A 125758-nucleotide genomic window follows, 5' to 3' on the forward strand; every position below is an offset into this window, starting at 1 on the left:
GAAAAATATTCAGTGACAAGGACAGGAGAGCAGTTAAATTATGAGCAGTAAATCAATTCTTCTCGCGGAGAGTTGAGCCAAATGAACAGTCCTGTGATGGGTGCCTGGGGATGTGATGTCATCACTCAATATCCTAGTCTGATGATGAACAGGGAGTTTTTCTCAGTAGCTTCTCTGTTGATTATCAAACGGGCTCACCTTGTCTTTTCTGTGACGCCGGATCGATACAAAAACAGCATGTGCATTCTGCAATAACCCTGCTCTCATTCAAATCAATATGCCACATGAGAGGTTTGGACTTAATTTCTGCATTAGCACCATGACAACCCGGAGCCTCCTGAGAAGCCTATCGCCGCAGTGACAAGGTTTTTTCATGTAACCATCCCCTATTTGGATAAATGATGTATCTTTGTGTGGCAGTGCACATAATGACTTGTGCTTTTCTTCAGCACTTCTCCTACTGCACAGAAAGTCTGATGGAAAATCTCAGAGCAGGCGAAGAGAGCAAAATCAATAATCTATTCTATTTAATGGGCTGGAGTGTCACAGTAACGAGATAGGAGTGGATGAGTCGAATCGTCCATTGCCAGATCTGAACAGAAGGTTGCATACAGAGACTCTTCTCTTTCCCATCTTTCTTTCTCATTCCTCCTTCCATCATGTGCCGTTACACATACTGTATGTACACTCTCTCTTTCTCTCCCTCATTCTGTGCAAAATCACACACTCCTTTCAGAATAAGTGTGCCCCAATTCATTTGTCATTTACAATTTTTTTTTGTATGGATATTGGGTTTATAAACGCTCTGCAACAGGAAGCCAAACTGCAGCACAAACGTCCACGGTTTCCTGTCCCGGTTCCTTCTTCTTTGTTGCGGTCGACTCACTGCCAGTGTCACTGCTGCCTCATGAGCTCTCATGAGGCGGAGCTCTCAGGATGGCTGCTAATTAGCATGAGATTGCAGTTCAAAAAAAGCATCTTATCCAGGAGTTTGCTAACAGGTGTTTATTCACAATACCTACTAGGCCTACTGCCTACCTGCCTTGGTCAGGGACAATGTAAGACATGTCCGAATTTGATTAGACTTAGATTTTTCTGGACCATTGGGTCCAGCTGTAAGTTTATGAGTGGACAAAGTTTGTTTTTTTCATATTCCACCGCCATTCCCAACTGCCCCTCTCCCCGAACTGTGGCTCAGGAATCAATGGTCTAAACTGACGCTTGGATTTTGAGAATCTCACACTCCTAATGAATAGCTTATCCTATTCTCTCAGTCTTTGCTGGGCTTCTGCATCAATACGTAACTCCACTAAATATTTCAGAGTTATGGTACAGTATTAACTTGCACTCTTGCCACAGAAGCACCCTCTAATATTTTAAAAAGGTCTGGCAGCTTCTGTTTACCACTGAGTTTAAACAGCAAAACACTGGCTGTTCTACTTTGCACTGACTTGCATTGCCAAACTCATGCATAGGAAATTATTTGAAAGACTTTTGACTTTGATGCCTGTTTTCCCAACGCGGAGCTCGCCTCTACCCATTGACGTTTCAGCGTCGACTTCTAAATGAATCTCTGTGATTTAGCTGTACAGGAAGGTGGTGGCTTCATTCCGTGTACTACAAACAGTAGGATCTAGCTGTATTGTTTCGCTGTCGCTCCAACTTGGCAGCAATATTCAAGGCTGATTGAAATTGGAAATCATCTTCTGTAACTACGGTTCAGTCTGCTGCCTTTTCTGCCAACACAAATCCTGTTAGTACTACTTTTGGGAAGCCTTGACCTTTTTAGTAGATATTCCTGTCTTTTATCATGTGAAATAAAGTGTATGTCATGGAGGCACTTCTGGATGGTATGAATAACATGAACAACCACTCTATAATTACCAAGCTTTTTATTCAGCATTTTAAAATTGAAGAGGATTAATTGGAAAACCACAACTAACACAATTCACTTTTTACTTTATTATTTACTCATTGATAACACTACATGCAAATCATCAATGGTTACCATGGACTAAACCCAGAACTAATTGTAGTTTCTGAATAACTCTACTACGACTAGAAGTCAATCTAATTATTCGTTTCTAGATGTGTATCAGCATACCAATCACTTTCCAAAAAAAAGGACATTCTAATACATGACAAAATACCTTCCTGATTAACTCAATTGCTAAACCCAGAAAGTGAATTTCTAATAATTACTTTCTTATCATTTCTAGATTTGTTTTTCTTTTGTTTCATTTATTCTCCATTCATTAGTCATCAATCGTTAATAATCACCTGTTCTCTTCAACCAATAAACAGTAAATGTGTAAACATGTAATGTTTGCAGTCCATATATCCAGAAACAAAGACTTTAATCCACCCACATTGCTTACCTTTGCTAAACTCTGTTTATCACTTATGTTTCCTTGTTTACTGTTTTGTTCCCGCCAAAGAAAGCAGATTTCTCAAGTAAATCTCTATATTCACACCACATTTACATAAACACTCACATCCACGTGTCACATCCGCATCTGTATGTTACCTAAGCTTACTTGCTCCCTGAGAAATTACCTGAAAAGGGGAGAAGAGATGGGAGAGGTATGCAGAGAAGTGAATGAAGGCTGGATGAGAGGATGGGTGCATGTGCAGAGGGTTGGGTGAGGAGAAAGAGGCATGAAAGAAAGAGAGGAAAAGGAGGGTGGGTTGGGAAAGAATATACAAACAGAGCATCTTAGTTATTAAAAACTCAGTACGTGAACAAATGTGTGAATGGGCTGCTCACAGTGCCTCCCTGTCTTGCTGTTCTGAGTACAGACCCACACTATTTAAATAAAATAAACATTAGATATTAGCTAAGCATGGTGCATTTGGCTTCAGCAGGGTCTATCAAGTTTTTATGGACAGTATTTTATCTTCACTTTAGTTGGAATGGGAAAGTAATGGCTTCAGATCTAGTGTGATGCAACAAATCTGCAGGCTTGAAATCATTCACTCCAAAGTTCAGCTACATTACAGAAGCGTATACTTTGGTGTAAAGTGCTACAGTACTCCACTCAAGAAGAAGTATAAAATACTTTCCTCCTGTTGACTTGAAAGGTTGTATATGTTGGCTGATTTTTCTTGCAGAGGGCTGTGTTTAGGGACAAAAGGCACTTCACAAAACCCATATGCACGTTTATTTACTTTACAACAATGCTGAGATAAATCTGTAATAATAACATTGCACTGTTAACAGTATGAATTGTAGGTGCGTTTAAATTACTGTTTAGTATGTACCTCTGTTTTGGGGTCAGGGTACGTTGTGCTTTCCTGTAAATCAAAAATAATGTAGAATGTGACATGTAATGTTAACATTATGACAAAGAGGCCAACCAGCAAACATAAAGTCAGACGATAAAAATAACTTACAACTGAAGAAACATTATAGTGGGGATGCTTAAGAGACACATTTGTATGTTGCCATCGCCTACGGTTTAGCTTATTTAAAGTGGCCCTATTATGCTTTTCCACTTTTCCCCTCTCCTTTAGTGTGTTATATATTTTTTTGTAAAAGGTCCGTAGAGTGGAAAACCTGAAGTCCACGCCTAAAAGGAGTTACCCTCCCCCTCAGAAGCTCCTGAGCTGCCTGAAACGGCTCCATTGAATTCTCTCCATCACTTCCGTAACTTTATGAGATCACAATGTTACGGAAGTGATGTAAAACTCCTTCTGGCTAGTTTGGCCCTCAAACAACAAAAGAGAGAGATGGAGCTGAAGCTCCGGAGGAATAGTTTTTTGAAATGTGAAACATTTACCAATCACAACAGAGCGGGCTAGCTGACCAATCAGGGCAGACTTTGCTTTCTGGAGGGAGGAGCAAATGCTACAATGGAGCATTTCAGAGAGAGGGTGAGAAGAGGTGCTGCAGGACAGCCAGGATGAGAAAAACAAGGAGGATTATGAGCATTAACGCATGTAAACATGTTGTAACTGTAATTTGAGATAAAAATATGCACCCGGAAAAATAGCATAATAGGGCCTGTTTGAATGTTTGCATTTCTACAGACATATTGTGAGTCAATTTCAGTTCAACACGTCGGCACACAGTTTGTTGACAATGGGACGCTCCTCTAGCTGTGATTTCTAATTTGTGTGCGCAATAGGAGAAATATATCCCAGGGCTGGATCCAGGATTTACACCCAAGTCAGGAAAAGACCATGTAACGTCATTGTGGAGCCTTCATACCCTGGATACAAACCTAGACTGAAGGAACTATGGACAAAATCTCTGGGTGTTAGCTGTAGAGACCAAAACTGTTTGTTTTTTTACCAGGCTGTAAACATGTGTATCTCTGCTGTAAAGATGGACATTTTAACATGGAGGTATATGTGGATAGACTCGCTCTTGGAGCCAGCCTCAAGAGGCCATTTGAGGAACTCAAGTTTTTGGCACTTCCATGTTGGATCCATTTCTCAGCAGTGGAGGTTGCCACTTGCACAAAACCTGTTTCAAGTTCTCTGGGAGACACTACAGAACACTGTGTGCCATAACAACCAGACAGAAGAACAGTTTTGATGAACAATTAACATCAGCCATACACTGTCAATAACCCTCTTAACAGGAAAATACACGCTCTCAGTATGGATTATAACTTTACTGTTAGTTTTTAATGCACAATTAGTTTTTTAACAAACATATCATTCGTTCGCTTTTCTATTTATTTGCACTTTTTGTATAGTTTGCAACTTACAGAACACTTGACTTGTAAATTGAAGTTTTATTCTTATTAAATTGTTGGTCATTTGTTCTTGTCCCTAGTTGTTATTTCTATTTCTGTGTACGTACAGAATGTATGCGTACACATATTTTATATACTTGTGAATATAATTCAATTCATCTGATTTCAATATATGTATTTTGTTAACACCTTTGTTTGAAAAGCCAAGCATTAAGCATTAAAAATCGATAAACAAATCTGAAAAATAAAAACGCAGTTAAGTGAATACATTTTTTCCCCCTCACCCCTATTATTTTGTTCAATGGCTGCTGCTGCATCGGACCCAATATTCCTTACTAAACAGTTTTGGACAAATACATGCACTGTTAGACCTCTAGAGAAAAGTGACCAGGATATGTGTTAGTGGCATTTCTCCATAACATGAAAATGAGCATTCTTAAATATGCTAATCCTTGATGATTGCCAACCTTGATGAAAACAAAGTTGTCATAGTTTCAACAACACCTGGAAAAAAAGACCTTAAAAAGCGAGTAACTGGGTGAATTCAAGGAAAAAAAACTTCTCTCAATGTCCGGCTTCTTAACTTAAACATCTGTGAAAGCTGGTTTCCTTGTAAACATGGGTAGACATAAGGGCTCTAAAACTGAGTGTCTTCCCTTTATATAAATAAACACAAGTTTTTCGGAGTTGAATTAATGCTATCGATCTCAAGTCACAACTCAAAGTATGTTGACAGTATAGATTTATGTAAAGGAATCATATCTGATATTAAATTATGATATTTTTTCCCAAACATGGCACAGTCAGTTATATATTTACTCATGCTAATATAAAAAAAATATCTTTGGAAACACAAACACAAACACACACACACACACACACACACACACACACACACACTCACAGACCATGCAAGTTTCTGCTCTGCTGTCCAGCTCTTTAGGCAGTGGATAGTACAGTTTGGTGAGATTCTCCGCTGATTGGCAGCTTCTATTTATTTGGACTTCTAGAATTAACCGTCATGAGGTCTCTGGGCTCTCTCGCCTGTGGAATGTTCTGGACTGAGAGGTAGAGCAGCTGTAAGGGCACCTTGGCTCAGGGCCACACTTCTTAACTTCTGAAACTGCAAAGGCAAGCGCACAAGCCCACACACACACACACACACACACACACACACACACACACACACTGCCCACACTTCACTTTTGGCTTGAGCAGTTTCTCCTAATGAATATTATTTTAACAGAAAGTTATGGAAGCAAGTATATCTATGCCTGAGGAAATTAGAATATTGATGTTTGCAATAAATTGTAATAATGACATTTGTTCACCTTTGTTTGATTTTAGGCAGTGTAGAAGTGCAGCTCTACAAATTAAACCTCGTGCTCTGTCTTAATTTGACCTGTTGATTCAGAGATTTCTACCATAGTGTTTTGGAAATGTCCTTTTATAGGCCTTCCTTAAATGCTGGGATGTTAAATATGTAATTCTGGAATTAATCTGTCTTGAAATCTATGTCTAAAACCCCAGTCAGCACAGTGCTCACTGCTCAGATTTAACCAAGAGGACTCATTACAGAATGACTTACATTCCCATCAGAAGTAAAAGGAAAAAACATTGAGTTTATATTTACTTAAAAAATAGTGACGCTGGTGTTGTTTTAACCTAGTGAGTCTGGGTATGTCCCAGAGACACCTAATTTCTTAGGAACTACCACAATTTTGTCAATGACAGCGCTGCAATGTGCAGTCATGAGACTTTAAAGGTTTGTAGTTGAGCTCAAAATGAAGGTTGAGTTCACTGATGGCTGTGGCTCAAGCAAGGCCGCTGGAAGTAGGGGGTCATGATGTCAGAAAGGGCCCCTGTCCCGATTTGGCATTGCGGCTGGTGTAATCCTGTAGCAACATTGTCTCTAGTTTCCCACTATTTCTCCATTTATCCACTGACACTCCAATCTTTTTTGACTTTCATTGTGGGCCACTACCCATTTCCAGACCCAGTCAGTTGTTATTAGCCCAAAGATTAGTCCAAAGCAAAGTCACTAATAGGACATAACAGTTATTACAGCACGCCCTATTTAACGTTTGGAGTGAAAAGTGAGTGACATGAGTGACTTGAAGCCTGGCTGTCAGGCTGTCAAAGGGCAGAGGGCAGAGCAGCTGCAGACACCACCAGCTGACTGGAAGCTCGGAGCGGCCAAAGGGCTGAGGACACAAATGCTCGACACAGCACAGAGGAAATCAGCACATTTCATCAGAAAGAAGGCAGCAGCTGAATGGCCTTTGATAAAAAGCTGTTATTGAGTCATCAGTGATTTTCAAGAACTTGTGCCAATGGTGCAGACTGATTGCATGCATTCACTATGTACATCTCATTTCCTGCTCTTTATTTCCAAAAAAATGTCCTACCGCCAAGATTTTGGTAGCAAGAAAAGTTTTTTTTTGTGTAAAGCTAGATTTGTATGATAAATGCACCCATCTGAGGCACTCACTGGGGCTGCAGGGCAGAAAGGCATTCCATCATATGATTGAGATGCTGCAGATCGGCAGTATTTTCCCTAATGTTATTATAATAACTGTGAGTACTACTAGTCGTGGTATGTTCTTTCCATCATCATATATTCAAAAGGAGATAAATTGTGCATTTTCTCTATGTTGCAATCAATGCTTTATTTCATTAATCAATTAAGTTTATGAAATGCAGTAAAAGTCACACTTGAGAAGCTCAAACTATAATCATCCTTTTTTTTCTTGATAGAACAAAAGAAAAATCCAAATTAATTTAGTTCATTTTGGTTGAATGTAGATTTTGTATTCTGCCAGGAATATTAACCAACCAATGAAAGTAGAAATAACAGATGCCATCAACTAAGGAACGTCATGTTTATGCTTCTTGTATCACTCTGCTGGTCTGATATTGCAACCACATCTTGGCAGCACCCCAGAAAATAGCTGCTGTCCATTTCCAACTATCAGATACTTCACTGTTGTTGTCGTTGTTTCTGCGCCTTGTTTCCAGCCAACTGCTGCTTAAAGTGAAGGGAGTTAGCGCCTTGGTTAGCAACAATTCCGGCTCAGGCCCACTTGAGGGGGCTGAGGAAATTACGTGGGCTGACCTTTAAGTTGTACTGGGGATATTCTACTTTATGTGATAAACTGAATGATGCTGAATAATCACAACATCCACTCCACCCAGAAAAATAAGTAAATAATGATCAGTTGGGAAGACATCCTGCTAATTTGAAGTAATCCAAGGCATAAGAAAATATATAAATAATGTATAAATAAATACAAATACCATCCTGATAGATTGCAGCTTCAAAACCTGTGTATCTTTTACTAACAAGGAAAAGGCTGATTGAAATAGTCGTTTGTATGTTGGTAGAAAGAAATTCTTCTGAGAAAAATATAAGGGAGGCAGCCATAAAAGCAAATTCACCATCCCTCCCTTATCTTATGCCTTCTTCTCCACTTCACACGAAACTAACTGGAGAGCAGTGAAGGGCATCCTCCCTAAAGGAGACGAGATATGAAACTTTATTTAATCAGAATGGTCAAATATTTTAACTGGGACATTGAATGCATATTTTGAGGAAAGATTTAATTAAATACTCTCAAAATAATCTTTATTAAATAATATTTCTTGGAGTTTTAGTTATTTTACATCAGATTCATCACAAAATCATTCATCATTTTTTAGCCTGTTCATGCTATTACTGTTATTTCTAAATTCAGATTTAATTCTGTAGTGGATTGGGGAAAGGAGAGTATTCTCAGTTAAGGAATCACTCCTAGCCAAAGCTGCTCAGTTCAGCTCATAGTGCATTATCTTCACCTTAACAGAGGCATTTTTTAACATATATAAGATTCTACTTTTGAATCCAAGATCAGGCTTTTAGACGGAGATGACAGGATTACCCTAACACTTTAGTTCCTGCTGTGGATTTCACAAGGGAATATATAAGGCACTTTACAGTATCGAGAGAATGCATTTTTTCTGCTTCTAACAAATGATAATCATATATGATTAACTCAGCATGAAAGTCAGTGAGATTACTCTTTAACTCTTTAACCCAGATTTCTGACATTATGGTAATTTTCCTCTTTATGGCTTAATGTTAGAACATTTTCCACACTGTTTAACTACGTAACTATATTTTCTTTGTCTACATATTATTCAAGATACTTTATATGTCAGCTGAGAAAACTCCATCCAGTGATGAAGACTGTAAGGTGTAGATGAAAGCTCTGGCTTGATGAATCTGGTATTTTTGGAAAGTTTGGGAATCTTTCTTAAAATCTACATAATTCATTTTAAATAGGTGAATGGCCCCTTATGCGAATTGCACGAGAGGAGATTCCATCGCAAACAGCGAGTCATGTTTTCACAGGGCAACCATACAGGAATCCGGACACCATAGAGCTTGTAACTTCTTGAACTCTTACGGTTATGAAACCGTTAGCTTGTAGTGCCATTAGCTGCTAGCCGCCGACTCAGCCATCTCCATGTTGAGAGCTGTCTGCAGGCAATCCAGGCTGTATTGGTTGTTGCTGTTGCGTTAGTGGGCCAATCACATGTTGCAATAAAATAAAGGAATGCTTGCAGTGATAGGTTGTGACCAAAACCATACAAATAGTCTGAGTTATTATAGATCTGGGTACAAAAAGGATCAAATGCAGTTATTGTTTGACTGGAGAAATTTCCATACTACTTGGTGCTGGGTTATTTCGGTCGATAACTATTTATTTAGTTATTGAGTACAGGTACCTAGATTTGATCCAGATAAATGGAGGTAAATGGATGGCGTATGGCAAGTAAACATTAGGTTATAAACCGTGTGTAATTATTTATACACGTTTTCTATACGTGTATAGAAAACTTTTTTTACAGTGTTTTACAGATTTAAAATTTTGTCCTGATATATATTAAGTCAAGTCTTTATATTTTCACAAATTTATTAGGTAAACCAAAGCATATACTAATCTTTAATATACTGCTTATTAATGCTAAACAAAAATGTTCCAAAATGTACTCCTCTTTTATGGGCAAGGCACATTTTTCTAGCATCTGTGACGGAGCATCTGCTGCTTACCAAGGACACAATTAGCAATCCATCAATCAACTCTCTCTCTTGTAGCTACCTCAGACCATTCTCTGCCAAAAAGCATGGGCATTAACCAGCAAATGTTGGCCGTCATGTTCTAGGCCAAGCTGTGCTTTGGCTTTACAGTGAGGGAAAATGAAATGTTGAGAAACGATATCGAGGGTTTCTTGTCAGAAATCATCTATCAGGACACGCAACCAAATTAACTGTGTTGCCTACAGGCTGTTATCTTAAAGAGGGATTCTACCGAACGGCATCATTCATTTGAGTATTGAGCTCTGTTGGTGAACATGTTACACCACCTTCTGCTGTCAAAACAAATTCTCCAAACAAAGGATGGATTCCATTAGATAGAAACCAGATTTGTGAGATGGGGATTGTGATGTTAGAAGCAGTAATTTTTTTTAGATGTACTGAGCTTTGCTCCTGGTTAATAACTCCCAGCTTTGCTACAAAGTATATAAAAACATTGGCCAAACACTGTGAACCTGAAAATGTCAGAGCTGCAGTCGGTGTCAGTTGTGTTGCCTCTAGTAGTAAATCAATATCACAGTAACCAGGTTTCGGTTCTGTGTGACCTTGCTTTTCAAATGACAAGTTTTTTCATAAATGCTAATTCAGCATTGGAAATAAAAAAATTCTAACCTGCTTGAGCCCTTTAGGAGATGAATGAAGTATCCTAAAAAAGCATGCATGGAATGCAGTAGAATGCAAAGGGCAACAGTTCATAACAGGGCTAATAAAGAAAAAAAACTGTTCTTCAACCCTTAGGGCAATTTCATCTCCACCAACCTGCAAGTTTTGGGCTATTGAAGGATACTTCATAGAATAAATAATTATAAATATGAAGGTACGCAAAAGTTTACACTCTTTAGTGTTTGTATGTTTACACATCTTGATTTATATTTATAATAAAATGTATACGTTTATCAGTATGATTTGTAAATAGTTTAGAATACAGTATATGTTATGTATTGTGTTGCAGGTTCATACTGTACGTGTATAGCCTGAAAAAGTAGTTGAGATATCAGACATAAAGAATAAGACTGAGGGCAGAAATAAACACAGAGTAAACTAATGGTAGAGAGAATCCTGTTTTTTAGCCTGTCAGCAGTTCTGCACTACCTCAGCAGTTTGACTGCTGCTGGGAGCTATGCTTGCTGCCGAGAGCTCCCAGTGGTGACAAAGCGAGGTCACATTTTTCTGTCCATCACTTCGTTTTGACTGGATTGCTCCATACCTCCTCTATCACCATCAGGCAATCAGACGCACCCCCTAATGAGCTCTCCAACCAATTACCATCCTCTGGAGACTACCAGGCCCCTTATTTGCACCTGCTACCATATACATACAATACATAACTGTGGAGCACATTCCTGCTTAAATGCATAACATTGCCTTGGGGACAGAAAGATGGATTTGCTATGACTGGGTATTATTCCTCTGGTATATCCCCTTCAAATAAGAATGTCCCTTGCTGCAACTCTCCCTACTGGGACAATCTGCAGCATGACGAAGTGCAATTATGTGCCGCATAATAGCCAGTTCTAACCCTAACCCTGTTTAAGACGCGAAGGGCAAAGCAAAACCCTTCGGGACACGCTCTGAATGTGGAGAATTGGGAAGGAGAGTATGTGTGACACATTGACTGAAAAAGCCAGCGACAATAGACTAATAATGGAAGGTCACGCCTCTGCCTGACATCACCAAAAAGGAGCAGCTCATCCTGGACTCCTGGCTCAGCTGGTGATGGGATGCACAGAGGCATTAGGATGTGTTACAACAGTCTCCTAGTTACACTTCAGCATAAGTGTTTTGGGAAGCGTATCACTATATTAACAGATAATTTGGTGTTTTTATTAGGTCTTGTCCTTGTGTTGTTGTTTTTTGGAGTGGGGGGTTCCCAATGCCATATGCTTGGAAATTTCTCCAAGGACTCAACTATTGTCGGAGGACAGCCTCGTTTATTTCCTGCAGACAAGACGATGCAAAATATGTTGACAATATGACAAACCTTCTCCTTGCAGCTGTCAAATGAAAAAGCTGTATATCAACTTTTCCAGCAAAGTTGGATTATTTTCATAATCAAATGGAATTTTACATTTAACATCTTAACCAATAAAATTAAATCACCAAACAGGGAGATGCGTGCTTCTCACCGTTTGCCATGTTCACTTCAACTCCCTCTCTTCATTTTTTTTTATATCTTTCTTTTTACACCCCTGCAAATTATTTCCATCACTTCTACTTAAGTGACATTTACAAATGAGGGTAAAATCAAGAAGGCAGAGGATCTTAAATTGAAAAAGGCATTGAACTGAAGATAATGCCACAGGCCCCATACTATCAAACCAAATGATATGAAATGTCAAATGATGTGCAATTGTTGCAGAGCTGAATTTTATGCTTTTATGCTCCACCCTCATCAAAGCAGCATTTTTTTAGTAACCCTCTACTTAGGCTCATAAAAAAGTAAAAACCTGATTAGGTTATCGTTATGGAGATTGTGCTAAACATGATATTCAGCTGAAAAACTAAAGTAAAAGGTCTAATTATAATAAATAAAAGGTCAGTTTATGCAATGCTTCATTTAAGAAGTAATAGGACAATTTGGAATAGTGAATTGAATGTTCCTCACTGCACATTTCCATGAATATTTCTTTGCCTCCAGGCCAAAAAACAAAGAAAGTCTATCTGGTGCAGAGGGGAAACACATGCTGCTTTTATTTCACCTACTTACTGCATGCTGCTATACTTTACATGCAGCTCATACACTAGATGTTAAGAATTTTCCTCACAACAGCTGCTGGATGCACTGCGCTTCTCTAGTGACATCCAATCTGAAACAGTGTTTTCCCAATGAATGGCCAATTTCTCAATTACCGTTGCACACGTTTTGACGATGATGGTTGTTTTTTCAGCTCTTTTTTCCTTCTAACTGAGACTCCCAGTTGCTGTTATTCGTGGTCTGCTTTCAGGGGGCTGGAAATGCAGTTAATTTAGGTTAATTTGTGAAACAGAGCACAGAACGAAGGGCCTGGGTCATTGTTCAACGCAAGCAGTCAATTACGCTGGTTCTAATGAGATCAAACTGATGAAGGCCATCAAGACTAACATAAAGCCTTATCGGTCACAGATTAATAGAGTCAGTCTGAACATTTGGGATGTCTGAATGAAATGAAGTTCAATCCCCTGTGTCCCTCCCGACAATCTCGAGGTCAGTCTCTTGACCCTCAAAATCATGTTACCACAGTTCTGGAATAATGATTCATATTCAATTACGCTTTGCAACACAGGGTTGTAAACATCGTATGGATGTGCCTTATATCTAATTAAACGACTTGACCTCACAGCCTTTGATATGTGTCATGGGATGAGCGGAAAATCCCATCCTGCTCATGTATTCTTCACCTCCCTCCTGAACCCGTGGCCCTTGTTCCATTACATTTGATTTGGAAACCCATTCACGGTCCAGTGACTCCTATTTTCTCACAGGATTATCGACAGGGAGCCTCCATTTGTTCTAATCCATCTCTTTGTCATTCAAGAGCCGATGTTGATCCCATAATCAAATTTCTATCTTTCAGTCAGATGTGGCTGAAGGATTTCTATCTAAAATACTTAGAATCCAAATATACTAACTCTGAAAAAAACTGCAATCTAAGAGAGTTCATTTTGATACCTACTGTGTAGTCTGTTTTCTTTCTTCACTCTCTCCACTGATATGGAGTCTGAGGCATCTTAGTCACTCCATGTCTTCCTCGCCAGATGTGCAACACCCACAGCTCTGGAGGAGCCTCTGTTTTGTGATAAGAAGAGAGGTGAAGGCAGCTCATGTGTATGGCATGACAGTAATGTACTTATATGTGACCCCTGGGCAAATACGCAGATGCTTCATTACCCTCGCTGTGGATTTTACTGGGATTATAACAAAACATGGATATGGAAATAAAGGCTCACGGATGCCACAAGGGAGGAGAAAAACATGGTGAACATGGATGTTCAAGCTATGGCAGACAGTATTTAAGAGAAAAATTAGCATGTAGATGGATGGATAGATAATGGAATGATAGATGCAGTCTGCCTTTACATATATATATATGGGCTGGACAAAGTATGAATACAAATATCAACACTTCTCTGCTTTATTTTTTGGGACTGGATTCAACATCAATTTTGGAAAATACTGTATTTAAAAACCTCTGTTTTATTGTTTATTAACAATGTACTTTTACTTCATGATATTGTGAAGTGCAGAATCATCCAATATGGTCATAATTCCTAGGGATACTCAGGTGATGAACATGTAGCCGGAACTATAGAATATTTTCTTAGCGTCAGTGCATTGTCTTGCAATTTAGGGCAAATTCATTTTTTATAGTAGTCTAAATATTACCCAGAATGAAAACCTACAACCTGTAGGCTCTCCGTTACACAAGGTTGGCTACCTCTGGTCTGATTGAGAACTAATATGGTTTTATTGTTGTTTAAAAGAACATGTTCATTCCTGCCAGCATCATAGAAGCAATACTGATGTAATAAAATAGTTAATACGATATTGTTGAATCTCTTTTGGTCTTGCCTACTAATTCTTCACCACAAACTCTAACATTGCATGCACATGAAATGTACTATATATTCTTACTATATTCAACTTTGCTGTTCCAATTGCAGAAGTGGTGATCTCCACATCTTCAAGTTCATTCCTCCTAGCTTCTCTCTTTTGTCAGTTTGCATTAAGCCCTGCAGCAGATGCAGAGAGGCCTGTGACCAATAGACCTTGTATTTTCTTTTTCAGACTCCGCTCAGAGTATTCACCTCGCTAACTTTATTATGTTTCTCGCAGTCCCTAAGCATTTGCTCTCTGAACCTAAAGTCCAAAGAGATCTCAATCCCAAAGGAGTGGAGACGGACTCCAGAGAAACCAGAGGGCACGCTTCCGAAATCAAAAGCACTTTTAAATCCAGGGACTGAAAATAAGGCCTTAGAGGGCATTTTTTATTAGACTGTGAGGAGGCTGTGATGAATGGGATGCACTGTAAACATTTTCACAGGGGAACACTATTAATGGTGCAGCATATGACACGAAGAAGCACAGACAAATGTAGGAGGTGTTGTGGAGGGAGATTTTTGTGTTGATGGAGGTTTTTTTTCCTGCTTTTGAAGGTGCAGTGTCAGCTCACTTCCTGTGAGTTGTGCTTACAGAGCCAGAAAGACTGGGTCACCTGCTAGGTCACAGCAAGGCACAGGTTCCATTGGTTGCATAGCGACTGCTTTCAATGTCATTCTGGCGCTTTTGGAAACTCAACCTTGCAAGCCCTGTAAACAAGACTCTCCAGTGATGACCCAAAGGATAAAAAAAGTAAATCATTTCATGTTACCAAAGGGACTCGCTGTATTGAAATGTGTCTAAACCGCAAAGCCTGTCTGTACACAGAGTGTTGCACCCTTGATCTACAAGGATAGTTGGTTCAATACAATAACACATGAAGGCAAACACATTTTGTTGCACACTAGGAAGGCACATCCTACTTCGACATACACAATGCCAATTAGAACACATTAGAGCCGCATTGGGTGACTGTCCTCAGTGGCCCATTTTTATTCAGAAAGCACACTTCATTTTGAAGTGAGAAATCATTAAATGGGCATGAAGATGAGATAAGAGCGTCTCTTTAGTCTAAACATCTCCTCTTTATGATTACTTATAATCTTACTGCCTGTAGGTAAAGTGTTGGCCTCAGCTACACGACAACAGGCTGATGCAGAAATTGGGATTGGGAAGTATAGCTGTTTCCAGACAGGTTTGCTTCTCCTATACAACGGAAAGTGCAAATTCAATTACTTATTTGTGCATGTATCTAGCCTGCGGGCCAGGCTTCACAATCTAAATGGTAATCGCGAGCCTATTTATTTTTTGCTGTGGGTTTCTAACAGTAGTGTTATATTGGTAACTTTCTGAGGACGCTCCTCACCAACATATCTTCATTACCTCAAGGGACGCTTGAGATCATGTTTAATCTCTTGTAAAGCAGCCACCAATTTGTATTTGGCATAAATAGTTATTTGGAAATAGATGGAGTCATAGCGAACTGACGTTTATGCTCCTGTTGTTGTTGATTCTTTAATTTATTTCAAATTGACTTACTGTTTTATGACATTACTTATCTTTCAGTTAACTTGTGCCATCAAATCTTAAACATTAACCAGTTCAGTCACGTTTTGGGACTCATTTAACGTTCGTCCTCACCACCTGTGTTTGTCTGAATAACAGCATTCATGGGTGACTTTAAGATGGACAAGCGGTAGGAGTGTTTGTTTGCCCCCAGCTTCACCCTGCCAGGCTGAATACGCTGAGACATTGTTTTGATTTGAGCCTGAGCTCCACTGCTGCCTGTATCAGATTGTCTATGAAGGGGGAAGAAAACTACTACGCCCTGCCCTGCAATCTTCACTTGGCTGAAGTAAATTGCTTTCATTTTGGCTAGGCTACCCTTTGTTATAATGTGACAAGGCTACTGATTAGACGAGAGGGAGATCAATAAACTGTCAAGCTTGTGGCTCAAAAGCAGTACAGGGAAATCAAGAGAGAGACTTTCTCCACCCTGCCACTGGCTGGAGTTCACATCGAGCCTCCGGTCTGGAGAGTTAACACCCGCATCTGAATTGACACTTGTGGGTTTGAATAACCAGTTAGCTGTGGATAACGATGTGGCTGCTAGTTACTAGTAACTTAAATCATCATCATCATGACCTCGGCACAACATAATGATTGGGGTGCACACTAATAGATGTTCTTTTTTCCAGGGCTATGTACTATTCATGTATTATCATACACAAGAACAATTGATCAAAACATATAAACTATAATAATGAGAGATATCTTCTACAGGATGTAGAAGCAAATAGTCCTACACTGACATTTTTGTCAAGAGATCATCTTGGAATATAAAAGAAACAACAAATATTAAGCGCCAGATATCAATTCTGCAGTTGTACATATATATATTTGATGTGATTTAGATTTTTACACCGGTTTTTACACACATCCAGTGTTAAATCCAGAATTTAACATGTGATGTCTGGGTTGCGGTCTTACTGGGGATTATGTGTTGGGCTATTTCTTGGCTGGGAGTAGTAACTTGTCAGTAAAGCCTCTGGTTGCCTGGCAACCTCACAATTATCAGACTTAAGTCCCTGCCTCTGGCCAAAAAAATAGTCCGGCACAAAACAATCTGTAAAATCACAACCTGACTTTTGTTACACTTCTTTTTCTAACAAATTAAACTAAATGAATTTGACATGTTAATTAGCTTTAAGGTTCCCTGTAGGTTGATTGAGTTACTTTTGGACAGAACCAGGCTTCCTAGTTTTCCCCTGTTTCTAATCTTTATACTTTGCCAAGCTACCTGACTACTGGCTACAGCTGCATATTTACCGTACAGATAGACAGAGTGATATCAATATTCTGGACAATATTCTATTGTTTTAAGGGGGAAAAACACCACAAGGGTCATATCGTTAAACTTTGGATGTTTGTGTCTGCGTTTGTATGGGTCTTTATCTCTCTGAAATACTCACTCATGCTATTTTCAAAACTTTTTTCATGTTATTAAGATGTGCACTAACCTATATAATACAATATGGAGCATAACCTTGAAGCTGCTAACCATTTTGGCATTCCTGAAGTCAGTCAACACAGAAACAAGTTAGCCTCTATCCGTGAGCCACCTCAAGCCAACTACGCTGCAAGGAAATATTTGATTCTCTTTTATTTATTTATTTTGCTGTAAGGACTGCTGCTCATTGACGGTGATGCTGATAGGATGGGGCAGGTGTCCTTTTGATGTCCTCAGCACAGTTATTAACGAGTCATATTGTATGTGAAAACCAATCATAAAGGATAACAGGCAGTAATAGCTGTTGTCTCAGCATAATTGTTTGGAACTCAGGATGCGCAGGCTGGTGAATGACATGCACAGCAGAGACACAGTTATGCTCTCTGCCTTTGAAGATTGTCCTTGCCCATGAAGGGAAATGGAGCAGCAGGTAGCTATTTGTCGTCCAATTTGGATTATTCGCAGAGTTTAATAAGAAATCACCTGAAAACTGTAAATTTCCAATACTATTCTTTAATGATAAAGATAGTGGGATGCTAATGGATGTCGCCGACTCAGTCACATCCCTCCAGCAAGCTGCAGCCAATCAGGATTCAAATCTGTTTTATCTATTAATGAGTAGATAAGAGTCTCAGCAGTGCCTGCAGTGTAAGTTCGCCATGAAGTAATCACTATGTTTAGTTCATTTAGCCTAAAGCGTGGTGAAGCCCTTTCACACAACCGACTCCATCCAACACAGTGCTGTAAAATGTGAGACAGCTGTGGGCTTGATACAAAGGGCCGGTTACTCTTGCTGTTGTTAATGCACAACATGAGTAGACTTCTGTGAAGCGTAATACTGGGAATAATGTCTGATATTTGGATACTGTGACAAAACATGTCATGCTTACTTGTAGCGTGGAGTTTATATTGAAATAAATTATGAAAAAATATATAGGTTACTGTGGAGTGCTGCTCTTGAACATGCGGTTTGTTATGTGGAGGGTAATGCTGATCTTTAATTATGCAAGTCATGTGTGGCTTTTCAAAGGCTTTCACAGAAAATTACACCACACGAGTGAAATTGCGTTGCGTACATAATACCTACATTTCAGATTATCCCCTTTAGACTTAAAGAGTTGTTGATGGAAAAGCCCAGGGGGGCAGAAGGCACATCCACTTCACTTTGATCCTGACACAAAGATGGCTGTCTCCCAAAAATATCATCTCTTCTCAGCTTGACCCACTTGTTTGCTCTTATCTGCAGCATGTTGAGGGGGAGTGAAATGATATGCTTTAGCTGGTAGAAATGGATTCTGAGCCTTTTTTCTCCATGTGACATTGTATTTAGTAGATTCTGAATGAAACATGATATATGCCATTTTGTGGATGCTTTTATCCAAAGTGACTTATAGTACCACAAGTGCATGCAGTATGAGCATGAGTGGACAAGGCGGGTGGCAGATAAGAGTATGCCACCCTGTTAAAGCTGCCTTTGTCTGCAATAGAGCTGCAGGTGGTACAGTGGATGACTGCAGGTCCTAAGGGTGCAACGATACATCGATCTGGAATCGATCTATTGATACAATGATCAATGATCCAATATTGTTGATGCAAAGTATAACATCGACACTATTAATATTATATTAAAGACACTAATTATAAAATCATTTGTTCCCATGAATGCTGCTCAGTGTAATTGCAGTGACTCTCCTGCTTGCCTACACATTTTTTTTTTTACGTTAATGGAGGTTGCATTATGATACATTCAAGCTCCAATTAGTAAAACTGAGTAATGAGTAATGGAAAGTTGTAACGCTTTCATGATGCGTTCAAATGTAATTTGTAAAGGAGATGTTTTCACAGTAATATAAAATAGATATTAGAGAGGGAGTTATGCCATGTTTAAATTAATTTAATTAAATTAACAGTAACTCTAAGCAGTTTTCTAACATAGTTATCTACTAATGCCAAGATTTAACCTAATCAAAGCTAATATCTGAATGAAAATATAATAATTTATATCCTAATGAGTTGAATAGAATGAACTACAGATGGCCAATTGGTGCATCTCAAATACATATCATCTTTAATATACACTTTCATTTTGAAATTCCCATGGCACGTCTGTGGCACCTCCTTCCTACAGAACCCGGTGATAAAATACCCAAATCATATTTGAAATGCTTTTTTAGAATTGATGTAAATGTAACTGATTGTGTCAAATTGGCATATGATATTGTCTGATATCGATTAGAGACTCCTGAATTGAATCTAATCTAAATCACACCGTGTCAGAGTTAATGCTATCAACAAATGTTGTATGGTTGTCAAAATAATTAAAATACTATCGTATTGTGATGAAACATGTGATTTACACCCTCGGTCCTTGGCAGTGTCACACAAGTGCAGCTAGATACCAGAATATTCAGGTCTCCATAATGTGTGCATGGATCGTGTATAACCCCCATTAAACCCCATGTGTGAGACAAAGCACTCAGATCAGATGGTAGAAAGAAACCCTTACTTATGTTTACAACCACTAACTTCGTCATTGTCGCCATCCCAGCTGTGCTGTTTCTCACAAGTGGACCCTGGTGGGTTTAATGACCCTCAACACAAGCCTGTAAAATCTAAAGGACCCGCATTATTAGTCTTCCTTAATAAAGTCAGATTGTCTTAGAGCGATGTAAGAATGCTTTTCTAAATATGGCATCTATTCTGCTATTTGTCATCCTGATTCAGATGCTCTTATCATCAGCAGCAGAAACAGTTGGTTATGATCTCAGATAATTGATTTCGGAATGAGTGTACGCCTTCAAAAGATGCAGGCGGAAAAACACTCAGAGACATCATTAAAAAATATTAAAATTGTAAACGAGGAAATCTTTTCCGCCGTTTTAGTAATCATCATTCTCAAACAAAGTGTTCTCTTTTTCATCAGTATTAACTGGATTGTCTGGATTCTTACAATAAGAAATTGTTGTATTAATTAAAAAAAAAGAAAAAATGTGTTTTGTTTGTTTGGGTTTTTTTTTCACGTAGAGCAAGGAATGAATCTGAGTGAACAAGGACTGTGCCAGTGAGATAAGGTGTAGAGTCTCTTTTGCCGTCTTATCAGTATCCTCTGCAGTCTTAGTAATGCCACAGCTCCAGTGGGAATTGACAATAACAACCAGACAATTTTTCTTCTGCTCTTGCTTTTTCTGCAGACGGATTTGCGGGATCTTAAAGTGTGAAAGCTGTTGCCAAGTCCCCAGTATTAAACGCTATCTTCCCTCATTTAGTCAGAGAGAACTCATGGAAACTCAAATACATTTACTCAACTTTACAGGTGTTATTGACATGGACACGCTAGAAGGGCATTCCATGTTTCCATTTGTCTTCCTCTGGCTTTTGTACTTTCCACCAACATTTCAAATGTAAGCAAAAGTAGGAGCTGAGATTTAATAATTCTGTCATAGTTGAGTATGGTGAAGTTAGATATGCGGTTCTGAAATATGCCTTCAGACAATAATGTTCAGTGATTCCCACAAGATTTCTTTAGAGGATGTGGTGGCGTTTTCCCTTCTGGAGTACATTTTGTACATTTTAAAGTTAAATGGATAAATCTGATGCACATTGAGTGCAAAATGAACAGCCTAGATTTATGAAGAACTCTGTGCTTTGTAAACAATTTTGTGCATTTGTTCTAGCAATGGTTGAAAGTAATTATTCACATTTGGGATACTACACATAAGAAAAATGTACTTGTACTTTACCTGAGTATTCCCATTTTATGCAACTTTCCACTTCTACTCTAATACATCTAAAAGTTAAATATTATAAGTTTTACCTCACTACATTTATTTGAGAATGTTATATATGCATATTCAGATTCCTAATACAAAAGTTAAATCAACTAACAAATTGAAGCTAGCGTCCACTCTCCGGTTCCCCTTTAGGTAAACACTGTTAGCCCTGTCAGCATGTTTGCTTTAGTTTGTATTGTTAGCGCTGTTAGCACTGCTAGCTACAAGCCACCAGCTCAGGCGTACACTTACAGAGTACACTGAGTACAATCTGCCCCGCAGGGAGAGAGGATGAGCCCTGCACTAAGTTCAGAGCCCCGGGAGGTGGGGAAGTCTGGATAAAGGTTGCTAGAAAGTGAGCCACTTTTACTTTACGAGCTGAACTAGAGCTGGTTGCTTCACGCTGCTTTTGAAGAAATGCTTCAGAAAAGGGCCAGCCAGCACACTCATTGAGTAGTGTAAGAATATTTTGGGTTTATTATGAAACTCTGGCTGGACATAAAAATTAAAAAAAACATTTAGTATACAGTCAGCTTAAATCTACAGAATATTACAACACAACATCTTTGAAAACACGGACTTAAGAAAACAAGAATACAATGCAATTATAATAAAATGTCAATGTACTGATGATGCGGCCCTGTGAGTGTTGTGTTATTAAATCGTAGATTATTTGTGTTTCAGAGTCCAGTGTCTGTTAGAGCTTTCGATCATGTCACATGATCCTCATCAGCAGATTGAGTTTGCCACTTGGCAATAAAATTAAGATGTTCAAATCCCTAGCTATTTAAAGGAAGTTTCTTTCCTCAAGTACTAAAAGTATGTCAAAAGTGTACTCAAGCACAGCACTTGATGACATGTACTAAGTTACAGTTCACCACTGCCAGTCTTAAACCATGTGTTTAATACACCTGGAAAATAAGCTTTAATAGGATGAAAGTGATATGAATGTAAAGATAAGTTAGTAGTTAGAGGAGTGAACAGTTAGATTTTGTGAGGCAACAAAACTGTCCAGACAACATTTAAAAAATACAACAATTTATCCGCTCCTGTCCTGTTTGTTTATGAAACTCTGCTTCATTTTTTTACACTAGGCTATAAAGAAATGGCATATATTTAACAGACTTTCTCACACACACCCTAAAACCTTAACAAGCGCCAGAGATATTAAATGATTAATTTCAGCAGGACAGATATTATGGTGGCTCAGGCCTCCCCCTTCACTCTGCTTGCATGGCATGTTTTCGTCCTTTGTGTGGCATATAGAGCAGGACAGAGGGGCTGCAGGGAGGTGACTAATGTATCCAGGTGGGTCATAGCTAGCTGGCTGTATAATAAGCAGAATGGGATCAAATTTTGAAAGTGGAAACGGATCAGGAGCAGCATCCCACCCTCTGTGGGAGAAATGTGGTGACCTTGACCAGACTTGGAGCTCAGCTTTGGGTGTTTCGCCAGAGGTTGCTCCAAGGTTATTTAGCTTAAGCTTTTCAGTGTCTATGTCAGTCATTGTGAAGTTGAGTGTTGTGAAAATCAAGACAGGCGTCAGTCATTTTTACCAAAAATATACGAAGGCAATCATTTGAGAGACACAATTGATCAAGCTGAAAATTCCCACTGAGCAATGCTTTTTCACTTATTGACCCACTGACTGACCAAAGTGCCATTTTCTCTAAGCACAATTGGCTGTGAAAAACAAAAATAACCAAAAGAAGAGGGATTGCGAGATAGTGAAATGAGGCATTCAAATGCTCCTAAGAACTCAGCAGTGGATCCAGACATTCAAGACACAAAGAAAGAAGCCTAGTGTCACTCTTCAGATGATATTTTACTAACAGCTGCACAGTGCCATCTAGAGGCACCTCCGGCAACAGTGGAGAGAATAAAAATGGAGACAATTTACTGAAAGTTTAGAGTATTGTGCAGGTGTCGCCCACATTTATGCAGGTGTGCATTCTGGGTATCAGATGGTGAGAGGTGATATCTGTCTCCAGCACATGCACATGCTCCGATCCTCTCCAGGTGAAAAGAAGGCAGCATGTCACTGTGTTTGCTGATTCTGTTCTTCCTCACATAACTAATCCCTCACTGATCCTATTTGGAAAAAAAAAAATGTGATGCAACCAAAACTGGAGCAAGAATGTCTTTACCAGGGCAGACCCAAAGAGAGCAAAAAAAACGAAAGATATAAAGTACCGTGAAATGTGTCGAGGTTGTGCAGCTGTCAAAAACATCATATTTGCAGCGTCTGCTATTGAGTAGCAATGCTTTGTCCTTTTTTTTTTCTTTTTAATAACCAGCGCTCAACTGGCCCCGGTAGCAGTGTGACATCTTTAACACTGCAGGTACACAGCTTCCGGATATATGCTGTCATCAATTTTCCTGCCCGCTGAGCACACATTGTTCATGTTCAGTACACCCTTGTCACAAAAGTCAAACCTCGATGTTCTTATGTTCTCCTGCGGTCAAAATTTACCGATTCACTTGACCACATACACAAAATACACTGTAGCTGCCGTCAGTACTGAGGGATGTGAGATAAAAATATTACGGTTTCAACAGCAAAACACAGTTCTCGTCTGCTAAAATGCAAAAAAACAACAGGATGAGAGTTGATACTTGTCCTGAAATATATGAGATGAATGGAAAGATAAATGCAAAGTATATGTGATATTTATTTGTAAATAAGAGAAAGGTATGTGTAGAGAAAGATTTCTTTCTTTTGCCATGAAATGAGTTAAATTGCAGACTGACAAAGAAATGCAAGCTAGTTATATCAGAAGAGGAAGCTTTCCCCTCAGACCTTGGGAAGGTTTATTGAGTTAAATTTGCTGAGTAAAACCAAGAGTCCCTATTAAGTGCGCAGCATGGACAAACGTACAAACGTCTTACTTAGCAGAAATTATGCAAATAACTCTAATCATAAAATTGAATTAACATAAAATAATAATAATAATAATAATAATAGAAATAACAATTCTGCTTTGTTTACCTTGCACCCAGCGGACACTCATTCATATGCTGTGCTTGTTGATTCTTAAAATGAGAAGGAAAGATAGATAAATGTGGACTAATAAAAGTGTTTGAGTGCAAGCAATTTATTTTGTTTTCATGCAATTGTATGTGAGTATGTACTGTATTTGTGTGAAAGCAGATTGGGTGGGTGGTGGGTGAGGTAAGGTGAGGAGCATCATATTATAGAGGGAAAATGGGGCCATAAGTCCGCAGTGGGCCCCAGTCTGAATTAATTGCCAACACCTAAAGCAAATGTAACCTCAATTTAACCACCCGATGATTACAGAGGTCACTGTAGCTCTAGGAGCCCTTGTCCTCATTCTTACTGAAAAAAATGTGTTTCTTCAGGGCTTATTGTGACTTTTACCAATGTCACAGTTTAAAATATTCCAAATGTGGGGTCCTTCTAGGGCCTTTACATCTGTTCTGAAATAATTATGTATGCATATGAACATGTTTTGGGGCCTTAAACCTATTTCTGTTAGATTCTTTCCTTATTTGTGAAAAATCACTTTGATTATTCACTGAACTTTATCCAGTGTCCATTGGGTCCAACTTTATCGTAATAATAAACAAGGATTTAGCCCCAAAAGCCCCAAATCAGTGTTTAGTTTTATTTTGTGCCAGCGTAGATATAGAGTGTGTCTGCTGAGAAGAAAAGGGCTTTAGACACATATTTATACATAGTTGTAGTTGTGGAAAATGCTCCTAGATTTCTTGCCTCTCCGGGTTTTCATTTATGAGCCACTTGGGCCCAGTTTGATTTTTGATATACCTTACAACGGAGTTACTCTTTCTTCAATTGCAGGCGCGGCTGTTTTCTTTTTTGCATACATTTTCACACATCCTTTCATGCACACATGACTGATGACTGACTTCCATGTATGATACAATCTTTATTATTATTTCGTAAATAAATATGCTTATTTATCATAAGTATACCCGTGTTTTTCGTTTTTTTGGTCCCAGTCTAAGAGCCGGCATGTCACTTTTCTGGTTTTGAGTAAAATGTCTCGACAACTATAAGATGGATTGTTGTGCAAATTCAAAATTGGAATCACCTTTACTAATAAAACACCTTAACTGATAATCCCTTAACTATTCCTCAAGTGCCACCATCTGGTCTACATTTCAGTTTGTCCAGTATCTTGGTTAATGACTAAATGCATGTAAAAAATAATGACATTCCCATCAACCTTACTTTTCTAATTCATGCTAATTATCATGTTAGCATGCTACCTCGCTGAAATAAGATGGCTGTTAGCTCAAAGCACCGTTGTGCTGAAGTACACTCTCATAGAGCAGCTAGCATGGCTGTAGCCTCTTACTCTTCTTACAAGATGTAAGGCCTTGAGTATTTTTTATATTCCTGTCATCACAGAAATATCCAGTCAGTAGACAGTCAGTGCAGCATGTGTGCAGGGATAAGGCTGGTAAAAGTCTCTGGGTCTCATTTGTATGCCATTTGGCAGGCGAGATTCTAAATGCCTCAGACTGATTGGAGTTATTATATGTGAAGTCAAGGTGCACATTTAGTTTTTACTTTAATAGCACTGCTGCTGTTGCATGGTCTGTGTCAATATGTGTTCACGTTATGATCATATTTGATAGTTGATGACACAGAGTAAACAGGAGGTGCTGGACATTGTTCTTTCCGGATAACACAGCTTGACGTTTGGATAACGTGGTATAACCGTCCGGACAGATGACCTGGATAATGTTTCAAATCATCTTCTATGAGCAATATGACTATTTATCATTAAAGGCATGATAGAGACTTTAGGTTTGGTTGTATTTTGGTGCATCTTATTCTCATTCCTGCAAAACTTGGCAAACTTTGAAGATCAGACTTTTGTAACGATGTAACACCACCATCAATACGAGGAGAAAATTCATTGTCGAAAATGCTTATGAGCCAATTTCAACCAAGTTGTTGAAAATAGATTAATTTCACTTTCATTAAAGACTCAGTTTAATTCCATTTTCGTTCAAAATATAATATTTAGAGTGAAGCATCATGAAAACAATGTGAGAACTGACTAGCAGCTTAGAGCAGAGGAATTATTTTCATTTGCGCTACACATTGCTTTAGGCATCCACATAATTAACCTTTAGACCCCTGTTTTCTGAAGGGGGGCAAACGTAGTTCAAACTTTTAGGAAATGGGTATGTGACTTGTGTGTGAGTTCAGTGTCACACCCTCTCAGGGACACACTGTGGATGTCCCGCTTCTGCTACGTATGCACCTCAATGCATACAATGTTTTCATTGATACTGTGAGCCAAACCATGTTTCATCTGAAACATTATTGAAGTTCATTCGCAGTATGCTCCAGGCAATTCCTTAAGGGAATAGCCTTGTTCTTTGTCTCTGGTGTCACTATCTCAGCCTGCAGGCAGCATATCGATTCATCTTGCAAATTCCTTATGCGAAAACTTTCCCCTTAAATAGAGTACAGGCTGACAGATGTTCCTGCCTACATTTTATAGCTATTTTGGTATTTTTATTTATCTTATCTTTACATTAAAAAGGGGCTTTAATTGGATCATGTTAGAATGAGTTTGATCTATTTTGTGAGCATCCTTTACCAAGTCTTATCGCCCAGCTTGCTGCCGTTAGTGGCAGTGATGTTCATTGATGATTGACAGCATCTTAGAACAGTTGAATAAATTAAATTAAATGCCCGGGTGGCTAAATGTAAATAAGTTTGCTTGAATAATTTAAGGTAAGATTATTTTGGAGAAGCATTAATGTGTTCGGCAATTGTCATGGCATCAGACTATTAGGTTATTCAATATCTAGTGTGCAAGTAGACACTTTTGGCCGATAGTGGCACTAGTTGAAAAGCCACAGATTTAACTAAACGAACTGGAATCATCCTCTGGGGATCATGACTATCCATTAGAAAGTTAAGATCGAAAGTTAGATGGACAAACACTACAAATCACAGGCGCACAATGTCATCTGTATGCCTCAGAGATAGCGGATCAAGCATGCATATATACACATAACTGACAAAAACACCTACGTGCCCTCTGAAAAAAGTGTTTTTAGAATCCCCAGCATAGGGACACTGATCACAATCATCCGACCTGGGCTATTTTTGGTGCAAGCTGTGGTGCAGAGAGAAGGCACTACGGGCAGCCGTCAACACTGTGTTCATAGATTTGTTTTGGAGATGTGGAAAAGTGAGATGGAGAAATCTGTTTCCTTGATATGCCAGATGTTTCCTCAGGAGCTCCTCACATCGCCCCAGGCTAGACAACAAAGAGACACAAAGTTCATTGAATCATAATGTTGTCTCCTCTTCCTCAGCATGCTAACTTCTAGTGTGTTGTTGTTGTTGTTGTTATTGCTGAACTGACTTAGCTTTAACAGATTAATTATTTTGTAGAAAAAATTTGGATTGGAAATTTGTAAATGGGAAAGTTACATTTCCGTGTGCAAAATCAATTGCAACACCATAAAATCTGTTTTAAGAGACTGTGTGAAATAATTGTCCATCTTTGGGTGTTGCCATTCTTACTTCCTATTTTTTCTGACCACATTGAATTGTTTACACTGCAAAATGTTCAATTTTTTCTTTTTTTTTCTTTTAATCATACAGTCAGCAACAAGAATTACACACTTTTCACAGGCAGTGACATGGTGCAATCTGTAATCATGCAACAGTAGCTGCAATGCATATTCTGTTTTTATGGATGGATGGATGGATGAATGGACGGTCTGCTGAGGGTTTGTTCTGTTCCTCAACTTGTGAAGTGTTTGCCTGATATCCCTGCAAGAGTTGACAGAGTCGAGTTGAACTTACAAGTTTAAAAAAAGTCAGATTTTCAAACAACAAATGCAGAACAATCAGTGCCCAACAATCAGTGCCCATGCATGTACACCTTTGATTCTGTATGGTACCGATACCAGTACATCTGCACCCTCATTGTCGCATTCATACCATCACATGATGCATGTGAGTGAGAATCCGAGCAGCAGTTCACAACAGATATCCTGAGTTCTTGTGCTGAGGGGAACTTGTGGGTTGACACAGTGCAGGTGAGGAGACCTGAGGCACATCATTCCCTTTTTCACTCTGCAACTACCTCCTTATAAATAAAGCATCAATAGAGAACCTGCATGGTGTTTTGGGCGGGGAGAATGAGGCGCCTCTACCTGAAGCCTCAGTGATTTTAGATGAATGGGGAAAATAAGCAGGGCAGAGAGGGTGGATCTGATACCTGGTGCTGCAGCTGCTATTGAAGGCCGTTCCTCTCAGCCTCAATCATTTTCTAAAGATTAACCCGTCTTTGTGCTCCTTTTCACAGCTCTGTGGCGGAGCCTTTCATGACCTCCTCCGCTCTTGTAGAAAAATGTTAAACCTTTCTTGTAAAGAGGACTTAATGTACCGTCGGAAATATCTTGTATCAGTTTTCAGTTGATTATGAAAAAAAAAAACTCTCACAGTGTTGAGGAAATAAAGTTTGCTTAAGTGAAATTCTGTAATGTAAAAATGTAATGAAATTCAGCTAAAAAATGACATTCGTTGATTGAATTTTTTCTTTATAAATGATTGACACTGAGTTGTACATATAAAGTGACACTAAGACTCATGAAACTGCTTCTCATAGAGTCAAACCCAAGCCAATCTGAATAACTCGATACTGCTGTACCACAAAATGTATTTTTTTCAATCACCAATCACCTCTGGCTACTTCCAAAAAGAGACAGTTTAACCATTATGCAGGTTAACAGCAAGGGCAGCATAAATGTTTAGGTAGAAACTTGTGTTGGATGGATAACGGCACAAGGCATTTGGATGAAAAAACAATAAAAACAAAGCCAGAATGATGCCAGCTAGTTTTACAGGAAAAGCTGTTGAAGTCTAGCTAATGTTTTCCCAAGAGAATCATTTTTGACTGTGCACAGGTGGACCTATCAATCTAGTGTCTGTTTACATGGCTGCCAGATGTTAGCCACCATGACCAAAAGCAACTTAGCTTTTTTTCTTCTTTTTTTTTTTACTTTTATTGAGAGAACAGTTGTAGTCTTTACCCAAGTCCCATCATACAAAGAGGTGTTACTGTTATTTACCCTACCCTCATTTGTATAAATGCAGTGAGCAAAATAATAGAAACACCTGTCAGTATAACCTTAGTAAAGGTTGGATTTATTCTAGGACTGTTGTATTAGACAGCATTATTTTTTAAGCTACTTGTAACTAATAAACTGGCAAACTATGTTAACATCACAACCTCAGTTTCATCCTTAAATACTGTATGTACATGTTAAATTTCCCTGAAAAGAATCAAGCATAGCCTCATAATGCTTCACAATGAGAATTAAGCTTAAGCCAATTAAGACCAAGGCTCTCAGGTTGTAGATTTTTTTATCCAACATATCCATCTGAATTTATCCAGAATTATAATAACACATGTTTATTTTAACCTTTGCTCTCTACCAAAAGTCACAGCAGCCAAAACTTGTGGGCAATTCACCTGTCATACCACAACAAAGTTGAACTTTTTTCATTTTAATGGGGAATTGTTATAAAGACAACACATCAACCTTGCAGCTGAATTGACACTTCTGTTAGAGATCAGGCCAGGTTAATTCCTCACACAGCAGGATGGCACAGGACTGGACATGACAGGACAAGACAGCTTAGCATAGGACAACAAAGGTAAACAAAACACACTGCATCACTGAGCACGACAGGACGGGACAAGCGTGCATGCCACAAGACAGGACTAGGACACAGCAGACCATTGCACATTAAACGTGTTTGTTTCCTTTGATTGCTGACGGTGGACACTGTCAGCTGCAGATATATTAGCTAAACAAACATTAGCCATCCTAGTTTCCACTGTTTAGTACATCACTCATGATGTATATGCTAAGACAACAACAGTTTGAGAAAGGATTCAGAGCTGTGTGTATCGGTGTTTGTTTTTCTCTGGGGATTGTGTTCTCCAATCTGTGTTTCGGTAGCTGCCATGTTGTGCATGCTGATGCATCCCTCTGCCTCCCAGGAGGACACACCTGGGTTCCTCAGCAGTAAAAACTGCAGAGAAACTCAAAAGAAGTTCTGTGTCTTACCATTAGTGACATAAGTTTTGGTTTAGTTTAATTGACGTTTTTTTTTTTTATGCCTCCGTGCTGGCTCCGTGGCTGGAGGCAAGATGTTTTTCGTCTGCTGTACCATTCTCATGAGCACGATATCTCAGGTGCCTTGAGGGAATTTCTTCGATTTTGGCACAAACATCACTCGGACTTAAAGATTACATTTTGGTGGTCAAAGGTCAAGTTCACTGTAACCTTACATCCGTCCTATTCTTGTGGAAGCAATATCTCAGGAACGCCTGGAGGGAATTTCATCACATTTGGCACAAACTTTCACTTAGACTCAAGGATGAACTGATTAGAATTTGGTGGTCAAAGGTCACTGTGAGCTCACCAAACACAATCTTTGGCCGTAACTCAAGAATTCATACGATGATTATGACAATTTCCCTCAAATGTCTAAAAGATATAATGATTATGTGATGACATTTTGAACAGACATGGATGTAAACTGCAACATGACTGGTTGGCGAAGGCATTCAACTTTGGGGTCGATATTCTACTTCATTTTGTGTGGTCAGACCAGTTATTTCCAAATTTTCGAGAGAAAAAATTGTTCTGATAATCTTTTATTTAACCGCTCGTTGTGCATTATAGCTCCAGACATGAAATCTAAGCTAACATTAAAACAGATATTCTTTGATACGCCCTCTCTGTTTCTTTGTGTTGAGTTTTTTTTTTGCATTGTGTTTTTTTTTTTTGCATTATGGGGACCACTCTGTTCCCACTTGGTGTAATTTAATTACAGTGGACCTTGGCATACCCAGGCTGTGCCCACGCAGAGCAGTGCAGAATGCCAGCCGGGAACATCCTGTCTTAAGCGGCAGGAACATCAGACGCGACAGATGGCTCATAAATCATGGAGGTGCATGCACGGTGTCGATGGGAGGCCTTCCTCTGGAGAGCACACTGTGAGCAGGTGGGCAGAGGGAGCATCAGCCCAGCAACACGAGCCCTGGACGCATTACCACTCTGACTGGGTAACTGCCTGGTGTCACAGAGGCAGAATCGGGAGGGCAAAACATGGAGGACTGCTTCCACTGCGTCACACTGTTTACTCTCAGTCATCTTGTGTCTCAACATTTTAGGGTGTGATTTCATAGTGTGAAAGAACTTTTATTTGGTATCTGATGAGAATAGATCCATTTAGAGCTATGCAAACAATGTGCACCATATGGCAGAGCCCTCACTTTACAAACTGCAACCGATTGTTGTAGATTAAAACTGATGGACGATTTTGTTTCCCTGAGAGCCAGAATAAAACAGGTGGGACTTGATGCATTTTAGTTAGGGCTCATTATTTTCAGTTGTTTGCTTGTTTTTCTTTGAAACCATGGAATTAATCTGTGCTTTTGTTTATTTAAAAAGGCCAAAGTATTCAGCAACACAAATATCTGGGAAAAAAAGCACATTTTAGAAATCCCCATTTACAGGGTCTTTCTTTTTTATACTTACTTAAAGTGACTCATAATATGCACATAATCAGCAACTCATTCATATTTTCACGTTCTTTTATTGAAATCTACTTTTTGAGTTGTTTTTCCTTCTTACCTGTTTAACCTGTAGCATCTCTCCACAACGGACAACATTTTGGTGTATGTGTATATCATTCAGTGAAAAATGGTAACAACTGAATATTACATTCAAACTCTAAATTGAAACTTACAGGGTTCGCTCCGTTTTGAAACTCTTAAGATTAAGAGGAAAGGTTCATGCTTTGTTGATTACGCTATCTTAATTGTATTCCACATCAATTTTCCATCCATAGTCGGTAAAGAGCTTGACTCTATGCATCAGGGTTTCCCTCCAGCATGTTTATTCATTTCTCATCTGTTGTGAGTTAATAAGACACCAGCGCATTAATTGATCCTGATCTGTTATTCATTCATAGGAAAAGTCATTTCCTTTTTGATTGCTAACTGCCTCGGCTTCTAATCAATGTTTTACTTTGCATTCACTCACATGAAAGAGATGCTGCTCCCGCGAGCGTAAGGCACAATGCAGCAGGTGACAATATGCTACATGAATAAATGACAACTCTCTTTTGAATTGGAGCTTGTTTATTTCTCTTTCAGTCCACTTGAAAGGTTCGATGGCTGACTGTGGACGCATCTCAAACCCCAATAACAGAGCTTTTCAAATGTCATTAAGTATATACAACCCCCTTCTCTTTTTTTGTGAAATTTATAAAAGATGTATTACTTTAACCACCTTCATGTCAAATATGCTGTTAATTGATTCGCTTTCATTAGATTTAAGTGAAATTGAACTAATCGCAACTGCAATTCAAGACAAAATGATATTAAAGAGGTAATATGGCACAGTGAAACATAATCCTAGTATAATAATGCTTTTAAATATATAATGTGTATTTATTTATTTATGGGTCGAGAACATGTGTTGCTATGCAGGTCATTCACTTGAAGCCCAGTCTGGCATTGTTGAACAAATACAAACATGAGCAGCTGAATTAGTGTTTAAGTTCCCACTATAAAGGAGGTTTTCAGAGCCAGACATCACCAGCTGGCAAAATACCAGCCCTGCAGATATATTATGGTCATTTAAATCTATCAGACAATAAATATCTTAGTTATCGCGCCTTTAAGCAAAGAGGACTTAATGAATATGTATTCAGCGTGGCATGTTAATTAAACCAGGGTCAAACAGCATTTGCTGATTATAAGTGTTTTTTATGTTTGTACCTGCTCAGAGTAGTACGGTGAGTGAAAATTAGATTATTTTTATACTACCACAGGATGGCGAGATGTAAGGGAAATAACATTTTTTCTTTTCTAGCTGGCTGTCACTCATCACAATCATTACGGTTAAAATGTATTATATTAAAGCCTTTTTTTCCCATTTTTCAGAGGATGGCATCAGTCAGTAAAACCAGATCTGCATTATGGTCAATGTTCCAGGTGATGCTAAAGTCCATTATTCCGGCTCATCAAGACCTGCAAACCTACAGGTCAGTCAGTTTATGTTGACTGTGAAAATGTTTATGATCCCTTCTGCCAAAAAAAGGAATTTTTCAATATCCCTATCTGAGAGCCACTATAATGAGCTCTGGAAGGTTACAGCTTTGTTAAACAATGAGAAACCTCAGCAGAGGTTATCACGACTGTGCATTGCACCTGCTTGATCAGCGGGGTCACAAGGCAAGAAAGGCTCCAGAGAATGAAAAATGTAAGATCATTTCAATTGGCGACAGGGAGAAGTCTTTGATAACTGGATATATGGCTAGATAAACAGACTGATGGATGAATTGATGAATAATACACTAACAGACTTTATAGGTGAGATTGATCCTTCCCAGCTCAACGCTTCTCATACTTACCTTGATGTGAAAGTGCAGGTATCGCCATTCTGAATCAGAGCACATCACCGGTTCTCTCCAGGGAACCCTGCTCTTCAGTGTAAAAAGGCTAGCTGAAATATTCAGCATTAACTCCACTTGAAGCCAATGTCACTCGTTCTCCCTTCTTCAGCTGGCTTGCAGCACACACACACACACACACACACACACACACACACACACACACACACACACACACACTTACTTCTGCGTTTGCATACCAATGCCTGTGTGCTAAACACCTTTCCATCATTCCTCTGATGAAATCTCCAGGCGCACACCAATCCACAGTTGGGGTTGTTTGTTTGGAGTTTATTATTCACTTGTTAATGAAACACAAATGCACACAGCATCTTGAAGTGAAGTGTGGCACGCTGTCTGTCGCATGAGTTCCCAGAATAGTGACATCAAAACTGAAAAATCTCCAATGGCAACTTATCACTTTGAAATACGAAAGTGTATTGAAATTCTGCAAAACATAGAAGCACGGTGAATGATTTTAAGCCCTGGTTTTAAAGGCAAACAGGCAATTTTTGGGATGGAAATGATCCAGACTAAACTGGCTTTCCCTCCTTTGAATAAGCTGCCATGAAATGCTGTGCAGACATTCAATCATCTAGCGCAATCATCAGGTCAAAATTTGACCTTTTCCAGTACTTTGGTTTATGACCACAATACCTGCAAAACTAATGACTTGACTGCATTGAGTGTATATTAATAGTGAATGTAGTCATCATCACGTCACCCATTGATTAATGGACTGCCGTTATGAAGCTTCGAGTTCAATGATTTGGTTGTCGCCATCTTGGATTATGGTCGTTGACATCTTGACTTTTTGCAACCGGTAATCAAAAGCTACCATATCTGGAATGTGGAAGAGTGACATAGAGACTTTGATTGACAGGCAGCGACCTGTCAATCAAAGTCTGCTTTTACTTTTTTATGGTCTATTTTACTCTAAATGGGACCATAATTTACTAAATGAACATCATGCTGTATTGAGGAACACTTGATGAAAGCGATTGAAACCATAAGCTCATGTTTACAATGTTTACTGAGGGAATTATTCACGTGAGAGGTAGAGTAGTTTTCTCATACAATCAGACTTTTCTTTGCAACCGGAAGAGTCGCCCCCTGCTGGTCAGTAGAAAAATGCAAGTTTTAAGACACTTCCCCATTGGCTTCTCTTCTAAACTTAGAAGGTGAAAAGGGTTGAAAATATGCCTGATAAACATCAGCATGTTAGCATTGTCATAATGAGCATGTTAGCAGACTGACATTAGCATATTTTAAGAAGAATATATGAATAAATCAACATTTTATCATCAAAGAAAGGAAGGTGAGACAGAAAAGTAAAACTTCCTAAAACTTAGACCTCATATTTACGTTCCTCCTGAAGTAACTCTTGTCGCATCATGTTGAATTCAGGGTAGAATCACATTCAACACATATAATCCACTCAGACTACCCACTACGATTTTTGCTTTGCTTGTGCAGTTAGCAATTATTTTGAATGATGAAAAGCAATTGGCATCTTTTTTTTATTTTTTATGTTTGGGTAATTTTAGATGCTTTATCATACAGTGACTGCCAAAATTGGTGCTGCGATTAGGCTCCACTTTAGTCATCATAAAAAATAAGGTGGGTGTTCAGCAATCAAGGTCTACTCGCTGTCTTTGGTATCCTTTTTATTGTTGTGTTTTTTTACCCCAGCTAGTCTCTTTTGTTTGTTCCCATAAATACAGCTTGTGGCGTTGAAATGCTTTTTTTCTGTAAGGAGGTTTTGTGCTCTTCCAAGGCTGAAGCAATTTACCACAAACACACACCTGATTACAAATGAGAGAAGCTTGTGGGAATATTGCAGCAGAGTGACTTGTTTCGGCCATTTAGACTTTAATTTATGTCATTGTGTTTTACACAATTGTCTGATTGGGGGACTGTGGCTATGCACGTTTTTACATATATTATTGACTCCATGAATTAGTCTCATTTCCCTCTTTCAGATCATATTTCTTATTCGCTGCATCTTTGCTTACGGAAATTAAAAACAAGCCAATTATACGCTTCAGTGAGCAAGTGTGATAGAAATGAATAGAAGAATATGGAAGTTAATGCATTGTCACCATAGTGCAATGACCACAGTCTGTAACAGGATGCATCGATTTGACCATTAACAGTAGCATATTGGTATTTGCATTAATTTGTCTCCTCTAATGGTACCGGCACTATGTTTAACTTTTGTCACCTTAAAATCCATAAAATCTGTCATTTTAGGAGCTACAGGAAGACAAAGGTACGGAGGGTCGGAGAAGGTTTTTAGGTGGAGAGTCTGCCTTGAGTCTCTAAGGCATTAGAGAATTAGATCTTTCGCCATTTAGATGACCTCATAGGTTTGGCCATTACTCCTAATCAGGCCATGTTTTACACATTTCAGTTGACCTTACACCCTCATCCTCACCTGGAAGGGATCTCCCCATCCTCCAGCCAGTAGACATTATACCAAGCTTAGGGTGGAGCTTAACTCTGCTATACTGCCTTCCAGAGGCAGCAAAAAGTAAAATGTACAAACTATTTGTAACACATGGTCCATCAAACCCTACAGCATGAAGCATTGTCGCCACTTCCTCTTCCTTGTCTCGCTGACATTTGAAACTACCCCAGATGGTCAGATTGCCCCATGTGGTTAGGCCGTGTAAATTCCCTTTGAATTCTTCATAAATGATCACTGTTAGTGGCAGATATACATTCGGCATATGTTTATGCTTATTGATGCTGTTACTGTTGTTGTTTTTAAGAACATCAGTCCATCAGAGACACTTTCAGTGCAGGTCTTTCAACAGCATTGACATTTCCCGTCAGCACAAATAAGACATTGCTCAATGAAGCCGTGGTTGTTCCCACAGTAGATTTCCGCTGTATTTGCAGTACTGTCTCCTCTCACCACAAGGATGCTGGCCAATTAAAAAAAAAACGAAAATCTGTGTTATTCAGCAAAACCAAATGACTGTTGACTGCTGTGCAGAAGCCACAGTGAGGAAGACTGAACTTCCTCTGAAAAGTTTAGGGGTTAGCTTCCAGATGGTCGACAGATCTGCTTAATGCGCCATAGGGGAGGATGTGACTCCTGCTGCAATGAAATTACACTAGTCTCATATGACACTTTCTAAGCATACTATGCAGCTATTGTTAAGGAAAACTTGACTGACTAGATCATATTCCTTACTGTACATGATTAATACTTTACATTGATTTTTATACGTTTTCTAAATGAAAACCTCCATATATCTGCATATTTTAGTGGAAAAGGGTTTTTACTGAATATGTAAAAAATGAATATAGCATGTCCTCAAGTGATGTTACTTGAGGCACACAACATCTGCTTGAGGCTTGAACCTCTCCTTGAGGCTCTAGGCAACATTGGTGGTCTTGAGGCAATGTGGTGGTCAGGAAAAAAGATTTATTTTTACATTTTAAAGTCTGGTGCAATTTCAGAGATTTAAGTGTTTATTATTAATTACCACAGTCTTGGTAATTAATGATAAACACTAACATCTTCCATACTTCTTGAAAAGGTCATAGAAAATGACTTTAAACAGTACTTTTGTGTGCTTCCCGACCCCCCCAACACAGATTTTGAATGATCTCAAAATACAGTGGACATACTTGGTACTTTTTATACTTGTTCTACAATTTTGTGACCAATGCTACAGAACTTTGAAAAACAAAGTTAATGTGCAGTTATTCACCGGGAAAAATAGAATTCAAGTTTACACTGAATCTCTACATTACCGGGAACCACAACTGTGCATCACAACCATAATTTCATTGGAAAAATTCTGTTTTCAAGCTCTATCACTTTCAAGCGGTAAAAACGCAGTGCGGTGCCAGGTCTCCGTGCAGAAGGGCAGGTGGGTGCTGACAGAGACGGCTGCACAGACACCATGAACAGAGGGAAGGAGCCAAGACCTGCCAAGCATACACAGACACCAGCAAGTCCCCAAATGACACAACATATGGAGTACAGCTCAAAAATCCCTCCACCCTTCTCCACCCGCCATCATCTCACCCTCTCTTCCTGCCACACAGCAGCTCTGTGAAAAACAGGCACTGAAGCTGTGATAGCGAGCCGAGAATTTGAATATCTATTTTTGTAACAATGGCAACCATGTTAGGCATCCTCAGAAGACATGCTAAATCGTAGTCCCCCTGCTGAAAACATCTAATTCTGTATAATAAGTGAATCAGTGAGGCTTGTTAGACGGTAACATTTTCCCTGCAGTATCAAAAAGCCTGCAGTGTGATACCTGAACACTGCATTCTTGTGAAGACAGAGAGGGCTTTTATTTGTGATACATGCTTCCCTTGATACGATCAATTCAATCAACGTGTTGCCCTCGACAACTGCTGCCCACCTCTCATTAATGAGGCAGAGGCCAATTACCGCCGAGACCACCTTCCACGCCTTCATTAAAGGCACACCCCTTGTCCCCTAGGAGTGTTTGACCTTGACTTTCTACCACTACACTTTCGTAAAGGGAGATATTGACAACAACAAAAAAAAATACAACAACTTTCCTGCTTTTCTTTTCCGGCAAAATAAACATTTCTCAGTTTTTCAGTGAGATAGAGATGATGGAGGAATCAAGGCATGGCAGTAATCTCCAGCATCAGCCATCACAGTTCTCTGTCTATGTCAGTTCGCTCTCTTCTTTTCCTTCACTTTCTCCTCTGTGCCACTTTGTAAAGCTCCATAGCAAAAGCCCCAAGAAACATTACTACCTTCCACACCAGCAGCATTGCTATGACTGCAGGGCATGTCCAGATGCGCAGTGGATCAGACCAATGCTACCAGCAGGCTCCACACCCACAGTCATTTGGAAGATTCACAGGATGTCACAGCCAGAAAAGTACATGCTCCTGGCTTCCCAGTTGTGGGGCTTTCGGAGCTGATCGAAGTCCAAGTAACTTTTTATCCTGCTGACCCGCTCACAGGAGTTCATCACCTCTTCTGCAAAGCGAAAAAAATGGTTTTCATCTATTAACTATGCCTGAGTTTTACAGATGGCACATTATATTATTATGATATTGCTTCTTTAATGGCAGTTGATGAATTCAGAGCCAAGACATGAAACCACTATGACTACTTACAGTATTTATCACAAATGTCTGCAACCTCCTGTCATCACCCACAAACACAGGAATCAAATGGTTGAGAGTGGGCTCACGGAGAACATGGAAGCACTTAAAGTAAAGTACTAAAATATATTAACAAGGGTTCCCATGTACATCATCCATTTGAATGGCGACTACACTACAAATCAGGGTAGTTGGCATTGGATAAGAATGTAACCTTTTTATGTTTTGTTGTGATTTCTCATTTGCATATTTATTTAGTCAATAATTTGAGTATCAACTTGAAAGATACAAAAAATAGTTCTCAGCTCTTTTAAAGTTAAACAATTAAAATGAAAATAAATTGAAATCCTAAAATGGTATAAAAAGTCAAACTAATTTGAGGAAAGGGAACTGAAATTGACTTGCTGCAATTACAACTTCTGCTTTGTTTGTTATTGTGATTTTCATCATTAAAGCAGTTGTGAAAATAATGAGAGACCATTAAAAAAACCCAATATGAAGCTCAGACACTGGCAGCTGGCTGAGATGAATTCTGCCTTCAAGGAAGAGTAAAAGGTGTAGACAGGAGACCTTGAAAACTTACAATATGTGTAGTTGAAAAACACGCAGAATGTGTAGGTAATACGCCGTGATAAAATACACTAATAGTGTAGAAGAAAATATGAATATTCTTAATTTACCAGACTGAAATCATACAGGACAGTTGTATTTTGGCTACAGCCTTTGCTTGGAAGACACCTCTGTTTATTCATCATTACTCTCTTCCTTGACTAGCTTGCTTGGGGTTTCTGGGCCTCTGTACAACCAGACAGAGCTAATTAATCCCTGACACTGAGGCGCGCACGGGGAGATGGTTTGGGACAGCACCATGCAAAGAGGAATCCACCACATCTAAATGAGGCCTGACAGGTGACTGTGTCCCCAAAGCAAGCCACCGCACGCCTGCTGGAACCAGCCACGAGGGGTATTTGTTTAAGATATCACAAACAATATTTGCTGACTGCTCTTTTTTCCTAATTAGTAAGTTATTTAAAGGAACCGACCTGGCGGTGTCATTGTTAATTACACGTTAGGCCTTACAGCAGTTTGACAGACAGTTTGTCTCTTATTGTTGTTGTTATGGAAAACTTAGAGAGAAGGACAGCCTGCAAGCAACAGTCTTTGCTCAGTTAGATAAAGGATGGAGGGACAGGCTAAACAAAACTGAATTAATTGTTGTCACAAATTGCAGACTCAGCATTCTTGGTGCAGGCAAGCCTCTTTAATGAAAGTTGTATGAACAGGAGATACATTTGAGGGCTTTTTAATTTGGTAACTTGGAAACAAATGCGTCGCTTCCTCTTGTACACAATACTTTATTTCCTCGATATTTCACTCAGTGTGTATTTCGACCATTTCTTTCTCACAGCAGCCGTTGCTCTTTGTGTGTATATGTGTCTCTGTTCCTCCGCTCCGTTCCCTCGCTCCCTCTGCTGATTGATATTCGTGCTGTGGAGGCAGCCTGAGCCCTAGAGCTCAAAGAGTTCAGTATCTGTTGTCCACAGTGGTGAGAGGGAGGAAGTGGAAGCAGTAATACAATAATAGAAATGTTAGAGATGAGAATCCTGAAACTCGCTAAATTCCAGTTTGTCCATATGATTATTGAAAATTTCCATGAGAATAAAGGTTGCCAGAATCCTGTGCTCTTATCCATCTGAAACAATCTGAAAAAAAACTGGTATTGCTGTTTTAAGCTACAGTAGTCACTGTAAATCTTTGAGTTTACCAAATACATTTTATTGAACATTATTGTGTCACTTTTATGTCACATTACAGCCTCAATAGTGTGCTCTGTCTCTGTTATTTAGGCTCTTGTTCCTTTACAGTTTCAGTACTGTAATAGTACATGGGACCAATGTACAACTGGGTACCCAGCTGCAGTCACATTGCCTATACTATTACAAATATAAATGAAAAAAATTATGCTAATGTAGATTTATGGAGGCATTATTGTCTTGGATATGTGCTCTTGAATTATAAATATCAAAACCATCCATTAGTAGTAATCTATGCACTTTTCCTAAGCTGTTTTTGTCTACAAGAAAATTCACTGAAGCACTTTAAACTAGCAAATAAAATGTTTGTAATTCCCGGTGACCAATTCTCTTGTTGTCTGCAACTTCAGTATCGGGGCTGGAGTCCTGGAGATAATACTAACACCTAGGACAAATGCACAAAAACATAGATATTGGAATGCTGCGTATACTCTCACTCTTTATCTCTCTCCCTCTCTACTCGTACATACAAACACACACAGACACACACATACACGCATACGCCCACACACAACCACTGGAAAAGACACTCGAGCAAATACTGTTTACTGATATGCGGATTGGGTTTAAGAGCGGAACGCTGAGCTTTTCAATCTACAAACAGTAAACACTCTTAATTGGATTGTGTGCTTGTGTGCTTTGATGTGAATCCTCTCAGGACTGTATATTATTAGGCCTAATTGATTCTGATACATATTTACACTAGTTTAGAGAATTAGTCCAAAACAAATGCGAGTGGTTTCGTGGTGAATCTAATAGCGGTACAGTGCACGCCCTGCTCCTGATTGAAAAAAGCCATTATCTGACCATTATGTTGCTGCAAGTGTCAGAGTTCAGTGTTCATTTGGCGTTTCGCTGAAGCTGCTGTGTCTCTGTCAACATCTTGTGGAAATGACACCGCGGACCTCCCGCTCATCACAAATGAGGCCCAGAAGGGGGATGATGGGAGCCGAGCGAGGGACGCCGGTCGTCACCCGGAGGTTGAGAGGTGGAGCACTGATCCTCTGTTGCCGACCTCATATTGCACCACCTGCCTCCAAAAGGTGGTGTGTCAAGCGATTCAACCTCAGCCACATTGGGGATGTAGGTCTGCTTTAGTGTCCCTAGGCAATATTCGCAAGCTACAAAGAAACAAAACAGTCACTTTACTGATGGACACGCCGCCATCCGCTAGTGTTTATCAGTTTGAATGTGTGGGGCTGTGTGTTTATCAGGACTGTGCACTCTATGGAAGTCAAATAGCAAACATCAAGACAAGCCTACTCCACCCCTTAAACAACAGACGGATGTCCTTCCAAGTGCAGGAGCAGAGGTTGATTTAGGGTTGGTGCCACTTTTAGGCGGGGTGACACCGCGGTGAGGAAATAACAGGAGCTCCTTGGCTCAAGCGTGCGTTCACATCTTTGGTTTCACATCACCTGCAATTTAAATTCCATTACTTGCCGTGCCACACTTCAAATAAAGCTCAGGCCTATTAATTACCAAAGTGTGGGTTCAGGGTAAAGGTGAACGTGCAATTACAGAATTAAATCAAGTCTCCGTTTAGCTTGTCAGTCCTGACAGAAATAATTTGAGTGAATTATTAAATGCTTCCACTTCTCTCAGCTGCTTCATTGGGGGCTCAGGCTGCAAGAATACCAGCTCTGCTCCTTTCTCTTTCAAATTAAAGTGATTCATTCTGCTTTTCTTTTGCAATTAGTCTTGAATTGTACATGTTTATGATGAACAAAATAAAAATAAATACCCTGTGTGACTGCTTAACCTATGCTTCCAAATGCTTTTCTGTGTTCTTTGAACCGTTTAATAAAAGAGGTCAAGCTTAATGAGATCATTTTAAATTCGGTGGTGGTTATGGTAATTCTGTAGAAATTGAATATCATTATCAGGGTTTTAGGCCTTATGAATTAGAAGTTGTAATTAGCTACCTGTTCAGGTAATTTAAAGTTCTGAGGTGATGTTTTTAATTATGCTGAATAGACAATATAGGATTCTACTGGCCCCTATATACATGTTTCTTTCTTTTCTTTTAATATGCATTACAAAATTGCACTGAACCATAAATATTGGCATGACTCTCAACCCTGCTCACTCAGCCGTGTTTTCAAATGTTTAACAAAAATTTAAAATAACCCCAAAAAAATGTCTTGTTTTGTCAAATTTTGCTGCGAGCAAGCATTTTACCTAATTGCCTGTAATGAAGCAATTTGCCAGTGGGCTGACTGGATTCAGCGGTTGAGATTTGGTCTCTATGACAACCAGCTGTCTGTAATTAGTAAATCAAGCCAGGGTGAGATTTTGGGCAGTGAGAGTGGCTGCAAAAGAAGTCAAGAGTGGCAAGTGTTAGCAGCAATTGTGTTTCCGTGAGGTTTATGCTGACATAACTGCAGGGATGTGTGTGCCACTGGTGTATTTTTTTCTCAGGTATTTTCAAATTTCATGTTTCATTGTTTAAAAAAACAACAATCATAGCTGCTCAGTGCTGCACTGTTTGTCTTTCACTGTTTGTTGTCTTTTGCAGCGCTGTTGTGCTTCACAATGTGGCAGCTGGAGGTGTGTATTGTGCTAAAACAGCCAGAGGTAGGTAGTGTGCTTCGATTGATGTTCCTACTTTCTTATAATTACCCATTTGCAGGTATAGTTGACATTTCAAAACAAAAAAACAAACAAAAAAAACAGCACACACAGAATAAATACATTTAGTTAATACTTGTGTGTGTGTGTGTGTTGTTCTGTTGTAGCCCGTGCAGCTGCCCTTGGTTTGGCTTATCCTGGAGTCCATGGAGCCCCTTATCTCTATGGACCAGCTCACCATGGGACGCATCACGGCATGATGCCACCCAGACCTCAACCTTACCAGCAAACTGATCCTGAATTGGGTGAGACTAACCCTAACATGGCCTCCTACAAACAAAGTCAACAGGAAGTGAGATCCCTAGATGACAGAATACATAAACAAACGCACTCCAGGAATTGGCACGGCCCTTACAGTCCAGTTCGAGGTGAATACACCGGCGACCCAGTGCTCAGCTTTCCCAGAGGACGCTCCGTTATGAACCGCGAGTCCAATTTTGAGCAGGTCAAGCATGTTGCCCCTCCCTCTCTGGCTGAAGCCCCAGGCCGGCCTGACCTTGTGAATTGGGATCCCCAAGGTCGCAACAAGCCAACCCGGTTTGTCTACAATGAGCATGACCTTGTTGTTGATGAGTCTGTCCCAAATAGACGTGACATGTCTGTGAGTGGGCTCCGCATGCCCCAAGGCAGGGGTCACGGCGCTTACCCGAGCGGTCTAACCGGATATGGCCGGTTAAGAGAGGTTCCTGTCCTCCGTTCATCTGGCATCACCAACAGAGCGATGACTAGCCAAAACCCTGCGGATGGTAGGCCGAGAAGGATCGGCTTCTCTGGCCGTCTGGCTCATCCTCCGTACAGACGGCTCAATGTCGAACAGTTTTTTTCAAGGTAACCCTGTTCAGAGACGTCTGATTTTTAAAAAGCTAAATCAGGTCCAGTTAGGATGAGTCTGTGAGCTAAAGCGTCTGACACATAGCCAGCCTGTCTTGTCAAATGGTGTCCCTGTGAGGAGTTGTTAAAGTTAACAGGCAAGCATTTTTGTAAAGGATGAAGAATGTGATTTCAGAATGTATTTGTCTGGTTTTCTCTAACCTTTTTTTTTGAAAAATAAAGAAAACTATGTCCAACTTATCAGCGCACAAGCTTCTGCATTGTTGCTTCCTCACCTGTAACTCTACAACAACATTCTGTCTTGAATATAGAATTACTAACATTTGTGTTTCTCAGTGCCTTTCTCCCCTTTTTTTTTTTTTCTCACCCCCTCATCATAAATGTGTCGCTGAGGTCTGGATGTTACCAGAGTGCCATCTGTTGGTTCTGTGGGGTAGTTATCCTTTTGGCTCACATTGTTGAACGCAGGTGCTACTTAACAGAAGGTCAGCTTTTGACAAATCCTCTAATCTGTTTACAATCTGCTGTTTACAAGTGCTACCAGTGGTTATGCTAATTTGCCCAAATAATCTTGGTCTTTTTATGATTGCATGTTTCACTGGCTGTCTGGTATTCAAATAAACACAATGAGCTGTTAAACTTGGGTAACTGTCTCAGCGAGTATTATATTTTTATCCTTTCACTCTTTCTTTTAGCAAACGAGAGAAGCACCTAGAAACGCAGGTGCATTTTCCAGACAAGATTAAATGAAGAAAACCTTTTTTTATTTGTCAACCCTCTGGCTTTGATTCCTCACTGAGAGCCATCTGAGTGTGTGAATGGTTGTTGGTTAGGTTATTCAGCGATTGACCCGTACATCAATCAATCAGGAGCCAGAAAGAGAGTCTGTTCTGAGCACTCATCCAAAAACGCGTATAAGGAAATGAGTGACAGAACAAAGCAAAGCAATCAACAGTTTGTGGGGAGCGGGAAAGGAAAGGCAGTGAAGAGTGGCCATACAATATACTAGCTGTCAGGTTGGGCTGAAAAAAAAAAAAGGCCGATCAGCAGCTGGCTTGAAGCCCACCTGGAGACCACACATTTGGTAATGTCAGGCTAAATTCAGAACCTAGAAGAGGAGTATGTCTTGCATAAATAATTCTGATCTCAGAGCTTCACACATTAAGTAAATAGAAAAAATAGTAACCCTTCAAGTCACCGTTTGCTGCACATACACACATTTCCTATGACACCCTGCAGTTGTTCGCCTCCTTACCCTCGATCGATGACTTAATGACCCCTTGCACGGTTTAAAAATGGAGGGTGAGAGTCAAAAAGTAGGAGAATCAGCTGCGTATAAACGTGTGGGTGGAAGCAACCTAAGATGCGCCTGCACTTCCTTTTAAGCGTATGTCGCCAGCAGCTGGCTGGGTTAATGTCACAACATGAGAGATTGAAGGTTTATTAGCATAAAGTGACAAATAATTCTGACATGTCTTTAGAGCCGAACCTCTCCCTGGCAGTTTACAGCACAGTTATCTAGTTTAACTCAACTTTTATACAGACGGATAAGATGGTTGACAACACATATCTCAGTAAACAGAAATAATTCATTCACATGCAAGAGGGATTGACAGTTTGTCCGTGTTAGCGTTGTTTTAGTTTGAGAAGAACAAGAAGAACTACATTGATGTGCACATGGTGGACAGAATAACATTTATACCTGTAAGGTGTCATTTTTAAAACGCATACCACACAATGGTGGTACTATGATGTAGAAGGACCTTCTGTGGAGGCCTTGAGGGGGTTTGATTTTACTTTATGGTTATTTTTCAGGCTGTAGTTTGTGGCATTGCTCTATATTGTTGTTACTTTCTCCAGTTAATCACTTTAAAATACAATTTTCTCCACCTGTAGGACAAGATATCAAAAATGTTTCTTCTTACAGTAAGATTTATTCTTGCTAAAAAATGTCCAAACATTGAGGTGGTTATTCCTACAGAAACCTGAACAATGGCCACTTTCTTGCAGTTTGAAAAAAAGGTCAATAAAACAATGAATGGCTACGAAATAGTTGATTGAGCAGCAGTAAATTACATTTATCTGTAACATTTAGGCGCTAAAATACAGCAAATAATTACCAGGATGATGCTTTTATTACACTTCCAACCTTCTCATAAGCCATGATTTGGTGTTTTTTGTGGGTGTAAATATGATGAATGACTAGATTGTAGTTCAGCCTTATTCTATGAGGATTATTTCTGTTGCACCCAAGGGTTAAAGCCCATAGGAACCCTGACTAGTTGCTCTGACAGGTGGGGCAGTGCTTTTGTCCCTCTAAACATCTGTAGTAGCCTTTGTGCTTTGATAACATATCAATGGAATTTTTCACCATCTTTTGATGCCAAAATACTGGACCAGAGCCACCTTTGATCTCGGCCCTTATTTTGAGATTCAAACTACACATATGTAAAGTTTCCTGACTTCATTTTGCACTGTTGTGACACTATCGCGTTGACGAAATCGGTCTACAGACAGTCATATAAACAACTGGTGAAGTAATCCAAAAACGCATCTGTGGTAGTTCCCGCTAAAGTAGGAGTCTCCAGGGCCAGATTTCCCCATGATGACTCACCCCGCACCCCCCCACGCACACAAACACACACACACACACACACACACAGACTAGCAAATCGAAAACAATTCCAACAATCAAAGCTGATAAACCTGTAGCTTTTGAAACACAGCTTTTATTTAATAAAAGTTATGAATCACTTTGTCAGTGTCAGACACTCTCTCTCTGTCAGTTTGACAAAAACTAGCATGCAAATATACCTCACAACATTTCACACATACACTTAATTAACTTTCTCTGTCTCACAAAACAAATCCCAGCACAGTTAATCAAATATCTGCCACATCCTCATTGTGTTACACCACACCTGGCCACACTTGGCTTAACACACACACCTCTTCCAAAGCAACCTTCTCTGTCTCCCTTTACACGATCCCAGACAGCGGTGGTTCAGTTAATAAGAATGTGTATTTGTTCTTGTGTGAGTTCTGCGTTATGTGTGTTTCCTCCTGGTTGTCCTCTCCTCTCCTCTCGTGGCCACACTATATCCTGGCAGCACAACTGACCTGTGGTAAGAAGGAAATCAATAGTCAATTCCATTTTGCAGCCGGGGTGTGACAGGTACTAGATAGGAGTGGATTGGGTGCATGTACGGAGCAGGACCGGGAGTCGGTGCTTGACTTACCCCTTTCCTTTCTCTCTGTCTCTCTCTCTCTCTCTCTCTCTCTCTCTCTTTCAGGGTCTCTCTGTCTCGCTCGACCAAGTACAACAACTCAGGTGTATGTAGATAACATTACGCGTCATCTAGCGTTAATGTTGAATATGTATATATATAATATGTAAATGTAAATATTGAATATATACAAATGATTATGACTATAATCAGAATCTGTCTTATATGATAATTCATAGAGATACATTACAATAGCACCTTTATGTGAGTTAAATGCATAATGTCAGGACACTTTATTCAGCGCATATGCAAACAACATCTGTACACATGTGATTATAACAGCAGCGACAGGAACATGCTCTTTCACCACTGTCACTTCTCAGGCCATATGGTGGCTCCATCTGGGGGTTTTGATCACGTGGGGAGCTCGTAGAGAACTTATCTGAGCCTTCACTGCAGAGTACGTAGAGTTTAAGAAGTCTAAATTAAGTCAGTAAGTCGGTCAGTCCAGAATTTTGGTCCAGAATGGAATATCTCAATTGTAATGGTGGTCCATTTTCCTCTAGCGCCACCATGAGGTTGATAGTTTTGGTTCACTTTGTAGTGAAATATCATTGAGTACAACCACTCACAAGGAAGTTAGCTTACACCATTAGCAATGTTAGACTCCTTTTAGGTGTCATCAAGCATATCATAATTTCATTTTAGCATCTCCAAAAATGTAAAAGTACTGGGCTTCCTATGATTTTTAGCCCTCAATATTAGATTTTCATTACTTTTTTGTCAAAGACAGGGGACAAACAATTACAGGCTTTATCATGTTATTGGGGGTTTCGTAGTCCGCCAGTAAAACCCGAGAAGAAGAAGTAGGTTGTGAAATTCATGATGGCACAGCAGACTATTTTTTCTTAAAACACTATGACTTTATTATCATTAAATTTCAACTTTATTATCAAAATAATGCAACTTTTTTCATCTTACTGAAACACATATAGGCTATTAAAGCCCCGGGTTTATAAATTAATTAAAAATTAATTAACGTCTAATTGATGTGATAAGATGCCATTACTTTTGAAGGGTTTAATTCCCCCCTAAAAAAGACACATTATAGGAGAGAACAGTTAAATCATGCCTACACTTGTGTTGACTCAGCAGAGATAAAATTATAGAAGAAAAGTTGGATCTACACAAGAATAAATAGTTGAGAGCAATACAGAATGCCCTACTTTATTATATTTTATTATATTTTTATACTTTGAATTCTCGCTTAATTTTGTGTTGAACTTTACATATATAAAGACATTTCTATCATACATTTGTGGATAAAAATTCACCAAGATGCAAGAAATTAATTATTTTCATTGACTGATACACATTTACACGTGAAAGCTATCTGACCCAGTTTTCAACAGGCTGTTGTACAATTTCATTTTGATGTGATGGCCCAATCTTCCCAACAAGGGTTATGCATCTAAAAACGCACTTAAGCACTCAAATGTTGAAATCACAGCTGTGAGGCAGGTATTGAGTTTTTAAAAAGCACATCTGACTCATTGTTGGAATTAAAGGGCTGATTTGAGAACACTTTCAGAACTCAAATCATCTGTAATTTGCTTTCCTCTTAAACCTTTGTTGCAGTATATCAATTTTAACATATGGGGTTGAGCGGAGTAGAAGGATAGCATCGTTTCAGCAGAAGGCACCGGGCCTGAGACGTTTTTAGATTTGAATATAAGCTTCCATGATTAGCATAAATTGTGATTACAGCAGTTGTGGTTGCAGTTAACTGCTGTAATTCTCTGTAATTCTCTGTAGATAGATATGAGAGGATATTCCCAGCAGTGACTAATGTGGTGTTAGTCACATCACTAATGTGAATAAGAATCTAAAGAGAAGACAGCATTCTATTAAGTACAGTACACGAACCGTAATCAAACCTAGCAAAGCTTCATCAGCTCAACTTAGCTTCCAGGCCCTCAGCTAATTTTACTGCTCACTGAGACGTAGCATGTTATACCCAGTAGATGGGGAGCTCTTTGTTCATTACTGCCGATTAGGAAAAAAAAGATCAAGCAAAATATGTCAACGCATGATAACCAGTTAATGTACTTTTAATTAGTGCGTGCTTTTCTTTTTCTCCTGTTGATTCCTTTTCACAAACCCACCACAGTGTGCATTTAATTCCTCCTCCAGCGGCCTCTTGATTAACAGTTAGCTTCCATTATGTTTTTGAGAGCGGCAGAGTGACGGAGCAGGGATGCAGCCGTGAGATTAAAAGTTGAGTGGGCGAGCTCAGTGGCTCGCCTCGCGCCCCATTTGAAATGAGGTCTCAGCGAATCATTTTACAATTTAATAAGCTAATAAACCTGATATGGCAAGTAGTTTGAAGTGCCCTTGGGGGGGGTCAAGGCACAGTTTACAATCCCATTTAAGAAGCTTGTTCTATTACCATGCTGACAAAGGATTGGACAGGCGCACAGAGTGAGACGACTGCGTTTTGATACAGCAGATCTGCTGCTTCAAAGGTCACGCTCAACACAGAGGGGTCAGCCTGAACAAGACTTACTGCATTACTCGAGACGGCTCCCTGGAGCCACATCGAAGGGCGTTTGATAGCCGCTATATTAACACCTGGTGGGAAAAAAGAGCATCAAGTTAAATTGAAATACCTCCGTACTCTCATACAAACAGAAGCCAGACACCTCGCCTGTTCAGAGCTTGGCATTAAATTGCTTCAAATTATGATGTAATGAGTGTTCTTATTACTCCGTCAGCAATCACAAATGCAAAATATAATTTATGAATAAATAAAGCAATATCACTTGTAAATAAAAAACTAATTTGTCCCAGATTCATTTATTTTTAGATGATTTATTTAACTTTCAGAAGCTGCTACCATCAGTCATGTCGAAAAATGATATTCCTTGAATGGTGACAGTGCTTTTCATCTTGGTGTGACCGACAAAGTCATCTAGATAAGATCATTCTATTAGCAAGCATGATTTAGGAGTATTTGAACATTGGATGTACTTGTACTTCTAATTGTTTTTTGTCTGTTACTTGTCTCTTTTATGTGAAATTCCTTATGTTGTTTTTAACTTTTTTCGTTTTTGTCCTTAAAGTCGGTTATTCATGCATTTATGTGTGAAACTTTCAAGCTTCAGTCTTGGCCAGGACTGCCTCGGAAATAGGATTTTAAATCCCAATAGGATTATCGTGGAAAAATAACGGTTTAATATAAAATAAATGAACTATTTTCTCTTGAGACTTCCCCGGCTTTAAACACCCAACTTTTCTACCCATAACTGGGCCCCATCAGTCATGTGTTTCTTCCTGGAAAATAGTGAAGTTTCACAAATTGAAAACGAGGATGTTCTTGCTGCTGCTGCTGCTTGGCTAACATACACATGTCCTCCAGTCTGAGCTGCTTTGAGCCACACTGTTTCATCTCGAGCTATCAGGGCTGATGAGAGCCTCTCGTCTTTCTGGGTCTGCTGCAACTGCTGTGTGGTGAGTGGCAAGCCTCTCTCTGATGGCTCTCCTTTATCTTCACATCAAGCGATTTGCCGCTCCTTTCATTTTGATACTTGTGCCAGATTGAAAGGGGAAACTTCACAAAACTTGTGTCTGAATGACACAGGTTCATTGCTGGAGAGTTGCATCGTGATCCAATTTACGGACCGCTCAACTTAATTTTCGTTGACAACACTTGCTTAATCTGATTTTTTTCTCTTTGCCTGCTCTTTATTGTACTTGTGCCATTTATCAACCTTTGTAGTGTCCTGTCTAATAACGCCAGCACATTAAAAAAGAAAAATAACATGAAATACTACAGATATAGAGGATCTTCAGATATCAAGGATTTAAAGAGGAATTCTAAGATAGGGTAATGCCTTTGAAGTAAATATACTTGAAGTTAGATGCTCAAAACTTGTAAAACTTATTCAAGAGTTTTAAGATAAAAAAACAACTTATTTGCATTATTTTTATGCTAAAAATCATTTTTTTGTGTTTTGTCAGCTGTTTTGTGATTGTGGCATTCTTCGAAATGGCCACAGTTTTGCTGTGAAATGATCATTGCATTTTAAGCCATGGAAAACATATTTATGCTCTGGTCATCCATTAAAAAAAGGGGATGTGAAACAGATTGGATTCCCCCATTTACGCTTCTCTGTATTTTCAACTGCTGACACTAAAGGTCACACTGTCTATGTTTGGAGTAGCTGTTCTATGATTATTAAGTGTCTAAACTCAAAAACAATTACTCAAATCAACTCCATAAATGAAAGCACCATACTAAGTGTGAGAAATGTCATCAAAAAGGGGAAATAGTGTCAAGTTTGTCATTGCACATGTGTCGAGGATATTGCCAAATCCTGAAAGTGGGCGTTTTGTAACCCTCAACAGCAACGGGAAAGGAAACATATGGTGGCTACAGCAAAATGTACCTCTACACACAGTGACATGACTCACTGAGACACATACATGAATCCAGATAACATATTTTCATCAATACATCAGGAACAAAATAGGCCAACACACCTAAAATATTTACTTTTATTTTATGCAGTCCCATATCAAATTGTGATTGTTGACAAAATACACTCAAAATTGAATATCACGTCTTCTCTCCCTCTCTCCTCCCACTCTTTATCTCGACTGCCTTTTGTCAGAGCCACAGGCAATTACCTATTAGTAGTAAGCAGACATTCTAAAAAGGAAAACTGGGGAAATTTAGGCCTTTATGCACACGGCTGATAAGAAACAGGGAGAAATTCCATTTCTTTCACATCACTTTACCGTGTACTTCTCCAAATAGTATGTTGTTGTGCGCTCAGGGAGGCCATCTGACTGTGAGTTTGAGTGATAGTTACAAATTATTAAAGTAATACCTTATCGTCTAATTTGACAGTCTAAATGTAAGTAGACCAGAAAAACTTGTCCAACATGTTTTGGCCAGAGGAACAATGGTCAATGGACGTCAGAGAGACAAAGACAGAGTGTTACAAGAACACAGGAAGTTTTTCAATGCTGTGGTCTAACTTACTGGCTCTGTGTGTGTGTGTGTTTACATGTATGTGTGTGTGAAATGTATGTCTGGTGGATAAATCCATAAAGATCATCTGCCACACTGTTGTATAACACATGAGAGCTTTCCTCCCTGCTGAGCTCTCAGTAACATACGAGTACTGTTATCAGTGAGAATTATTGGAGCCACTAAATAATGAATTGTAAGTTTGATCCACTGTGGTGAAAGAAGTAGTTTAAAATTATAGTTTGAAAAAAATAATGTATTGTACCTGATTTTATACAGGAAATAGCAGTTTAAATGTTGGAAATGACACATTTCTCCAGTCTGCCTGTTAATCAGCTGCAACTATTATTTTCATAAAAGAGTAATATGATAGTTATTTTTTATTAAGAGTTGAGGTTCCAAAACATTTTTTTTATAACAATTTCTTAGGTCTTTTTTTGTTTGCCAACAATACAAAACCCCAAAATATTAAATTAATAAATACTTTAGTCTCACATTTGAGAAGCAGGAGCCAACAAACCTTAAGCATTTTGCTTCGTAAATCACTGAAACAATCTTACAAAAAACAAATGTTATGATTTGTGAAATATATTGCGAAATACATTACGAAATGTCTAGAAACCAAATGTCTGTATGTGTGGTTGGTCATGCAAACAGCTGTTTGCATGTGATAAACCATATGTGAAAATATATGTAGTACATGAGATATTACATGTGATATCTTTGTTGTCACATGGGATGTCTTGCATGTGAAACACAACTTAAACTACCAGATGTTGGTTTCTCAGTGGATTCTATGTGAAATGGTGTTTTACATATAAATGAGCATGTGCCTTTCTTTTATCAGGGGAACATTTTCCTGTCAATCAACCAACTAATTCATATAAACAGAGAAACTAATTGTCTCCACATTATTCCAGACGAATAACTGCTTTGTCTTTCCTCCCACACAGACACAGAAATGCTGTGAAGGCATGTCGGTGCCTCGTTGGTGTTGCTTTGTGAGCCAGCTACCAGAGTTCAGTTGAATTTCTAACGTTTTGTGGGCGTGTAATGGTGAGTATTTAAAAAAAAAAAACACTCCTCAAAATCAAACTTCTTAACACCTGCGCTTGTAAGCTGAGGTCCCAAATGATTCTTGAATTTAAGAAGCAGGTTGTTGATTTACTAACCAAGTTAATATGCTGGAGAATTGATCCCATCTGCTAAGCCTACAGGCCCCTTATCTTCTGTTCATTATACAAGACCAATCAGCTATGAGCACATTCCCAACAAGGCTGGTTACCTTGTAATAACTTGCAATAAAAATATTTCTGTCTGCTTGGAGGAGTTTCACCCCTCTAATAGAATGGTGTAAGAGGAGGGAGGTAGTCATTCTGCCTACAGAACATTTACATTTCATTTTGTAACAGCTGGAATTTCCCATCTTTTCTGTTATCATTTGACTCAAGCTGTCATAAATGTTGATTTTCATAATAACGAATGTGTCATGCGTCTGACACAGGCAGCACTGCAGGTTCCTCTCAACTATAACGTTGTGAAACAGTGCATGCATTCTCTATCTCGCTGTTTATTTTGAAACATTATGCATTATGGAGATCACATCCTTGCTCACATCACCCTGTCATGCCAAACGCCGTGTTGATGATGTCTTTTGAAGCGACAGACGTTATCACTCACAATACATCCCTCACACAATGCGCCGTGTCGCTCGGAAGCAACGGCAATTCAAATATTGTGTTGATAGGGCATGAAAGTTTATAATTTAGGAATAATGTATTTCAATCTGGCTACCCCAACAGGTTTTATCATCATGATATCCACATCGGTGTCAGTGATTGTCATGCTGGTGGCGTTTGTGAATGGAGCGAGAAATGGTGAGTGTTTGCTCTCAGAATGAAGAAGCAAATCTAAATGGAAATACCTAACCAGCAGTCACAGAGACAATTGTTTTTACACCTTTTCTCTGAGATTCTCGTCAACGTGGCACATCTAAATTAATTTCCATTCTCATTGCTAGAAGACGACAGACAGCCGTGTGCAAAGATCCAGACGTCCAGCTCAGTGGTGCTTTTGGGCTCACCCGTCACGGCCACCTGTGTCATCAGAGACGACTGCCCTCTGTTCATTGGACAAGCTGTTCATATAGTGTGGCGCCTTGGCGATCGTTTCCTCCCCAGCAGCCCCGTGGCCAATGAGAGCAGCAGAGTTTCTGAGGTTGTTATACCGAGCTTCAATGGCACGAGGGAGTTCCTCACCTGCTGTGTCCAGGCCTCTCCTGTTCAAGTAGTAGGAGCAGAGGAGATCAGAGCTGGATGTGAGAACGATTTTAAACTTCTTGTGCAAGTTTTCTTATTAATAATTAAATGAACTTGTCGTTACAGCATGTTCATGTTCCACCAGTGGAAACCAGAAAAAAATGGGAATATAAGGAGGACTTTTAATGAGAAATAGAGAGTAAAACCTCCACACTGAACACATAAATTAACTTAAAAGTATCGTTTTTTGTCCACCCATCTAAGAGATCCGACATCAAAAGATTGATATTTGTTTTAGAGGTTGAAAACAAAAGCAGCAATTAGTGTATCAGAAGATTGATGCATCACATCCAAAAAGATACTACATTTTTTTAGATGCGAGCTACTTCTAGACTTAATTTAGCCAAAAACTACAATAATCAAAAAAATAACAAAAAGTGCATAAAATTGTAAATAACGTTTTATTGCATTTATTTGTCAGGGACCATGTAAAAAAATAAAAGATAGTTTGTAACAGAAAAGTGTCCTTCCATCTGCAGTATAAACACTACTACTAATAATACAATTAGAAGAAGAAATATTTAAAACTAAATACATCCTCATGATTTCCATATGCTGCATAGATCCTGGTCCAGTGTAACTTTAATCTTCCCATAATGTAATTTAACAACTTTATAACCTTCTTCACCTTCCTCTATAGATCCACCAGAAGCACCACAAAACCTAAGCTGTCTGACAAACCTCACCACCCCGAACACCCTGACCTGTAGCTGGGACCCTGGGCAGCAGGAGACCCACCTGCACACCAAGTACACCCTCCACACCGAGATACGGTAATATCCTTCTCCCAGAAATACACTGAAGCACTTACCAGAAAGCAAACATCGTTTTGTGTCAGGAATGTTTAGTTTCGTTTACAGAATATGTCTGTGAGTTTGCACAGCTGTGTTTTCTTAAATTACAATTTCATTTCAGGGATTCAAACGAGAACCACACCTACGAGGTGCTACCAGGAGTCCACCGTTACACCATCCCTCGCCTTGACTTTGTCCTCTACTCAGACATGGAGATATATGTGAAGACAGAGAATGAACTTGGAGAAGCAACATCCTCACCTATCATTTTGGAACCTATCAGTGCAGGTAAGAAATATAGAAGATAATCTATTGATTTTTTTTTTTGATTGTTTCTATTGTAGGGAATTCTACTGCAGATGTAGAAATAGTTGTATAAAGCCTTTTGTGGCTCCAGAAAGAGATGTGCGAATCTGACAAATTGCCTCAAGTGAAGTCACACAATGAGTTAGAATCTTTTATTTTTCCAGATGGTTTGAAGAGGCTTTTACAATTCTGGAAATACCATCAGTCCAGCTCCTAAGTGTTGTTAAATGACCCTCTGGATCTTTTTAAGATATCTCTATTTTTATTTTTGGGAAAAGCTGATGCCTAGCTCTGGGACAAATTAATAAATCTACTGTGAACTTTTTCTGCACACATTAAAAAACGTAAATGAATTGTGAGGAAAAAATCCAATTACATCCAAATCACATCTTTTGCTTTATTGACTGTTTGATCACAGCTAAGTTTGACCCGCCAACGATTCTGATGATTCAAGCGGTGCCTAAAAGGTTAGGCTGCCTGAAGCTGAGCTGGAGCTTATCTCAGCAGCAGGTCTGGATGCGTCACTTACGCCTAAACCTGGAAGTCCGACTTACGACTGCTGACAGCAGCAAATGGAGTGAACAACTAGTGAGTAAAATTCATTCCAGTATCAAGATAAACTTAAATTTAACTTTTGACACAGTGGCTGAAAGCAACCATGCTGTAGTAACACAGGCTCAAAGCTCATAATGTGCTTGTCTGAAGTCTTATTTGTATGTGCTCTGGGACAAACACATAATATCATCCATGCTGGACCACTGTAACTCCCTCTATCTCGGCATTTCTCAGGCTAACATTTTTCCGTCTTCAACTAATTAAAATAGCTGTTGCCGATTATTAACAAAGTCCAAAAACAAGACCACGTAAAAACCCCTATCACTTTAATTCTCTGGCTTTAAAGTGTGTTCAACCTGTTTTATCCAATTTCCTTAGTTTATCTTGTTTTATCGATTTCCAGCACCTATATGTCTCAATGCTTGTATATGAGCTTATAGATATGTCTTTGTGAAGCATGTGAGTGCAAAAACTCTTTGCTTTTAAAGTGCTATACAAATGAAATAAACTGAAACTGAAACCCACGACAGATCCTGGTGAACCAGGTTAAACCAGCCAGAGCTGTGGACCAGTGCCATCTCCTCCATGGGACCCAGTATATCGCCCAGATTAGAGTCAGATACCAGCAGAGCCCCTGGAGTGAATGGAGCAGCAGCCGGTCTGGAGTCACCTTGGAGAATGGTAGGGCTCCGATCAATTCAGAGTGACACAATCAGTCACTCTAACATTTTCCAATCTATTGCCTTTTCTTCCATTTCCTGGTCTTTTCAATATATGCTAATGCCATGTCTACATCTCCCATTTCTTTGCTCTATAGCACAGGCTGAATTGATGTATTGAGTTCTGCCGCACACTCAGGCAGTGAATCCATAGTCCACAGCCACCTACCTGTCTTATAAAGAAAAGTTTTAGTTTTTTAAAAAGTGAGAAGAAAAGTGCAAGCTTCTGACGAACCGCTAAGCTGACAGCCATCTCTTTCTTTTCAGCTCCAACTGGACGCCTAGACTCGTGGATGAAGGTGTCAGGGGATCACATAAACAAACAACCCAACATACTCTTGTTTTGGAAGGTACACACATCACACGTTGGTTGACACCTGTCACAAGCTGATGTATTTTCTGTTATAGCTCTTGTTGAGTGTCTGGGACTTTGCCTTTAAAATGCCCTCTCACTTTTTTTTTTTTTTTTTTTTTTTTTTTTTTTTTTAGCCATCAAAACAATTCCGTGCCAACGGCCGAAATGTGTCATACATCGTCTCAGTGAAAAAGCTGCCAGGTGAAAATGGAAAGGTGTGCTCTACAACGGGGAATCACTGTACTTTCCAGCTTCCCGGGAGAGCAAAGAAAGTGTACCTGAGTGCTGTTAATGCAGCAGGGAGATCCTACCCCACTGAAGTGCGGATTCACCTACCAAGAGGTAAAATTGACAACCTTAAACCTGTTTAAACTGGTTAAAAAAGTGGCTCAAATATAATACAGTTTAGTACATTTCCCCAACAATGTGTATGACGTGTGCTTTGTCTGTAGCTAGGGCAGTGATATCAAACGTCACAGTCACCCCTCAGGATGACAGATCCATGCTGGTCCAGTGGAGAAGCCTGCTGTATTCCAGTCTCATTGGTTTTGTGGTGGAATGGAGACCTTTGTTAAAAGCAGACCTCTCTTTCACCCAGTTTGAATCAACCGGCAGAAACCAGACACTCCTTGTTATAACAGGTATGTGCTATAGTATTTGTATTGCAGGTTTTAGGATCCATGTCCCTCCTATTTCACTCAACTTTTATTTGACTTTCCTAATCTAGTGTTTATCCTTTACCCCCAGAATCCACTCTTCTACAATGTCTTCTTTTTTCCTGTGCACAACCTGCCTGTACACACTGTTCGGAGCTTAGTGGCACTGATACACTCTAACCTCTTCACTCTCATCAATAGGCAGCTTTGAGCCCTACAAGCCCTATGGGATCTCTGTGTATCCAAGGTTTAAGGATGGGATAGGCCTTCCTCAGACTGTTGATGCCTACTCGAGACAAAAGGGTAAGTCACCAAAGACACAAAGAGGATCACACAGAGAGCAGGCAAGAGTGTGTGAGGGTTCTCTGCCTGAACTTTAAAGAAGTGAGAAAGAATGGTTGCCACATGATTGAACAAAAACAGTGCAATCTATGAGAAACAGCTAATACATGATGTAACAATGCCCTCTTGTGGATAGAGATTAATAATTATTTTTGCTGGCCTGATCGCTCATTATAGCTGTGATAATCACTCACAATATTTCTTTTTTTAAGCTCCATCCATGGTTCCGAAAATACAAATAAAAAAGACCTGGAATTCCCATGTTGAGTTTACCTGGGATGAAATACCGTTAGACCAAAGGAACGGAAATATCAAGAACTACAAAGTCTTCTACTGCGATACGAAGGGACCCATTAACGGTAGGTTGGAGACCTTCATTTAACTGCTCTAAAACATTTTATTATTTCTGTGACACTATCTGATGTCTGACACTTCTTTCAGTTGTGAATGCTGACCGGGAAGAGAGGAGAGTGGTCCTGAGAGACCTCAACACCATCTCCCTGTATGAGGCTTTCTTGATGGTTAGCACGTTTGGTGGGAACCTGAACGGGTCAACGATACAATTCGAAATTGAGTCATTCGGTTCGTATTATCATTTGGGTTTGGCTTTCTAGAAACATTACAGAGAGATTAAGACGGTGTGTATTCCAACATAAAATATTTTAATCCAGCATGTCTATTTGTCTCCTCTCAGATGTGGCAGCTGTCGTGGCAATTGCAACTGTGTCTGTTGTTGGACTGTTATTGATGGTTATCGTCCTCGTCATGACTTGTTTCTCCAACAACAAAAGGTGAGATCATTGCCATGACGACTTAAACTGTGAAGCTGTAGTGTAATTTATTCTCAAAAAAATGTTTTCTTTCTTTGAAGGCTGAAGGGGCGTTTTTGGCCAGCTGTTCCAGATCCGGCTAATAGCAGCATCAAGAGGTGGACATCAGATTCAACACAGGTGCAGAAAATGAACTTGTGCAGCAGAAAATGCTTTTGTGCAATAACCCACTTAAAAAGCTTCAACAATCTATATTTTATATTAGAAATGGATGTTATGACTGTGTGCAATGTAAACAGAATTGCTCAAAATGATGAACCCACAGATACTTATCACCAACTCTGCAGTTCCCTTTCACTTCCAGCTCATTGTTTTGGTTTTACAAGCCACACATTTCCTCAGTGCTCTCCTCAACCCAACAACCAGTCACATCATGTAGCTTGTTTTTCTGCAAAAAGGCCACGATAAATCCTCTGTTCACTACCTGCCCATCACCAAACAGCAGACAGACCAAAGTTAGCAAAGAGCTGGTGAACATATTGTAGCAGTCAGCAGCTAAAGAGACAGATACTTCCCCAAGGAGTTGGAGACCAAAACAGAGCTAAAAGGAGAAGTAATATTGGACTCACGACGTGGCCACAAACACATCTCAAATTGATTGTTAATATTGCTCTTTGTGTGCAGGAGGTGTTAAAAAGCAACCGTTTGCCAACACATTCATCTCTACTTTATATGTCAGTGTAGCATTTAAAGCTAGTTCAAAAAAACCCACGCAGGCAAAAAAGACACTAGTGCTGCTTTAATTAACATATTTATGAAATGCAAAGTGACATACTTGTCAAAATACAGCCCCTATTTATTTTCCTTTTGCAGGATTCCCATCTTGACTTGGAGTATGAGGAGCCCAATCCAATGTACCTGTCCCACCTGAGCTTCCTGGACCTCCGTGTGAAACTCAGTAAAGAGGACGATGACCCATGGCTAAGCAGTGCAGAGGACACCAGTGACCTGGGAGAGTCCATCTGTGGTTCACCATTCATCCCCAGCTACTCTGGTTCCAACAGCGACTCTGTTCCTTACGCTACTGTGATATTCTCTGAGCCGTGCAACAGCCCTCCGCATAAAAACCCTCATGTCTACCTGCGGTCCGAGTCCACACAGCCCCTCTTGGAGACCGAAGAGTCGTTCAGTCCAAAGTGTTACCATAACATGGCAACTGTTGGGATGCCGAGTGAGCAATGTTTTTTTGGACCTTCCCATGATTGTGTCCCTGAAAAAGGGGCAGATCCAGACATTCTGTGGGATGACTTTCCTTTTCTGCGAGCATTGGCCTTGAATGATACTGAAAATGACTAGAAGTACTTGATTATAAGAGCAGCTACTTGATTATAAGAGCAGCTGCTTTGCAGGATGTTCATGTAGCTCTGAGTTTATAATGAGCCGATTGTGATAAGTTGATTCAGCAGAGCACATAGCTGTAAATGCATGCAAGATTTAATGTGAAAATCACTTTGATATTCAATGATTATGATGTCTTATCACACTTTGTAGATATGTCACCTCTTTAATAAATAAACTTTTTTACTGGAGAAAAATTTGATATTTTTGAGATGATTTTTGTTGTGGGGGTTGTACATCAAAGTTCTCAAAATTACTTTTTAGTGTGTAGTTAAAACAATTTCTAGAATTAATGAATTTAACTGTTTGAAGGCAGAAAAAAGGGATATCCAGTTGACTGATAATTTATCACAATACCTCTACTTTTGCTGTTTACCAACTGTGCTTGCCGAAAAAGGTTGATCTCTGTAGCTAATGGATATGATTAAAAGTGTAAGCAGAATCATTTCCAGTAAAAACTGGCTGACAGTTCTCACACAACAAAACAGCCTGGGGTGTTGGCAAATGTATTTTAAGACCATTAGTCCATGTTTTGTTTCTTATTTAAATAGGTCCTCTTAATAATTAGAGCAGTGAAATTCAATTGGAAGTATTTATACAAAATGTCTTTGTATCAACATAAACACCACAATGACAGAGGATGTCGCATGTGTACAGATTGTAAAGCCCTCTGAGGCAAATTTGTAATTTGTGATTCTGGGCTATACAAAATATACTGAATTGAATTGAATTGAATTGAAATGACATGCCATTTTGCTAGGGATACCTCTGAGGTAAATGGGACACCTTTGTTGATAAAATGGGACTCCAAATTCTATGATTACATTTATGTATTTATGTACTTAAGTGTAAACCAACTGCTTTATAAATCCATTTAGTTTTATAAAATGAAAGTAATGGATATCAAACTGAAGCGTGATAAAAGTGGATTTAAAACTAGGGTTTAAAACAAGATTTTTTAAACGACTCCCCTTCCAACTATTCTGCTTTTCTTTATATTGTATATTGAATTGCTTTAGCTGCCTCTCCTCTTTGTGTTTGCAATTTACCATTTTATTTTGGATAATTAATTTAAAACACAAGTTACAACTGAAATTTGATATAGTAGGCTATATGTCCATAGTTATACATTTAATCATTTCTGCTATAAATTGTTAAATCGTTACTATTATATATACGTATTACACACACACACACATATATATATATATATACTATTAGGATTCAATGACTTGATATTGATTTTGTTATAATAAATGTATACTATACTTTATTTATCTTGAACTAAAAATCCCACTCAACCTGAATTCCCAAAGTCCCCCACAAATCTACAACACTTCACAAAAACCTTCTCAAATACAGTAAATAGAATGATTTACTTCTCATGCAACCTAAAAGGAAAGCAGTAGTGAAACAAGGCCTCCCAGACTCTGTGTTTCACGACAAAAAAACCCCGAAATGAATCTCCCCTTTATTCGTCCAATCGATGTGCTCTGGGATTGTTAGCTCAGCCTGAGGAGGAGAAGATCATCCAATCCAAATCCTCACTCGGCTAGTTTGGTCTACTCAAAATGGCGAACCTCATCTAGGGGTCGAGTGTGATAAACTGTCCCATTTTTCATCATTTTTTAAGGGAATCTATTGATAACCATGTTAGCAAACATAGCTCTGCGGTCTGTGCTGAAGTCCTCAGTCGGGGCTTTGAGAGAAAGCGGCGCTCTGTCGGTGAATCAGTGGACACGCAGCTCGGCCTTACTGTCAGGACCGAGGGCCAGCTGTGGTAAGTGCACGCGACAGGGAGGACCTGGTTAATGCGTTACACCTGGGCTCCTTTGACAGAGACCTCATTAATAAACACTTATTAATGAGGTCTCTGTCAAAGGAGCATAAGATTTTTTAAACGACTCAACCCTTCCAACTATTCTGCTTTTCTTTATATTGTATATTGAATTGCTTTAGCTCCCTTCCTCTTTGTGTTTGCAATTTACCATTTTATGTTGGATAATTCATTTACCAAACACAAGTTTGGAACTGACCTTTGATATAGTAGTTTATATGTCCATATTTATACATTTAATCACATTTCTGCTATACATTGTTAAATCGTTACTATTATATGTACCAGTCAAAAGTTTGGACATATATATCTATTAATGATTTTTTATGACTTTTATTTTTATTTATTGATTTTTTCTGTAATAAATGTATACTATACTATATTTATTTGTACTACAAATTCCATTCAACCTGAATTCCCAAATCCCCCACAAATTTACAACACTTCACAATTACATATTCAGAATTACATATTCAGTTCAACTTAAAATGAGACAGACAAAACATTTAGGTTTCATAGACGTCATATATTATGATATTCATACCAGTCAAAAGTTTGGACACACCTTCTCATTCAATGTTTTTTTATTTATTTTTTTTTTTATTTTTATTTATTTTTTTTTTCAATATTGTGCATTTATAATATATATATATATACAGTACCAGTCAAAAGTTTGGACACACCTTCTCATTCAATGGTTTTTATTTTTTTTTATTTTTATTTATTTTTTTTTCTACGTTGTAGATTAATATTGAAGACATCCAAACTATGAAGGAACACATATGGAATTATGTGGTAAACAAACAAATGCTCAACAAACCAGAATATGTTTTATATTTTAGATTCTTCAAAGTAGTTGAATGAGAAGGTGTGACTAAACTTTTGACTGGTACTGTGAATTATGAATACTTTAAACATACAGAATGATATAACCTGTGGTTGGAGTACTCATATTTACACTTAGTTGACAGTTTATTTGATCCAACTAGCCAAATGTACCTGTAATATTTAATCTATCTTCATATCGATGAAGGATGAAGGGGAAGGCTAAATATCTCTATGCAATACATTTCAAAAGCATAAAAAACTACAAACTTGCATCCATTATTACCATAAATCTGATTGGACATCAGTCTTCTGCCTTCACTAATAAGGTCAAGGAGGCTTTTACTGAATGCAATTGGGGAACAATATTGGACAACAAATGCAATGGAGGTGATTTATAAATCAGAAGAGAAAAAAAAAGAGATTGCATAAACAATTGTTAGACTAAATGTATTATAGAAATGAACAGTAGGCTAAGAAGGAGAGCGGATTCTCTAAAGGATACGAGAAATAAATGGCAGAATAGTTGGTTAATAATACATTTCAAAATGTTCTGGGGATTCTTAAGTAACAAATAAAAGCAAGCAGTCTCTAAAATCAGGCAACCTGTTAACGTCAGACAGACTGTATTGACCTGTATTGAAACCAGCCAACAGGCTTAGGGAGGATGTGTGCTGATTTCAATAAAAAAAATGTAACCCCAAATTTTGAACCATCTCTGCAGCCTGGTTGCAGAATTGTTATTCCAAACTTTGCTGTGTGTGTGTGTGTGTGTTTGTGTGTGTGTGCGTGTGCGTGTGTGTGTCTTTTTTTTTTTCGTTTCATCAAGATCATATCAAGAGCATCTAGAGCAGCTATACTTTTTTTGCCCCTCCAGTCTAGTATAACGTGAGAGCTGGTTTTCACACTGTGGCTTCCTAACTGACAGTCACAGACGCACCAAACCTTCACTAACAGAACAAGATGGCCTCTTCTTGCAGATCACTTAACTGCGTCAAGATATCAGATCACTTGTCTCCTCAACCGGGTGACAAATGCTGGGAAATCATGAATCACATTTCAATAAATAACTATAATTTTTAACCAAACGTCATAATTCATTTGGTTGGGTATACAGTTGCAGACTTGACAGAAATGAAATCACTTACAATATCATTAGAAATAACAAGTAGCTTGCTTTACAAATTAGTTTGTTGACATAATGTTTACCTGCATTAAAAACTTTCTGTTATTTGTTCTTATGAACAGAAAGCACTGAGAGACCAGCTGCTGTGCACCATGATGTTAGCTGTGCATGTTTCTGGATTCCTAAACTGATGAAGCATCAGTGTTTTTGCGGAAATGACATCATTTGGTGTTTTGATGATTCTGATATTGAAAACCGCTTTCCTCCAACCATCTGACGCGTGCGATGTTTGTGTTTTATCTTGGGTTGGGGACAGCATGTACAGATTATCTCGGTTGTGCTCTTCAAATCATGCATCTTACACTTTTGGACCAATTGCATCATCATCCTGTAACTTTCCTGTAAACTAAGTTTTCCTCGCATGCAGGTGTGATGAAAGGGTTACTCAGATCTTGATTCTGACCAGAATTAAATAAATGAATGTCCTTGCTATGATATCAAATTAAGGATAGCATCAGATTCTTTGAAGGAGTCTTCAAAGGGCAATTTCAGCTTGAAACATAGGAGCCTGCGGTTGTAAATACCCTGTTCATTTGCCTGTGTTTCCTGCCTATTATATAGCCACAGAAAAAAAACATCGGTAATAGATGGCAGTCAGCATCATTACAGATTTACATTGTTTGGGTTTTTTTTACAACATGTTAAAGACATTGAGCAGTGAAGCTACCTTTGGTTGTCCTTGAATCTAAAACAGAAACATGTAATTGTAACATCAGACCATTTTACTATATTTAATTGATCACACTCCAGCTAGAGATTTTCTTGTGGAAGTCTTGACACTCAAACCAGCTTTCTGAAGTTCACAACATGCATATATATTGAAACTGGGTCACAGATGTCTTGATTCAGTTCTGTAGTAACTTTAGCATTTATGTGAAGTTTCCATACAGTTCACAGTCAGCTTTGGCTGGCAACCAGTGATCCTCTCCTGAGCCAGTTTGTTGCGTGTCTGGCTACGGACATGTCTTCCTTTCATCTTGCCACATTAGATCACATTGCGCGATTTGTTGAACCTCTTCTAGCCTGTAAATTAGCTACGATGTGTCTGTCTTAAGTTGTTTTACTTTTGGTGTTTACAACATTCCATTAATCCCTCTCTCTCTCTTCAGTTGCAGGCAGCTTTGCCGTTTCACCACCAGTGAGACACTATGCCCGGGTTGCAAAGAAAAAGAAGATAGGTATGAGGCTACATTGATACCACACCATGTTTTGTTTTTTTTCCCGACATTTTTAAACGCTCGCTTTTCATCCCAACATTTTGTTTCCTCCAGGACCTCAGAGCCAGCTCAGTGATCTTCCCTCCACAATGCTGAAGATGGATTATCAGGCTGTGCCCCTCGCTCAAACGTAAACATGCATTGACATGAACTGTGTAAAAATATATAGTATATTCACAATTATTATAAATCTGCATTCATATAATTATTATAATTATTTGATGTATTCTAACACTAGAGTATTGTCTGTCGATAGGACCGATGATGTTGTCAAAAGACTCCTGTCGTTGGAGTTGGCGAGTCACGTGAGTTCTCATGTCCCCTCTGATCGCTCCTCGTCACATTTTACTCACTATGATAATGATTACGTTTTTTTTTTTTTTAACCGTACACTGACATGCCACTTTACAAAACTTACATCATAAATATATTGTCTGTGTTTATGTCTTCAGAGTGAAAAGCTGCAGCTGAAAAAGGAACAGCTGATTGCTAAAGTCCAGAGGGAGGAGAATGACCGCAGCTCGGTGGAAGTCCGGGGTGAGTTGAGTTCCTTCAGTGTTGTAGTTATTATTTTCACTCAAATACAAACACAGAATATAACGCATTTTTACTGTATATATTGATTTAGTCCCTGTTTTTAATTTATTTTTCCTCAGTGGCTATTTTGACTGCGAGAATCCGAAACTATCAGGAGCACCTGCTGAAACACCACAAGGTGAGTGAAACAACAACAATCAGCATCTTTTAAGCAGCATGTTTCTCCCCCAAAGCTTAACAGGTTTTTATAAAAAACCTTAGATGACGTATCGCATCACACGATACTTTACTCGCACCTCCAGACCGCTCGCGTATGAATACGTCTTTTCACATTTCCTCTGTGCCTTCCTCTGGTTTGAAGCATGCGAATGCTACAGGATTTCCTGTGCACTCCCCCACATACAATAAGAACATGCTTAGCACGGTCATGGTTGGAAATTTCCATGTTACATCATACATCAGACAATGTTGCTGACATAGACCCAGATAGTAGAGGTTGTAGCCGTTTCCTATGTTGCATTTGTAATAAAGTTTCTCCTCATAAGCTGATGAATGTTTGAACTGAGCTTCAATTGGTTTCCCCAGTTCCTTCCTCCCTGTCCAACACCATGCTTTTAATGTGTCATATTTTTCCAGGACAAAGCTAACAAAAGGCGGATGCTCATGGCTATTGACCGAAGGAAAAAGCTTTTGAAGAACCTTAGGTTGGTTAACTATGAAGCCTTTGAGAAAGTGTGCGAGCAGCTGGGCATCACCTACACTTTCCCTCCAGAGTACTACAGAAGGGCCACACGCCGCTGGATTGCCAAGAAGGCCTTCTGCATTAAGGTAGCAAACAAACCACACCTTTATTCTGTTCACATATATATTTTATATCGTTGATACACATATTATTTTTTTTATTTGCAGTGTATAATAATTGTATCAATTGATTCATATCTTATCTAAGTTTCATCCCACACTAGTGGAGCAATGTTATATATTGTGTCTGAGAGCTTTCCTCAAGCTTTGTGTAGGTTGATGTGTACACTCGTCTAACTTGTGGAAAGAGTTATTTTGTGGCTCCACTGACACTTGGTCATATTTGTCTTTTCTCAGGTCTTCAAGGAAGTGCAGAAGCAGAAAGCAGAGCAGAGGCTGTTGAAGCAAAGTTCAGACACCGAGGCAGCCAAGATAATAGCTGTTTAAACCCAATAAAAGACATTGTAGTGTATATTAAAACAATTCATTCTACATGCTTGTGTTAACATCTTTACTTTTACACCTTCTGATATGTGACATGTGGACAAATAGATCCCTTTTTCATGTGTTACTATCATACAATGTTATTTTCTTCTGCTTTCACATTGATGGTGGAAATAAAATATTCCAGAACGTCGTATTCAAATTTCCTTTGTGAATTTATTTGTGATGAATTATGTGACAGAAGTTTTTGGGATTAGATTTATCTGCACAAAACCAGTAAGGCTGACACTGATCTCGAGTGTGCAAAGTATTAAGTAAAGTAGGGAACTCGCATAACCAGATTATTGGGGGGAAAAGTGTTTTACTCTATTGTCCACCATAAGCTGCCAATCAACAGTCGATCATGTCCACTATGTTACATCTCCGGTAAATGTCAAAGGCAAAGTTCCTGTTTCATCCTTTATCAAACTAATAAATCACTAAGATATTTTACCCACAAGTGATTGCATAATAAGCAAACCAAATAGAGGTACTTAGATTTTTTTCTGCAGAATTTGTGAGTTCACATTATGCCAACACTCTGCATTAACTTTAAGAGCATCTGCTGATGTTCCAATATGATTCAGCTTTTTTAAACCCTGTTTGACTGGCTTGAGATCAAGTGTTAGCGGAGAAAATGCTTTTAATTAGCCATTAGAGGAGTTAGACACAATGTACCTGTACAATAAAATGAATCCACTACAAAATTGCTGAAATGAGTATGACATTTGAGAAGCTTATGATGTTACGTTTTTGTTGACTGCCAGAGAAACTGATGAAACTGTTCATTTTTAGGTTGCTTTTTTATTACAACGTATCTCTTTTTTTTAGTCCACATACCAAAAGAGGTCATGTGGTCTTACTGTACCACATGACCTCAAACTATTGCCTAAGTAGCTAACTACATAGTCATCATTACATTTCATTTCTGAGATATATCAGCATCACCACTTTATGACTGTCCTGCATTTGTATTCAATTTTTTTCATTAATGTTTCAAGTTATTAGTTGTGTAGTGGTTAAAGTCTTGAGTAAATCCATGCCTTCTTTTTGCAAACTGCAGTGGTGATATCGTATATGATTAAAACCTTGAACTGCATGACAACAAGGACGTGATGCCTTTGTGGTTGCTATATGAAAACATGGTGTGAAAGATTCTGACAACTGACAAGAATTCACTGAGCTGTGCTGATCTATGAGATGAGGTGAGATAGAATTTAATTTGAAGCCTTTTCACCTCCTGACAGACACATGTTCTTGTGATCTGTAGCTGCTTGTGATTATATACCCACAAGCAGCGTCAAAGCACCGCAGCAGTTCTCGTAAATCTTCCAAGTTTGTCATTGAATGACCATAGATCTTTGTCATCCTCAGAAATAACAGTTTGTCTGCAAACCAGTATTTCACAGCTCTACTTCGTCACAGTTTCCTGTGTGGTGTGCAGCTTGTCAGTTTGAGCAAGAGGACTGCACACTGACAAACTCTTCTGGTAAGTGACACCTTTTTTTTCCTCTCGCAGTAGATTCACTTGAAAACTCACTTTTAATTTAATTAAACTGTTGCTAAGAAACCATATTTTCAAATCTTTAAACTTTAGAACTTTAAAGGTTCTGCATCCCTAATAAACTTGTTGTTGGCAGCACCAATACCAGATAACATGGGCTGCTGCATGTTCTTTTGTACTGTAGCACAGAAGTATCTTAAGTTAGAAACTCAAACACCAAAGCAAAATATTTTCTAAGCATCATAGTCCCTGAGCTGTTACACATTGACTGTTTTGAGAAGGATTTTCTTCAAATACAAGTATATTTCTGATTAAGAAGCCATGGGAAACAATTAGAAATTCATTGGTTTAAAAATCAAAAGAGCTCTCAAAGCCCCCAAACGCTCGTTCTGTGTAAAGGGAGAAGTCGATGAAACAATTGTTGATGTATTTTATTCTTTGTAGCTTGATTCATGAATGCTGATGGAGCTGTAGAGTATGAGTAACACATGAATTCTCTCTTCCTACTATGGAGAGCACTTGAATATATTTACTTATACCTCTGAATTTTTCTATAAAAAGTACATACTTTTGGAAATACATATTGCAATCAAGCACATGTTTAAACATGTGAAAACAATTGTGGCAAATGGAAAGATTGATTTATGTTATTTCTACAGCAGCTGTATGCTCTAATCCAGTGCTAACAGAGGAATTTCGTTCTTTTTACAGGCTTTAAAATCAAGAAGCAGATCCAGTAATCCCAAAATGTCGAACCCAGTGGTCACCCATCAACCAGGCGCAGGCAGCTATGGGACAAATGTCCAAACAGGAGAATGGAGCACACACCTGTGCTCCTGCTTCAGTGACTGTTTTGTCTGTGAGTACCATTCAAAATGCTTACATTTGACAATTTTGTCGATACACCTAAGACAGGTTTATGGACAAAAAGTCACCTTTTCAAGCTTTTTCTCTTTCAAAAATTCACAATGAAATACACTTCTGTCGTACAGGTGCTCTTGGTTGCATCTGTCCAATTGCATTGAGCTGCTACACAGCTAATAAGTATGGAGAAAACTGCTGCTTGGGTTGTATTCCAGGAGGCACAGCCGCCCTAAGGACTCATATGAGACTGACCTATGGTATTCAAGTAAGTAACTCATATACTTATTGCAACTTTCTGGAAGACCGTTGCTTTGCATTTTGGGTGGTGCTCTGATTCTCACGTTCTCAATATCCTTGCTCTTATGAAAGAGAGATTTGTAAAACAAACGAAACGTTGGGTTTTCTCTGAAATTGAGAAAGTACATTTCCTCATAGAGGTTTGGTGTTCCCTGTTCTGATTTTGTTGCAATCTTTTAACCACAGGGAACAGTAATCAATGATGCCTTGATGACCTTTTTCTGCGGGTTGTGCGAGACATGCAGAATGGCACGTGAAATCCACATCAGGAATGGAGAATAATCATAAGAAGGCAAAAAGGATTCTGGCCAACTTCATACAGTATTATTTGTTTGTTGATGATGTCCAGCTATTGTGAGAATCATTTCTTTTTAATTCTTGTAGCGGGCCTAGCTTTCATGCTGACAGCAAAGGAAGGAGAGGCTAATTAACAATGCATTCAAGTTTATCAATTGTAATATTTTACCTGTAGCCTTATGTGTATCTGTGCAACTGCGTGACAAAGTGCTAGAACTGATCTGCATTACTGTAAATAAACTGCATTGTTCAATCATTCACAACAGGATTAATTACATTTCAGCATGGACCATTTTGTACGACATTGTCAATAAAAAAATATTTTCTGACTTATTTGGATGAATATAAACCATTTCTTAAACCTGATGACCCCTTCAAATATAGAATGTACTTTAGACACTCTATCGCAGATCTTTTTTAAGGAAGTAAAAATATTCGGTATTTCACAAGAACTAAATCTAAACTAAAATCAGAAAGCTATGCATTATTTTATTTCAAGGTGTCTTGTGACTTCTGGGTTGGAACCACTTCTTTAACAGGTTTTTTTTGGACATGGTGAAAACATAATTGCTGCGTTTGAAATTGCATACTATGCACTACGTACTCAATATTAGTCTGTGTTTGTGTCCGATTTGATCCCGACTTGCGCTGACATCATCACACCTGGGCAACGAAAACCTCACGAGGTCAAGGAGGCCGCAGTTTTTGGAACAAAGCACCGTAGCTGCTTTCCACCGACTGCAAGACCCAGGGCATTGTGGGAAATGCCTGACTGTCACCTGATCAGAGAGCTGATTGGCTCTTTGTTTGGACCGAAAACACCACGTTTTATAGAAAATCCCACTTGTTTGTGTAATTTGTGTAACACTTGATTGTTGGCTATTAGTCTCATGTTGTGCAATGAGGGTTTAATCTAAACACATCTTGCGTGGTCGATTATGATAAAGGTTATTCACAGAGCTATTATCACACCAAGCAGCAAAGTGTTTTACAAGGCAGACATACAAATATTAAAGGATAGCATACAATGCCATATACACACACACGTTTCCACAAAATATATATTTACAAACAAATATAAATAAATCTGAACCTTTTCTGCAAACAACAAGTAGCCTACAGATCGGATCTAAAAGGATGAAACTCTTTCTTTGACTTCCTGTATATTCTTTGAAGGCTGCTTGAAACTGTGCGACTTGACTTCAGCTCTTTGTCATCGCCCCCTGCCGCTGCTGACTGATCTTGTCCACTTTCCAAGGAAGGTGCATCTTATCTCAAAAGACCCTAATATAGTTCCTCGTTTCCTCTCTCCTCGCATTGTGTCCTTGTGTCTCTCCATTAATCCCTCATGGGAGGGACTAATACGCAAGGAAACAAGACAAGTGAGGGAAACGTGGATTCAATTCAGACACGGGGAAATGGTAAAAACTTTAAAAATATATATTTTATATTTAATGTACCAGTAAAACGTTTGGACACACCTTCTCATTCAATGTTTTTTCTTTATTTTTATTTTTTGTATTTTTTTATTATTGTAGATCAATATTGAAAACATCCAAACTATGAAGGAACACATATGGAATTATGTGGTAAACAAACAAATGCTCAACAAACCAGAATAAGTTTTATATTTTAGATTCTTCAAAGTAGTTGAATGAGAAGGTGTGACTAAACTTTTGACTGGTACTTTCTTTATAGTATTGAAAAAAAAGGTTTTCTTTTTCGGCTAAAACAAAACTGCTGTATGCACAGAGAAGGACCTGCTGGATATTGAAGCTGACTTGCCTTAGTTCTATTAAAGCAAGCGCTTTAGTAAGCGCAAGGCAGATATCTTGCTGTTACACTTACTAATCCTCATATTAGAAAATGATACTTAAAAAATGAAACAAAATTGATGTATCTAAATAAGTATGTCGTTGCTCTATATGAATAATAATTTATTGATGACTTATTATTAATCATATTAATAATATTATCAATAATATTATTATCAATAATATTAATAATATTATCAATTATATTATTATCAATAATATTATCAATTATATTATTATCAATAATATTAATAATATTATCAATAATAGTATTATTAATAATAATAATATCAATAATAATATCAATAATAATATCAATAATAATATTAATAATATTATCAATAATATTATTATCAATAATATTATCAATAATATTATTATCAATAACATTATTATTATAATATATATTATATTATATTATAATAATATTATATAATATTAATAATAATATTATAATAATAATATTAGTATTATATCAATAATACTAATATCAATAGCCCGCCAAATACTTCCTGCTCCTCCGGGATGGGTTAAATGCAGAGAAATAATTTCCCCATTGTGGGACTAATAAAGGCTTAATTATTATTATTATTATTATGAAATATACATGAACCACGTGACAATCAAGCTTTTTTGGAACTTCCGTTGACGCGACTCTCTCTTTTGACGGCTCTGGCTAGAATGGGGGACTGTCGTCATAATGCACAAACGCGCTGATTGGCTGTTCGCGTCGTGGCCTGGCAACCAGAAGAGGCTTTACCAAACATACAGGCGAGCATTCGAGCTAGCTGCTAACCGCTAGCTGCCTTCGTTTTCTGGAGAGATTCAACCGTCCAGATAACCACCATGTCCTCAAGAACCCTGCCGCTGCTGTTCATCAACCTCGGCGGAGAAATGCTGTACATCCTGGACCAGCGGCTCCGAGCTCAGAACATCCCTGCTGACAAAGCTAAGAAAGGTAGCTAGTTTAGCAGCTAAGCTAACAACACAAATGTCACCCTGCAGGGAAAGCCTTGCAGTGCGTGAGCTGCACGTGCATTTCGGTCGTTTTGTCCGTTCTGTGGTTGGTGAATTCAGAATCAGAAAGTCAATATAAAGCAAAGATATATATATATAAAGCCAGGTCAGGAGTTAACACAAATGATTCAGCTGGTTTTTCTTATATATTCACATATTTTGATAAAATCATAACTCTAGACACTGGTTGCTGTAATCATGAGCCCTGAGCAAATGTAAATGTGTCTCTAAATTCCTAATATATATATATACATATACAGTACCAGTCAAAAGTTTGGACACATCTTCTCATTCAATGGTTTTTCTTTATTTTTTCTTTTTTTCTACATTGTAGATTAATATTGAAGACATCCAAACTATGAAGGAACACATATGGAATTATGTGGCAAACAAACAAATGCTCAACAAACCAGAATATGTTTTGTATTTTAGATTCTTCAAAGTAGTTGAATGAGAAGGTGTGTCCAAACTTTTGACTGGTACTGTATATAAATGTATGTAGATTTTTTTTTTGCATATATTCAACTGTGGTATGCACAAATATTTGTCTTAAGCTTTGAGTTATTTGTCATTTAGCAATCTGGTGACCATAACATCATTTCATTTATCCATCTCCTTTCAAATCACTGAGTGTTCACAATAGCTGGCTGGATAGAGGATGACAGAAGGAGAGGTATTATAACAGAGCTTCAGCATAATCATGCACTGATGCATTAGTAGCTTTTAGCTTTTCCGCTTTGGCTTAGACTGAAGCAGCACGCGACCCTAATGTGCACTGACCAGCTCCTTAAAAGAATCTCTCTGCAGTCTCTGCTCCCAGCTACATCATGTATCTGGTTGCGTCACTAAATTGCTCAGGTCATGTCCACAAACTTTATTTGGTTATTCCACATTGACAATGATGGGAGTTGAGCATTTCAACGTACCTCGCAGGCCCACATGCAACATGAACAACATGCCCTAAGTCAGTCGCTACATAAAATTGTCTCATGCCCTCAGAAACGCTGATGGCTTTTCTAAAATGCTGCTTTATTAGGGCTTTTGGGATAGGCTTAGAGTGAAATGGATTCAGGCAACATATAGTATAAAATGCTGCCTGCTTCTGAGCCTACTGCGTGGATAGTACATTTGTCTAACCTCAGTTTACTATTTGTGGACTTTTTTTGTTTTATTGTTGGCCTGAATAGTTATGAATGACATCATCACCACCATGTTCAACAAAAAGTTCCTAGAAGAGCTTTTCAAGCCACAGGAGCTTTACTCCAAGAAGGCCCTGCGGACGGTGTTCGACAGGCTCGCCCACGCCTCAATAATGAGACTCAATCAAGCCAGCATGGACAAGGTAAGTCATCATGTACAGATGTAGCCCTCCGTTGCGTCATGCACATGTTGAATTGTTCCTGTTCTTTTGTTTGGTTTAGTTGGAATTTTTACTTCAGTACGCAAAGCTTGTCCACACATCAATCGCCTTATCACCAACAGCATAGTGATGACATTTGTTGCCGCCTCAGAGTCAAGCATGCTTCAGATCTACAGTAGATAAATCTACATATCAATCAATACTTTGTATTCATACATCAAGTGTGCAAACACATTGGATAATTTGTTGCCTTGAGTACCACAGTAATTCTAAAGGTATTGAGATTCATATCTAAAGGCCTATATGTTGCTGTATGTGACCCTCTGCTGTTAATAATACAACAATAGCATTGGTTTTGTTTTTGATGGCTGAGTCAGTAAGGTCATGCATGTCTGTGTCCCTCCTCACAGCTCTATGACTTGATGACCATGGCTTTCAAGTACCAGGTGCTTCTCTGTCCCCGACCTAAGGACATCCTTCTCGTGTCCTTCAACCACATGGATGCAATCAAAGACTTTGTGAAAGACACTCCCAGCATTCTCAGCCAAGTTGATGAGACATACCGACAGCTCATAGAGGTATGCCACGTGTGGCTTCACTCTCCTCACATTTGTTATCGAGAGTAGGGCTTAGCAACATTACACATGGCTTTCTTTGGGTGGTATATTAACTAGGTTTCATTTTTAAAAATAGATAGATGCAAAAACATGGCTAAGTATACCAAGAAGAAGAAAGAAGAAAGTGAAACTACTTCAGATGTAAAAATAATAACTTTGTTTTTGTTAGTCATACATAATCCAGTGTGAAGTATACAACTGACTTTACACTCTCCCAACGTGTCACCAAACAGTATTAAAAAAGCAGCATGTTGTAGAAATAGGGCCAAAATGAGGAGATGACAAATGTCAATGTTAGAAGTGTCATAATTTTGGACTATATACTATGTTTTCTAATTGTCACACTATCACATACATCAAGCTGCAGGGTGACTTCACATGTTATATTTTTTCATTGTTTGTGTAATTAAGTTATTTTTTCATTGTACTTTTTAATTGTTAGATGTATACAACCTTGTCTAGTGGAGAATTCCAGCTGATCAGACAAACTCTCCTTATCTTCTTCCAAGACATGCACATTAGGGTAAGTCCATTCTCTTCACAAATTTGAATCATGAGGAGTAAATGAACTGGATAATATAATGTTGACTTTTGTTTTGTTTTGTCTTCCTCACAATCCTGTTTCTATGTTTGCTTCTATGCCAGGTGTCTATTTTCCTAAAGGATAAAGTGCAGAACTCCAATGGCCGCTTTGTACTTCCCACCAGTGGTCCTGTGCCTTATGGAACACAAGTCCCAGGCTTGATAAGGTACCACTTTCTATGGCTTTGTTTTTCACTCAGACCCAAACAATCTTCACTCTAAAGATTTATGGAGAGGGCTGAGATCAAACAAGTGGCTGGGATAGTAATATGTGCCTTTGGGCCTTCCCGCGTTCTCAATGTTTACCTTTTTGTCTTTCATCTGCTTGCTGATCTTACCCGGACACTGTAATCTTAAGTTAAGTAGGCCTATCTGCAGCTAATGGCATTACAGAGGTCTTGTTCAACAAGAATTTACATTCTAATTTTAGATGCGTTGTATGTTTGGCTTGAAACAAACTGTTCAAAGGAGACCGACATTTCATGCTCCTTTCCAAGTTAATAATTGTATATTGCGTTTCTACTAGAACTTGTTTTATATGTAAAATAAAACCTCTTTATTTTTCTCATACTGTCTGTCTGATTAAACCTGTATTGACCCTCTGTCTGAGAAGCTCAGTTTTAGCGTGTTTTAATAGAATTGCGTTGCTAGGTAACAGCTTGGGTGCACGATTACTTCCTGTCAGCTGATGTCATTCACAGAAATAATGCTGCAATCCATTGTACTCGGAACCTGGAATAAAACGTCCTCCGACAAGAAAAAGTGCACTGAATTCAAGTTGGAATATCAAACTACTCTCGGGTGTCCGCCTTAGAATTTTAGATTTATCTAGCCCGAGTTTGCCGACATGAACACATCTCATGTCACGACAACATGGCTGCACACACAGTGAATTACTTTTCGAGGAACGGTTTCTAAATACGGCGGTGTATTTCTCCATGGATTGAGCGATTTTTGTGTTCAAGTATTTAAAGCAACGGATCGCTTAAGGGTTCCACTTAAAGGAACTACTTCCAAAATGCTGTGCATAGAAAAAGTATTGAAGGCATTGTCCATAATATTTTGTATTTTTTTTTTTTTTATCTGGTAATTCCAGGATGTTTAGCTGCAACGGTGAAGAGGTGACCAGGCGGAAGTTCGGTAACGGAGGAAACTACACCTCTGCTCTCCGGGAGGGATCTTTTGAGATATTTGGAGAAAGGGTCACCAAACTAGGCACGAATATGTAAGACACTGCAAATATCCAAGATGTACATGAACATGACTTTGCGTAACTGTATTAATGCAATGGCTGTGAGTTGATGATGATTTTTTGTCATCCAGATTGTGAGATATTTAGAAGTACTAAGTCAAAGGCAACTGAACTTAATGGTGTAGTATTGACGACGCTTCAGGGTCCTAGATATTTAAACTGATGTGGTTTGATGTCACATCATTTCTTTACATTATGTTGTGAACAAGCCTAAAGAAATGGAAATGCCTGGGACTTCCCACTAGTCAGTAAAAGCATAAAGCCTACTGGATAAGTCGACAGATCATCTTAGGGATTGTGTTGCATTGAAGTGTTCAATTTCTCTTTACATTTTATTCCTTCAGGTACAGTGTAAGCCGTCCAGTGGAAACCCACATGTCAGGAACATCTAAAAATTCTGCTCAGCACACTAAGGTGAAATAACTTCACGTGTGTGTGTGTGTGTGTGTGTGTGTGTGTGTGTGTGTGTGTGTGTAACTTGGACATCTTTGTGTGTGTGTGTGTGTGTGTGTGTGTGTGTGTGTGTGTGTGTGTGTGTGTGTACGCCTTTACAGTTATATCTTTAACACCTTTAGTTATATCTTTAACACCTTTTCTGAATTGGTTTTAACTCTTTACGTGTCCACAGTTCAAAACATTAGCAGGAATTTGGTGAAGTGATCCTGGTCCAGAATCATACTCCACTTCCTGGTGCTCAGTTATCAGTAGCAGGATCTTGTAAACAATAGGTTCAGCACTATTATACTGAAGTAAACAAGCCATTGTGTACCAACAGGTCAACGTTGCTCCCAATCCGTTGGCCAAAGAGGAGCTGAACCTGTTGGCCAGGTTAATGGGAGGGTTAGAAGTTCAGAAGACAGGAAATGCTGACAGCGGCTTCCGAGTCAACCTCTTCGCCACCGATGAAGAAGAAGAGTGAGTCTGCTTCTTTTTTTTTTGTGTGTGTATACCGTCAATGTGTTTTATGGCACTTCATCATATGAAACTCATACTAAAACCAGTTTAACTTGTTTTAACCAGTCAAAACTAACTTTGTGACTCTTTTTCAATCACAGAGAGGCATTAATATCAAGACCAGATGACCTTTCATATGGAGTCATAAACATCCAAGCAACGAAGGTAAAGCTAAGTTATCTGTCCTCACAACCAGGCCAGAGTTCATTGAGCCTCCCCTCCATCTCTTGTGTCCGCTCAATACGCCAAACGCTAATCCTCCATATTAACCCTCTTTTATAGTTATCATGTTTGTTTTAGTTCGGCCTGTCTGCTTTCCTCTGATTGGATACTGCTCTCCTCCCATCTCAGTCTGGTCTCCAATGTGTCCCAGCTAGTGCATCTTGTTTTTGGCTACCACAAAGTCAAATGTGTTTAGAAACTGACGTAGCGTCAGGGACAGCTTACGGCTTGGACAGGACTAATCACAGAATGACTCAAGGTTTTTTTTTTTATTTATCTCAGCACGAAGACATTTGTCTGGGACAGATAAATCATGAAAAATATTATTGTCGTGAATGGACTCAGGGCCAATTGTTACCCGTCTCAATGATAAGCTTATGATTAAACAGTTAGTGATCAGAGATCGGAGGCTTTGCCAGTCCAAGAGGATCTACTCTAATGAGGTGTAAGTCCTCGTGATGACCACTCTGGCACTGTGACTGACGGATGTCCACTTTTGATTGGATCATCCAAGGTGCACGTTAATGCCAGTGCTGATTTAGGGCCGTTTGTCTTTCAGAACCAGCAGGCCAATGCAGAGCTGGCCAAGATCATGGGAGAGTTCACAGAGTCTGGAGATCAATCACCCAGTTCCAGCAGCAAAGGGGATGACCTCCTGGCCATGATGGACGGGCTGTGACATGGACAGCCTGACAGAAATGCCCACAGGGAGTGGGGCACAATGCATCGTCAACAGTACGTTCCACTGAAGACCAGTCTGCTGTCCGTACCTGCATATACACTGCAGAAACCTCACATGCACTTAGAAATCCTTCTTTCTTTGGGTGCTTTTTAAAATGCAGATGTGAGCCGGTGTTTCCATTGATTGTCAAATGACCAACTGCAAACTGCAAATTTGCATAGTTAGCAGTAAAGAATGTGGTGAGCCAAGCTTTAAGCTGTAATACACTTTAATAGGATGTTTGCTGGAAACTGAAAAGAGTTCCAGTGCAGTGGGCCGATGTGTGTTGAACATGTGTATGTGTTAATTGCAAAACTGTCTTTTTGGAGATTGTACTGAGCTCCTGTACACAAAATATATATTTCTTTAATTTTACACAGTGTAATTTATCTTAAATGTTATAATTATACATCTTGGTTTTAGTTGATTTTGATTATTTATGGTCCATAATTCCATTTTACACGGTGTAAAAAGGGAATTTGTTAAGTTCTGCTGTATTCTAATGAACAAATGACGATATTGTGGGAGAATTGGAGGAAACCCAAGTGCTCTTTCTAATGTGATTTGTATTCCCTCAAATCTTTATTTTGGTAAGAAATCTGTTTATCCTGCGTCACTTCCTTTAAAACAGTATGAGGAGCAACTTGTAAGGCCTTTTCCCACTATCCTGTGATGTCTTTAGTCTTGACGTACGGCCCAGAAATGTGCTCATTTATTGAAACATTAGTATGATCGAGTAATGTAATATAAGTAATTGTCTAATATGTAAATATGTTAATTGCATACTTTATTTATTTAAATGTAATATTTTAATTGTATACATATTGCTACAGTTGGTAAATTGTTCAATGTGCTATGTAGGATTTTTAATAAATAGATGAAAAAGGTATGTTTTTACACATGTTGTATGGACTGTGTCTTCCGCTTTGGTACTGATGTGAGTGTGAACAATGACATGAACCTTGTGACAGCTTGTTGCAGTTTACAAGCTCTAACAATAGGGGGAGCTGTCTGACCTTTTTAAAAAAACATGTACTGTATATGGTCTGTCCAAAGTAACTACCACACATTGCTATGTTGCATTTAAGTATGCATTCATGCAGTCTTAAAAAAAACTAGTTTTTTTTCCCCACACTTAATCACTTGTGGTACGAGTGTAGGGCTCACAACAAATGTCGAATTGATTATTCTTCTATATCTACCACCAAACCAAAGCATTAAAAGCAATGTGCTCGAACGTAATCCCCAATTAGACTTCCGTCCACAAGCAAAAACCTGCAATAAAACATTGCTTGAGCAACAGCTATCTGTACACAGGATATCTGTGTGCAGTCTGCCTGCAGATGGGTCAGAGTGAGACAGTCTGCACTCCCCCAGTAAACCACACTCTTACGTACACACTCAAACATGGTGCATACCATGCAGGCAAGACATGCTGAGACATTTCTCTGATCTGATCCGGAGGAGGAGGAGGATTCTGGTGAGTTCTTCCGAATAATCTTGGCAAAGGAGAGACAAGAAACACTGTGTGCCCTGAGGATACAACCTACCTGCAAAACAAACAGAAACCAGAGCTCATGCCAGTCATTCTGCAAGACTGTTCACTGGAGGCAACCGAGCTCACTAGAAAACATGTCACCAAACAGATTTGCAAGACCGCTTATATATATTTCATAATCAGGATAATTCTATTTAATTGGCATATTTATAAAAAAAAACATAAATGTGATTTCTAAGATAATGAATAATAGACAGTAAATAGACATGTTACTTAATTTAAAGAGAAGTACAAAGTTTAAATAGTGCTAGAAAGGGAGGACTTGCCTGTTTGTCCCATTAGGGTTAATAAAATATGAATTACAAAAACAAACAACGCCTTAATGTACAGCACATTTAGTTTCTATAAACAAGCCAAAAGAGACACTAAAATGTGTTTCCCTCACAAAGCTTGCATTCGAGTTATGATTCAATTTCCTCTTTAGAGACTGCGGGCATGACACTGTAAAGCCACAGGCTGACAAGTGTTTCATGTGGCCGGGGGCACATGCTCTACTTAGTCAATGCAGGAAGACGAGTGCTACTCAAATAAGTCTTTGCCATTTAGGTTGCCCTCTCTGTCACACCTGCCCACTGGTATGAAACTGGTAGCTGTGGGTGGAATTTTAGGTAAACAGGGGAGTCTAAATAGGGAACATGGGTGGGCTGGTCTAAATGTCATTCAAAACTGTGTTTGCTGAGTAGCTGAATAGGTGTCTGTGTGTTAGCAATGGTGCAGAAATGACATTAGTGATTCACAAATTAAACTTTCATTAAGTCATATGGTTAACGTGAATTAGATGCATTTTGTGTCAGTGGAGAACCTTCTATTAAGCAAACATGTCTTTATGCACAGATACATCCATGTACTTTACCTTTGGCTATAAAAACAGGTATGTTTAATAGTTTCCCTGAAGAGAAAATGCTGTCTCACGTGAGAAATAAAAAAGACTGAAAAAAAAAAAATCCATTTCATGCTATATTGCTCATTAGATTAGAATTTAAGGGCTACACTTTTTTTTTTTAATGATTGTAAAAACCTGTGTTAATGTTGCAGATATTATTTTTAGATGATCTAAATGCTTAGCTTGCAATGCACCCTAATAATAAGATAAGATAAGATAAGCAGCAGGGAAATGTACAGGATTACAGCAGCATAGGTTATAGTGCAAACAAGAGACATAGTAAAAGAAAAACAAGATAAAAAAAACCCAAGTATTATATAAATAAGGAATAAAAAAAAACAGTAAAGAATCCACAATAACTGAAATATTATATTTACAGACAGAAACTATTATAACTATAATTAATGTTAAATGTAAGAAGTTATATTCTTCACTACTAATGTATTTGCATGACACAGTAAATAACTATGGTAATGTATGAACGTGGTGTTGTGTCAGTGCAACAAACTTTTATTTTAATGCACTAAACTTTTCCCCGTAAAAAAAAAACAAAAAAAAAAAACAACAACTATGAGGTAATGTCTTTTCGTTAAGCAACTCGTGTTATGCAAAGAATTTCATCATCGGCTCGCAATCAGACAGGTGTTCGCATTGGTCGAGCGCGGCTGTCAATCAAATAAGTATGTGCGTCACTTCCGTTGTCAGGTGGTGCTGTCGCTGTGGAAAGATGCGATCAGCGAAGAGCGGAGGCTTTTCCTTAATTGCTCATTTCGGCAACAGAGGCTAAACAACCCCGACACCCGACTCCTCCGTGGTCTCTTGCCCGTTTAAGCGAGAAGCTCCGCGTACCCACCACGGCGTTTTTAACCCGGGAAATATCCATGTTGTAAGCAGGAAAAACGCAGACCTTTACCCGGCGGTTTTGGCTCGAGGTAAGCGAGGCGGCGCGTGCGTTGCTATCTAGCTCTCTCGCGCAGCTAGCCAGCTGTAACATTTACCTACTTTGTTTAAATGGCCGGCTCGACTCTGCTCGGCTCGGCTCGGCTCTAGTTAACGCCGCTCGGCAGCAATCGTGTTAAATATGAAATGGACGGTGGCCCGTGAGGGATAATCGTAAAGGAGAAGTAACCTGTGTAGTTTGCAGAGAAAGACACAAAACTCCGCGTTGTGTTGTGTTGTGTTGTGAGCCCCTTTGTGTGGCCGGTGTGCAGCTCCTTGAGCCGGATAACTCCGCCAGCTTTTTGTCGTCGTGTGTGCAACTCCAAGCTTGTTCTGGGGCAAGAAAATAGGACCTTTTTATACTTTTTCTTTTTCTCCTTTTGCACAATAAATAAAGTAAAGGCGTTTTTTTTAGTTTTTTTTTTTTATTATTTGTGTCCAGACCTTGTGGTGGCAAAAAAAAAAAAATGGCACCAAATGCATGACAGGACGTGTATGTGCATTTGTGACTATTCTTTTTTTTTTGTCATTTTATTATGTGACCTTGTTGTGCGGTCAAGGGCGTTGTTGTTGTTGTTGTTGTTGCAATAATGTAGTCCACAAGCTGCACTCGTGGGTTAGGCTTGGTAGGTGGTAGATGTGTGTGTCAGAGCTGACATGAATGATTGACATCTGATTCAAGCTGCAGGATTGCAGCCTGGGTGACCTTTGGGTTGTCTTTCCTCTTGGTCCTGACTTTTGATCTATTTGTGGATTCATTGATTTGGATCATACTATCTCTCTGGCTCTATGATCGCTCCAGATTTGGATATATATATATCTATATATATATATATATATATATATATATATATATATACACACACACACACACACACACACACACACACACACACAGTACCAGTCAAAAGTTTGGACGCACCTTCTCATTCAACTACTTTGAAGAATCTAAAATATAAAACATTTTCTGGTTTGTTGAGCATTTGTTTGTTTACCACATAATTCCATATGTGTTCCTTCATAGTTTGGATGTCTTCAATATTAATCTACAATGTAGATAAAAAATAAAGAAAAACCATTGAATGAGAAGGTGTGTCCAAACTTTTGACTGGTACTGTATATTTACTACCTGCTCTAGTGTCCTTCTGCTGTCTTTGTCCATCCTGATACTATCTTGATTTTTTTTCTTTTGCGATCAAGCTGTTTCTTGCGGAGCCAGACGAGTGGCATGTAGTCTAGGTGGGTGGATCCTGAGACACCTACGTGGTTGTTTTGTTCAGATACTATTTTAAGGAGCCCACATTTCTCGTGGGCACCGGCAGCGTGTCTCTCCTCCCTTTTTTTGTGTGATATGATTCAGAGGCTGTATCTGTTCTTGTCCTCCCTCTGGTACAGTCAGAGGCAGAGGCAGTCTTACTTGCCAGATCACTGGCTGTGCAGAGAGGCACAGCCAGTGTCAGAAAAGGATAGCTGTGTGCTGTCATTGCACTGATGTCATTTAGGTCAGTGTGCATTAGTTGGTTGCATTGACCTTTTTGCTTTTTATGTGTCAGGGTTTGGCTCTACAGCAACATAGCTGGTGTTGAGTAGATATATGTATGGCCTTGGGTCCATTGCTGTGTTATGTACTCACTTGGCTCAGAATATTGTTTTTTCAGGTGCATGGATTAGTATGTTTTTGTTAATTTTTTTTGGTAAACTGACTATGGTGCAATTGCAGATCACGTTGTTAAAAATGTGGGAAATGTCTGTTATTTTTTTTTTTTTTTTTTTTTACTAAATCTATCTGCCTTTCTAGCGCTCAACCAACAATTTAAAATTATTCAGCAATGGGAGCGGTGTGTACATTTTCAATGTTTTCACTTTGGCCACACGATTATAAAAGTTGAATACTTTTCTTTCCCAGGAGGCCTCATGCGTTGCAGTAGCTGATTATCCATTGCTTTGCCTTGCATGCTGTACAGGAAGATGCTCTCTTACTATTGGCAGCGTGACTTGGTGTCACCCTGGCTTGTGCCATAAATGCTGTCAGAAAACCTCAGCTCATCAGACTCAGTGGGTGATGACTAGTGGAGATGGAGACAGATGGGCGAGAGACATGATGATGACACTGTCTGCTGTCTGGGATCACAAAAAGCCTCATGGAAGTGAGAATTCATACCAGCCCATACTGACTGCCAACTGTCCTGCCTCCTCTCTGCCCAAAAACGCCAACTGGCGAGTGGTGCACGATTTAGTTTTGAAACAGGAAGATGGCATAATTCATTAAGAATATTACATTTCTATAGCTTGCTCCATTTGCAAGACCTGTTACATCTCCTGAAGTTGTTTTGGGCTTTGTCAGCTCTCCACTCGACGCCTGGTTTGCAGTTTATGAGATATTTTGGATGTTATAAGTCTGAATCACCTCTCTCGTTAAGTTGGCCAAAATACACACACCACTGTCATGAGTTAGTGACATTTTACTTCAGATGTATTCATTTGAGTTGCCTGTCTTATGGACGTAACTTCTATGAGGTCATTTTTTTTCAGTTGTTATGTCAGAGGCTTGGTGGTACATTTGTCCTACACTTATCGGTGTCATCACCTGGACTCTAGAGCATTTCTGTCCAATGGAAAGTGAGGACGACAGCAGGGTGACTCATTCCTCTCGGTTCAAGGCACTACTTCCCTGTTACGGGAAACAGATGGGGTTTCATCACATAGGAACTCAGTCAGTAAACAAAGCATACCTCTTGCTCCCTGAATTCTGGGAGGTAGGCCTGGTGTGGCAGTTAAAGTAGTTTGTGTAATGATGATGTGTCACACTGTGTCACTGGTCCCTCTGGCATGTGAATCTAGTTCCTTATCATAGTGTAAGGGCTTGGCTTTTTTTGTTTTTAGCCTTGTTCGAACTCGCATGTCCTTTCAGAGGAAGGTATGCCAGATAAGCCGGCTGAACAGATTTTGAGATAAAACACGCAGATTAAGAGCGGAAGGATTTTTCTAAACCCATGTCCACTGCAGCAGGACAAGCTGGAGATAGATATGTGGTTCAGTGCTGAGACTCAAATAAAAAGTAGAGTAATGCCTTTTTACATGACAACATTTGCCATTTTTAAATTGCAGATTGTTGCACATTTGCATTGCCTGTTGGGGTATTGAATCTGAGGTGTCACCCTTGACGCCAGCAGCCATCATTCTGAATGGAGCCGTAATGGCCTCACATTCACACGGAGGTGTTGGTAAATGTGTGGGAGGGATATTTAAAATAGGCTGGGAGGAGCAGCCCTGAAGTTTAACGTCCTTTCTCTTCTATTCACTAATCAGTTCATTCTTGTCCAGCCTGTAGTACTACTGCTGAAGCTTTGGGTATAGTCTTTCCTTCTAAATAGACCATTTATAAGGCCATCGCTTGGTTACAGATAACTGCTGCCATTTGTTTCGTCAACGGTTAAGAGTTTTGTCCATGCGGTCACGTGTATGCACTTACCCGTTTAACTTTACTATCTTTATCCTGTGTACTAATCAGATTTATTCCCCCGTATAGCTCCAGTATGTCCAAGCGGCGCTCGTCGGAGAGGGGGGCTGGAGAGACATCAGGCAGGGCCAGCAAGCTGCAGTGTCCTGGGATATCCGGCAACAACGCCAAGAGAGCCGGGCCCTTCATCCTTGGTAAGAAAGCAACAGTTTTTTGCACATGCCCCAAAAGTATGACTATGGAAAAATTCCAGATTGTCTGAATGGCTGAGATTGCACCCGGTGTGCCGTTTTTTGTGGACATGTGGGACCTCTATGTGCAGGAAATCAGGAAAGGTATTTCTGTTTGTGTGTGAATGTGAGAGTCGTGGGGTGTCCCTGAGTATACGCACGCCTAAGACAAGAATGTGAAGAATTTAGCTGATCCCCTTAACATCGGCCCAAAAGGTCCCCAGTCTGTGTTTTTGAGCGGGGTTACTTCCTCCCTCTGGAAAATGTTACTCTGCCTTTCTCTCAAACTTGAATGTTTTCTACGCCACAACTCCTCCACTATTTGCAATGCAGAGTGCCAAAGAAAACATTACACCAGGGGTGTTAATGGGTATGTGCACATGCAGCCTTTTTAATGAGTTGCAGCGAGAGCGCACACACTCCGGCGTGTAGCCTGCCTTTTGGTCATGCAGCTGTTCCTTTTCTTATCCCTGCAGGGCCTCGCCTAGGCAACTCGCCAGTGCCCAGCATAGTGCAATGTCTGGCCAGAAAGGACGGCACCGATGACTTCTATCAGCTCAAAGTAAGTCTGTCTTGGGGGTGGCACATTTTTTTTTTTTTTTTGGGGGGGGGGGGTGTTCTTTTTCTCACAAATGCAGTTTGAGTTAAGCACATGCTTCAATAAAAAAAAAAAAAAAAGATAAATCATTTAATTCAAAACAAAGCTATGATGTCCCAGTAGACATCTGAACCTTTGACCTGCCTTTTGTTGATGTTCAATTTATGGCCCCCTGTTTCAGTCTGGTGCTAACAACAAAACCTCAGCTGGGCAATCTGTTTATTGGGGCTATCCAATGTCTGTTACACATAGGAGGTGGCTATAGAGGGGGGAGAGAGGAAGGTAGCGCCCCACCTGGAATGTCAACTTTTAACCCCCACGACCCACGTAGTGAGTCAGTGCGTTACCCACCTCTCATACCCGTGACTACAGCGCCTCAGTGTCTGCTGCACAGTTTGTTTGCTCCACGTACGAGCCGCTGTTTCAAAAGCCGCAAACCTCTTAAACAATCTCCGCTGCACAGAATTTGTAACTTCTTGTTAAATTCTAAGCAAAGAAGTTATTCAGACGCTGTAGTGTCAGCACTGAAGATCCAGCTCCATACTAAATGGTTAAAGCTCCCTTTCTGGTGTCCGATCCGGTCTGAGCTCTCGTCTTATGGCTCTAATGTTTGCTCTGTTTTTCATTTTTGTGGTTACGGCAGATCCTTACGCTGGAGGAGCGCGCGGACTCTGCAGGGGAGACTCAGGAGGAGAGGCAGGGGAAGATGCTGCTGCACACAGAGTACTCCCTCCTTTCTCTGCTGCACAACCAGGATGGGGTGGTCCACCACCACGGCCTCTTTCAGGTAAACTGAGGGCCCGCACACATTTGGCAATTAAGTTACAATTTCTGTTGACCGGTGCTTAGTGTATATAATAAGTCAAATAATTGATAACATGGACAAATGGGGAGGGGGAAAAAAGGGTGTCTTTGTAGTTTACGGTGTATTACTCAGGGCTGTGTAGGCGAGTGTCGTGTATGATTTGAAAATGTTAAATACGCCATCATTACCATGGAGACGTGTCTGTAACTTTTTGTTCAGTTCAGAATGTGGCATCACTGTGTAAGTACCAGTAACACCGTGCTCTTATCACTCCAGTAATAGCAGAGGTGAGTTGTCATTAGTTCTGCCAGCTGCTTGTATTTTCATTATCAGTTTTGTTCCAAGGGAGAAGTGGGAGTACCCTTTAAAATCTATTTTTATCTGTAGTCATTCTCTGTTAACAGCCCCATCCATTCACAGTGAAACTTCACCTGTCTTCCTGTCTGCCTCCTCCTTTAACTTTGTTATTGTTCCATCTGCACTCTGATTCTTTTTAGGCCTGCGATAATAATATTAGTTACTATAGTGCATCTCCACTGTGAGAGCACCGGTTAATAATGGACACTTTCAAAGGTGCTGAGTGCGTCTAAAAACAACTACAACGTCTGAGAACCTGATACAGATATCAATAAGAAGCGGTGTCTCTGCTATTTGGATCTTTAGTTGGAATTAGAGGAATGACCTCTGTTATTCATCCTCCACCAGCCGGTGTGTAGGGGTGGATGTGGCTCATTCATTGGCCACATGCAGGCTGGTGATTGATGTCCTCTGCCCTGCTTGAATCTATGTCCTTCCAAGCTGAATGAATCAGCTGGCACAGTACAGGAATCCATTCAGTTTGATGCATTCATGAATGCTTCAACCTATATTGATTGGACACATTGTTAGAAAGTGCCTCTAAAATGCATCAACTACCCTGTTCACTAACAACAGAAGGCCCTTTCCTGAAGATGGCTGCTCACACTTCCCTTTTGTTGTTTCCCCCCCCCAGGATCGAGCCTACGAAATAGTGGAGGACATGGAGGCCAACAAAGTGCGCAAGATGAAGAAGCGGATCTGCCTCGTGCTCGACTGCCTGTGTGCTCATGACTTCAGCGACAAGACGGCGGACCTAATAAACCTTCAGCATTACGTTATAAAGGAGAAAAGACTGAGCGAGCGGGAAGCCATCATTATCTTCTACGATGTGGTGCGTGTGGTGGAAGCCCTTCATAAGGTGAGTCTAGGGTAGAAATTGGTGGACTACTCCAAGAAAAAAAGCCTTTCCAGAGTTTGTTGATGTTTATTGGTCAATTGTTTTCCTTTGTCTGGTCAGATATGTACCTGCCCAAAGTCAATTTTTACTTACCCCATACACATTGTTTTATTCTTTAGAATGTATCCAAAAACAACATTTAGTTCTTTCCACATCCTCTATTGCTCCCTACCTAAACTCCTGTTTCCAGGATATGCCCAATCAATCCTGTGCATGTGCAACTCTCAACAGAGATTGGTGGGAAGGAAGATGGCTCACTCTTTTGCTACTTACATCATCATTTAGTGGGGGAAAAAAAACAAGGTTTTTCTTTTATTTATTTTTTTACCACTTGCGTGATCGTGCTAGTGAGTTGCTAGATGTTTTTACCCCAACGTGGCATTTTACTTGCCCCGGGAGAGCTGGTGAGGCTTTGAATATATATTTTGGCAGCCAAATCAAATGGTTTACAGGATGTTCAACATTTGTTTGCTTAAAATGTATGTAGAACCTGTTTCTTTCTTTACATGGCTCATACAGAAGCATTACAGTAGTCCATGAATATGAGATATGGGTTTACAGATTGTAACAATCCCTCCTCGGCATCGTGGAGATTGGTTTATGGTTTCTTGCCGGTTACACCTACAGTCTTTGGGCATATGTATGGGTTACACTCGTTGTTCTTTTTGATTCTTCACAGTTCATTTTGTTTGTGCGCCTTCTGCCGTTTCGGAGAATAACGCGGCGCATCGAGTATAAACGCCTCTGATCATGCTCGGAGCTTACGCGCAGTCTGTGACGCCAAGCGCAAATATAAACAAAGCTTTATTGTTGAGCCCTGACTTCTCTGAAAGGGTGTTCTCCATCATACTGATGGTGTGCATTAAAATAAATTTGTGCGCTTTTTCTATTTTTTATCAATAGATAATAAACAGCTTGGATACTACAGTGTTTTTGTTAACTGTAGGAGAGATGGCTTTGTTAATGTTAGCTAGTTTCACATCCTTTCTGATTACTCATCTCCCATGTTCGTGTGCCACATCTCAAAAACAAACTGATTGTTTTGATCCCAATGATTCACTGAGCAAACATTTATTTTGCCATCTTCCCTTTTCTTTCCTCCATGCAGAAAAACATTGTACACAGAGACCTCAAGCTGGGAAACATGGTGCTGAACAAACGGTAAGATGAACTCTTCATGTCATTCGAACTTGCCAATCAGTTAGCTGGCCAATAACCTCTCCCATTATACCAGGTCAGTCATATTAGCCTGCCAGTAAGTCGTTCTGTCTCTGCTCACGGGTGTGAGTGGCCTATCGGCCTGTATCAAGTGTACATTTGGCTTTAAATCTGAGCGGTGGTCACATTCTCAGACTAGGAGTGGGATCAGTTGTGGGAACCCAAGCCGTGCTCTCGTGTCTGTGTTCAGTAAAGGGCTGGTGATTTATTCCCCCGTGGTTGGCTTGTTGGGAGCGGATGGTGAACTGGACTCTGGGGCAGAACAGTGCAAAGAATATGCCACCGCTTTGTTCCCGGTGGAAGAGCGAGCAATGTTAAATAGCTCACAGCACCCTGGTTAGTGCTGCAGAACGGGAAAACTCTCTTTAAAAACAGATTGTATTCAGGCGATAACGGGCACTTTTTTTTTACATTGTGACTCCTGCTATCTGGTACGTTATCCATCTGTGCAAGTTCAGATGATTCGGCTAGATTTTGCGTCGGACCTGTGGATGGTCGCTTTGAAAACAGTGGAGGTCTGCACGCACGTTATTGAAGACTCTGACAACCATCTCACAAAGCCGACCTTTTCATTTGGAAGGACATGGCTTCTCTCTCTCTCTCTCTCTCTCTCTCTCTCTCTCTCTCTCTCTCTCTCTCTCTCTCTCTCTCTCTCTCTCTCTCTCTCTCTCTCTCTCTCTCTCTCTCTCTCTCTCTCTCTCTCTCTCTCTCTCTCTCTCTCTCTCTCTCTCTCTCTCTCTCTCTCTCTCTCTCTCTCTCTCTCTCTCTCTCTCTCTCTCTCTCTCTCTCGCTTTCTCTCTCTCTCTGCTCCTACGCCTGCTACACATACCTCTGCATTCAAACATCGAGCACGCTTGCATCACCCACCAGTGAGCGCGATCGCGGCGCAGTCTCGCACTGTACTTAGGCAAGTATAAGCACATGCATTGAAATGTCACGTTCGCTTCTTATCTTTTTTTTTTTGTTTTTTTTAACCACAAACACACATCTCAGGTCAGAGCCTGTTGCCACCTCCACCAGCAGAAGCAGCTGGAGGAGGCAGAGGAGGAGGAGGAGGAGTGGTGGTGGTGGTGATGATGAAACAGGAGAGTGTTTTGACCAAGGGAGGAGGGTGGTGGGCCAAGGAGCAGATGAGCGGAACACTCCGTCCCAGCTGGAGACAAAGGAGAGTCCTGCCAAAGGCCCCATTGCTCCGAGCTGACTCACTACTCACTTCACAGTACACACACACACACACACACACACACACACACACACACACACACACACACACACACACACACACACACACACACACACACACACACACACACACGTGGAGACCGTCATAATTTATTTACCCCTCGACTTTTTCTCTATTTTTCTTTTACACCCTAGTCCCTTTCCTACCTTTTTTTTTTTATTGCGTCTTTGTCATATCCCATTTGTCATAATTTGTTCTTTTCACTCTTTCCCGTCTACTTTATGCATCATACTTTGCCTGCTTGCATGTTTCTTCTCTTAACCCCACCCTGGATGCGTATGAACGTACTGTTCGTATGGGAAGGACGTAGCCAATTTTAGACGCAGACCGCTCAGGAAACCCCCCCCCCCCCGCTGCTCGTCGTCACTCTGGGAAATGCACCGATGCCACCAGCAAGCTCAGCAGTTTATGCAAGAATGATGTGATTTTGAGCCAGCTGTACGAAAGCAGGATGTCCTAAATGAATCTACAGGGTTGTATGTTGAATGTCAGAGCTGTATCGACTTCCATAGATGGAGAAAACACCACAGCAAGGTGTTCTTTTTCTGTGTGTCTTGTTTTCATCTCTTCCAGACATGTTTGCATCACCATATATGCTGTGCTGTCTCAGGAATAGATTACCCCCTTCTTACGGAATTAGAAGTCACAAGGTGTTTTTTGTTTTTTGTTTTTTGTGCTGTCTGGCACAGAAGAATTCATTCTGGAATTAACCTTGACATTTTTTTTAATAGTATATTACTGTTTTTAAAAACATTCAATGGTACTATTCAAGCCGTAGCCATAATTCAATAATGCCAACCTTTAGAAATTAGAATAAAATAATGACTTCTGTATAGTTTCGGTACGTCTGTTACCCTCTGAATGGCTGTTCTGAGGAATAGATCTGTAGGAGTTGCCCTGCATTTAACCTCCTTTCTCGTGAGTTGTTGCATTTTCTGCAAAATGTTGCGGCTAGGGAGGATAAATCATGGGGGCTGTTTAGGGTTCTGGTTTCCTGACTAACCCGGGATCACATGACCAGGAAGCGGCGATGGTGTGGTCTCTCTCCAGTCCTCGGGGACCCTGGCCTCACGAGGCAAACATGCAATTTCATTACCCAATCTCCGGCGCAAGAATAGAAAGCCTGGGTCGTGATGCACACAGACAAAAGAACAGACTCCTCTATAAAGGAAGCTTTTATGTCGAGGGTCCTTGAAGCATTGCACTCAGTTCTGGCCCGTCCCTGTGCAGATCACAAGGCCACTGTATGGTTATAGAGATTTGGATCATAAAAGGCTGTTCAAGGGTTGGATTATATAAATAGCTGGGAGTTATTTGAATGAAAATGTTCTGAGGGGAAATGGAGATTGGAGCTTTTGGTTGACAGGAATTGGCTCCAGATTTTGTGTGTGTGTGTGTGTGATGGCGCAGGGTGTGAAAGTAGGAGAGAATAGGGGAAGCTGTTGACCTCAGGCCTTTTAGAAAGCGGATGTGTGGGTGAGGAGCGTGATCGAGAGGACCCAGGCTCTAGACCGTGGCTGCTTACGTCTGCACTCATGTACTTTTCAGAGTGTTTTCGTGTTTTCGTGTTAACCATGGGAGTGATCGCGTGGGTGCACTCGAAGTTGCGTGCATGTGTACATATTTTGAAATCTTAGTGAGCTTTATATACTCGTTTGGCAACCAATCACCATGCAGGCTTAGTCATCGGGACAATTATCCCAAGCCACAAAGTTGACTCATATGTTTGTCAAAGTGAAGTTTTTTTATTTTTTTTTTATTTTCTCTTTCTCTGCTGAAAGAACGCATTGATATAGAACATTCCCATAGTGCCTCGTCTTTTAATGCTGTTAGTTTCACTCCACCACAAGCGAACTAAATTGACCTTAATGACTCAGAGAAAAACCTTATTGTGCCACGTTGTTTCCACAGAAACCAAATTAATAAAATCTCACTTCTAGCATCCCTGGGGCTTCTCAGACTTTGAAGTTCCAGTGTGTCTGGAATGTTTTTGTCTTCTTCTTTATGTCTCACGCCTGATTTAGACAATCAGTTCAAACTGTGATGTTGATGTTCTTTATACAATATTCAGATCATTAATACAGCAGCAAACGACTATTTTCTATGTAGAGATAGTGGAATAATGTCTACCCGAGCAGAGAATTAAGTCACTCCTTCTGTGTGAGAAGTTATTTCTAGAGCATGTTAGTGCATGGGAGCGTGCCCCACTGACTATCTCACAGCTGCCACTCTTCACTTTGCTCATACAGCGGTTACAGCTGATAACGCCGTACTGAATGACGTCATTGCAGAAGCGCTGCGCCCACCCTCCAGTTCCCCCATCAAGTAAAAACTGTTAGCTCCGTCAGCAGTGATGCAGTTGTTTGCACTGTTTGTGCTGTTACCAAAAAGCTTTTTGCTACCAAAAAAAGATGTTTTCCCATAGACTTAAATTGGGAAAGAGAAGTCTGTAACTCGGGGGATAATCATATTTGGGGTGAATCAACTTCCCACTACGAACCCTTGAATGGCCCGTTTATTTAACCATGTCCTACGTTCTAAAACTTGTAAAAATGCACTTATACCCAATCCACGGTTACTTTCCTTTCTCCGTACGCGAATAAGCCAGACTATGAGGCTGGAATTTTACACTTTGAAGACAAGCTTTTTTTTTTTTTTTTTTTTTTTTGCTTCATGCACCACTGAGCAACATTCATAGGGATAAATGGCGGTACCTTCAACGCTGTATCCAGTTCACTTCATACATCCATGGCCGTCGCCATGTTGAGAGCCGTGTGGAGGCAGTAGATATGCTCTGAATTTTGTATTGAACACCTATAACCACTGAAGATCAAGACCAGAGTGTTTTTTTGCAGGCTGAAAAAGAGAGAATATAGCTGACTAGCGCAACTTGTATCTTAACTGCAAGTATCACCGAGGAAGAGAGGAGACTTTCTTCCTGTAGACTGCGTGTACACACTCCGTTTTGCATTTGGCAGTCATGAGATACTGATGTATTTTTAAGGCCCAGTGAACTGTGAGATTATTAAAACAACAAGGCGTGCTTGCAAGTTCTTCTCATCTCTGTCAGCCTGTGTTCACTTCATGCTCTGAGCTATGAGTGTGCAGTGTCCCACATTCTAAACATACATTTGTTATGATGAGTAAGACCGTTTGGCCATGGTTTGATGAAGTTAAAGAGGAGAGTGCTCTGGGGTGTGTTAATTAGCAGTGGAAATACACTGGTTGGTCGTTATTTGAATGCCCAAATCAGAAGTATCAAAGGTATTAACCAGGCGTTTTGTGTTTCCATACAGGACTCACCGGATCACCATTACCAACTTCTGCCTGGGAAAGCACCTGGTGAGCGAGGACGACCTGCTGAAAGACCAGAGAGGAAGTCCGGCTTACATCAGCCCTGATGTATTAAGTGGTGAGTGGAAAAAAACAAATGTGTTGCATGCATTTTCTTTAGATAGGACAATATTTAAATATCAAACAAGGTGCTTTTCAGAGAGTAAAGAGTTGAAAACCTCCTTTCTGTCGTTCAGTCAGCATCACTCCGTTTTTGTCACTTTACACAACTGACAACAGTCACACCTGTTTTTTTCAGCAGCTGATCATGTGTGCACAGGTGTGAAAATCTTCCTCACTTACTCACATTTGCCGTGTCCACTTTATTGTGTGAAATATAGTTGTGAAGTGTATTGTCTGCAAGCAAAAAACAATTGTCTAATTTACATGTATATGCGTGGTTCTGTTCAGAAGAGTGTCTCTTGGGGTTCCAGGTCCAGAAGGGATTCTAGGATTCTTATAGAGAGCGTTGTGTAACGTTAAGCAGTCAGTCTTGTGTTTGATTTTCCTGTTCTTAGGCAACAAGAAAAGGTTCATGTTGCAATCTCGGATGTAGCTAGAAACAGCTTCTTTTTTTTGTTTTTTTTTGTTCGTGTAATCACAGTGGTGTTGCATTTTCTCATGGTATGTGTCTGCAGAGGAAGCTACTTTTTTTTTTTGCTGTTTTAGCTTCACAATGCTCGTTCGTCGCAGTAAATGTGCAGACCCGAGCACCACACACACACCAATACGGTTGATGCTAAGGCGATTCCACGGTAGAACCCAATGCCATATCCAGAACATAGTCCTTGACAGTGTACAAGATTGAGAAGAATAATTTCAAACAGAAGTCCTTCGGCTCCAAAACAAATTTTAAAAACTAGATAAAAAAAACCAAAAAAAAACCCTGGGCCAGTATATCAGCATAACGTGACAGGCACACAATTAAACAAGGCTTCAGTGACTCACACACTGATGACTCACTGGAGGGAAACTACTCCCATCAACCCCCTTCCCCTCCCATCTCCCCCCCCCCTCCCCCGTGTGTGTGTGTGTGTGTGCGTGTGTGTGTGTGTCACAAGCTTTAACATAATTGCCTGCTGCTGTTGCTACCGCCTGCCAGGCGGTAACAACACTGCCTATGGTCATGCACAGCCATGATGCTCCACCTTCAACAGCTCCAGTTTGTTCATCTCTGATCTGTGGTGATTTTGAACGTTCAGGGTTGATGATTTTAACAAAACAAAAAAAAAAAGCTCCCAGCTCCCGTTTTTAAAAGTCAGAGGTGGACATTTCTATGAAATATAACGGCCTAGGAGTCGTAGCTTCTGTTTGTTTGCTAATCTCGTTAATCATTAGACCCGGTGACATGACAGGAATTGAACTTCAAGGGGTTGATCACCCCTGAGTCACACAAGGCAAGAAATGTTGATCTTAATCTCTATGGTTTATTTGTTTGTTTTCCTTTTCGAGTATAGCAAAGCCCTTTGCTATCTTCATTTCAAATGCCATTTGTTGATATCAAACGCTGACCCAGATCCCCTGTCCCGCCCGCCTCCAGGTCGGCCGTACCGCGGTAAACCCAGCGACATGTGGGCCCTCGGCGTGGTCCTGTTCACAATGCTGTACGGCCAGTTCCCCTTTTATGACAGCATACCTCAAGAGCTCTTCCGCAAGATCAAGGCGGCTGAGTACTCCATCCCAGAGTGAGTATTTGTCCCGTCTGTGTGATATATGTTGGATTTATTCAAAGCGAAGGAATGTTGACAGCATATATATAAAACATGAAAATTGTATATACAGTACCAGTCAAAAGTTTGGACACACCTTCTCATTCAACTACTTTGAAGAATCTAAAATATAAAACATATTCTGGTTTGTTGAGCATTTGTTTGTTTACCACATAATTCCATATGTGTTCCTTCATAGTTTGGATGTCTTCAATATTAATCTACAATGTTAAAAAAATAAAATAAAGAAAAACCATTGAATGAGAAAGTGTGTCCAAACTTTTGACTGGTACTGTATGCTTTTACCAAATAGTTAAGCATACTTCATCCTTGATTTAAAATGTAATATGCAGAACATTTGTTTCGAATTTGCCACATTTTCATTTCATATTCAGTTTGGACCTGATAAATGACAGTATAATCTTCCCAATAGTGGCTTTTTGACATTAATTAATTAAAGTTACATTTTAATAAAACAAAAACTGTCCCTTTCTGTCCTCCTTCGCCTCCTCTCAGGGACGGCCGTGTGTCGGAGAACACGGTGTGCCTGATCCGAAAGCTGCTGGTGTTAGACCCTCAGCAGAGGCTCACTGCAGGAGAGGTGCTGGAGTCTCTCAGTGGCATTATTGCTTCATGGTAATTGCTCCCCCTGCTGGAACCTCTGAAAATTACATCAAATGTTTTGATTGTCAAGTCATGATTTGATTTTTGAAGAACTAATTCTAATGTATTTGTTTAAATCGTTTGTAGGCACTTTGATTGTCAGCACATATACGTATCCTGCTGAAAGCACATTTTAGATCGACAAGATCACTGGTGTTGATCATCATCTTTGGTGTGTTTTTCCTAATCACAGGCAGTCTGTTTCATCGTTGAGTGGCCCTCTGCAGGTGGTGCCGGATATTGACGATCAGGTCAATCACCCAGAACACATGCAAGAGGTAAATTATTGGAAAAGCATGACATGACAGATCTGAATAGGGAGCCAAATACAAATCAGCTAAAATACACCTGCTCAAAAAAAGAGCATTACTTAGATGCACGCGTGTATTGCTGTAGTTTTGCCTCATACTTGCATTACTTCCTTGAGAAACTTGGAGAACCCGTTTATTTCAGTCCGCTCAGATGTGGCAGCACATTGAACAGACTACATTTTTTTTTTTTTCCCACTCCTCAGGCCAAGGTGATAGAAGAGTCTTCACAGTACGAGTTTGAGAACTACATGCGCCAGCAGCTGCTGTTGGCTGAAGAGAAGAACACTATCCACGAGGCCAAGAGCTTTCTCACCAAGCGCCAGTTTGGCAGCATCCCACCTGTACGGCGTCTGGGCCACGACGCACAGCCGGTCAGCCCGCTAGATGCTGCCATCCTGGCACAACGTTTCCTCCGGAAGTAGTAGTCCCCAACATCCCATGGCAGCCCCCACCCCACCACCATCACCACCCCCACCCCCCCTGACCTCCCCAGGGAGTACGAAGACATGTGGAGTCCAGAGAGGACCAAGGAGGATAAGCCCCCGAAACTGAACTTGCCTACAGGAGGCCCAGCCTGAACCAGGGAACAGACGGCCCCCCCCCCCACTCGTAGGTGGGCTTCGCGCAAGCTAGTTGGAGCAGGTGTGAGTTGGGCACCAGAACAAACTGCCAATTGAAAACTTCACTCCTCGTACCTGAATCTCTCCAGCCAAACATGGAATGGCCAGGAGGAAGATCTGAACCAAAGGTTTACTCGCCCTCAGGTCACCCACAGTCAGATCTCACTGTGCAACCAACCTGATGGCACCGTCCCACACGGGGCTCACACAAGGCTCCGCCTGCAGTGTTGAAGAGTTGGTAAACCCCGTATTCCTCCTCCCCCTCCTCCTCGTTTGAGATCTCCCTACTGTAACACTCCCCGTCCCCCCCGTCAACTCTGGATCCCCTGAGCAATACAGGACCAGAATCATGTAGCAACCCCCTCTTCCTAGTGGTTAACGGTATTGCCTCAAGTCAGATCACCTGATCACAGATGTCACTTCTCTATACCTCCATTCCACCCTACTCCTCTCACTCGTTCCTCTTCCTCTCTAGTGTTTACTGTACCGGAAATGATCCAGACTGGCCCCCGTCTGTAAACTCTGACTTCAAATCAATCTACCTCTCTGTCTCTCTTGTCTGTTGGTAAACCATGCTCACTGTTCTGAGACAAGGGATTGTAACAATGGAGTCTTGATGCCACCAGTGACACGAAGCATTAATGTTTTCTGTCAGAGTGATAATGCTTTGAAACCCTTTTCAGTGGTTTCAAAAAAATCTGAATAAGCTTTTTATCATATTAACTTTAATAAGTAGCATTTCATCCCTACCTTTTTTGGATTGAAGATAATGAATATCAAAGAATGCAAACATGCATCCTTTGATATTTGCAGAATACATCGTCTCCTGCTTTTGCTCATCCCTGTGGAAATCTCTTTTTAGCATCTAGGCAGCTAGTGTGAGGTACCTGGAAGTCACAATGCCAATAACTGAATGGGAAACACTGTTGGATCCTCTCTGCCAAGGCATATTGATGGTAACGCTTCCTCAGTGCCACTATGGTGGAGATCTAAGCACTGTCATGTTTTTAATTGCCAAAAATCATGTCTTAAAGTAACTCTCAGCCAAGGAAACTGGTACCCACAGCCTCATTCAAAATCAAATGGCTTCCAGGTATTCCAACTTCCCTGTTTCTCTTTATCAAAAGAGAAACAGACAAGTTTTTTTGTTTTTTTTCAGTTTTTTTTCAGTTTTTTTTCTCAGTATGAATGTGAACTGTCATTCTATGCTTCGAGTCTGCGGAGCTGTCGAGCTGTTCACCTCTGACAGCCACAGACCCTTTAAGCTAACCTCCAATCATTGTGTTCTGTTATCTGGCCTGCCTCGGTGGCGGACACTGTGAAAACCAGAGCAGGCGACGCTGAGATGGGGCTTGACTGAATGTTTAACCGATTGCCATGAATGCTGTCCTGATATTAGAAAAAACACATTCTATTGCCATTTCTCAAGCCTTCTCTCCAGCTCAACTTGTACATGCTTGTATTATCTCCCCATTTAGGCTCTTTATACAGAGAGACTAGCTGGTGGTCGGTAAATTGATACTGTCAATTTTTTTCATAGATAAAATGAAAATACAGACTCATAGATTTTTAAGTTTAGTTTCTGGGGCTTCTTGGCTATTGATGCATTCTTGTCTTTAATCAAAGGGTTTCTCCAAACCATGGCAAAGCTACTAACCAGTGACTGTTAGGCATCTGTACACTGCAACTTGCCTTTGCGTATTGGTACCTGCGTCAGGCTATCTAGACTTCTTCCTATTTATAACTGATTGCATGAACATAAGGCTCTAAAATATTTCTATCTTTACTTTTTCTTTTTCCCTTTTGTAATTTCATGTTGATTTATTTATTCTCTTGTGTAGACCGCCCATCCCCGATTACTAGGCTCAGCTAGTGTAACTGGGCTCCAAACCTCTTTACTCTCCCAGCTTTAAGAAGGGTTGTTGACTCCAACAGTGGTTCTCATTTTGATCATTTTCAGCCACATTCATGAAAGAGTAGCATCTGATTTCTGTGTTTCCCCTTTTTTTTTTTTTTTTTTTTATTCCTAAAACCTTTTTTCTTGCCATTTTTTTAAGTCCGTGGTCAACTTAAGCTACACTAATAACAAGACTGACTTTGCATAGTGATATTTTTTACAGAAAACAAAAATGATTACGCACATTATCTTGATTTACCAGAGGATTTTGTTTTTTGTGTGGTTTTTTTTTTTCTTTTTTTCCCCATCATTTCCCCCCAAAATCCCCTCATAATGCCGCACTCTCTGGTCAGTATGTAAATATGTACCATCATGAATGCGCCAGTCATTTTGTATGTAGTTCCACCCAGTGAGATACCAACTCTGTTTCAACACATGCCGATTTACGTGCATTATGGGCCACGTTGGCCATCAACCACCACATCCAGAAGCTAAAATTATATTTAAAGAGAGCTGTCGGCTCTCTCCCACCTCAATGTGAATTCCATGGGTATACAGCAGTATTGTAGTAGTTTAGGTTGTTCATCAGAAAAAGGGTGTTTAATGCACACCGTAGCCATTGTTGAAGGCTTATCTGTCTATGGAAAGAGACTTACGCCATCTTTCATGACGCCCAACTACAGATTAGTAACTACAGGTTTAAAAGACCCTTGATGTAGATGTTATTTTCTTCCCCCTCCACCCCCTAATTAAAAAAAGTTGTCACTTTCTAGCTAGTGGATTGTACCACGTCCAATGTTTGTTTTTGGTAGACTGCAATGTGGACAGAAAAGCATGGACATAGTGTGACGTTCAACTCTGTGTGAAACATGTGACTGTTGCATGATTTTAAACTTGAAAGTTGGGCAAGAGCAACTGTTTGAAAATTTGCAGATAATTTACTCTTTAGATGTCCCGGGGGAAACAAAAAGCAAAATAGATGAACCCCTTAATTGAATAATTAGTAAAAAAATGTTATTCATTTTCAAAATATAAGTTTTTATGATGATTTTTTTCCCCTCTGCTTCTAAAGTCCTATGTCTGCAGTGTATAACTGATATATATTGCTGACTGTTTCAACTGGAAACTTAGGATAGTAGTTGTAAGATATGAAACGTGGTGTGGATTAAACCCAATGGGATATGTGTTGTAAGCTGCTTGGTCGGACATGGGCATCTAGATACGGAAAAACTGCGTAATTGTACAGATGAAAAACACGTTTGTATAAAAAAAAAAAAACATATTTTTCTACTTCATCAGATCTCTACATGCATGTCAGCAATAAACTTTGATATGGAAACGTTCACCTTCGTCATGTCTTTCTGTTCTGACACTTCCTTTTACCTCCAGAAGATGGAGCGCTTTCTTAAAAAATGAAACTAAAGCCAGCATTTGGACCAGTTTAATTAACGTTGGCTCTAGGACATTGTACTGAATGTTCTTCCTTTTTGGCTTCCACATGTGGACAATATAATCTACAGAAAATGTTCAGCTGTGCAGTGCCAGCCGTCTATATGTGCTTTTACATGATGTGGTCTCGGGACTCTTGAGTGTGAGACTTGTGTGAAGAATGAACAGAATAAAGAATAATTGAGTCTCTGTGCGTCTATACCACCTCAGTTTTGCGGTGAGTCAGGTTTTTGGAGCAAAACGAGGTAGAGGAGCTCAAACAGGAAACCTCCTGACTTCCCCCACCTCACCCAAGGCCTTTGAATGCGCACACACACACACACACACACACACACACACACACACTCTCTTGAGCAGAGTATTAATTCATTTATAAATCATGTCCACCATGCCAAAGAATACAGACAGATACACATGGATATCTCATCATACTCAGGCCTGACGGACATATTGGATTAAATCTTTCATAATGTCAAGTGCAAAATTTCTTATGTTCGGCCACTATGCAGCACTTTTTTGCTCCTTTTTATATTACATTAGTCATTTAGCAGATGCTTTTATCAATGCTTTTATCCAAGTGTACTTACAATAAGTGTATTCAAGAGAACTACTAGTCACCAGAAGTCATAAGTGTATAAAACAAGCATCTAAGAGCATAAACCAGAGCAAAAGCCCACTGATTCACGGTTACTGTGACTCCACATAGATGTTAGAGCAAAAAAATTGTCTCCTACCAAAGGGAATTCAATCTTAAGCAAACAAACACTGTGGCAACAAAAGTCAAATTGGGAGATCAGATATTTGATCTACCTTTTTTTTTTTAGTCCAAAAGTAGGTACTAAAGGCAAGAATGATGTGCCGACTCCCTCAGCAAAAGAATAACAGAGCTCTGAGTAACCTTTACCACCTTTCTGAGATCCTCACAACAGAGATTGACCCAAGTGGGTCTCTCCTCTAGAGAATTACACCCCTTTCCAAACATGTGAAGCAGGGCGGAAAAACTCAAGGGTCAAAGTTGCACAGATGCTTTGTCCCCATAAAACTACAACCAGCTGGCCCTCAGGAGGTCCATCCTGGATTCAAGTGTCTCAAACAAACGATTGTTCATTAAAGGCTACGTCAGACAACTGCAATGCTCTTGCCTAATTACCTTAGAGAGCATTACGTGTTCAGTTTCACCAGAAAAGAGCTGGCTTTATCCAATTGGACATGGATGACAAAGGATAAACAGGGATCCAGATGTGTGTATGAACCATACTGTCAGCTTTGCGTGTCTGTGTACTTTACTGGTAGCAGTATATTTAAAATGATGAAAATGTATTAGAAATAATTGATTTCAGTGCACAACTGCATCTGCTTAGTAAATAGTTATCACTCCGTGTTTATGTCTTTCAGAGAGTGTGAATGTGTCTCCAACTGTTTTCAGCAGGCCAGGAGGCTTTATGGCCCCCTGTCAAGACATTCCAGTCAACACACAAAACCAAACGTATGCTGTATTTGAGCAAAACACAAAACATCTGACTATTCACAACATTGAGTAGCAGATATAAAGTTCTCACGACTGCCTAAGAAGAGGCCACACGAAACCAGCTGGTCCACGCCTCAAAGGCTTTAATGTCATCGTTCTTGCTGTTGAGTGGTCAGTGGTGGAAATGACCAAAGTACTTTTATTCAAGTACTGAACCTGTACTTTACTTTACTTCCATTTTTTTTGTAAGTTTATACTTCCATTCCATATATTTCAGAGGGAAATGTTGTGCTTTTTGCTCCACTGCATTTGTCTGGCAGCTTTAGTTACAGTTTTTCATACCTTGCCTGTCCAGTGAAAAACCATGATCTCCAGATTTGTTGGTCTTGAATGCTCGTGATAAACGGAAGGATGAAGTGTTCCTTTATGTGTTGAGAAATTGACGTGTTTTCCTACATTGTACTTGAATAATCTATTTAAAAACCGTCTTCGATTTTAAGCTTGCTTTAATTAAGGTTTTGAATGCAGCTTTTACTTATAGTGGAGTATTTTTACTTTGTGGTATCAGTACTTTACTTATGTAAAGGATCTGAATATTTGTTCCATATTGAGTGGTGAGGGACTGGTGGAAGTTCCACCTCTGGACATATGCTTCCACTGGATAGTGATCATATAGTGTAGCCTTGTCCAATCTCTGCTGTGAATGCTCCTCTTACTGTCAATCAAGAAAAAAAAAAAAAAGAAGAGAAATGCTTACTCTCAATGAAAAAAAACATAAATAATTTATAAAGTTTTGGAAGTAGTGATCATGTATCTATTGTTGGAGCCTTACTGAAGGTGCAGCGAATGTTTCATCATAATCATTACGATCAAAAGAGTTGCTAAGAAAATCACATGACAGAATATGAGATGTTGTATATGCTAAGTTGACATTTTGGCCTGAAAGTATTGCTAGAGAGAAACTGTTTTTCCAAAGTACAAAGGGTTCAACCTCAGAGAGTACACAGTACATTCTGTTGAGGTGAAAAGCTTTGTCTGGTTTGGGGGTAACCGAAAACGTCCTCATCCTCTGGGGACAATGAATATGAAGAAAACATTTTGTGTCAATCTGGCCAGTGGTTGTTTAAATATCCTCTTCTGGAAGGTTGAACAGATTGATCAAACAACCAACCGATAATTGTCCCCAAAGCTCACGATACTTCTGGGAGGAAAAAAATGAACTTATATAACTAAAATCGAGTTTAATAGATCCTATTTGAAGATGCAGAATACTGATGCATTTGCATTTTTTTCCACCTCTTAAGACTCATAAATAAACATAGAAGATGAGATTAGCAGAATTATGATTTGATTTGTACTTACAACAAGTTCATTTTTCTTGGCGAGCTATCATGGCCACAAAGCAGGTCTCAAAACAGTGCACGGTTCCCATATGTGCAGCGAGGAGGGAAAACATCTGCTAAAGGTCTCTATTAACTCATTTAAAGTCACTCTGTTTTCAGTCTGGTTCCTCATATTTGAGTGTCGTTAAAACAGATGATAAAACTGAAGATCTGAAAATGACAAACGCAATTACTGTATCATAAACAAGTGAGTGGTGACTACAAACATATAAATCTTCTGAAGCATCCACATATCTTTGTTTTATCCTTGTTTTTTCATTAACTTTGCAGTTCAGTTGATTACAGTCACATCCTGCCATGTTCTCCTAAACTAATACCATGTGACTTTGAAATCAGTGCTCTTGTTTCCTTATACCAGTTAAGGTCTCTTAACATGATATCTCCATTTATGTCAATAAATTAAACGAGGTAACAAAACCACTAGTCCCCCCACATTAAAGAGAACAGTCTAATTCAGTGACAGACAGTGTAACTTCAGATGTGGTTCTACATCTGGTGCCAGCAGAAGCAAAGACTTTGTTGTGGCACTTTACACATGGTGGGCCTTACAGCAAGGCGACCAGAGAACTGTCCAAGTCTAATACAGATAAATGTTTTACTGCGATGAGCTGGCTATTTCTCTCAGGACTTAGCCTCTTTTTACATAAAATATGTAATCGAAAAGTTAACTTTATTAAATAACTAAATTAGTTAAACTAATTTGTAAAATAGGTTTATTTCTTCTCGAGATTTAGATAAGAAGATCATAGTTATTTTTTATGTGTATAGAGTAAAAGAACTGGAATCAGGAGTCAATAAGCATCAGCTAGCTTAGCTGCTTCCAGGTTTTAATTTCATGCTTTATTACAGGATGGATTCCCCCACAACTAGTTTAGTAATCACGTCATCAATAACTTAAATTAACCAGCAGCTGGAGGTGACAGAAGGTGTTCTTTGTAAAAGAACACCTTCAAAATGTCAAACTACCTGAACGGAGTCCACTAGTTTTCATATTGGTTTTATTTAAATGTAACTGTCAGTGATGGCTCACCAGTTTGTGAGACTTGGAATAATAACTGGGAGGTGGACGTGAGCTTGTTTTTTTCAACGTGGCTGCTCATAGTTATGATCTAAGCAACATGAAATGAAAGTGTCATATTGTTTGGATCAGAGTGATATCAATCTTCCCATCATACTTTTATTACTGTATTGTTCTTTTCCCAGAATATGGACTCAACCTGGATTTATTTTTGTCCTCAACAGTCTGATATATATTGTGGGTATGACTCTTACCAGAAGGTGTCGTTACTAAAGCCTCACGTAGACCTAGAGCATAACCCCTCTTACTCATATTCATCTGAACGCCGTCAGCGTGTAGCAGAAGATTGTTTACAGCTGCTCTCTGTCTCCTTGTGACCTTGTCCCGTTCCTCTGAGAGAATGAAACACCTCTGTTTCTTGTCTCCCTTAGGACGACATCATTGGACATTGATACATGCTGTAATCTGTCTACAGTGTGTTTGCATTTGATGTGATTCAGAAGGGTTGTGATGGTCCCACCAGTACTTGCATATTTTGTCTAAACATGGATTTATTCGGTGAGGAGAAATAGCTCGCATAAATCTCAAGAGGAAAACGCTATGAAGATCCCGACCAGCTGATCAAATTTTGTCACAGAGTTTTTTGTTTTTGCAGTGTTCTCAAAGTCCAAATGCCATTTATGAACTAGTTTCCTCCTCCCCTACATATGCAGCAAACTTAGAGCTTGGAGCAAAGTGGGAAATCCTAAATGGCGCAAGAATGAGTGTGTCATTTTCAAACTGCCCGCTAACTCTGAACATCTGGTCCTACAGGGAGGAGGGTGACCCTTTCAATGGGAGCCCTTGTCTCCACTGTCAACACCATGAGAACAGCCCGCCACAAGGTGAACAAGGAGGCATGTGTGTATTTTTAAAAAAATTGAACCGACGCTGTTCATACTGGAATGATGTTTAACAGGCATCGTTAAGACTCACAAGTTTGTGGATGGAGCTACTGTAATTAGATTTTCTTTCTTCAATCTGCCCTAAAAATAATTGCCTAAATATAAGTATCATAAATGTTCATTTAGAATATCCACATTATGGTAAAAACCTTCTGTTCATAGCTTGGATTACTTGGAGGAAAGTATCTATGGAAAAATGCTGTCATCCTTTCTTTTTAGGTGTAATGCCTATGTGCTAAGACTTCAAAACAGATAAACGCAACTGAAAGTACAAAGCTTATTTAATGTAGAGTACACTGATGTCTCAGGCCAACTGTTCTTCAACATGCAGCAGCAATAAAGAGGCGTTGAATTAATTAATCAACAAAGCACATCGTTGCACTAACCAAAACCATGATCACGACACACAGAAAGATTTCACAATTGATCATCAAGTGATAAACAAGAGAGTTTATGTGTTTAATGCATCCTAAATCTTACTGGATATATTCATAAAAACAACATGACATGGATAACATTACTTGAATGTCTGTTCAGGTCATTAGGTTCGATAGGGACTGAACAAAAATCATTGGGTTCATGATTTGTACGATGACTTGCTGTCATTTCCCTTTTCCCAATTTGTTAAACTGAATGTCACAATTCTCCTTTGTGGATTTGAGGGTTATACAGATCACCTGTTCTCTGCTCCAAATTAAGAATTTGGAGCACCATGTGCTTGGTCCATTTCCTCTATCGGCCAATCAGGGTGTGGCAACACCCTTTGTTAGAGCTTAAGAGAGGTCACATCCGGGGTTGTCTGATCCTTTCTTGACTCAATGCAGACATCATTCCAGCAGATGTTTCAGCCAGAAATCCTGCTCCTTAGGCCATTTTGAGCTGCTTTGCTGTCTTAACTTTTTGGGTTGAGGGTGATTTGGAGCATCCTGAAACCAAGCTGGAGTGAATATCGAAGATCACCTTTCCACGAGGTTACCTGTATCAAGGCAGACCTGAATGCTATTAGTGCCAGAGTTTGTGCTGGTTTATTTACATCAAAACCCCCTTGTACATATTTCATTATTATTGAAGATTTTTTTTTTTTCTTTGAAAGGGCACTTGTGATATTTGTTTTCAAATTATTTCTGTATTATGTGGTTGGGAGCTGGTTAGCTGAAATCTGGAGAACCACCACAGGCTGAACCTTTATGTTTCACTTTGTAAAAGAAAGACCTTCCTAGGGTTGATAATGTTTTCTTTGAACCCTCCTCTTGATGTGATAATAAACTACAGCAGCCTCTCCACAACATGTAAAATGTAATAAATGTTTAATTGGTAGAACTTGTTTAATCGTGTATACTAATTCAAACCTTGAATCTCAGTGGAACCTCCGTGTGTGCCACCATACATTAATGAACCAAGACACAGATACACTGTTGTCATCTGAATATGGCAAAGTGCACTTCTAAGAACCATGGTGTGAGGAAAAGTTGGCTTTTTGAGACTACATAAGTCATGTTTAACTTACTTAAAATGCTAAAGAACTGGCAATTTAATGTATCACTAAGAAATGCACATTTTGTCTTAATGCGTTCCAAGTTTTACTAACAATAACCGGTGAATGTAGAATTACATGTGATTCTGTTTCTGATCTATAAAGCCTCTCTCCTTAATGTTGGGATGCAAACGTGCTCCCATTGAAAAATTGACACCTGATCTTGTTTTTTGTAACTGCACCATATGCATCTTGTTGACTAATTAATGACCTACCTATTTACCACCTGTGAGTGATCTGGTGTCTCTAACAAAACCTCATCGGCAACATTTGAAGGTGAAGAAATGTGTCTTCCAGTAAGTCAGCTACAGTAGCTGAGTTGTTTGTCATTTGGTCTTTTTTTACTCATGCACCTAGTTAGTAATGACACCACACTCCTGCATGTGAACTGGTGTCTGACATTAAGCATGCTGAAGAAGAACTTGGCCTGAAAAATCTGCGTACTTAGGTCATTTTTCTGTGAAATGGGACACTCCTCCTCTGAGCTAGGCTGATGAGATAATATATTCTTTGTCATTTAAAAGCAAGACTAAATCAATGTTAAAATCACGAGGGAACTGAATGAAGGGACTGTTTGGTTTTATCCTAATTCCAAATGACAGAATCAGGTCCTGGCCTCTGAGACGCTTTCTCATCTTTGTCTTTGTTCCTTTTACTCCCTTCCAAATGTAAAATACTGAACAGAAAGTGAATGTGAGAAATCCCAAATACACTTACATCCAAGCCCATCCAAAAAGTTGTGGGTTTAGGGAGTGTAATTGTCTTGGGAAAAGAGCTGCTGTCCATCGAGGGTGATTACGACTCTTGCAGCTGTCCCCACTCAGCACATTCAGCGGAGAGAAAACAGCTTATATATGCTGTGGAAAAAACGCAGGAAAACTTAGCTGTCTGTCTGAACCTCTCTGTCTCTAATGATGCTTGGACTCATTCCACATTCTCTCTCTGACATAGAGACATAAACAGCAGAGACACGTTATTAAAGCAGATACTGTACTTTCCTGATGGCAGCTGCAGTGCAGAGAAGTACGAGAGTGATGACTATATTGGGAAAATAAAGGTTCCATTTCACTGGATTCATTTACAGTTACAGATAAAATCCATAGCCTCATTTGGATTTATCAAGATCCTCTTGCCACTAATGTAAATTTTCAGCATGGCTCTAGCAACGGCAATCTCGTCAGTCAGTCAGTCAGTCAGTCAGTTGGCCCACCACTTTGGTTTAGACTGAAATATCTCTCTTTCATTGCCATGAAATACAGGTATCCATGTTTCCCCCGGAATAATTGTAGTACTTTTGGAGAACTGGACTTTTCATCTGCCGCCATCAGCAGGTCAAGATTTTAATTTGTCCACTATTCAATGGGTGGATCCTGATGTGAGATCGGCATTTCCGTCCCCAGCTGCCCCAGTTCACGTGTCCAAGTGTCCTTGGTCAAGATATTAAACCCCAGATTGTTCACAGTTTAAATGTGATTTAGTTTAGGATCCTGATGTGCAAGTAGCACATGCATAGTAGCCTTTGCCATGATTCTATGAACGTGCGTGCACCGCTGTGACTACAGCCTCATAGCTGCTAGCTTGGCTGTAAACTCTTGTTTATGCACTATCTGCATATAATTAGTTTTGAAATATAATTAAGAATGTCAGGATCTTCTTTAAAAATAAATTGCTCGAGGCCTTCCTCTGTTTTCACCCCCTTTAAAAAAGTGTGGAACAGCTCTTTGTTACTTCGACATCACAACTTTTAGACAGCTGAACTTGTTCAGGAGGCAATGAGTCTCAGCATCAGACGTGTGGGCGTTGAAAAGATGAATCATTTACAGAAATCAAGTGATTTTAGTTGACAAATGACAATGTGGAGGAAAATAAAGCCCACCAGCACTGTGCTGAGAAGCCACAAGGCCTCATCATTATGCCAGTAAAGACAGTAGATTACCAAAATGTTGAATAGATTCTGACTCTCACATCCTCCTCCTCTTCCTCTTGAGTGCCTCTAACTCCTTCATCCTGTATCTGTTGGTGGCAAACAGCCCTTGGATTTCCTCTCGATGCCCCTTCAAAAGCGAGCTTAGGAGTGGGCGGTGTGTCTGTTTCTCTTTGTGTGTGCTGTAAATATCCTCTCCAATCAAAGAGTCAGACTTCAGAGCTCTGTCTAATCTATGAGAGACACATCAAAGAACAGGAGGAAGCAGATGAGGTAGGCGACAGAGTGAGGGAGTGCACGTCTCTTCAACTTAGGGTAGAGTTTGTAGTAAGGAGTTACTATTTCATTTCTGCAATTCACAGATAAACACATTTCTTTCTCTACAACTACACAGTGCCTTAAAGTGACTCTGTGACTTTTAAAAGATGAAATAACAGCGTGTATGTGCACAAATGAAACACTTAATTCACAAGCACAACTTTACCATTACATTCAGCAGGTCATCTAGGCAGGTTGCATAATGCAATGTGCCATTAACCGGTCAATACCACTTGGGACCACAGTGGCCTCTGTTCAGTAAAGATAACAGGGGATTTTATTGTTTAGCCCATAACTACATTTAGTGGCTTTCACTAAATTGCAAATCCATATCAAGTTCTTTTTCTGTATCAACATACTTAGCCAACATTGATTCTGAATCTGATCAGGTTTCTGTATTTCAGTTTTTTTAATGTACAAAGAAAACAATATTCAATATTTTCTTATTGTCAAGAAGCCTCAGGAGAAAAACAACAACAACAATGAACTGAACCTAATAACAAATACTGTCTGTGTATCCAATATCTAAATTAAGCCTATTATTTTGTGCCATAGTGCACTATTGTTTCCCAAAAACTGTACAATTTAACCTCAGTGAGCCGCACTGTTGCACCGGCTGAAATGTTCCTTCATTGTGATGAATGTGGGTAAGGTATTTTATTTTGAATTAATCCAACATACAACATCCTGGGGCTGTAGATACTCACTGGTGCCTCACATGTGTATTCATTCATACAGAAATTTAACTTCATATTTGTATGTATGTATATTTGTATTTCAGATTTTAATATAAAGTGGGAATACATGGAACCACAAACCTTTACAGCATAAATTTGAAAAATGTGGGTATAGTCTTTTAATTCAAACTGCAAGCATTTCAATCTTTGATTTAGGCCATAATAATTCCCTTTGTTTGGTATGTGTACCTTTATTTTCAGATGTTTCAGGATTACAAGCTAGTGCATTTTGACCATTTTAACAACCGCATCACACATTCTTTGACTTTGTTTCATGAAAAAAAATAAAGAAAAGTGGAATAATTCATGAACAGAAAACAAAAACCCACCCACACCAGTCCTTTTTTCTACCCAGTGTTTCAGTTTCTCTCTGAACCATCACTCTTCCCACAGAAAGCCAAATAGAGTTGGAGGTAGTCATTACAGGCTTCCCAGGGCATTGCTTGAATGACTGCTCAGGTCTATTCTTGCTCAGCCTGGGTGAAGTGGGTGCACAGCGGTTCTTGTAGTAGACACTTGGTGACAAACATTCATATAGGGTGTAATTCTTGCGGTTGTGTCTTCAACCCCAGTGAGGCATTGGGTGGAGTGCCACTTACTAAAACCAGACCAGAATTTCCTGAGTGGTGCCAGGTACCCATGGAGAAGAAACAAGTCTGGACCATTACCCTGGCTACATGCTGGCCTAAATGTGAATTCCTCAGGGTTTTGGTTTGGGATCGGTCCCACCCTGGCTGCTGGTTTGCTTTGCACTTCCTTGGTTTTGTGGTGGGGTTGCAACAGTAGGATGGATGTAGGAAACAGGAGTGAAGTCTCCAGATGTCCGTCGTCTGCACAGATTAGGTCCATGTTTGGAGGTCCTACCTGGTTGATTTTTTTCGGCAGGCTGTTTGGGTTTTACTACTTGTGGTCGCTGTCTGTCATTCTGGAGGTTTGGTTAGTTAGGGATCAGTCTGGACTCTGTCAGTGTCCTAGAAGCTAACTGTGTGTTTATGTACTGTTTGTGTTCTGCAACTGCTTAATCTGGAGATGTAATAAAATGTTCTATTTCATGTCAAACTTTTCTCACATCACAGTTCTGTTAACACTTCCCCCTACATGCATCAATCTGTGTTTTCTATGTATTATTCATAAGAAGCACACATTGGTTGAAAATCATTTAACATTTTTTGACAGAAATAGATGACAGCATGAATTATAGCACAGGCTGGGTGTGTACTTTGGCTCTGTTTAGACGTGGAAAATTAAGAGCTGCTCTTTTCATGCCTTTTTAAAGGCAGCAGTGGCTGAAGTTCTTGACATGCTATGATTTGCCCTGAGAAAATGATTGTATTTGAAAAAGTGTGGCAGCCAAGCTATATCATTTCTCGAAGTGACGCACAGAGTTGTGTGTTAAGTACACTGAAATAACATGGATAAAGGAGCAGTTTCCGAAGCCTGAATATTACATAGATAACATCTCTTCCTGAGTTAATTGAATTTAGAAACCAAAAGAGCCATTTCATCTCTGGGAACAGAGTACTTGGCAGTACCCTTTTTTGTGGGTTTAATTAGAAACCGAACACTTTTATTTTGTAATTATTCATTTTAAGTCACCAAGTGATTGCTGAGTATGTGCATTAAACAAATCAGTGATTGGCAACCAAAGCTTCTTCCACTTAAACTTAGATGAAATAGAAATAATTGTTGGTGGAGCCTAGAATTAAAAGTCAGAGCTCAACTTCACTTTGCTTTCAAGTTAGAAATCTTGGTGTAGCCATGGAGTCAGAGTTATGAGCTGTTACCGCAGTATGAGCACTGTCGGACCCGGCTATTTCAGCAAAGCAAGAACAAGACTGGATAAGAACACACTCGGTGTTGTACATGAAAGTACATAGGCCCAAGATGCTTATAATAATTATAAAAAGTATTGCTATCAATATTGGTGATTCTGCCCCTGTATGGCCTGATATCAAAACCAAATGTTGCGGTATAGCCCATCCCAATCAGGTAGATTACTCTGATATTTCTTTCCATAGCAAAAAGTTGTTTGCTGCTATATAAATGCTCTGACTCCCATTATGTAGCACCTTTTAAGGACTTGTATATCAGCAGTAGGCTTGTCTTTACAGGTCTCTATAAAAACCCCATCAGACAGCTGCTGCTAAAGTCCTCACTGTGAACAAAAAAGTGGATCACAAACCAGTCCCTATTTTAACACAGGCTTCCTGTTTGCTTTTGAAATACTACTGTTGTCATGAAGCACTGAATAGTTAATGGCCAAAACACATTTTACTACATTATGAACTGGGACAAGTTTAAAATCATATTCATCTGTCTTTTTATATGTTTCTTTTATATCCTGCCATTATTTTGTTTCATTTCTTCTGTTACATTCCTAAACCTTTTTATGTTTTTGCCTTGATTTGCAAAGAATAAGAATCGCAGCAGTGAAACAGAAACTGAAATGTCTGAAGTCTCTCCACACAGTCATAATGTACCTTGGACCACAACCTTTACTTCTCCTCCATCTGTGGAAATGCTTTGCACCAAAGCCCAGAGTGCATTTTTTGCTGCAGTGTTCTTGTTGTAAATGATCCCCAGTACTGTAAAATAAGCTTTTAGAGGGCCTGGCTATGGTTATTTATTAGACTCCCACTGACTCCATTCCTCCATCATCTACACTCTTCACCAGTCGCCACCTCAGCAGCAGGTTAAGAGGCTTTTTATTCCAAACACCTAGAGCGTCAGGGATTCAGGTGGTGAGCGGTACCAGGAGAGATTAACGTCCACGAAGAGTGTCGAGGGTTCAGTTACAGAGAGGAGAAAAAGAAACTACTCTAAAAGGCAACATCTCAAACCTCTCTGAATGTCAGACGAATAGTTTCTGTACTGGAGTACACATAGGGCTTAAATATTTGCACAATAACATTGTATTTAATCTGCTAAATTGGTGCCTCCCTCAACCAACATGTTTATATTCAAAGGGAGAATGGTGTGCTGGGAAATAATTACTTTGACAAGGTGTCAGCTGTATTTATGCTCCAATATGTATTAAAATTGGCATAACAGCCGGTGGTTAAGAGTTCAAGGCTTCAAGCTGTGTTTATTGTTCCCTCTACACACCTGCATGCATCATCTCTCTCCCCCTCACACACACACACACACACACACACACACACACACACACACACACACACACACACACACACACACACACACACACACACACACACAGACACACACACACGGACACTCACACACAAACTGCCCCATTGCTTCCAGTGAATACTTTGTGGGCCTGTAATGTTTTATTTTCTCCACTTGTGTCCTGGGGTGAACTCAGCAGTCAAGCTCTCCAGATTGCACGTCCGGCCTCTCTGAGCCTCCAGGCTAAACATTACCCCCTACATTGTACTGTCCAACCAAAGTTGATTCTATTTCTGGATGCTGGAAATGATGCGACAATGAGTCAACCTGAGCTAAGAATGCTGAAAACACAGATTAGTGTTGCCCAAGAGCAGTCCTTCGATTAAGTTTGTGTAAGAAGAAGCTTTTGAGACACTGAAGGAGCACATGCTATAAAATATAATAATAATAATAATAATAATAATAATAATAATCAATCCTTTATTAGAGCATTTTGAAGCTGAAAAGGCAACTGCCACTACACATACTGTAAAATATGAAAGGTCTTTTAAAGTAATTAACATTGAATGAAACCTAATCAGAAGCAACTGTTTGGTTTGTAATCCATATAGACGAATGTACAAGCTATAGTCATTGTTCTTGGACGTGGAAGGCACATTTCACTCCATCCATTTAATTTCCCGTCTATACACTGGCTTCATCCTCATGTTACAGGTAATGACTCAGCTCCTCAGATTGAATCCAGAAGAAGTGCCGTCTAAAAGCAAGTGGAGTAGACTTCGTGCTGTGAGAGAGGTGAACTGTCTGGGGGGGGATCATGCAGTCTCGGCGTGCTTGCTTTGTAGTCGGGCGCCACAGCAGCAGTGCTGGAATTTCTTTCTGTCAGAGGAGATGTCTATTGCATTTTAACCATTGAAGCAAAAGACAGGATCTCCTTGGAGTGAGTGTGCATCATAAACTCTACATGAGAAGGATGAGGTGACGTTCGGTGTATAAAGATGAAAAACTTTATGCATTTTTCACAGATCTATACAAATCCGTCCAACTAAAAAGGCCACTGATTAAACACACTAACAAATAGATAACATGTCAAGGCTTGCCATCTTTTTTCCTTTGCTAAGTAGATTCTTTTTTCCGCTTTGATTGGTTTGAGTGTTTGTTTGTTTATCAGCATAATTACGGCATAATTACTTGCCCGTCTTCATAAAACTCGGTGGAAGGGTGTAGCATGGGCCAAGGCAGAACCCTTTAATATTTTGGACCGGATCTGACTCACAGGAGGAAATAAACAAATTATTTTTCACTTTCGTTTCCACAGAGAATTTGGCCTTGGCTCAGGTCAGCGCTATCTGAGTGCCCTTCTAGTTTATATCTACAAACATCCGGAAGACACAACAGCACTTAAAAGAACCCGTTAAATTGAGCAGCTTTTGCATGTGGGCAAATGATTTTGGCTGTTTTCCTGATTGCAGGTCACCCATTACATTACTGATAAGCATCGCACTATGCTGTGGCCGTATGAACTCCGGAGGTTTGAGCAGGAAACTGATTTATGAAGTCTTGCCCGTTTGTTTCTTTCAAGCATGCAGCCTCAATGTAAACACCCTGACACTGCACAAGCTGATTACAAGTGAGGCAGATGGTTTCCACTCCAAAGGAGTCATGTTTTTACATTCCCCTGTCAGCTGAAAAATGCAAGCACACACATATGTGCGTGCACACACTTTCATAAATGCTGGGTCTTAACTGCACTCCCTGAACTCTTAGGTGTTGATAGAGTCATTGTGCTTGAAGGGATTTTCTATCAAAAAACAATGGCTGTGAAAAGCAGGGATTGTCAGGGTGGATTTTTTTTGGCAGTGCTGCGTGTGCAGAGATTTGAAACCCCAGAGCATCACTTTGACTTAATTGCAGTTTCCATAAATCACCAAGGTTTATATTTTAAGTCTTGAAGATGGTTCTTTTCATTCTCCATACACTGTGTATATCATCTTACCCTGACCTGTCTGTACGGCACACATGCTATCATGTTAAGAACAAATGGTTCATGAACTCTGTAGCTCTGTATTTTGAACGACAGTAATACTACTAATAAAATGTATTCTAGGCTGCACCTGAAGGAAGCAATAGATTGCGATAAGAGGGTGCTTCGAAATGGGTTGAGCGTGCACAAAAAGATGAGATTTGTCCTGTACATGTCAGCTCTTGCTCCAGCTCCTCATAGGGAGGAGAGAGTCATTAAGTACTTTGGCTGCTAACTCCAAGGTGTGCATGCATTCACTGAAGATCAAACCTAGATGCTGACGGATTAAAATCTTTGAGAGCCTTCACTCTGAATGAAGCCATATGCTCCGAAAACAAAAATCCTGTTTGTTTCTTTCTGTTTGAAGAAAGGACAGTCACACTCGTCTGCAGGCTCTGCAGAAGTTCTGTAAGAACACAACATGGAAGGCCACCTGCTTCCCTAAAAAACCCTCGGGTCATGAAAAACAGAACTTGTGACAAACTTGTTCTGGCACTTTTACAAGCTCCTCATTCACTTTTTGACACAATTTTGCTCCAACAACTGTGCGATGGGGTCAAAGAGCTTGTTTTCCAATAAAAAAGCAGCTCAGCTTGTTATCACAAGTGTCCATGTGTGTTGACTGTAACTCCAGGGGCTTGTTCCGGCGAAAGAGGTAAATGACCAGCAGGGCACAGCGGCGACCACAGTCCAGATGGATGACTCTAACCCAAAATTGTTGATTTAGTCAACCATGAGTCAACAGTTCCCAGCAGAGGGGGGATGGCAGGATGGAGGAACAGAAAGGAAGTGCAATGGTGTTGAACGATTACATGGGGCTTAAGCTCCTGGGGCGGGGGCAAACAGGAAGCAGATGCCTGAGTGATTCAGAAGCAAAAAAGCTACCAACTGATGGACTGGACTGCTGTAATTATGATAGTGTTGGCTGGTGTTTGTGTGTGTTCAAGATTGTGATGATGGCGTGCATGAATGATTGCGCACATGTACTCTACTGATAATCTCTAAAGTACCAAATATGCAGCCTGCAGGCTTGAAAAGTTTATAGCTTGCTCTTTAGAAATTTGTTAAACCGAGCATACTATTTAATTAACTTAAGATGTTGAGGCAGACTGATTTGATTTTGAAATATCTCCATATATCTCTTTCAGTATTATCATCTTCCATAGAAACTTGTCCTGCAGCATTATCCACTTTATGCTGTAATGTGGTAGACGTACGTTGCAGAACATTAAGATTATGGTAAGGAATGGTTTGAGAAGTTTCCATGGAAATTTTAACATTTTGCTGTGCTGGGTAACTGTTGTGAATCCAAGCTGACTGCAGCTGCCATCCTCAGTGAAGACAGAAGCTACGAACTTGAATTATTCAGAATATAAAGGCTACTACAGTTGTATCTGAGTATTTTTTTGTTGAGTATTTATTTATAAATGCACGACTTAATCTACCTTTCACATCTGCTCTTTCTCTCTTTTCTCTCCTGGCCTGTTGGATCCTGTCCCCCCCAGTATGTGCTGTCAAGTAAACCTGCACTCTGACTTCCAGCAGTGTTGACTTTCAACCTGGCTCAGCTCTGCAGTCCCCATCAGCAGCTGTCTGTGCAACCGTGTTATTATCTCGATTACACTCCTGCAGCACACTCCTCCGGGCTCCACCTTAATGAGAGGGAGGCAAAAAAAAAAAAGACAGCATCTAATAGCTCTGGCCTGCACCAATGGATACACACTGTGCATACACACATTTAAGCACAAACTTGCATTCATATAAATGCAATACACTTATACATGTGCATATAGCCACACACTCTCCCTCCACACACAATGGCATTTTCTTAAGAGCATCTTCATTTTACAAGGCATAAGTGCACCACAAACCCAAGCTCCAGTAAATGTTATACCCTTCACTGTGGGAAAGGCATGAATGGAAACAGATTGTTTGTTGACATATTATTAATGTCAGTTTATATGTCATTATGCGCAAGCTTTTGAGAGTGCTGTGTTCCCAAGGCTGTACAATTGTTTGTGGTTCCCAAAAAAAAAAAGCCAGCCTACCCCACATTACTGCTTGATGTTTCACTTCAACTTGTTCTCAGCCGTCATAAATACCAGTGAGGTCTTGTATTTTTAGTTCATGCCTGTGGGATAGTTCAAGCTCAATTCCAAAGTGTCTACCCATCATTGTGTATGAGTGGCTGTTTTTATAAAGGGGGATGACTGTGAGGCCGGGCATCCATTAGGAAACTTGTGGATCCATGACTTTTATTATGGTGACACAGGGGAAGGGGCTGTGTGGATTTATTTGGCACCTGATTGGCAGGTTGACTCTCAGGAGGGTATTGGCTAGAGGGACTAACAGACAGAAATAGAATGTTTTCATAATCAGACATTTTAAAATCTCACTGCCATCATTTTTCCTTCTGTGATACCCATCTATCCAATATCTTCAACCGCTTATCCTGGTCAGGATTGTTGGAGCCGATTCCAGGTGACATTGGGCGAAGGCAGGGTACAGACAGACATTCTTGCTCACGTCCACCCCTAAGGGCAATTCAGAGTCATCAATTAACCTGTTCTGCATGTCTTTGGACTGTGGGAGGAAGCCGGAGAACCCGGAGAGACCACCCACGCTGACACAGGGATAACACGCAAACTCAGCACAAAAGGCCCATCTAGCCCAGGAATTGAACCCCGGCCCCTATTGCTGTGAGGCGACAGTGCTAGCCACCACACCACCATGTAGGCCCCTTCTTTCTTTTACGCTTGGAGATAGCTTGCATCAAAACTGAACAGATGAATCACCTTGTGCACATAGCTATTAAAAGAAAGAACATTTTCTGCAAGAATAACAGGACCGATCTTTAGAAGTCTGTCTAGCTCTTTGTCATCATAAGATCTTCATGTGCTTTTAGGCTAGGGGCTTGAGGAGGGTCATTGCACTTAAACAAATAACTATCAAATTGTAAAGCCAGATAGTTTTCTTTTTCAGAGAACTTGTTAACTGCAGGCACCGCTCCTCCAATAGGGCCCATGAAATACAGAATCCTTTGATGATTATGTTGGATAATGTAGGACAATAGTCCCAGTGTGGATGCATTAATGACAAGATCTGGCACAAATGGACAATGTGAGAACTGTGTTTTTGAACGTTTTACGAGTAACGCTTTGACATAATTATGAGTTAAAGGAAATAATGTTGATGATCCAGGGTGATTGGTTCCTGTTTAGAAACCCGCCTACCATCCTTTAGAGTCAGTGAAAGTAGCCTTTTTATAGGCTTTTATAGGCTTATAATATGCTATTATGTCATCCTATGGGACAACATGATATCTAATTAATGGGAATTGAAGATAAAGATGTATCTGTCATACACTGTCAAAGAACATCTATGAGGCATACTGTTAGCATCTCAGTAGGTAGATAAGGCAATCAGACTTTAATTTCTTTAGAGATGTTTATAATTTGAACAGTATGGAGCTATACATAATACACTTAAGTCGCAAAATGTTCACCGATCCATTAAAAAATCAAAGACAAAATATATAAATGGAAACAAAAAACTCATATTGGTGCAACATGCAGTTGCAACATCTGGATTAACTGTTTAATAATGTTTAGCAGATGTCTAACACATGTATAATACATTGGTGAAACATGTGTAGTCCAATGCAGGAATTTAACATTCAGAAATGATTTTTGAAGCATTTAAGTATTGTTTGCTAATGTCAACAAATTGTTTCCATGTCATTAAGACATGGGAGGCTTCCAAACTGTTCAGATTCCTTTTTCTTATTTTAAAAGTATTATTAGTCTTCTTGCTCGTTGTGGACCACAAACAGTTAAATATTTGAAACAGGCTGCCATTGCAATGTTGTGAGTCGGCCCGATTTGTTTGTGTATACTTCTGCAAAAGCCCTCCGGCAATTACACAATGTTTGGAGTTTCCACCTGCAACATGTGTGGTTCTCCATTGTGTTCTGGTGCCTGGACATCAGTGGGGACAGGAGCATGAAGGCTTGTAGAAAGTGTGACAATGCAATGTTCTGTGTAAAGCTGTATCTAAAATCTACAGTAAATTCTAATGTCATGATTTTCCATGTGAGAGAGTTATTTTTCTCCTCCTAAGCTGAGAATTCAATCAACAATGTCACATTGTTAATGTTATACTTACTGTAAGCATGTTTGCATCTGAATGATCTGATGTTACATCAATTCATTCAATTAAGACAGAAAAAGGCAAAGGCCACAAGAAAAATCTGAACTCTTGTCCATTTTTCTTTTTGCCCCTGTTGTTGTTTTTTTTGCTTGGCCAGTTGTTACACAGAAAGATTTATCATTGTGTTGCAATTTTTCTGAAGAATCCATTCGTCAATGTATTTGGAAAGTGTCTGTTTAGTAATGCTGGATCCAACTGGGGGAGGCGATGCATGACTAGAGGCCATGTCAATAGTGGAGGCAGGGTTACGAAGGCTAAGGCCAAAGAAGAAGAATACTCAGAAAATGGCGGCCAAACAAGGACAGTGTCATTTTGACAGTCAACAGCTGCTCTCTCTTTCGGCCTTCGTGTGTGTGTGTGTGTGTGTGTGTGTGTGTGTGTGTGTGTGTGTGTGTGTGTGTGTGTGTGTGTGTGTGTGTGTGTGTGTGTGTGTGCAAGAGAGACTAGCAAACTGGCTCCAGCTTGCTTTTGGACTGATGCCTTTATCAAACCATAATCACTACTCTTGCTGTTTTTTTAGTGTCACCCTCAAATCTGATACTGTGTAAGTGTTGGTGGCCATGGTCAAGCCCCATAATATTCTCTGCTGTTCTGTGAAAAAGTTGTAATCTTCTCAAAATGATTGCTGCAATTTTCCTGCCATGACAGCTACAATTGTATATCAGTCAGGTCCAATAGAGCAACTGAACAGTGTCATGTGTTGTATGAAATGTCAATAAAAATGTTTCAAATTAGACTTGAAAGAAAACATACAAAATATACATTAAGGTTTTGTTTTTTTACTACACTTTGTCTATTTGCATCTGTGGATTTCTCTTTCCCAAATTCTCCGCAAGCTAGCAATAGCATTATATGTAAGTAATCAACTTGGGAACTTTCATTGTGATGTCTTTTAGTTTATCTTTTTACCCATTTACCTGTAGGCTTGTGCAAAATGAATGGATGAATTTACTATCTTCAAAATCTCACAGCCAGTAATCTCCACTTCAATAGCACTGACATACACCAAACTTTACAGTTTCATTCCTATCTATATTCTTTTGGTTTTTGAAAGAGGGGGTTCTTCATATATTATCTATATCCTGATATAGATAATATCTTATTCTTATTTTAAAAGAAAAGTTTTTTTTAACACAGTGGACAGTATTTTCTGATGTATGAAGTCATACAAAGAGATGTATAAAATAATCACTGTGAAGTCCTTTGATTCAAATAAAAAAATGAAACAGTAATTTCAAACCTGGCATTATTCAATTCAGATTTATGCTCTGAAAGTGTATGCAAATCAGCACATATTTAATAAGATAATGCTTCATTTGCACATTCAAACTTTTTCTGAAAACTTGCAAGAAAAAAAATATTGTCTCAATAAAAGTAATAAACTGGGGAAGTTTCATGGTGATACCCATTAGGTAGTGTTTTTTTAATATGTGCAAAATGTTAATATCCTTGATTTACAACTGAAAAAGTTAACTAATATAATTTCAACAGCTCCAATTTTTATTTGCTCCGTCTGAAAATGGAAACTAGTGTTTCTGTGACCGAGCGTCACCAATCTAGTTTCAGCAATTAAATGAAGGAAGACATAAACACAGTGCAACATTGTTCATGCGTATTTTGGGGCATATACTTAGGATCATTTACAGTTCCCTGTAGAAGAAAGCCCATCATTATGCCTCATGTATAAACAGATGGGGGATTTTTGGTGTTGCTGGGAGTGGTGCTGCTGGCAGAAGTGGCCAGAGGTGGGAATAATTATTCATATCTCAGACTGCAGCTGACCGATTTTCTCTCCGCTGGATGTGACTCTCTCTGTGCTCTAGGCAGTGAATTAATGTGACTGGCTGTTAATAAACCTGTTGTTCAGGACGTAATCCGAGTTTATAGAGGAATCCACTGCAGGGCTTTACCACTATATCCTCTATATCCAGAACTTCAAGGCTGCTGGAGGAAGCTGGTCAGTCACATAGTTTCCACGTAGTACAGACTTGCATGCACACAAAGGGTTATTCTTAAATATGCAAAAGAAGACGGGTTCATAAAGGAGCCTTTTCAGTTGTGGCCGCCTGCACTGTCTTTGTTATGTGCTTCAGTCCTCTTTTGAATAACATATTCCCTTTGTAATCATTATAAGTTACATTTATGTTTCGCATTCAGAACATTCTGTCATGACAATGAAAGACTGACACGGTCTCCTGCTTTGCAAGGAATGCTCACCATTAAAAGAACATGAAACCTGACTATTTTGATTTAACTTAATAACACTTAACCCGACACCAGGATCATAATCATTATAAACTGAGCAGGAGGAATGTGACATTGTGCTTGGATCCTCATTGCTTTTGGCAACTCACTGTCACGCACTGAGTCGAAAGAGGAGCTAGGGAGGAGGGCAAAACTATGTAACTGAGGAGTTAGGGAGAGCCACGACGAGTTGCCAAGGTGTTGAGATGTTTGTGTAATCTCACCCCTTAACTTCTCTTCAATTTTTGCAATCGTGGAGTAAACGATTGGAGGTTCCTCCTCCACTCGTTTAATCTCAACCATCAACCATCTCTGTGTCGAGTGACAGAGAGTTGGGTGGGGGAGCCTGTGAACACTAGGGCCTTATCCTGGCCCTCATGGTGGTGTAACCACCGCCTGCTCTGTGGATGGCTGCCTCTGTGAAACTCTCGACCATTTCCTGCCTCTAGCTTCCCGCCTAATACTAAACAGACCTCTTCCTCAATCTCCTTTCTATTAAGCATACTGTATGGGTGACGTGTTTCCAAAATCTAACATATTGGACAATAGGGTATACTGTCGTGTCCCACTATGAGTGTATGATATTTCAAATATTAATAATCAACAGCAGCTGAAGCAAATCCACACTAAGATTTCAAGTGAAGTTCAACTTTGGTGAACTTTGACCTGTGAGCCGTTGACCAACAGCATGTCCAAAATGAAGAGAGCCACTGTAGCTTTTGTTCCATCCACCTTTATTTAACCCCAGCTATGCGATGTTTACTGCTCAACAAAAGAGCAATGATTTGCAGACAGTTACAAGAAAAGTTTTTTTTCCACTTCATAAATACATAGTGTTCAATCCCAAGAACAAAATGCCAACAATGGCATTCAGAAATAAATAGATAGAAGCTTGGGGAGATATTGTGACTGACTAGCACTAGCATGCTGGCTAGCATTTTTTAGTGGTTAACTCGCCAGCAACGGTTGTTCATAAACCACCAAGTGTATCACCAAGGTCCAAATATTTTGCAAAGGATAAGAGGTTACTTTGTTGGGGCAACACTGGTGCAACCAGCTTTCTATGAGGTACCTGTTTCTTAAAAGAGATTATTGTGAACATCACAATCAAAATTTGGTTCACTTCTTTAGTTCAATAGACCAAATTCTCAGAACCTGCACAAATAGACCAAAACTGTCTGCATGGCCACAAGAGGTAAGTAAGACAATTGGTTTTTTAGTTATTTTAGTGAACTGACCCTTTAAGTTTGTTATTTAGGAGGATGACAGTGTATCAAACACTAACGCTAGTATCCCACTCAGTCAGCCAGTACGCAAAGTATACAAGTGTGTACTTAAACGTCTCCATACGAGCATGCTAGTTTGTTTCTATGTGCCCACATATGCGCATGTGATTTATTATTTATGCATGCAGGGGGAGTGGAAAGTCACAGCAGGAAGGAGATCAGACTTATGATCACAAAACAAGCCCCATGCACAGAGGCTATGTGCTTTGGGATCCCATCTGTCCCATAAAGAAGATACTGCAGGCAGATATGGCTCCAGTGAGTTTTTATTTTTATGTGGGGGCACCAGGGGCCAAAGAGACATGTGTTTTCGTGCAGTGGAAAGAGGGTGTGAACAGCACCTGAAAGTGAAGACCTAGACACGACCCATCAACAGGTCCACCCAGGAAGTTTTAATGAGCAGTTTGTGAATGCCAAAGTGTTTGTACTTTGACAAGCTTGTTGATAACCTACATTAAAAAGTTCCGATTTTGTTCCCCTCTCTCTACTTTGTCCAACATAACCAGCATTGCCAGTTCACGTAAGCTTAACTTCTTAGCAACATGTGTTTACAGTTTGATATCTCAGCATGTTTTGATTTAACAAAGAACAATGCTAATTATCTCAGGGCGCCCTCCGAGGATATTCGTTTCAGTGTACAGATGAGTCATCTATGGGTGGTGTTTTTCCCTCTCTCTCTGAGGTTTGAGCAACGAAGGCAATGCTTTAATAATATTCTTCCATATCAGATTATTAGTTTTCCTCACAAAAAAAAAAAATCACTGCTTTCCTCCAAATTAATTGTGTTGTGTTTGCACTTCAGTTTCTTTTTCTTGAGCTTAAGTGTTTCTTTTCTTGGTGTTCTGTGCTTTGTTATCTGTCCTCACCAGCCAAACACAGCCTCACATCAAAGGTCCCCATGCACCATTCATTCACACGGAATTCCCCACAGTGCAGATCGCCAACAAAGGCACTGTGTGGCAACCTTTGGAAAATGAGTGGGTGAGGCGACTCTCTCATGAAACGCACTGCAAATATTAATCTAGGTTATAGACTATGGTTAGCTTTTGTTCCTCGGAAACCTGCTTTGAGTTTATCGCCTCGCCTCACACCGGCTGCAAGCTTTGTGAACGAGTGCTATCTTGTTTAAATTTCCCCACCATCCCCCTCCGTCTACACAGATACACACATACACACACATGCACCTTCACTGCTTGTTTCATCCTTTCCCACCTGCAGACAGACTCTCTGCGGTCATCAGTCCCATATCCCTCCCTGTTTCCGCCTCCGCAACAGCTTATCATGATATACTGTGTATTTGTATTGAAGTCCACTCTGGCATGTCCAGGTTTGTCTGACATGATCCAGGAGAAGCTTACCTTGGGAGCCATATGTGCCCTGTAATTAGACTGCTCTCATTTCTCTTTAAGTTTCATTTTCACCTCCTCTCACCATTCTCTTGCTTGCATTTTCTTCCTTCGTCTTATTTTCTGCCTTCCTCTGTCTCTCTCTACGTTCCACTACCCCTAACTTTATCCACCCTCATCAGACCAATCCAGTGCCAGGGTATAAATCAGCCCCAGGAATAGGTGGACATCTGCCAGCCATGAGGAGATCCAGGCAGGAATGTGATCACTGATGCAGCTCAGAGAAAAATTGTAATCTTGGCACTAAATTGACACAGCTTTTCACGAAACCCCTGCTCCAGCTCCTACACCTTCTCTTCATTGATTGAGATTTGTAAGGAGGGGTGGGTATATTGGGGAATGCCTCCTGCTTTCTTTTTTTTCTTTTTTTTGCATCCAGGATTTTTTTAAATGAGGGAATAGGGGAAAGCAGAAATTTGAGAAAGAGGCAGTGGGAAGTTTAATTGGGAGGGATGAGCCTGAAAGCCCAGTGGGTCCAGTAATCAATGCAGTGAGTCAATCACAAGATGTTGTGGCAGGCGGCTTAAGTTAGCGAGTGGGTTCATGAGTAAAATATGTGGGATGGAGACCAGGATGTTCTTTCAAGCCCCAGCAGGGTGTAGCACTATAACAGCTCTGCTCTAACGTTGACCCGTTGGAGGAATAAAATGAACCCTTGATTTCTCTGCTCAAAGCTTTTCTTCCTTACTTTCCCATGAAGAGTTGGGGCAATGCTAATCAAATGTGTCACTATGCCCTCCTGAGCGCATGGCTTTAATAAAATTTGGTCAACACAGAGCTTGGTGGCCACCAAAGATTTACAGCTTAGCCCACAGGGATGGAGTAATGCCCAGTGCACAGTTCATTGGTTGTAAAGCCTGGTTGCAAAATATAACACGCATGAGTTCAGAGTGTGTGCCGTGAATTTAAATGTTGACAACATCCAGAAACTCGAAAAAGATCATTATTGTTAGTGGTGCGTCAGTTGTGTGGTCGATCATTGATGCATTCTGCCAAAAGAGTTTTTTCAGCTTGCAGCTGGTAGCAATTAGTATGTCAACCCCTTCAGCATGGGAG

General features: G+C 39.8%; 6 protein-coding genes across 7 annotated transcripts; all 6 read left to right on the forward strand.

The window, feature by feature from the left end:
* The first annotated feature begins 42942 nt into the window (after window positions 1-42942).
* Window positions 42943-44436, forward strand: LOC129110067 (uncharacterized). Its single transcript, XM_054622216.1, has 3 exons — window positions 42943-43045; window positions 43143-43201; window positions 43363-44436. The coding sequence occupies exons 1-3, from the start codon at window positions 43014-43016 to the stop codon at window positions 44085-44087; spliced, it is 816 nt and encodes a 271-aa protein (XP_054478191.1). The 5' UTR covers window positions 42943-43013; the 3' UTR covers window positions 44088-44436.
* A 6277-nt stretch (window positions 44437-50713) lies between these two features.
* Window positions 50714-60763, forward strand: csf3r (colony stimulating factor 3 receptor (granulocyte)). 2 transcript variants are annotated; one of them, XM_054621252.1, is made up of 17 exons: window positions 50714-50823; window positions 53302-53404; window positions 54151-54225; window positions 54369-54665; window positions 55307-55439; window positions 55582-55748; window positions 56185-56354; window positions 56852-57002; window positions 57308-57390; window positions 57530-57737; window positions 57848-58036; window positions 58253-58354; window positions 58606-58752; window positions 58835-58975; window positions 59088-59184; window positions 59265-59343; window positions 60037-60763. In XM_054621252.1, the coding sequence occupies exons 3-17, from the start codon at window positions 54162-54164 to the stop codon at window positions 60517-60519; spliced, it is 2511 nt and encodes an 836-aa protein (XP_054477227.1). In that variant the 5' UTR covers window positions 50714-50823; window positions 53302-53404; window positions 54151-54161; the 3' UTR covers window positions 60520-60763. The 2 variants fall into 2 exon arrangements, with proteins under 2 accessions (XP_054477227.1, XP_054477228.1); XM_054621253.1 differs by having other exon boundaries at window positions 54372-54665.
* Window positions 60764-62109: 1346 nt separating this feature from the next.
* On the forward strand, window positions 62110-67538 carry mrps15 (mitochondrial ribosomal protein S15). The gene is made up of 8 exons (XM_054622009.1): window positions 62110-62341; window positions 65519-65587; window positions 65681-65756; window positions 65883-65931; window positions 66079-66163; window positions 66283-66341; window positions 66800-66991; window positions 67262-67538. The coding sequence occupies exons 1-8, from the start codon at window positions 62212-62214 to the stop codon at window positions 67349-67351; spliced, it is 750 nt and encodes a 249-aa protein (XP_054477984.1). The 5' UTR covers window positions 62110-62211; the 3' UTR covers window positions 67352-67538.
* A 1218-nt stretch (window positions 67539-68756) lies between these two features.
* LOC129109809 (cornifelin-like) lies at window positions 68757-70621 on the forward strand. The gene is made up of 4 exons (XM_054621949.1): window positions 68757-68876; window positions 69603-69750; window positions 69884-70020; window positions 70239-70621. Exons 2-4 carry the CDS (start codon window positions 69639-69641, stop codon window positions 70332-70334), a joined length of 345 nt encoding a protein of 114 aa, XP_054477924.1. The 5' UTR covers window positions 68757-68876; window positions 69603-69638; the 3' UTR covers window positions 70335-70621.
* A 2279-nt stretch (window positions 70622-72900) lies between these two features.
* On the forward strand, window positions 72901-79161 carry oscp1b (organic solute carrier partner 1b). The gene is made up of 10 exons (XM_054621978.1): window positions 72901-73121; window positions 74368-74522; window positions 74951-75118; window positions 75600-75680; window positions 75803-75906; window positions 76836-76964; window positions 77336-77405; window positions 77767-77906; window positions 78047-78110; window positions 78727-79161. Exons 1-10 carry the CDS (start codon window positions 73010-73012, stop codon window positions 78844-78846), a joined length of 1143 nt encoding a protein of 380 aa, XP_054477953.1. The 5' UTR covers window positions 72901-73009; the 3' UTR covers window positions 78847-79161.
* Window positions 79162-82045: 2884 nt separating this feature from the next.
* On the forward strand, window positions 82046-97559 carry stk40 (serine/threonine kinase 40). The gene is made up of 11 exons (XM_054621294.1): window positions 82046-82261; window positions 85798-85922; window positions 86435-86520; window positions 87200-87343; window positions 88353-88577; window positions 89725-89777; window positions 94374-94489; window positions 95951-96095; window positions 96636-96755; window positions 96976-97060; window positions 97297-97559. Exons 2-11 carry the CDS (start codon window positions 85805-85807, stop codon window positions 97513-97515), a joined length of 1311 nt encoding a protein of 436 aa, XP_054477269.1. The 5' UTR covers window positions 82046-82261; window positions 85798-85804; the 3' UTR covers window positions 97516-97559.
* Window positions 97560-125758: the final 28199 nt, after the last annotated feature.

This window comes from Anoplopoma fimbria, chromosome 20 (genome assembly GCF_027596085.1).
Source record: "Anoplopoma fimbria isolate UVic2021 breed Golden Eagle Sablefish chromosome 20, Afim_UVic_2022, whole genome shotgun sequence".
Classification (NCBI taxonomy): domain Eukaryota; kingdom Metazoa; phylum Chordata; class Actinopteri; order Perciformes; family Anoplopomatidae; genus Anoplopoma; species Anoplopoma fimbria.

Bases quoted from the DNA above. Each gene is read 5' to 3' on its own strand.
- LOC129110067 (XM_054622216.1), top strand. From the start codon at position 43,014: ATGTGTGTGCCACTGGTGTATTTTTTTCTCAG. The intron at 43,046-43,142 runs GTATTTTCAAAT...TGTCTTTTGCAG, and splicing joins CTGGTGTATTTTTTTCTCAG to CGCTGTTGTGCTTCACAATG. The intron at 43,202-43,362 runs GTAGGTAGTGTG...GTTCTGTTGTAG, and splicing joins TTGTGCTAAAACAGCCAGAG to CCCGTGCAGCTGCCCTTGGT.
- csf3r (XM_054621252.1), top strand. From the start codon at position 54,162: ATGATATCCACATCGGTGTCAGTGATTGTCATGCTGGTGGCGTTTGTG. The intron at 58,753-58,834 runs GTAGGTTGGAGA...CACTTCTTTCAG, and splicing joins TACGAAGGGACCCATTAACG to TTGTGAATGCTGACCGGGAA. The intron at 59,185-59,264 runs GTGAGATCATTG...CTTTCTTTGAAG, and splicing joins TGTTTCTCCAACAACAAAAG to GCTGAAGGGGCGTTTTTGGC.
- mrps15 (XM_054622009.1), top strand. From the start codon at position 62,212: ATGTTAGCAAACATAGCTCTGCGGTCTGTGCTGAAGTCCTCAGTCGGG. The intron at 65,932-66,078 runs GTGAGTTCTCAT...TTATGTCTTCAG, and splicing joins CGTTGGAGTTGGCGAGTCAC to AGTGAAAAGCTGCAGCTGAA. The intron at 66,164-66,282 runs GTGAGTTGAGTT...ATTTTTCCTCAG, and splicing joins CAGCTCGGTGGAAGTCCGGG to TGGCTATTTTGACTGCGAGA.
- LOC129109809 (XM_054621949.1), top strand. From the start codon at position 69,639: ATGTCGAACCCAGTGGTCACCCATCAACCAGGCGCAGGCAGCTATGGG. The intron at 69,751-69,883 runs GTGAGTACCATT...TCTGTCGTACAG, and splicing joins CTTCAGTGACTGTTTTGTCT to GTGCTCTTGGTTGCATCTGT. The intron at 70,021-70,238 runs GTAAGTAACTCA...TTTTAACCACAG, and splicing joins GACTGACCTATGGTATTCAA to GGAACAGTAATCAATGATGC.
- oscp1b (XM_054621978.1), top strand. From the start codon at position 73,010: ATGTCCTCAAGAACCCTGCCGCTGCTGTTCATCAACCTCGGCGGAGAA. The intron at 77,406-77,766 runs GTGAAATAACTT...GTGTACCAACAG, and splicing joins ATTCTGCTCAGCACACTAAG to GTCAACGTTGCTCCCAATCC. The intron at 77,907-78,046 runs GTGAGTCTGCTT...TTTCAATCACAG, and splicing joins GCCACCGATGAAGAAGAAGA to AGAGGCATTAATATCAAGAC.
- stk40 (XM_054621294.1), top strand. From the start codon at position 85,805: ATGTCCAAGCGGCGCTCGTCGGAGAGGGGGGCTGGAGAGACATCAGGC. The intron at 96,096-96,635 runs GTGAGTATTTGT...GCCTCCTCTCAG, and splicing joins GCTGAGTACTCCATCCCAGA to GGACGGCCGTGTGTCGGAGA. The intron at 96,756-96,975 runs GTAATTGCTCCC...TCCTAATCACAG, and splicing joins AGTGGCATTATTGCTTCATG to GCAGTCTGTTTCATCGTTGA.